The 144179-nt window shown below is 42.9% G+C and overlaps 1 protein-coding gene across 1 annotated transcript; it reads left to right on the top strand.

Annotated features, from left to right (window-relative positions):
• Window positions 1-48255: 48255 nt before the first annotated feature.
• TGFBR2 (transforming growth factor beta receptor 2) lies at window positions 48256-139199 on the top strand. The gene is made up of 7 exons (XM_043968785.1): window positions 48256-48826; window positions 95100-95265; window positions 101590-101780; window positions 118282-119078; window positions 124163-124304; window positions 133961-134088; window positions 136638-139199. Exons 1-7 carry the CDS (start codon window positions 48733-48735, stop codon window positions 136815-136817), a joined length of 1698 nt encoding a protein of 565 aa, XP_043824720.1. The 5' UTR covers window positions 48256-48732; the 3' UTR covers window positions 136818-139199.
• The last annotated feature ends 4980 nt before the right edge of the window (window positions 139200-144179 follow it).

The raw sequence follows: 144179 nt of genomic DNA, 5'->3' as shown, positions 1-144179 counted from the left end.
ATTCAAGTCTGACAGAGTCATTATTGGACTTTGGGAGTCTTAATCAAGCTGGACAGCAACCTTGATGAAGTGTTTATGAAAATGACTAATTAGGTGACAGCATACTTTAAAATCCCTCTGACTCTCTTTAAACTTTCTGTCCTCGTGTAGCTCATATTTCCAAGTATCAGCAAACATCTTTTGGCCACCTGGTAGGTACAAGGCCTTGGGTTCGTTGCTAAGATTTGCCCCTGCCCTCAAAGAACTTACACTCTAGTGGAAAGTGGCTGGATAAGAGGAAGCTTATGCTTGAGTGTTCATAGACAGGACCACCTGGAGTCCTAGGGAGAGAAAAAAGAAGGGAAAGGAAGGGGAACAGGAGCGTGCTGAAGCCAGCTCTGACTGGCTCCTAGGAGGTGATTGGTAAATTTTCAATGAAGATATTGAAAATACCTCAAAAATAGAAAAATGTATGCCTCAAAATAGAAAAAAAAATCCTTCAAATCCAGACTTGATTTACTGATTTTTTTCTTGTCCAGACTTAAGAAAATGATGGGGGAAATGATAATGTTGCAGATTAAACTTAAAATTGTGTCTTATGGATTTTTTCTTTTAGAAGAGGCAGTTGTTAAACATTTACCAGCACCCAGGGGAGAGATCAAGAATTGCATAGAGGCAATGTGGTATAGTGGTTAGAGAGCAGTCTTCAGAGTTAGAAAATTCTGCTTCTCACATGTAGTAACCGTGTGACTTTAGGAAAGTAATTTAGCTTCTCAGTGCCCCAGGCAACTCAACAAAATTATAAATTAAAGATGAGTTGTATTAAAGGAGGGTGGTATCATACTGGGAGTTTCTTACTTGGATGAAGCCACAGGTCTGCGCTTTTTTTTTCTTTTTAATTGCTTACACTAACTTTAAAGAAACCTGTACTAGTAAAGAAGAACTGAAAAAACAAATTGGATCCTGCCTGCTTTTTAATAGGTAGTTCTTATTTTACAGATAAGAAAAAGTTTTAAGCTTTACCAGTTCTCAAGGGGGGGAAAAAGTCAGCAAGCTAATGCAAGAATTGGGGATGGGGGTGTGATGGGGAAGGAAACTGATCTTAGGATTTGACTTTTGTAGTTCATGATCTTCTGGGACTGGAAGAAAGACTATAGACCAATGTATAACCCATAGTCCATCCTTCTCAACATCCGCAGCCCTTAGCTAAGATGCCTTAATTCTATAAGTCACTGCAGTAAGCCTTGAGCTGCAAACTAAGAAACCTTTGAGCCCCAAAGTTTCCTCTAGCTTTCAATAAGCCAACTATTTCCCAAGGCAAGTATCTATGGTCCATTGCATATCCTGAAATAGCATTAGAATTCAAGGTAATATGTTGTGCTTTCTGTTGGTGAGAAAGTAGAACCTTCAGTTTCCTGGGAAACCAAGACTGGATAACAGTTGTCAGGCACGTTATTTTAACTTATTATTAATTAATATAATAATTATGTATAATTATTACATATTACACAGTCATTATATGATGCTAATGTTATGTAATTGCATACAATAATTGTGTGTAATTAATATTAATAGCATTAACAATTATTACCAATTAATTAATGAATAATTAATAATGGTGACATTTATATAGCACTCTAAGGTTTGCAAATTGCTTTACATACACTATCTCTTCTGATCCTTTTTTTTTTTTTTTTTTTTTTTTTGCGGGGCAATGGGGGTTAAGTGACTTGCCCAGGGTCACACAGCTAGTAAGTGTCTGAGGCCGGATTTTAACTCAGGTACTCCTGAATCCAGGGCCGGTGCTTTATCCACTGTGCCACCTAGCCGCCCCCCCCCCTTCTGATCCTTTTTATAGGAATGGGTTGCATAAAATGGCTGCTGAGATCCCTCTTGACCCTGATATTCTGTAATTCTAGGGAAATAGGAATTTTTGGGTGAGTTCGTTAGCCCTTTGTGTACCAAATAGTAGTCAATAGGCATGGAGACAGTAGATTTCACGATGGGCTTGCAATCAAGAGACTTGGGTTCAAATTCAGCATCAAATGCTTGCTCCCTGTATGTGCAAATTATATAACCTCAGTTTCCTCATTTGTAAAATGAGATAAGTACTACTTACTATAGCTCCCTTAAAGGGTTAATGAGTGTGTGGGGGTGGGAGGTGGGGGGGGGGCTTTACAGACCTTAAAGTCCCCTAGAAATGGGAGCTGCTCATTTCAGTGGGAACAGCCTTTTGTCTAGGAAAGCTCATTTGCAATCTTTGTCAGTGGTGTAGCCAGTAAATACCCAGGAGGCATCAAAGGATTATGGGCACACTAGAATTGAGGTGCTAATGGAGGGAGGGTTGGGTGACTGGAATTTAATGAAAAGTAAAAAGGAAGATTTATTTTTGTTTAATTATGTGATTCTAAATGAGTCAAATGCCAAAGAATAACAAAGCCCTCTTCTTGTCAAAAGTCTTTCCTAATCCCCTCAATTGTTAGTCCTTTCTCCAGCCTTAAATTATCTTGTATCCACATATCAAATAATCCACGTAAAACACTGTGCAAACCTTAGAGTCCCATATGAATGTTAGCTTTGGTTATTAGCTCTTTACAGATGACATTCCCTGCATCGAAATGTAAGCTTCTGGAGGACAGGGTCCACACAGGTTACCTGCCCTCAATCAAATCTTTGCTGATCCTCCAGCTAAAAGTCTTTCTCCTTATGACTCTCAGTTTATAATTCAAGGGGCAATCCACTAATTTTACAGATAAAGAAACTAAGGCACGGAGAGATTAAGTAATTTACCGGCTGTCACTCAGCTCCTACTTACCTAAGGGGGCATTTGGACCAAGGTTTTCCTAGCCTTCTATCCACTATCCTCTATCCTGGCTTTGCATCTCTTGTGCCTTTGCATCTCTTGTGCTCCATAATTTATTTTTGTTAAATTATGGCTAAGCATTCTTGTCATTCATTAGGGATCTTCTGGTTGAGGAAACAGCACCTATCAATGCAGGTCAGCACTGTCCTTCCAAAGGAAGCCACTAGCTGACACAATGAATTTGAAGTAAGGAAAAACTGAGTTCTAATTCTGCCTTAGATATTTGTCATTTAACTTCTCTGTGCCTCAGTTTCCTTGCCTATAAAATAGGAATAACAATGACAGCTCCCACTTCACAGGGTTGTCGTGAGAATCTAGAGAGTTAACATAAACACTCAAATACTTATTAAGTCCTGTGCTAAGGCCTGGGAATACAGGAAAAGGCAAAAGACTGTCCCTGCCCTCAAAGAGCTTCCAATCTAATGGGGAAGACAGCAAGCATATGAGTATTTATACTCAGGGTTTCCTGGATCATCCCCAGTCTTTTTCATATCTTCAATATTTCTCTCTCCATTGAGTTCCCTTCCCCTTTAGAAATGAGTCTTATTTATTCTCAGAAAAGGCTTTCCTATCTTCCTGATGTCCATCCCAGCCCTCCCCTGCTGCTGCTACCAAACAGTATCATGGGGCATAGTACCTAGCACATGGTAGACACTTAATAAAAGCTCATTGCATTGGATTAGAAAACTAGGAAAGCCTTTGTTTTAAAAGGTTTTAAAACCTTCCTTGGGGAGAAGAGGAGAGAGAGAGAAGGAAGGAAGGGAAGAGAAAGAGAAGGAAAAGGAGGAATTGTTTTTCAGGGTGACTTTAGCTTAGCAACTGGGGTGTTTGTGCTGTGGTGAGCACTCATGCTCTTTCCCCACCTTTGTCACCCAGCGATGGCCACACAACGAATCTGGTGCACAATGAGGGGATGGAACAAGGAAACTGTCAATCAGCAGCTCAGTCAAAGTCTACCGGAGCAACTTCCTATGCCTGAATAAATAAATAACTTTGGGGATCACAAATGCCTATGGGCCCCATTGACCTTCTCCGGTGGAACCCAGGCTACCTCGGGAATCTATGGGAGAGAGAGGGGAAGGGGAAAGGGAAGAGGAAGGAAACGCAATGAAGAAAATACTATTCATTGGCAGCAGCAGTAACCTCAAAGTGTTGAAAGAGGACAGGATTTGGAATTAAAGGTCTCGGGTTCAAATCCCAGATCTGTCATTTATCGCTTGTTTCACCTTGAGCATGTCGATTCATCTCTAGGGTCTCTTCTATAAAATGAAAGGGTTAGTATCCTCCTATGAAATGCAGGGACTGTTGGCTAGTTTACCAGACAGTTCCCAGGAATAATATTATATACGTGTATTATACACATATGGTATAATGCATGTTTTGGCCGTGCTCTCACTTTCTCTCCCACCCTGATTTTCGGTTGGCACAATGAGGTCTGGAGCAGTAGGAATGCCCTCTCTTTCCATCCTGCTGTTTAAAATTCTCATCACAGGTTACCTGCCCTTGATCAAATCTTTGCTGATCCTCCAGCTAAAAGTCTTTCTCCCTATCTCAACTTTTCCTCCCCAGCTTTGGATTTTCCCTTTAGCCCCATGACGCCTTCAATAAATACATAAACCACTTTGCATGTTGTATCACACACACACACACACACACACACACACACACACACTTGTGAATTTCGGGGCTGCAGGCATTATTTTCATTTTCCAAGTGAGGAAGTTGAGGTTTAGGGAGGCCACACAACTGGTGGCTGAGGTGGGAGAGATCCCTAAGTCTCTCTGGACTCCACAAGGCTGACTCTGTACTCTCTACCCACATCTTTATCATAATGACCTCCCTACTCTCCATCCCCAGCAGTAAGCTCCTTTATAAGTTAGGTGACTGAAAAAATAATAATTATGTTAGGTGATTGGCCCAAAGTCACACAGGTAGAAGGCAGAAGAGACAAAAATTCGAACCCATGTCCTTTGACTCCAAGCCCAACGTTGATTCATTGCACTTGGTTTATTGTTTCCCTTTCCTTCTGAGAATGCTTCAGCACAGGGCTTCCCCACCTCTCACAGCCTTCACATGGTGTTCTTTGACTTACCCTGGAAACTCAATGTATTCATTTAGGTCCCACCCCATAGTGCCCAGCTTATTAAGGTTAAGGCAAGCAAGACAACAGAACTCCGAAAGTCTGTCCTTGGAAATGACTTGAGGCACCTCAGTGATTCATTCAGCATCACAGGATCTGAGGTAGAGAAGGAAGTGGCAAATATAGTCTTAGCTTCCTCATTTTATGAGCAATGGAAGTAATGTCAGAAGACCTATCATTGTCTCCAGGTCACACGGCAGAGAGAGGAATGCTGGTCCCTTACCTTCCAATTCAGAAAGCTTCCAAGCAAATGGAAAACCACAGAGCTAAGACAATGAAACAAAATCATATGTAAGCCAGAGGGAGCCGGGTAGTGCAAAGGATAGAATGCTAGACTTTGACTTAGGAAGACCTGAGTTCAGAGCCAGCCTCAGGTGTGCAACCTCAGGCAAGTCACTTAACCTCTATTTGCCTCTGTTTCTTCATCTGTAAAATGAGCGGGAGAAAGAATTAGCAAACCACTCCAGTGTCTTTGCAAAGATAACCCCAAACAGGGTCACAAAGAGTTGGAAATGACTGAACAACACTCACCTGTAAACTGGGGATGATAATATCTATCTCATAAGGTTGTTCTGAATTAAAATTTGTAAAGGGCTATGTAAACGTCCTAATTATTATGTGCCATGGTCCATGGGGGTCACAAAGAATCGAACACAACTGAACAACCAAAGGAGGCAGGAGACAAAGGAAGGCAAGAAGAAGCAGTCTGAGAGGTAGAAGGAGAACCAGGAGACAACTGGGTCACTAAAACAGCAAGAGGATAACCATGGAAGAAATGACCAATCAGATTGAGAGCTACAGAGAGGTCAAGGATAAGGATCAAGAAAAGATTCCCAGTTTTAACCCTTAAAAGACTGGCAGTTGGGGAGAGCTAGGTGGCACAGTGGATAAAGCACCAGCCCTGGATTCAAGAGGAACTGAGTTCAAATCCAATCTCAGACACTTGACACTTACTAGCTGTGTGACTCTGGGCAAGACATTTAACCCTCATTGCCCTGCAAAAAAAAAAAAAGAAAGAAAGAAAGAAAGAAAGAAAGAAAGAAAGAAAGAAAGAAAGAAAGAAAGAAAGAAAGAAAGAAAGAAAGAAAAAAAGACTGGTGGTAACCTTGGAGAAAGTAGTTTCAATTGGGGTGGGGTCCTCGGTGAGGTCACAAGGGGGTAAGCAAGCAGTGAGAGGAAGATAGAGTGAAAGCAACACTTACTTGGAGGCACCATTTTTCTAGCAATTTGGCTATGAATAAGAGGAGGTGAGGATTCTGAGCTAGAAGTGATCTTAGAGGATGCTCCTTATTTTGCATCAGAGAAAAGTTAAGATGAGAGAATTAAGTATCTGGGTCCTGGAGCCCTGTAGAAAAATGAGGTCACAACACTCCCAGTTGGTTTGGTCTAGCCTGGAGATGTATATAGTCTTTGTCCATAGCTTAATTTTCTCAACAAAATGACCCAGGAGTATGCCCAGTATGAGCTATGCAGATAAAATGTCCTTTTCTCTAATTAGCTTTTGGAGAGAATCAATGCAGAGCCCTAAAATTTGGGCCTCACCTCCTACACTAATAAGTTCTTGTCTCTTTATCACATTTCCCTCATCTTTTTGTTTTGTTCCGCCCCCCCCCAGGTTTTACATGGCAAATTATATTAAATTTGCAATGCAATTAAATGGCCTCCTTAAAGCATTTAAATGAATGAAATTGGAATTTTTTATCTGTTCAGACAGTACTATATTCTAAGCCACCTCTCTCAATGATCTGAAATCCATTCAGATTTGTCAGGAGGAAGAATGTTTTTGTTTTATTTTACTTTAATGAACAGTTTTAAAAATAGCAGGGATAGAATGAGATTAGAGCTGATTGTTTTGGTTGTTGTTCTTGGCCTCATCTTCAACTAAAAAATAAGCCCTTGGGGTTGATAATGGTGTCTTCCTATTCCAGTTTCTAAATCCTAACAAAAAAATTTACCAAGGAAGAGTGTTCTTGTACCTTATTCTTTCTAGAATAAGGATGGAGTCAAGAGTCAGGATAGCAGCTAGGAGGTACAATGGATAGAACACTGGGTTTGAAATTGAAAACAGTCCTTTTCATGAGCTCAAATCTTGCCTCAGGAGGTTATGAGCCATGTGATGCAGGGCAAGTCACTTCACCCTGTTTGCCTCAGTTTCCTTATCTGTAAAATGACTTGCAGAAGGGAATGGCAAGCCACTCCAGTATCTCTGCAAAAAAAAACAAAACAAAACAAAACTCCAAATGGGGTCGTGAAGAGTCGGACACAACTGAAAATTATCAAACAACAACAACAAAGCAATCAGGAGTTGATAAATCTACACTCTGTGCCTCAGCTTCCATATTTGCAACAAAAAAGAGGGGTTTGACTAGATGAATTCTGTCTTAGCGCTGATACTCCATGAGTCTCTGAAGCTGAGGCACTACAGACAAGAACAGGTGGTCACAGCACCAGCCGGAAGCAGGAACTGAACAGCCAATCAGAGTTGCTGGCTGGGCTGTGGCCAGGCAGTGTGGGATTGAAATTCAGCAAGTGGGTCAGCAAGTTTTCAGCTCAGTAAGTAAATAAATAAATGGAAGGAAAGAATGAAGGGACCTTTCCTTTTTCTGTCTTCAAAAAAATCCCTTAGCTACCAGCAAAAAAGCAAAACATGGAGTTAGAGGCTCGGGCCTTCTTTCATGCCTTTGAAAATCGCTTCAAAAAACCAGCAAAGTCCAGGCAGAGAGGGAGGAGGGCAACTGAGTTCAAGTTGAAATACAAGGAGACCAAACCAGAAGAGGAAAATAATGATGCTATTTGCACAAGTAAGCAGTGAAAATGTGTCAGCAAGCATGAGGGTCCTTTAAACTAGCAATAATTTGATGGAATGAGGTCACTTAAAGGAAGCAGATTACAGAACTCAACTAGGCTCACACCAATGGTTTGACAATTCTAGAACAAAATAATGAAGCGCCAGGTCCCACCCTTGGATGGGAATCAGTTTTCTTCCCAGCTTCCTCCTACCTGGCTGCTTTCTCCCTTACCCTGATGGAATGGCAACATTTGGATAGCCCACTGGAGCCTTGGGTTGAATGACAGCTTTATGACAAACCATGAGTCTCTGGGCATGCTGCCATCCTGTTCTCCTGAACAGCCCATGTGAGACGAGGATCCATATTTTCCCACTATTATCTTTAAAATCGAGGCACAAAGATCTGTTGGTGGATTGTCCCAACTGGAAACTGGCATTGTGGCCAAAACATGGGGAAACAGTAAGATGCCAGTTTGGTCCCAATTCAAAACTAGAAAGGCCACTATGGAATAATAATAATGATGATGAAATGGTGAAGAACTGATATTTATATAGTGCTTTAAGGCTTGCATAATAAGTTGTCTCATTTTATCTTTGCAACAACTATTCTTCCCATTTTACAAATGATCAAATTAAAGCCAAGAAAGGTTGTGACATGCTCAGAGCTAGATAGCTAATAAGTATTAGATCCAAAAGTTTAATTTGACTCATCTTCCACTTTCCCCACTATACCACCTAGCCAGTTTTTAAAAATGCTCCTACGGTCATTCCAGGAGTTGCCAACATGGGCACCTACTTCTGGGTTCTCACAATTTAATTTGGGAAGGCAATATGGTACCATGGGAAGAGTATCAGAATTAAGAGTCAAGATACCTAGGATCGAATCCTAATTTTAACACCTACTAGGTACATGATCTTGGGCAAATCACTTCCCAACCTGGAGCCTTCTAGAAATGGAAATTAACTTATCTGTAGAATGGAAATAATAATACTTCTACTACCTTGGTCATGGTGGAGAGTTCTTTGTGAACTTTAACTTGTTTTATGATTAGTATGAATTGTTGGATATATATGGAATCTCCTCGAGGAGGATGTACCATCCACCAATGCACATAGCTACCCACCCATGTATTTTCCTCCTCTACAATTCTCACCTATATCATGTCGTATCATGCTGTCAAACCTCCATGGAGGGGTCACCCAAAGGATCTTCTACTATATCACTTGACATTATATGCATACCAATGGAGCCCATCAGTTGCCCATTGCTCTTGCTATATGACCAGCCCATCCTACTGTGCTCTCACAAATCTCTCTCACAACATCCTTCATGCTTCTTTTCTTACATAATTCATCTTTGGTTATGTCCTGCAGTGTAATCATAACCATCATTCACTTCTCATACCCGCCATGCATTACTCCAATCCTGCTATGTACCAATGTGGGATTTTTGTTATTATTTAGCATTCTGAGAAATCAGTAGAACAAAATAACTTTGTGGTGGGGAGTGGGAGATACAAGATCAGGGAGAAAAGAAGAGAGCCAAACCAGCAAAGGCCAATGATTTGGTCCAACAGCTAAAAGAAATGGGTGACCAATCAGTCAAGAAGCATTTATTGGGCACCACCATGTGCCAAGCACTGCTCTGGGTCCTGATGATAAAAAATGATACCAAGGGGCAGCTAGGTGGCACAGTGGATAGAGCACCGGCCCTGGAGTCAGGAGTACCTGAGTTCAAATCCGGCCTCAGACACTTAACACTTACTAGCTATGTGACCCTGGGCAAGTCACTTAACCCCAACTGCCTCACTAAAATTTAAAAAAAAAATGATACCAAAATGAACTTAGCAGGGGTGGGGGCACCTACGTGGTTCAGTGGATAAAGCACCAGCCTTGGATTCAGGAGGACCTGAGTTCAAATCTGGCCTCAGACATTTGACACTTACTAGCTTTGTGACCCTAAGCAATTCACTTAACCCTCATTGCCTCAGAAAAAGAAAAAGTGGGGCAGCTAGATGGCGCAGTGGATAAAGCACTGGCCTTGGATTCAGGAGGACCTGAGTTCAAATCCAGCCTCAGACACTTGACACTCAACTAGCTGTGTGACCCTGGGCAAGTCACTTAACCCTCATTGCCCTGCAAAAACAAAAAAACAACAAAAAAAGAAAGAAAGAAAGAAAGAAAGAAAGAAAGAAAGAAAGAAAGAAAGAAAGAAAGAAAGAAAGAAAGAAAGAAAGAAAGAAAGAAAGAAAGAAAGAAAGAAAGAAAGAAAGAAAGAAAGAAAAAGGGGGCACCTCGGATTCCAGTCCCACCTCTGACAGATACTGACTGTCTATCTGGGCAAGTAAGTTAACTCCTCAGTATTCTGAGCAATTCTTAGGGGGCAGCTAGGTGGCGCAGTGGATAAAGCACCCTGGATTTAGGAGGAGTTCAAATCCGAATCAGACACTTGACACTTACTAGCTGTGTGACCCTGGGCAAGTCACTTAGCCCTCATTGCCTTGCCCAAAAAAAGAAATAGCCCTCTCCTAAAGGAGGTTGCACTTTATATGGGGAGAGCAAAAAAGCACTTCCCCAAAAAGGAAAAGCCTATTTCTCCTATACCCTATTTGTTACAGAAGCCAACAGCTGGTAATTACACATAGTCCAGGAGACAATTACCATGTTCTAGTGTCTCTCTCCCTTCAAGGAGTACACAGCTAGCACCATCTACAAATAGTTTCATTCATACTTCCAACTTTATTTTATTAAGAAGTGGAAAATATTGTCCAAATCTAATAAAGTAATTGAATAATTGATATCTTTCAAGTGTCTACTGCATGCAAGGCTCTGTGTTAGGGGGTTGCAGGATACACACACAAAATGAATCTGTCATAGACACGAGTTTGAATCTGGCCTGTGACACTTAACACCTGTGTAAATTTTCTGGGCCTCAGTTTCTTCATCTGTAAAATGAAGGGATTGTACTCCATGATCCCTAATGTCCCTTCTGGTTCTAAATCTATGACCCTGTGAGTCCACACTTGACACTGAATCATCCAGGGAGAGCTGCAACACCAACAGAGAATCACATCATCACAAAGCTATTGCAATCAGCCAAATGAATGGGGCCTCACCTTCTAACAGTGCAAACTAGTCTTGCAACATTCCACACCTTGGCACAGTTGTTGGTGCAACAGAAAGAACATTTTCAAGGAATCTTTGAGGAAGATATGGGGGAAATGTGCCTCACAAGGCATTTCAGACCACCTTCTGCCTCTCCCCTCATCTCCATTTTGCTTAAGTTTATTCAAGCATAAAAACATTGAAAAAGGCTGTTTATGGCTACTATCTGTTTGAAAACCTTCTACCCTTTGGAAATGGATACATGGCAAATTCCTTTGGTTTCCTGAAATTTGTAAGGTTTTTTATCTCCTTTCATCGATGTATTCAGATGGTAAATTCTCTCCAGGAAATGTGATACAATGAAAAGAGGATGAGACCCAGAGTCAGAAAAGCCTGGGTTCAAATCCTGACTCCCACTTGTTAGCTACCATAGATAAATCTTACTTCCTCAAGCCTTAGGTTTGATGGTTTCTAAGATCTCCTCCAGCCCAATGAAGGGGGCCTCAAAGAGGTCATTGTCATTCCAGAATCTCAGAGTCCAAAGGGCCAATGAGACCACCAGAAGAAGCCCCTTACCAGATATCCCTAACATGTGGTTGTCTAGACTTTCTTTCTAGACCTCCAACGGGAGGGAAAGCTCTTCCTGCCCAGGAAGCCCATCCCACTTTGGAATCACCCATATTGTTGGTAAATTGTTCCAGACAACAAGCCTAAATTTGGCTTTTTGCCCCACTTACCCATGGCTTCCAGTTCTCCCCTCTGGAGCTAAATCGGACAAGTCTAATTGTTTTTCCCAATGTCATCCTTTCAAGTATTTGAAGCCCCCTCTAATATACCCACTGATTCTTCTCTTCTTCAACCAGTCCTCATTGGCTCTATCAGTGGTTTAGAGTTTAACCGAGAATGAAGCATTATTTGCTCCCCAGTACCTTTCACCCCTTAGCCAAGGGCCATAGCAGCTTTCGAGGTTGCATGACCTCAGGGCAAAACATCTTCTCAAGATGGTACAACACCCATGGGAATAGGGTGATGCTATCTCTTAACACCTTCACAGTGACTTAAGTTGGAGAGTAAGGAAGAAAACCAGGCTCAGCATTTTGACCCAAAAAAGAAAACTTGATTTTAATAGTCATTTCTGTTATTAGCGTTTTGACTTGAGAATCTCTAAAAAAGAAACAAAATTGATTCCTTGGCTGATATAGGCCATAAGAAACGGAACTGTGAATTAATTGATACAGGGAACTCCTGGATGAGGAAAAGCTCTCCACCAATGCAAGTCAGAACCTTCCAGCACCTTTTTCTCAATTGATAGTCTTAAAGAGATGCTTAGGAGACTGAGAGGTTGTGATTTTCCCATATACAGTGTAGATGTGTATATATGTAAACATGATGCATGTAATATTATTATATTTTTATATTCATATATACATGTATATGTTGAGAGAGATCAACATATAGACATTTAATTTTTAAAAGACATACACATATTAACATATACACATAATTACAAATACATGTGTCTATGCATGTATTTTTCTGTTTAAAAAAATTAAATATCTACCAATTCTGTCCAAAGGAATATTTAATAGTGCCTAATTTACCCATAAGGACATTATCATGAGTTTGAAATCATTTAAGCCCAAGATTAGAATTCTTAACTCTGCAGTGATTATGAGATTTGGGATGCCGCTGTACATTCATGGGCAGCATTGTGTTAACCATTTCTATATGCTAATGTTCCAAGTATACAAATGTAGGACTTGGAAAGGGAAGGGAAAGTGTTTTTCATTTTGGGCTTCCCATTTAATGCCATCACATGTGAAAATGACGGATGTGCCCATTGCAGCCAAGTTCAATGGAAGACTCAGGAATCCTGTGAGCTATTTTCCATTGTCCTCGTGTACACAGTTAAAATGATTTCCACATTAAGACCAACATATTTTGGTATGGAAACGCCCTCACCCTCCCTGAACCCCCAGCGTGAACACCCACAGTGCACAGACCACACTGAAAACAACATTTTCCTGGAGGATTTAAGAAAGCATGGTGGCTGCATTTATTTCATGGAATTGCAGCAGGGCATTGATGGAGCAGATCATTTGGTGTCAGGTGAGGCAGGGTGAGTGTCTAAATATCCACATTTTCAGTCTGTGTGACCCTGGGAAAGTCACTTAATCCTCATTGCCCCACAAAAAAAAAATAAAAGAAGGAAGGAAGGAGGGGAGGTAGAAAGAAAGAAATCCGTATTTTCATCCATAAGTTGGTCTGTCCCATCCAGTGCTTTATGAGTGAGTTGAAGCAGGGAGGAAAATGGAGGTGCCTCTCTCTGGGAAGCCTGACCTGCCGCAGCTGTTGGCATCCCCAGCATGGGCCTTTTTTATCCATTCCCCTGCATCAGCCTGAGGTAAAATTAGGAAGTCCTCAAAGCTCTGACTACTTACAGAACCTTTATGATTTACAATTAATTCTCCCAAAAATGCTGGAATGGAATGAAGCCAATATTATTAATCCCATTTTCCAGATAAGAAAGCTTGCCTAAGAGTTTCTAGTCTTCAAGTGGCAGAGCCTTGACTGACTTGATTCTGGAGACACATCACAGAAGATTTTAAGTTATGGAGGGGACCTCAGATGCCTCCCCATACCTGAACAGGGAAGGGAATAAGCATTTAAATTCCACTTACTGTGTGTTAGGCACTCTGCTTAGTTCTTACAAATATTATCTCTTTTGATCCTTGAAATAACCCTGAGAGGAAGGTGCTATTGTTATCCCCCTTTACAGATGTGGAAACTGAGGCAGGACCAGGTTAAGTGACTTGCCCAGGGTCACAGAGCTAGCAAGAGTATGAGGCCAGATTTGAACCTGGGAAAACACTGTTTCATTCTAGGCCACTGGCTATCTACTCTTCACTTATAGTCACTCCCACCCCTGCCCTAATGACAGGGAACCCACTATCTTCCAAATCAACCCACTGCATTTTTGGAGGGCTCTCATCATTAGTGAGTTTTCCCTGACTTAGATTCCACATCCTTTTCTCTGCAACTTCAATCCATCATTCAGTTCTCTGGGGACAAACTAGCAGAAAAAGTGGAATCCTTCTTCCAAGGACAGTCCTACAAATAATTAAAGCCAGCTATTGTGTCCGACCCTCATCCCCCAAATCATGCCACCTCCAGGCTAAAGATATGCCCAGTCTTTCACACGATTCTGGCTCGGCCTGAAGAATGGATCTTCCTTATTGTCCACTTTTTTCTTTTTTTATTTCAATGTTTCTTTTCCCACCTGGGCTAATCCCTGCTTCACCCCAGCCCACCCCTCCCCCACAGCTGCTCTATGAACTTCTTGAAAGAAAGGATCATTCTTATAGCAGGTGTTCTGTTAAAGTCATCAAACTTTAAAAAGGCATTAAAACTTTGGGGACACTCTACACTTTTCTTGTATCCTCTTCCAAGTCTAACAAAGCAGCGGCCACACAGTAGGTGTCCTGTGAATACTTGTTGATTGTGGTTGTGTCCTGATCATGTAAAAGCCCCAACTTACTATGAATGCTCTGAAGGGTCTACCAGCCACCTCCTTGATCATGACGTACCAAATAGCCTAGGTCCCAGTTTTAAAGGTAAAGCCCTGCTCTTTATTCATTGCCTGACTCTCTAGTGAATAATAAGGTCTTTTTTTCTCACCATCCTCTAAAATATAAAAATATAAATTAAAAATATTTATATTAAAGATATATTTTTATATTTTATTTTCCCAATTGAATGTAAAAGCAATTTTAATATTTTTTTTTAGAATCTTGAGCTCAAATACTCCCTCTACCTCTCTTTCTCCCCCTCCTTGAGAAGACAAGCAATTTGATGTAGCTTTCATCTCCTCTTTTTAAAGAAACATTCCTTCTGAACTTAAGCACCTGTAAATACATCCTAATTAATGTATGAACAAAAACAAGATAACATGAACCCATGAAGTACGATGCATTTCCTTAAATGTGTGAATGAAATTGAACTAAGGACAAATAATTTTGCTCCATTTGTAGCCTCTTCAGAACTTCTTTGGGTTTTCTTCTGCGTATTTCTCTAATGTTTTATTGACATTCCGTTCAGTATCTTTCTCCCTTTCTCTCTCACTTTCCACTAAATCCCTCCTGGAAGCCCTCTCCTAATATACAAATACAATCAGGGAAAACAAATCAACACATCACCCATGTCTGAAAATGTATATCTCATTCTCCCCCATTAGACTGTGAGCCCCTTGCCTTTTCTGTGTCCCCTGCACTTGCTGCAGTGCCTGGCACATAGTAGGCACTTACTAAATGTGTTTGTTGACTGACTGTCATTCTGCAGTCAGTCAACAAACTGGTCTATCCCCTCTCTGCCAAGGTCAGAGGAATTCGTCAGCTGATAAGGTCTTGGTGCTTGATAAGAATTTAGTAGGAGCTCTTCATTTTAACAGTGAATAATGCCTTGTCTCAAAGGCTTTCCAGGTGGTTTGACTTGACCAAAGGGGTTCATGAAGGGAAAGGGTTTAACACAAATAGATGTTGCACACATAAATCAAAGTAATGGGAAAAGGAAATGGATTCTCCAAGCAGAAGCAAGTCTCCCAGGTTCAATAGTTTAAAGCTGGGTTTTGAAAGCCTTGGATTTTTTTTCACAGAAAGGTTGAAACTATTGATAGTCAAGCCAAGTAAAGCTTTGGGCATCTTCCACTTGAGATATAGTAAGTGCATCCCACGGTCCTTCTGACCTAATCCATTCCTGCATCTGGAATAGCAGAGTCCTGGGAAAAGTATACTCAACTCCTCTGCATTTTGCTGGGGCCAGAGAGCATTTGGGAAGAGTGGACAAAGAATTCACCATCCTAGATGGGAGCTCAGGTCCTGCCACTTTGAGGTGGGTGATTTGGAGAAGGAAATGAGAAGCTACTCCAGTATCTTTGCAAGAAAACCCTAAACAGGGTCACAAAGAAGCCGACACAACCAAACAATAACTGACCTTCTCTGATCCTCTGTGAAATAGAGATGAATACAATTTTTGATATCTACTTCACAAGACAGTTGTGAAAATTACTAATGTAAAGAAATGGACAGGACACTGGATTTGGAATCCAGGAAGAAGAGCAAAGTTCAAAGGCCCTCTCAGACACTGACTAGCTTTGTGACCATAGGGAAGTCCCTTGTCTGAGCCTCAGTTTCCTTATCGGAAAAATGGGAATAATAACTGCATCTGCCTCACGGGGTTATTGTGGTGGATCAAAGGAGATAAAGTATATAAAATGGTTCACAATCCATAAAACACTATATGAATATTAGCTATTATAGTTATCATTATTATTATGTTATTATGAAAAGTGCCTTGTATACTAACAAAAATATCAGCTGTGATACTGATGATGAAAATATAAATAAATAGGTTCATTCTATTCAAAGGGTGTCCACTATGTATACACACACATATATGTATAAGTGTATGTATGTATATTTTTACTTAAATATGTACTTTTCTCTCAAGAAAAGAGAATATAAGTCTTTCAGGGCAGCACCTGGGTTTTTTTTGTTTGTTTGTTTTTATTTTTGTTTTTTTGTTCTTTCAACACCAACAGTGTCTGGCACATAATAGTAATTTTTTTTCCACATAATAGTATTTTCTTTCTTTTTTTTTGTGGGGCAGTGAGGGTTAAGTGACTTGCCCAGGGTCACACAGCTAGTAAGTGTCAGGTGTCTGAGGCTGGATTTGAACTCAGGTACTCCTGAATCCAAGGCCAGTGCCTTATCCACTGCGCCACCTAGCTGTCCCCCACATAATAGTATTTAAATAATGCTTGTTGACTGATTGAATGAGGGAGAGAATATAGGTATTGTTACTCTCATTTTTCAGATGAGGAAACTGAGGTGTAGAGAAATTACTGACTTACCCATGGTCACTTCAATAGGAAGCATCTTATGTAGGATCTAAATTCAGTCTCCTCAGATTGTAAGCCCAGCACTGGTCCCACACCACCCTGTTAGATTGTTAGATTGGTGAGTCTTGTAAACACATTGTTTCAAAGCCTTAATCCAGACTCAACCATTCATGCCCAAGATGCTTCCCTTCTCCCACTTGTTCTATCCTCACAGACTGTGGCTTTGCTCCAGGTTGGTTCTACAGTGATTCCTTCCTTCAAACAGTGACTAGAAAGTGATTTCCCTGGTAACATGACAAAGCCCTGGCATCTTTATGGAACAATAAGCCTGAGGCTTCATTGGTCTAATGATTCTAGCAGACTTGGCTCGGTTCCCAGTTATGGTTTGCAGAGTGATCTCAGATAGCTTAACTCTTTGTTCAGTTGTGTGGCTTTTTAAACATCAGGCCATGATTTCATAGACCTGAAGTATTCACCAAAATCTTAGAGTTGGAAGGGACCCCAGAAGCTATCTAGTCCAACCAGTACTTGAACAATATGGCCCACAAGGGGCCAACCAGCAAGACCTCTAGGGGGAAGGAACCCACTGTATCCGGAGGAAGCCCAGAATGCTTTTGAATTTCTCAAGCTCATGAAGCAAGTCCACAAATATTCATTAACTGCCTACTATGGGCCAGCTTTAGGGATTGTACTAGATAAGTCTTTCAATATCCCTTCCAACTCTAAACCTAGAAATATAATTTCAATCTTCCTGGATTGTGCTTCTCTGGATACAGCCTAAGTTCACATTGGATTTTTCTGGTTGGCCAGTCACATTTGACTCAAACTAATCTTTAAGTACTTCACCACCTCCAATTAATCTTTAAGTACTTCACCACCTCCATTTCTTTTTTTATCCGTGCCTCACCATCTTAAGCCTGTTACACTGATTCTTCTGAATCCCTACACAAGACTTTTCATATTTATCCTTTTGTGTATTTCATGACTGGACAATCTCACCATCTAGTTCTTTTAGTTCCCTGAGATACTGTAGTTCATCCAGGTGGTTCAGTGCTCTCTTCAAAGCTATAATTTCCCAGGGCATTGTCAGCTGGAGGACACACTTCCTCCCTGTGACTGTGTAGACATCACCAACCCTGCACCCTGTGTCCCAAAGTTGTCTTCTAGTTAACACTTCATGGCATAACCAGATTCCTCACCCAACTCTTGTCTGCCACACCTGGATTCTATCCCCTCTCCCCTCCTGGGTCCTTGCTTGTCCCCTTTCTTGTCTTGAACAGGGAGACTTCGTTTCCCTCATGTAGTCATTTGATTGGAGTGTGTGCTAGCACAGAGTGCACACACAGGTGTGTACATATGCACATGACCACACCATGCTCAACTGTTTTTCCTTTAAGTAAAATAACAGGTACAACTCCAGCTTTCTCACTTCCCTTATCTTAGATATCACCTGCCTCTTTGACATATTTGTTCTAGGTCAAAGATCATTCTCCTAGTCCCCTGACTACAAATTCAGTGAGCTTTCTCTTTACCAAGGATCAAGAGAAATCACATTTGTAAAGTCCTTAGCACAGTGCCTGGCACATAGTTGTCACTTAATAAATCCTTGTTCCCTCCCAGTCCCCTCCTTCCAGCTCAGTTTATTGGAGACTTGTCATCTCTGAAGTTTGGGGGTTTTTTGTTGTTTTTGTTTTAGTTTTTAGTGAGGCAATTGGGGTTAAGTGACTTGCCCAGGATCACACAGCTAGTAAGTGTTAAGTGTCTGAGGTCGGATTTGAACTCAGGTACTCCTGAATCCAGGGCTGGTGCTCTATCCACTGCGCCACCTAGCTGCCCCATCTCTGAAGTTTTAAGACTTTTGGGAGAATTTATTGGAGAATTAAATAGATAAACCCACTTCTATATAATATACTCATTACACTGAGAGTAGGACTCATTTTAATTAAATGTGTAATCAAATGAAATGAGATAATATTGAAAAGTGCTTACATGGAGTAGCTAGGTGTCACAGTGGATAGAGCACTGGCCCTGGAATAAGGAATACCTGAGTTCAAATCTGGCCTCAGACACTTGACCCGTACTAGCTGTTCGACCCTGGGCAAGTCACTTAACCCCAATTGCCTAAAAAAAAAAAAAGAAAGAAAGGAAGGAAGGAAGGACGGAAGGAAGGAAGGAAGTAAGGAAGGAAGGAAGGAAGAAAGAAAGAAAGAAAGAAAGAAAGAAAGAAAGAAAGAAAGAAAGAAAGAAAGAAAGAAAGAAAGAAAGAAAGGAAGGAAGGAAGGAAGAAAGAAAAAAAGAAAAGTGCTTACAACACTGCCTGGATTCTCCTCTCTCTCCTCCCTTTCTCCTCCCCTTCTGAGGATACAAATCCAAATAATAGTGACAGTTCCTGCTGTCCCTGAGCTTACATTCTACTGGGGGGCGGGGGTATTCACACACATAGATAAATAAATGCAGAAAATACAAAATAATTTCAAGGGGAAGAGAGAGAGAAATAAGCTAAGTAGGTCCACCCACATACACACACCCAAAGATCTCAAACACATTTTCTGATTTGTAACTGACACGGCTGATTCATCCTGTTCTTCCAACCCCAGGAAGCGCTCCAGGTATGGGCACTGAGTCATAGCTGGAACATCGCCTCTGGCTTCCCTTGTAAATTCATTTCCCTGTAATGGTACTAACTTGTTGAGTAAAGTGAGCCGTGAAAAGATATAAGTGTGGTTTACAAAAGCTAAGTATTTATCCAATAAAACCAGATTTCCAAATGCGGACTTTTTCAAGAATGGTTTCAAAAATCCAAGTTTAGACCACCTAAAGCAATATCTTTTGGAGGTGATCTTTGTAAGGCCATCTCACTTCCAAAGTCTGTCTTTTGGAGATAACTTTTGTAAGACTTCCAAATTGCCAAGCTTGGAGTCGAAAAGCACCTCAAAGGCCACCTCATCTTCCTTGTGCCCAAATAAGGAATATTTTTTACAATATTCTCAACGAGTAGTCACCCAGCCTCTACTAACATGCCTCCAGGGAATAGGAACCTACAGCCTTCCAAAAGCAACTAATCCCACTTTTAGATAGCTCTCATTGTTTTTGCTGCAACTCTACCCTTTGCTCTTGGTTCTTGGAGCCCAGTAGAAAAAACCCATACGTCTTCTACATGCTACACTTTGCTAAACTTGAACTCAGATATAACATTGCCAGGGGTAGCTAGGTGTTACAGTGGATAACGCACCAGCCCTGGATTCAGGAGGACCTGAGTTCAAATCTGGCCTCAGATACTCAACACTTACTAGCTGTGTGACCCTGGGCAAGTCACTTAACCCTCATTGCCCTGAAAAAAAAAAGGGAGGGGGAGAGATATAACATTGCCACCTTCTCCAAGTCTTCTCTTCTCCGGTGTAGTCTCATATCCTCCCTTTCCTTTAGCCTCTTATGGTACAATCTTGACATCCTTCACCATCCTAGCTGTTGTCCTCTGCAAACTCTTCAAAGTGTCAGTTCCTTCTTTATCAATAGCCTTCCTATTGTAAGAGGGTAAGGGACTATTTCAACACGAATGTACAGTCAAAGCAGACAGCTCCAGTCCCATCCCCCCACCACCACCCCAATCCAGTGTTATTCAGAGCCTTGTTCAGATTTATCAAACTTTCAAGGCAATTTTCAAGGCCTGGGTGTTAGCTGCCAGGGACAGGACAGGAGCTGAGAATTAGTCATTTACCTTAACTATGGAAAACATGAGAGCTGTAGCTAAGCATGATGGTGAAAGCCTGTAGTCTCTGCTACTAGGAGAGTCTGAGGCTGGTGGATTGCTTGAGTTCAGGAGTTCTGAGCTGCAGTAGGGCTAAAACCAGAGTGTCTTGCATTAAGTCTGACACCAATGAGGGGAGGGCTGGAAGCAAAGAACCACCAGGTCACCTAAGGAGGAGCCAACTGGCCCAGGCCAGAAATGGAAAGGGTCAACATTTCTGAGTCAGTGGAAAATGGAGTTGGGCCTATGAATGCTGGATGTGCTTCCAGACAAGGTGGGAGACAAAATATTGAGAAACAAAGCTTGAATGCATGAATGAACGACTGAAGAAACAAACGAATGAACAAAGAAAGGATGGAAGAAAGAAACAGAGGGGAAGGAAGGAAGGAATGAAGGAAAGAAGGAAGGAAGGAAGGAAAGAAAGGAAGGAAGAAAGGCTTGGCAGTTGCCTGAGGGACTCCTCCATTAAAAGTAAGGTCCATTAGAGTGGGGACTATTTCTTGGCTCTCTTTGTTTTTCCAGCATTTAGCACAATGACTGGCACATAGTAAGTGCTTCATGAAGCCTTGTTGATGGACTGGCTTTTGAATTTCAGTCAGGTGGTGGCAAGATCTGATTCATAAGAGAGCTCAAAATGTGCTGATTAAACTCAGAGGAATGTTGACCCAGGACAGGCTGACAAAGTCGTAGCAACATGTTGTCCTCCAGAGAGAAGCCATCAGAGCAGGTGGCAGAGCCAGGGGATGATGGTACCAGCTTTTGGCAACGAGTAAGGTCTTCAAGGTCAGAGGGAAGCAGCACCAGAGGCAAAGGGGTCCCTGGGACTGTGTCGATAGAGAGCCAAGAAATCCAAGGAATGCCCATCAATCGGGGAATGGCTAAACAAGCTGTGGTATATGATGGTGAGGGAATATTATTGTGCTATAAGAAATGATAAACAGGATGATGTCAGAAAGACCTGGAAAGACTTGTATGAACTGATGTAGAGTGAAGTGAACATAACTAGGAGAACATTGTACACAGTGACAGCAAAATTGTTTGGTGAAGAACTGTGAAAGACTTAACTATTCTCAGAAAAACAATGATCCAAGACAATCCCAAAACATACTATCCACCTCCACAAAAAGAACTGACATTGATTGAACACAGACTGAAGCATGCTGTTTTTCATTTTCTTTCTTTCATTTTTTTTCTTGAGTTTTCTTATACAAGATGACTAATATGGTAATGTTTTACATAATTGCACAATTATAACCTATATCAGATTGCTTACCACCTCAGGGAGGGAGAGAGAGGAGAGAGGGAAGGAGGGATAGAATTTGCAATTGAAAACTTTAAATAAAAATGTTTATTTGAGAGGGAGAGAGAGAGATCTAAGAAGTGGAAGCCAAGAAAGCCAGGTGCCAGAAGACAGAGCTTGAGAAGATGTTCCCACCATGATGCCTCCTTTCTTTAGCTTGTAGTGTGAGTAGAGTATTCCCTTTCCCTCCCCATTCCCAACAGCATCGGGAGTTTCCATCTATTAGGGCCTAGGTGTAGAGATAATCTATTACTTTAATTTTCTTGCTATTTATTCTTCTATCTCCATTAAATGCCTTGCTATTTGATTTGTGAATTAACTAGGAACTTGCCTGATTGGATACTAGAAGATGCACTGGATGAAGGATTGCGACATCGTTTCATAGTTAAGATGACCCATCTGCCCCTTATACACACACTAGACCTGTGGGTGACAGGGTCCAAAAAGAAGCAGGATCCCTATTGCACTAAAATATGGTTGTTTTTGTTGTTATTCAGTTGTTCTAAAGTCTTTGTAACCCCATTTGGGATTTTATTGGCAAAGATAAATGGAGTGGTTTGCCATTTCCTTCTCCAGATCATCGTACAGATGAGGAAATTGAGGCAAACAAAGTGAAGTGACTTGCCCAGGGTCACACAGCTAGTGCTTGTTGAACTCATGAAAATTAGTCTTCTAGACTCCAGGTATGACATTCTATGCACTATGATGGCACCTAGCTGGTACCCAGAGCTGACTATGACACTCTATAGCATATGGCCAAGGAAATGATCACCTCCTGAACACTTATGCTTCTAAATCCACCCTAAGAGGAAATTCATATTTTGATCATCACCACATCAGTTTCAGTGGAATCCACTGAATTTCAGTGGAATTTCAAGAATGGTTAAGATAGATGTGATGAATGCCAAGGAAAGGAGACTGGTGGACTTGGGCTCAGGTTCCGAGAGCTCAAGGCTCCCCATGCACATAATGTGCATTGTGTTCATCACAAGTCTTTCTCTGTTTACAAATGCAAAAATTTGGGCTATGGAGATCCACTATTGCTACTTAAAGGAGCTTCACCGAAGAGTTGTTTGATACAGTCAGTGATGAAATAGATTAGTTGTTGTATGCGGGGAGAAGGTCTTGTGGCTTAACAGGAGACAAGAAAGCTCAGAGGAAGTGGTGGAGGCAATGAGGAGAAGGCACCAGGTAGCACCTCCCAAACTTTGATCTGCCAACAACTGCCCATGCTGGGGCTGAAACCAAAACCTCCATAGATGGATGGGGAAAGGTAGGTGAGGGGTGTAATCAGTGATGTTGTCAGAGAGCCTCGGGCATGATTCAGGCCACAGAGATAAAAGGGAGGCTACAATGATCTCTCAAGAGGTTGCTCCCAGGATTTGGTGCTTTGTTATACCAAGTTTCCCTAGTTTAATAGGTGGGACACCATGAATATGGGAAACTCAGAGGATGCTAAACAATTCTGCGGAGTGCCAGGTATTGTACAGGGGAAGGCAGAAAGTCTTACTCAAATACGTCTAACTGGTTTTCCACTTTTGAAGAAGGCATCAATTAGGTAAGAAGTACCTAGCTTAGAAAGAAATTCTAGATATGGGGGAAGAGAGAGATGACAGGGTGATGGTCATGATGGTGGTTTGGTGAAGATGGCGATGATGATGGTGGTGATATAGATGAACTACCAAGAAGAACAAGAAAGTATGACTAAGGGAGAGACAACCTATCAAACAGAGAAAAAGGTGTCCAAAGTGAGAGAGAAAGAGACAGAGACAGAGACAGAGAGATAGAGAGAGACAGGGACAGAGAGAGAGAGGGACAGAGAGATTCATCAACTCACAATAAATTAAAGAATCAGAATGAAAGTCATCTCCTACCCCAACTCTGCTCTCTCTCTCTCTCTCTCTCTCTCTCTCTCTCTCTCTCTCTCTCTCTCTCTCTCTCTCTCTCTCTCTCTCTCTCTCTGTCACACACACACACACACACACACACACACACACACACACACACACACACGCCATCCCCTTACACCAGGATATTGTTAACCAAGATCATTGCCTATTGGGCACCTAGCACAGAATCAGCCTGGAGTGATCTCCAAGAAGCCCTGAGTGCTGAACACTGAACCCTGAAACAAGGGCTTTGTGAAACAATCAACCCCATTTTCTGGCACTTGTATCTTTGCAAAGCACCAGGCACTTAAGACTCGCTGTTTTGGAAGAGAACAATGGCCCCTTTAGTTCCACATCCTGTCTCTGACAGTGACCAATGGGGAAGGGTTAAACAGCACATAAGCCAGTCATTGTGGAGCACTCCATCAAACTTGGAGTGGGGGAATCAGGATGAGTGGGGGGAGAGCCCTATTCTCTTCCTGAAGTTCATTGGGAGCATGAACAATAATCACTCATTAGAGCCTTTGAACATGGCCTTCCGCACTAACTTAGATGTTGGGGACTCTGAAAAAAAAAAAAACTTTTGAAATGTAGGAAGCATGCTGGGAATGGAGAGGGCAGAATCACAGGATGTTGGGGGCGGTGAGGGGAAGAGACCTCAGAAAGGCCATATAAACCAACCTGTGCCCAAATTCCCTGAACACTGGGACCACATACTTTTTGTCTAGTGTCTAGCACTGTCTTTCAACTAGTGAAGATTTGATAAATTATTCGACTCTCCATTGTCCAGTAGAATAGGGGCTGTTTCCATTTCCTTTGGGTATCCCCAGAGCTTACAACAGTGTCCAGCATATAGTAGGCACTTACTAAACGCCTGCTGATTGACTGAGCAAATGCTTGTTGAATTGAGTTTTTAAATTCTGTGATCTATCCGGGTAAAATCAGGTTGTTTGTTGAAGAGCAGCTGATGGGGACCTTCTCCTTCATGGGACAGTCACTAACCTACTCATACCGGACTGACATATCTTTGTAGTAACTCCTCTTTTGTAACTACTGTAGGCTTACATACTGGAGAATAAATGAATGAGCATTGGTTAGGAGTTTACTATGTGTTAAGAACTGTGTTAATTGGTTAGTTGACCTTTGTTGTGTTAAAAAGCATACCCTCCACAGTATACCCAACAAGTGCTCAAAGGGGAAAGGAGAGAGAGCATGTTGCAGTGGAGAGAACAGTCATTTTGAAGTGCTGAATTTGCCATCACCAGATCTGAGTTTGAAGCAGCTCTCTCGTTTACTACCTGTGTGAGGTGAGCTTAGGCAAACCGTTTAACTTCTTTGAACCTCAATTTCCTCATCTATAAAATAAGAGAGTTGAACTAGATAAACTCAAAGGTCCCTTGACTCTAAATCCATGATCCTATGACCTTGGGTGAGGGGGAGCTCACTGTCCCCTAATCCAGCCCAGTCCACTTTGGGTTAGCTCAATTGTCAGTAAATTTCTCCTTGCCTCTCTCCATCTTCCCACCCCTGCCCCAAGGGCTTCTCACTAGGGCCAAGAACATTTTAGCCAAGTCCTCAACCGTGAATTTTGCTCTTCTCTTCAGCTCCTCTCTCTACTTCTGTGGGTGTTCCAGTTGGCTTTCCCTCTCCCTTTCATCATAATGAAATCTCTCAGTGTTCATGATGCTTCTGGTAGCTATACAGAACATGGCCCTGAGCTCTGAGGATATCAGAGGAAGCATGTGGCCAGTACTTGACTCTGTCAGGGGAAGCAGGGATTATGGCTCACGCTCTGCATTTTAATGAGCTGCTCCATCGACCACCCAGTTGACCACAGGCTGCATCACGAAGTCCCCATTAACATCCCACCTTCTACAGGAAACCTTCCCCAATCCCTCTTAATTCCAGTGCCTTCCCTCGGTTAACTAGGTCTTATTTACCCTGTATATAGTTTCTTTGTAGATATTTGCTTGTATGTTGTCTCTCCCATTAGATTGTAATCTCTTTGAGGATAGAGACTGTTTTTGTGTATCCCCAGCACTTAGCACAGTGCCTGGTACGTGGTTGGTCATATAGTCCAACCAACCCCTTTTACAAAAAAAGAAAACTGAGGCCCAGAGAGAAGTGACTTACCCAAAATCACCCAAGTAGTGAGTAGCAAAACTGGAAGTGGAACCCAGGGCTCTACTCAAGATGCAGTAGGCTGTGTTGCCCTAGAATTATGTTCAAATATTCATCAAGCCCACTCTCCAGATCTCTTTGGGCTTTTAGGACAAGGATGGCCCAATGAATATTTTCATCACATGAGTAATTTTCTTTTTGTTTGTTTGTTTGGTTTTTTTGGAGGGCCAATGAGGGTTAAGTGACTTGCCCAGGGTCACACAGCTAGTAACTGTCAAGTGTCTGAGGCTGGATTTGAACTCAGGTACTCCTGAATCCAAGGCCAGTGCTTTATCCACTGCGCCACCTAGCTGCCCCGAGTAATTTTCTTTATAAATGAAATGGCATAACACCCTGGAGAGAGCACTGGGCTTGCAGACTGTAAGACTGGGGTTAAATCCCACCTCTGAACCTTAGTGTGTTACTGCAGTCAAGTATCTTACCTCTCTCAGCCTCAGTTTTCTTATTTGCAAAATAGGTATAACAGCATCTCTAGAACTTGCCTTTCAGTGTTATAATGAGAAAACAAAAACAAGATCATATGTGTAAAATGCTTTGACCTTCTTTTTAAATGCTAGTTAAGAACAAACAAAAAAAAACCCATGCGTAAAGGGTCATTATTACAAGTATGAGACCTGGGATGGTTATTCAGCTTGCCCAAGGTCAGGGCAAGGGTTGGACCTAAAATCCAGGTTTGCAGACTCCCAGGCCAGAACTCTCTCTATGATACCACCATGCTTGGGAACAAGGGGTGCATCTCAGTTATTAGCTTTTCCCAATATATTTTGTTACACTTGGTTTGGGTCAAGCTTATATTCCAATCCCTCATATCTGGAAGACAAAGAATCATTTTAAGAAAATGACAATACCACCACTACTAATAATCTGCATTTGAATTGAGTCTGCAACCCACTTTCTAGGTAGGTTTAAAGCTATTATTATGGGGGCAGCTAGGTGGTACAGTGGATAAAGCTCTGGCCCTGGATTCAGGAGTACCTGAGTTCAAATCTGGCCTCAGATACTTGAAACTTACTAGTTGTGTGTGACCCCGGGCAAGTCACTTAACCCTCATTGCCCTGCAAAAACAATCAAACAAACAAACAAACAAAAGCTATTATTATTCTCATCTTATACATAAGGAAACTGAGGCCCAGAGAGGTTAGGATGACATCATGGTTGTGCAAGTGGCAGAAGCAGGATTGGTAGAGAGGGCCAGGCTTCCATCCACAGCACCATGCTACTTCTTACTGTCCAGGGTGCAGAGGGCAGCATTCATTCTTCTTTAGAAATGTCTCCTGCTCTTTGCTGGGCACTGATCGATTTATCTCAAGCTACAGCAACACAGTGATACCAGTGAGATGTGGAGTTGGTGACTCTAAGATTCAGTTGAGGTTTTAATGTCAGTAAAGCTACCCAAGGGGTGACCAAACAAAAAGGTATGTCACCCCTTATTTCAGGAAATAATTATGAGTCAAGAACTAAAGAGGGGGCAAATTGTAGGGATTGAGGTCGGACAAAATGGGGCCTCTAGATTGTTACATGGGAAAGCAGTAAGGCATAGAAGGAGGTCCAAAGGTAACTCCTCTAGGGAGCTCATTATTAACTAGGGAGCTGCATTAACCCAGATGCTATTGACTAGATTCAAGATTTCCCATGCCATGAGGGTCCTCCTCGTGGCTGCTAACAAGGAATTTCTTAAAGAGCCAGTAACCAAGAGAAATTGGGTTATAATATTCATGAAATGTAAGGAGTGAGGTGGCAAAAACAAACAAACCCACCAAACATCTTTGGGGAGGAACTGGTGAGTAAGGAGAGCAGCTTCTCTATCTCAGAAATGGGCCCCCTTCTCAGACAAGCCAGTGTGGAGGGTTTGCTTTGGGTGATTATATTTGTTTGTGACAAGGAAGGGTTTTTATTTTGGAGTAGGGGAGACATGGGAGGAGTAGAGTGATACTAGTATAAGAAGGGTGTTTCAAAGCAATTCAGTGCCAATTAATTATATGCTCTATACCCTGATATCTTTATCAGGTTTGATGTAAACATTCTAAACTGGCACTCATAGACACCTCTACTCTATCAAACAAGCAAGCAAATATGTAAAATGGTGGAGAGAATGGGAATGATTCCAGGTACTAGATAAAATCAGATTGTGAAATGTACTGAGATTGGTCAAAAGAAAAAGACACCCTTCTGGGTGTAGATATATCAGAGAAAGGATTGGAGAAGAAAAAGCCTTTAAGCTCTGGGAGCACTTTGAGGAGCCAGAGCCTTGTGCCTATAGCCAGGGATGGGTGGAGGGAGGTATAAGCCCAGAGGCTCCACCACTCACCCACTCAACCATCACCCATCTTGGGAAGACTGAACCAGTAACAAATAATGCATTCAGCTGGGACCTGAGAGAGGACAAACAGACACATTGAGGAAAGGCAGCTTCAGGGATATTGACTTCTTTAAGGCAGGAATAATTTTAACTTCATTATTCTACAAGGACCCAGAGAGTTGGGGCCCAGAAAAGAGCTACATACACCTCATGAGAACACCCTAGGAAAGGAGAAAGAACTTCTATCCAACCAAGAACTGTGAACTCTCCATTTGCCACACAAGCTCCCTAAGTTTAAGTGTACTTTCCTGAGAGTCTGTATATGATTGTGGGAGAATATGTCTTGGACTTTTGGGGAAGTGTTCTTGTACCAACTGTCTACTATATGATCTCAGTAAGTACCTCTTTCTAAATGCTAGTTAATTCTAGCTGATTAAGTGATAGGAAGAGTGGGAGCATTTAAGCAAAAGTACTAGAGAAACTTCCAACCCCTCAGGGTGAACCCTTTTAATTATATATAATCTAATTTACAACGATGTTTTTTTTATTAGCATCTAGTTTTTACATAATTTTAATTTCTGCCTCTACACCTCCCCTTCCATCTCCAATGACCCACCCCTTATAACAGAGAATAAAGAAGATGAGGTGGGGTGGGGGGAGGGGGGAAGGAAGCTCAGCAAACCAACCAACCCAGAAATTGAATGTGATGTTGAATTTGAGGGTCCACACCCAGTCCCCCTACTTTTGCCTTGAAGGGATGAAGGAGTGTTTTCTTATGACTTCTCCACCACCACGCTCAATATTTCTAAGTGTACATCATTCACTTTGGTATTTTGTTTGTTCTTTTCATTATATCTTTGAGGTCATTGTGTATATTGAGATCCTGGTTCATTTATTTTACTTTGCATCAGTTCACACTATCTTTCCAGGCTTCTCTGTACTCTCTTTCTTTTTTTTCTGTACTCTATTTCTTATGATAATGTCACATCCCATCACATACAGGTACTACTTTAGTCATTTTCTAATCAATAAGCACATACTATGTTTCCAGTTCTTGCTGACACAAAAAGGAGCTGTTAGGAATATTTTGTTATATGCGACCTTATACAGGATGCTGTTTTATGGACTCCTAGGGCACATCACCAACAAGTGGGATGCCTGGATCAAAATATGTAGATACATTGTAATCACATTTTTAACATAATTCCAAATCGCATTCCAGAATAGTTGGACCACCTCCATCAACAGTATATTAGTGTGCCTGTATCTCTGACCCCTCTTTCCATCTATTGTCATCTTTGCAAATTTACTAGGTTGAGGTAAAACCTCACAGTTGTTTTGTTTAACATTTTTCTTATTGTTAGTTATTTGAAACATTTTTTCAGAATTTGCCATTCCTCTGAGACCTAATTTTTTTTCATACCATTTGATGACTTATCCATAGGAAGATAACTTTTGATCATGCAGTTTAGCCTATTAGTATTTCACTCCCATGTTGCCTTGCTGTAACATTCTCTTACATCCACCAAGCACCTGCTTGATATGAACTGTTTTATAGCAGGGAGAGTCAAGCTAGCCTTTTAAGAGGGCTCATAAGAACTCTGAAACAAAGCCCCCTTGGACAGAGTCCAAGATGAACTCACACTGAATCCTATCTCATGGAACTTAGTGCTATACTGGAGTCTCAGGATATCTAGTATGCATGATAAATTGTAACTTTCCTATCTCATGGTGGAAAATGGATGGGTGTGGCCCTATAACCTCCCATCCCCCAACAGCATGCAAGTCATCTGCCTGGGAGACAGTCATGGTTCCCAAAGATAATCATGACTGTTTCCATCTCATGAATGATGAATGGTCCCTGATTTTCCCTTGGTTTGTAGTATTTGGTCAGAGGGGACTCTCCCTAGTTCTGTTAACACCATAGATTTTGCCAGAAGCTGGGTATCAAGAGCATTTTGGGTTCCCAACCAGCACCCTCCTTTCTGCCTCTCTAATTCCCTAACTTCTAGATTTGAAATGGAAATTTGGGAACATTGAACAATGTCATTCTGAGTTCCTATTGGGCTGTGTTTATATGTGCAAAGTGAAATGAGAAATCAAGGCAGTCATTCAGGTAATTTAGCTCAGAACAAGACCTGTGACTCAATTGCATGAATATTGCTAGTAAATGTTTTGAGCCCAAAGAATCTGGATGCTCACAGCATATTTTTCTCTGTTTTCATTTTTCACTTTGTATAGGTAAGCCATGGCTTTGGAGGGTTTTCCTCCAGTAGCCATCCCTTCTCTCTCATTCATCTTCATTCTCTCTCTCTCTCCACTGGTTCATCCCCATCTATTTACAAGCGAACTCAGGCTTCCCTGATAAAAAAAAGGGGGGGGGGGAGGCTTTGCTTCATCTTCTTACCATTTCAAAACTACCATTTCATCTCTTTTCTCCCCTTCTTCTGCCACAATTCCTGAAAAAGTTGATGGCCCTGCATCAATTAACAAGCATTTATTAGATTTTTAAAATATATTCTGGGCACCGTGCTAAGGTACTGGGCATACAAAGGGAAAAGCAGTCACTGTCCTCAAAAAGTTTATATTCTAATAATGCCTACCATCCACTCCTTCCTCAAACACTTTCAACTTGGCTCTGTTTGATGAAATTTTACCTTATGGCCAGTCCTGTCCATGGGTAAGCCACCATGCAGGAACCCTCCATGCCCCTACTCCAACTTGTCAACTCTTATTTCCTTGCCTGCATTGTCTTATCCTGTTTGAACTAAGCTACTTGAAGGCAAAGACTGTCTCATTTGATTGCATTCATAACATTTAAAATTTTTTTATTTTTTCATATAAATATTTTATTATTTTCCAGTTACATTTAGAGATAGTTTTCAACATTTGTTTTTATAAGATTCCTAGTTTCAAATTTTTCTCCCTCCCTCCCCCCCTTTCCCCCTTCCCAAGACAGCAAGTAATCTGATATAGGTTATATATGTACAATCACATTAAACATTTCTGCATTCGTCATGTTCATTCATAGCATTTTTGATGATTTCTCTTCCACTTTCCTACCTTCCTTGGGTGGGTGTTGCCCTGTGACAGGGGTTCTAAACCTGGATCTGTGAACTAGTTGGCTTTTCCTCTGATTTTTTTTATAACTATTTCAATATAATTGTTTTCCTTTGTAAACCTCTCTATTTTTATTTAATACACTCACTTTTATTTTTTGCCTTTGGAGGCAATTGGGGTCAAGGGACCTTTCTTTCCTCATACCTCCCATAGCATTTGGTTTGTCCTCTGTGGCCATATGTGCCTGTCATGTATTCTCAGGTTTATCTAAACTTTGCAAATGTCCATTTCATGGTCTTATATGGAATGTTCTGGATTTAGCTTTAAAGGCTGCATCAGACCTTGTAGTCCACACCATACACACAAGTATATGAATATATCTGTGGATATATGTAATATCATACACACACAAGCATACATATTTTTTTTCCTTTTAAATGCACTACAACACTTTATCATGATTGTTTTAGAGATCAGATGCTATTCTTTCAGGAGTGCTAAACACTCCAGTGCAGGAGACTATCAAAGTTTTAGAGCCAGGGATGTCTTCTATCTGATCACAGAAAGTGATATTTCAGGAATGAAAACTTAACGTCATTCCTCCATTCACAGAGCCAACTAAGACATTCTTTTGCACTGATAACTGCCTTTTTGCTTGATGGTGTCCATGGTTCTTGGAAATATAACAGAAAAACTCCAAGGAAGTAGTGATTTCTTAATTTTTATCTTAACGGTCCTACTTCCAGGTAAGAAATTGGTGATTCATCAAACCTTCACCCTTCAGGGTCGACTATATGATTTAGGAGACAAAGGTGTGATTGCCCTGCGCACACAAATGATATCTGTTTAAAAGATTTAGGGGTTTTTTTTGTTTGTTTTTTTCCTGATTCTCCATTTGAAAATTTTCAGTTAAAAGAGTTTGGATGCTGAGTGAAGTGAGCAGAACCAGAACATTGTACACGTAACAGCAACAGTGAATGATGATCAACTGTGATATACTTGGCTCTTCTCAGCAGTGCAATTCTGCAAGACAATTCCAAAGAAGTAATGATAGAAAATGTTATCCGCCTCCAGAAAAAAGAACCATGGGTTCTGAATGCTCATTGAACCATACTATTTCTACATTTATGGCTGTTTCTTTTTCTTTTCTTTTTTTTTTTTGTTTTAGGTTTTTCCCTTGTACTCTGATTCTTCTTTCACAATATGACTAATACAGAAATATGTTTAATGTGATTGTACATATATAACCTATTTTAGATTGCTTTGTCTTGGGGAGGGGGGAGGGAAGGGAGGAGGGAGAAAAATTTGGAACTAAAAATCTTATGAAAACAAATGTTGAAAACTATCTTTACATGTAACTGGAAAATAATAAAACACTTTTATGATTTAAAAAAAAAAGAGTTTGGGGTTTTTCCTGCTTTGATCATTCACATTAGAAGTTAAGAATAAAAATGCCATAGCATGTTTGAAAAGAATGTGTTTAGGGTCATGGGAAATTGGGAAGGGGAAAAAAAACCCCTCAAACGGACTCTGGTTATTATAATTGATGACAGCAGTGTACAATAATGTACCAATAATGTACAAAAATGGGCAAATGGCATTGGATAAGGGGGTCCTGAAGCCCTGTGGGAGTCTGCTTAAACCCTTGGGCCCCTTCTCAGAATAATCCCTTTAAATGCATAGAATAAAATACAGATAATTACAAAGAAAACTGATTGTGCTGAAATCAAGTTATTTAATTTTTTAAAAAACTAACTTAGGCAGCTGGGTGGTGCAGTGGATAGAGCACCGGCCCTGGAGTCAAGAGGACCTAGGTTCAAATCCAGCCTCAGACATTTGACACTTGCTAGCTGTGTGACCCTGGGCAAGCCACTTAACCCCAATTGCCTCAAAAAGCAAACCAACAAAAAAACTAACTCATGAGGATTTGGAACACAAAGTTTTTAAAAACTTGATGTCAAAATTTATATTTTATATGTAATTTGGGAAAATAAAATTCTCAATGTATATATTTTTTAAAACCTAGTTCATTGGGCCTTAGATTAAGAATCCCAATTTGGAACTCAGAATCTTATAAAAATGAATGTTAAAAACAATCTTTACATGGAACTGGAAAAAATACAACGAAATACTATTTAAAAAAAAAAGAATCCTAGTAAGAGGCAAGTTCAGACTTTTTCTCTCGACAATTCTAAATTAGAACAACAGAAGGAGAGCAAGGGTTTGAATGGCACAGACCACTGGGAATGGACAGGATGGTAACAAACAATGGCTCTGATTAATAAGACCAGTGCAGAATTGGGCTTTGCCTCTCTCTTGGGCCTCTTCCTTTCCTTTGCTACCCTTCCCCAACCTGCCCCCCCCTCCACTTCCCACCCCTCTCAGTTGTTATCTTGCTTCACTCATTCATCTATTTCCTCCTTGTTATACTTTCCTTCGAAGGGGATTTTGTCTCTTGGAAAAACCCAACATCATAGAATCTAGAGGTGAAAGAGGTTTGGAGAAGTTCTTCTCCAGGCCCCTCATTTTACATATTAGAAAACTGAGGCCCAGAGAGCAAAAGTGATTTACCTCAGATTATACTAATAGGAGAGGCAATGTGGTATAAGTGGATAGAAAAGTGTCCTCCCTACTAGGAAAACCTGGGTTAAATTCCTGCATCTCACATAGAATGACCACATTACTTATGTCATATTACTCTAGGTAACTCTCTAAGAGAGAGGTTCTTAACCTGAGGGACCATTAATAGATTTCAGGAGATTTGTGAATTTAGATAAGGAAAACTTAATTTTCATTTCAATATAATTGGCTTCCTTTGTAATCTGCTATCTTTTATTTATTTAAGAACATTATTTTTAGGAAGGGTCCCTCAGCTTCACCAGACTGCCCAAGGGGTCCATGACACACACCCACACAGGTGAGGAATCCTTCCTCTTAGACTAAATTGCAAGAAGGCACTGACCTGCTTTGGCAGAGAACACTTTAGGAACACTTAGTCAGTGTAGTAAGCCCTACCTATGTGCCAGGGCTGTAGTAAGCTCTAGAGCCACAAAGAAAGGTGCCACTGTTCTCAATAGCTGAAGAGCTAATGCAATCATAGAGCTGCTCTCTATCCTTATATCCCATCCCAAGTAAAGAGTAGTGCTATTATTTAAATCCAAATCTTCAGACTTCAAGGCCATTTCCCTCCACTTATATCATGTTTTCTAGATGAGAGGTGGCCTCTTTATAGGAAACAAGGTATCTTTCACTGGTGGTATGCTAAAAGCAATTCAATTAGTAACTATCCCTGAGGAAAAAGGCAACAAGTAAAGGATGATCGGAGGCTTAGACTTAAGATCAACTGTTTGCCAAGGAGGACCAGCTTCAAACACTCAACACAAAACCAAGATAGTACTTTCCAACATTCAAAGATCATAGAATTGCATCTTATCTGTCCCCTCTCTTCCTCTTACTTGAGAGTTTCCTTCAGAACTTCCATAGCTCAGTTACAAAATGCCTCACCCAAACTCAAAGATCCCATCATGGAAGGGTGCTTTTGTTCTTTCAGGACAATGGTTAAGGGCATCTGGATGAGTAAAAAGAGCCTGGATCCAACTAGGCAGTGTCCCCATTCCCAACTTACCCTAAGGTTGTGCTTAAAAAGTTATACTATAGTGGATAGAGCACTGGTCCTGGAGTCAGGAGGACCTGAGTTCAAATCCAGCCTCAGACACTTAACACTTACTAGCTGTGTGACCCTGGGCAAGTCACTTAACCCCAATTGCCTCACCAAAAAAAAAAAAAAAAGTTATACTATATCCCTAGGAAGTCCGCAACAGAAAGTTCTCATGTTAATAAAATAGCACTTTTTTGTGTGTTAGTCGAGGGAAAAGAAAAAGAAAAAAGAAACAAACAAACAAAAAAACCAAAACAAAAAATGGAAACAGTAGATACCCATCAACTGGATAATAGCTGAACAAATTGGATTTGGAATCTGAGGACCTGGTTACAAATTACAGCTCTGCGACATTGGAATTGCCACTTAATTTCTGAGCTTTAGTATCCTCATCTGTACAATGAGAACTTTGAACTAGATGACCTGTGTTTTTGGTTAGGATTAAATGAGAGACTATTCGTAAAGAGCTTAGCATATTGGCTGGTACATAGTAGGTGCTTTATACTCTTCCCTCTAAGGCTTTTCTCCCCCCCCCCCAATTCCCATGCCCAAAACACATTCTTTTCCAGCACAGTACCTTCTTTTCCTTTTTATCTTCTAACAAGAACTATCAAAGCTAAAAAGAAAAAAAAACTTTTAAAATTAAAGTCTTTCACATAGAAATTCAGAAAAAAAAATCCACCCACTTCTTTTGAAGGAACACCAGTGACAGGAGAGGGCCAGACATACACTGGAATAGACACCAAATCACATTGTTACTCTGCAGCTTGGCCTAGCTCTTTCCTAGAATTAGGACCATTAAGATAAAAAGGAAGGAACTATTACTTCCTTATAGTTCTTATTTTAAATTTCCAAGAACTACAGTGCTCTTCATTAAATAAGAAGTCAGTCTTGGATGCAAAGAATGTCTTCCTTGGCTCTGTAAGCTGGATTTCTAAGGGACTCTGGGGGCTGTCTGATTCAAGTCACTCATTTGACAGGTTAGGAAACTGAGGCTCTTAGGTTTTTAAACAAGGGATTTCCTATCACCTCCAGGATCCGATATAAAATCCTCTGACTTTTAAAGCCCTTCACAGCTTGGCCCCTGCCCACCTTTTTCGTCTTCTTACATCTTCCCTTCAACTACTCTACCACCTGCCTAGCCACACTGGCCTTCTCACTGCTCATGGCTCAGTCCTCTCAATCATTTCTGTCTCCTGGCTCCCTTCAGTCTCAACTCCTGCAAGAGGCCTTTCTCTGCCCACTTAAGGTTTGTGCCTCCCCCTGAGATCATCTCCAGGTTGTCCTGGACACATCTTTTTTTTTTTTTTAAGGCAATTGGCGTTAAGTGACTTGCCCAGGGTCACACAGCTAGTAAGTGTCAAGTGTCTGAGGCTGGATTTGAACTCAGCTCCTCCTGACTCCAGGGCTAGTGCTCTATCCACTGCACCACCTAGCTGCCCCCTTGGGCTGGACATACGTTGAATGCCCATAATTGTTCGCACCTTGTCTCTCCCATTAGATGGTGGGATCCTTCAGAACAGGGACTGTCTTTTGCCTTTATTTGTATCCCCAGTGCATGGCACAATACCTGGCACACAGCAGGTACTTAATGATTGCTTGTACACTCTAGACTCTACACACAGAGCTAATAAGTATCAGAATCACAATTCAAACTGGACTCTAGACTTTCACGGCCAACATTCTTTCCATGAGCTCAAGTTGCCTCCAGAAACAACACAAAATATAGACCTGGGTTCCTGGGCCTGCCCACAGAAGTCTATTTAATTAGCAATATTCCTGAACATTGAAGTAATAGTCCCATGGAAGTTTCCTTTTTTGCATTTAAAAATTAATATTTTTATTCCCCCCCAATTACATGTAAATTTTTGTTTGTTTGTTTATGCGGGACAATGAGGGTTAAGTGACTTGCCAAGGGTCACACAGCAAGTAAGGGTCAAGCGTCTGAGGCCAGATTTGCACTCAGGTCCTCCTGAATCCAGGGCTGGTGCTTTATCTACTGCGCTACCCAGCTGCCCCTAAAAAAAATTTTAACATATTTTTTTGTTTCCCCCAAATGTTGAGTTCCAAATTCTCTCTGTGTGATGTTTCTATGGGGAAAATGCATTATGAAGCCCAAAGACACTGGAATGATCTTTATAATATGTCACTGCTCTGCCCAAAAATATTTCCCATGCCTCTATTGTATTTGAGGTCTGCTTTGTATTCACAGGCTTCCAATCCCACCTTTCCAACCTTCTGGCTTTTCACTCCCCTCTGAGTGCTTCCACTTCTGAGTGTACCACACATACCCTCCTCTCCTCTGTGTGTGCCTCCACTCCATGTCTGGAACGTCCTTGCTCTCCTTGTTACTATACAGTTTCTACATGACACGGTCTGGGACAGAGAGAATGGAAAGGGATTAGAAACTCTGAGTTAACCATTGTCACAGTGCAGAATGAGTGGTTAGGAGAAAGGGGGATGGTGACAGAGGGCATGAGAGAAACAGGATTGTCTAAGTGCAAACATGAATTGGACCCAAAAGTTTGATGCCTTTACCCCGAACATGTTCATTTCTCCCTTCTCTAGACATCGGCCAAATTGATATTCCTAAAGGCTGCCTTGGATGATGTCAGTGCCTTGCCTAAGTACCTTCAGCAGCTCCCTATTGCCTACAGATAAAAGCACAAAATCATTAGTGGGGTCTTTCAAACCTTTTCAACCTGTCCTCAACCTATCTTTCCACATTGATTATATATCTTTCCATCCACCCTTGCTACATTCAAATCAAACTAGTCTGTCTGCTATTCTGCATACAGCGCAGTCCATCTCCCACCTCCCTGACTTTGCACAGACTAGCCACCATACCTGGAGTGCTCTCCCACTATCTGCCAATTGGTATGCCTCAATCCCTTCAAGACTTGGTTCAAGGGGGCAGCCAGGTGGCGCAGTGGATAAAGCATTGGCCCTGGATTCAGGAGGACCCGAGTTCAAATCTGGCCTCAGGCACTTGACACTTACTAGCTGTGTGACCCTGGGCAAGTCACTTAACCCTCATTGCCCCGGCCCCCCCAATACAAACAAACAAAAAAAAGACTTGGTTCAACCTATGAAACTTTTTCTTATTGCCCTAATTATTATTCCTCCTCTTTCCCCCCAAATTACTTAGTTTTTGTTGTATTTCTTTATTTGTGTGAATGCTGTTTCCCCTTCAGAGCAGAGGCTTTTTCCTTTTTATCTTTGTTTTTCTGACACCAAATATAGGCACACGATAGGCACTTAAAAGCTGCTTATTGAATTGAATGGTTGAAAGTAGGCAGTGAGATCAAAGACCACCCAAAACAGGTGACCCATGGAGTGAGCCCTAGAGCCTTCCACTGTCTGGGCAATGACCTTTAGCCAGTCAGTAGGCTTAAATGACTGTTTTCAGTTGCTTCCCATTTTGAATGGGTTTCACCTGAATTTAATTTAAAATGTATGGAAGGAAAGGGAGATAACCTTAGCAAGTCCTCTTGCTCATTCATCTACTCCAGAGAGCTTCTGAATGAAGAAAAATGGGACTGTCCACTCCAAGTCACACTTTGTGACCATCAGACTGGGAAGTGATGCCTTTAATGAGACTTGCCCTGAGCCCTAGAAGGATCCACGAGGGCTTAGACTTGGCATTTTCTTTGCTGGTAGCATCACAGTAACTATTTCCAAGGGAATTCTGCCGTAAAATGTCCCCATTTCACACTTTCTTTTGTTCTGTTTTCTCTCTTTCCCACCTTTCCCAAATCTTACTGTAACTACACAGGACTAAAATGGAAAGTCAATTTTATGCCAATCACCACCACCAGCATAATCATCATCATCACGGAGGTGGAGTCATGGCATTTAATGAAAAACAATCAGGAGAAATGAGCTTGAGTCACAGAATGGGAATTAAAAGGGCCCCACTGTAAACTGTGTGACCTTGTACAAACCTCAGTTTCCTCATCTGAAAAGGGGGTGCAATTATACTTATACTTCCTTTACCTTTTTTGTTTTTGTCATTCAGGGGAGAGTCCACCTTCAAGGTATTGAAAGAAATGTTTGGGGAAACAAAACCAAAAACAACAACAGAAACGAACAAACAACAACAACAAAAAGATGTTTGTATTTTGCTCCTTCCATACCTTTGATTTAAATATACCTTTGTAAAAGCTACCTGATGTTAAATGACTGAATGGAACCAGTGCCTGGTCACTGGCCCCTAACAATGAGGGGAACGTAGCTGGTGAGGGCAGTAGAGGAAAGATAGCCCTGAATCTATCAGGGTACTCTAGAACTCTCAAAGGGAGAACTTGCTTAGCTCTTCAAGACTGAGTCAGAGCATCCTAGCTAGAGATCTTCACTGTGATGCATAGACTCAGATTTTCTAGTCATCCCTTTGCCCTTTAAAAAAACCAACAGATAAGAAATCTGGGGTCCCAAGGTTGTCACTTCCAAATATCAGCCAAACTAAGACTAGAACTCAGCTGTCCTGAGTAGCAGTCCAGTCTCTTCCACCATACTACTAATGTTCCCGTCTGATCAAGTCCACTTATTCTTTCCTTGTGGATTTCCTTTCTGCTGTTCCAGTCATCTTAGAATTTAAGGGACCTCACAAGGAAAACTTGCCTAACCTGGGACTTGCCATGAATTCCTGCTACCAGAGTCCCAACAGGTGGTCTTAGATTCTCGAGGTGTGAATGGAGGGGTGTACTCGCTAACCCTAGAGTCAGCTCATTCCACTTTTCCTACCAGGAAGTTTTCCCTCACATCCAGCCTAAACCTTCCAGGGCAGTTACTACCATGAAAACAACAAAAGATGGAGGATCTCATTTCCAGTGAGGATGGAGCACAGGCTCACAACATCTGGATTGTTCTGTTATTTGGAGTATTGACTTGTATAGAGCTGGTGCAGCATGAAATTGAAACCATATCAAGATTCCAAAGAGCTTTTCCAAGGTGGAGTGGGATGTTCCAGGAGGCAGTGACTTCAGCCTGGCTGGAGATCTCAGAGCAAAGGCTGGATGACCGCTTGTCTGAGGGGTTGGAGATTTTTCAATCAGATCCATGGATAGGCTTAGATTGCTACTGGGTTCCTTTGAGGGGCAGGAGGAGAGCACGGGGGAAAAGGAGAACAAAAGAGGGAAAGAAGGAGGGAAGGAGGAAGAGAGGGCGGGGAGAAGGAAGGGATAGGTTGTGGCAAAGGCAGAGGAAGTGGGTGAGAAATAAAAGGGATCTATAAAGCAAATGGCAAATAGTGTAAAGGAAAACATAATATCTGTATTGGCCAAAGAGATGGCTTTGGACTCAGGAAGGCCAACATTCAAGGTTAGCCTTTAACACATATTGTTGGTGTGACCCCAGGATGCCACACTTAACTTCTCAGTGTTTTAGGATGAGGAATTAAGACTAGAAGTTACAGAAAAGGGGCCAGCCTCCATAGGTAGTGGGAATTTCCTCAACAAGTTCTTCCCTGTACCAATGAAATCATAGGTCCTATCCCTATTCCTACAAGCCCCATCCCCGAAATATCTTTGAGAACTGCCAGCCTTCAGGGGAAAATCAGTTTTCCAGCTGAACCTTCGGACCTTGGCCCTTCCCTTAGAATTCTAAAGAATTTTTCCTGTCCTGTAAGCCAGTGAAGAATGACTGCAAAGAGCAATCATTCTCTCTCTCTCTCTCTCTCTCTCTCTCTCTCTCTCTCTCTCTCTCTCTCTCTCTCTCTCTCCTTATTTCCAGCAGATAAGAGCAGATTATGTCAATTTTAAACGGAGCTAACGAGGCAATTGTCAACTGTGTCAACTTGAGAATGGGGATAGTTCTTCTGAAATGCCTTTGATCCAACCCCTTTTTGATGATCTAGCCTATTAATCATTAATGACCTTTGGGAATTTCCACTCAATGGCAGCAGGCTTCTTTTTCAAACTTATTGACTAGAGAACTTGGAAAATGGTTTGCATATAAAAGGTGTGAGTGAAGTAAGCCAGAATTTCCTAAGAGTTTGGCATTGAACTTGTCTAAAGGCTCGACTTTGAGTTCTGGCTCTCTGCCCCCTATTCCTCTTCCTTTTGTGGCAGTAGAACAATTTGCCACCAGGAAAGATTTTATCTGTGATCCTGAGCCCCCTCCCCTATTCAAAACTCTGGACTTCCATAGGCAGGATCTAATGCTAGGAACCGACCCCAGAGAGTCCTTACCTCACTTTGGCTAATTGTCCCTACTTGGAGTTACTCTAGGAAAATTTCCCAAAATAATCATATAACTCATTTCTTTCGTCAAATCCCTCTTTCTCCCTTTTTACTAGCTGCTTCCCTACTGAATATAAATGAAGATGAATAATTTTGCCACACAAAAAAATGCAGAGAATGAAAAGGACTCACTAGGTCCCTTCAATAGATACCTAAACACAGGAAAAACGCAAACAGTCCATCATTTGCCCCTCTCACCAGGAGAAAACTGAATTTGGAATGGCTCTCAGTATTACATTTGACCTTCTGGTGAATTCCTCTTTCCCCCAGGTCCCACTTAGTTCTCCTCCCCCATCTTGTTGTCTGTTTCCCAAGAGGACCAATGACATCATGAGGGGATGTCTTGATTTACAAGTGGATTGGATTTAAGGAGAGATGTAGTAGTAGGCTGTGTTTGACTTGCCTCAGGAGATACATTGGGAGATGCTGACCAGGTAAAGCCCTTCTTTAAGAACCTAGGCTGTCCAGACAATTCTTGGTAATAGTGGGCATAGCCAAATCCAACTCTCTTGCTTCCCTACCCCATGATGCAGCTTTAGTTCTTATCTTCAAGATCCACATAGGCAATCTTTTTCTTCCTCCAAGAACTAAACTCCAGGGAACTCCTCTCCCTCTACAAGGCTGGGACCAACACCTTCAAACTGGAGTGCTCTTGCACTTAGGGTTTCCTGATAGCTCCCAAAGCTGCCATCAGTCTGAGAATCAAGAGAGAAGGCTAGCTTCAGATACTGTGCTACCTGGGGAATTAAAAATGTTTCCTCCTCTACCCAGGAGTGGGAGCTATGTATTCATTGTCCATGGAGTACCTAGGGGGCCAAGTGGGCAAGCATATATGTCTGGCATCTGCCTCGAGCTTCTGCAAAGCAATGTCATTGCCCAAGCTACTGTGATATCTCAGGCTAGGGAAATCTATCACAGGGCCTTTCCCCTTTGTTTTCTATCACCACTCATCTAGCAGGGAGACAGTTGGGAATCCTGTAGTCAAACACACACACACACACACAGATACACATACATATGCATATACCTTTGACCTCCAAACAACATCAACATTACTACTACTAATAATACTATAATGGGTAACATGTATATAGCTCTTTAAGGATTGCACAACCCTTTTAGTCATCTCATTTTATCTTAACCCTGGGAATATTATTTTCCCCATTTTACAGATCAAAAAACTGAGGCAGATAAAGTGACTTGCCCTGGGTTACACAACTGATAAATCTCTGAAGCTGCATTTGAACAAGAGTCTTCCTGATTCCAAGTGCAATATACTACTGACAATGCCACACAATTATATACATTAGTACTTTGAAGACCCAGATTTCATACAAATGGGTACTGGGTACTTCCTCTACCAAGGTAAGACTTCAGTCCTTCTATGGATTGAGAGATAGGCCTCAGGAACTGCAGTGCTCCACCCCTCACCTCCCAACACAGACACAGACACACACACACACACACACACACACACACAATCCAATTTTTCTTCCTGCAGCTCCTCTGGTATCCAGCCCCTCTTAACTTAGCTGGTCTGTTACTTAAATGTGCCCAAACTGGAAATTTTTCCACCTTGGCATGACCTCACAGCATCTGTGTTGCCCTGGCATGACCTTTCAAAACTCAGGATTGCCCTTTTGTCCGTGAAAGGAGAACAGTAGAGGAAGTTTTATTAAAAACACACAATAACTATCCCAGAGTAAAATTGTGATGTGAACCACAGCAAAGTAAATGAGAAATTGCAGCCAGTCTTTCAATTCTGGAATTCTTTTTGGTTCCGACCTACTTTTGTAATCTTATTTCAAGTAATTCTCTTTTCACAAATACTGCATTTCAGCTAAAATGACCTACTAGCCACGCCCCAAACTTAACTGGTCATCTCTAGCTTCCAAGCCTTTGAAAAGGATATCTCTACCAGGAATACCTTCCTTATTTATCTCTACCTTAAAAAGTCTTATCTTCCTTAAAGTACCAGCTTACCTTCTATTTCTTCTAGGGAGCCCTCTCTGGTACCTTCAGTTGACAGGCATCTTTTCTCAGTTTCTTAAAGCAATCCATCTTTTGTTTTCATCATTCCTTACTTTGAATTATACTTATATGCACACATGTCAAATTCCCATGAGCAGAACATATACTATTTGGGGATAGGGGCTCTGCTATTTTTATGAGCAATGAATAAAGGCTATTTAAGAAGTCCAAAGCACCTTCTGTAAATAAATCTTTTCATTGCCCCATGGGTCATCCACAAACTTTGTTTCCTTGAAAATTATGGTTATTCTAAGATTTTCAAGCAAACAACATGGGCAAGAGAACATTTGTGTTAGAGAAATGAGTCATGGTACCAAGGAACAGCTGGGGATCATTAAAAGCCCTGCACAACGTCTGAAATGCAATTTACCCTGTTTTCATCTTCTTCTTTATTCCTGTTCTAGGCCCAAGTTATTCTTCAATTATACTTTTCCAAATCCGTGTCCCAGTTTGTCTTAATGGACCACCTAATCAACTAAAGCCAGGTGGTACAGTGGTTAGAGCACCAGGCTTGGAGTCAGGAAGAACGGAATTCAAATCTGGCCTCAGATACTTACTAGCTGTGAGATCCTGGGCAAGTCATGTTACCCCTATTTGCCTCAGTTCCTCATCTGTAAAATGGAGACACACTGGAGAAGAAAATAGCAAACTCCAGTATCTTTGTCAAGAAAACACCATAGACAAAAGTCCATGGGGTCACAGAGAGCTGGACATGACTGAACAACCATGAACTATATGCCACAATCTGGAAAATAGTCATTTTTCATTCATTTTGTTTTGCTCGTGTACCCTATTATAGGCTCTCAGGATCCTTAACCTAACTCCCACTCCCATTGAAGGGTTAGGTCCCTAGAAAAAGACTACATCGTTTCTTGGGGATTCTAGGGATACTGAAGAGGGGATAAGTTCAAGGATTTCTCTCTTGGTTTCCCTTCCCCAGCCCCTAAATAAACTATTATCTTATTCTATTGGATTTGTGTGCAAGAGGGTGTCATTCTTTAAAGAGGAATTCCTAAGGACCCCAACCCCCCACCCTATTTTCCCCATAATATAGGGTCGTAGTCATCATCATTATCTCCATTTGTGCCTCTGGACAAGTAATTTACATTTCTGGGTTCCAATTTCCTCATCTGTTAAAATAAAGAAATTGGATTAGAAAATCTCCAAGGTTCCTCCCAGTTCTTCCGACATTGTCCTATGAAATGAGGTAGGCGGTGAACCTGACAATAGTAAAGGCAAATTAAAACCACAACCTCAGCAACAACACTAAGAGCAATCAATAGCTTAACGGTCACAGACAGGGTGAGGGCGAAGATTCCAAAGATCTCCCTTGAACATTGCCTAAACCCTAGCCTTTGGGACAAGTCTATGCAGACAAATAAGGCAGCTCCATGATCAACTGGATGGGCTTCCAAGAAAGATCACAGGGTCAGAAATTAAGACCAGAAGGGATCTATTGTTGTTCAGCCATTTTCATTCACGCCCTACTCTTTGTGAACCCATTTCAGACTTTCTTGGCAGAGATACCAGAAGAGTTTGCCATTTCCTTCTCCAGCCCATTTTATAGATGAGGAAACTGGGGTAAGCATGGTTAAGCAACTTGCCCAGGGTCACACAGCTGTAAGTGCCTGAAGCCACATTTGAACTCAGGGAGTTTAGTCTTCCTGACTCCAGGCCCTGGCACTTCACCCCAACCTATATATAACCTGTGAACAAACATAATCCATCGCTGTTCAATGACTGGCACAAGGTCACATGAGTGGCACACATCAAAGGTAGGATTTGAATCTATATCCTCTGTCTCCTCATCTAGAATTCTTCACTTCACCTGGCTTATAGGCCCTTTTCTTCGATTGTGAGTCTTTCTCTCCCTGTGGACAACATGGAGATGCCTATTGGCCCTTGTATGGATCCATGGAGTCGAGAGACTCTGTAGCTGTTTTCTAGAGAAATTAGAGTGGGATTTTAAATCCTTCTCTTTTCTAGAGGAAAGGAAGTTGCGGTGATATCACCCTCTAGCTAGAGAGACCAGAGTTTGCATCTCGAAGCATTGTGCCTGGCAGACTTTCCCATAAAAATTAGACCTGGGAGGGACTGTGTGGATAATTCATTCAGTGTCCTCATTTAATGGTGGCTGAGAATACCTAGGCCCTGAGTGGTAGGGGGAGTGACTTATTTGAAGTCCCACAGGTAACAAATGGCTCACAGATTCCAAATTTAGGGCTCTTTTCCCTACACCGTGTTTGTTATCAGACTACGAAACAACCGGGAAATCTATGTTCTCTGTATTTTACTTTCAGATTACTTTTCCCATTAGGAGAATGAGAAAAGTGATCCTAATCATTTCAGGGAATAGGTCTGCAAGAGAGACCTAAGGAGGGGGCAGCTAGGTGGCGCAGTGGATAAAGTACCAGCCCTGGATTCAGGAGGACCTGAGTTCAAATCCAACCTCAGTCACTTGACACTTACTAGCTGTGTGACCCTGGGCAAGTGACTTAGCCCACACTGCCCCACAAATAAAGAAACAAACAAACAACTAAAGAAAGAGAGAGAGACAGAGAGACAGAGAGAGAGAGAGAGAGAGACAGAGAGACAGAGAGACAGAGAGAGACAGAGAGACAGAGAGACAGAGAGAGAGAGAGAGAGAGAGAGAGAGAGAGAGAGAGAGAGAGAGAGAGAGAGACACACGGGGAGAGAGAGACCTAAGGACATAAGCTCTTGGGGCTCTTGCTGAAAATTAAGTTGAAAATTCATAATGGCACCTACCAAATGATGATGTGGGCCAAAGAGGACCTGGACTTTGGCACAAGATATGGTGGAAGAGTTCAACCTGTACTAGAGCAGTGTTAAAGACCAAAGTAGAAGAAATCTTGATTGGCGTCTGAGACTTGCTGTCTTCCATGGATGCCGCTCCCTCTCCTATCGTCTTTGTAGAGATCGTCCCCAAGCCTGCAATGCCATTTTCTCTTAACTCAAGGCCAGTGGCTATACCTCTCAAAATAACGGATCTTCCAAGAGTGTTTTAAGATTATATAGTGCTGGGGGCAGCTAGGTGGCGCAGTGGATAAAGCACTGGCCCTGGATTCAGGAGCACCTGAGTTCAAATCCGGCCTCAGACACTTGACACTTACTAGCTGTGTGACCCTGGGCAAGTCACTTAACCCCCATTGTCCCACCAAAAAAAAAAAAAACCCACAAAAAAAAAAAAAGATGATATAGTGCTTTACATACTAATCTCAATCCTACACATCCCGGCTAAGTATATACTCCAACTATTATTGATCCCATTTCACAGATGAGGAAAATGAGGCAAAGAGAAGTTAAGTAGCGTACTCATGATCACACAGCTTCGAACTGTCAGAAGGTAGTTTTTGAACCCAGGTCTTCCTGAGTGAAAGCCAACAGCATCAGAGATGAGGTGAATTTTTCTCAAAGAAAACAGGAATACTTCAGAAACCAATGGTAGGGTATCAGTCAAATAACAGACGAGCAATTGTTAAGCACCGATTATGTTCTAGGCACTATACTAGGCACTGGAGGTGCAAAGACAAATATGAAGGCATCCTTATCTTTAAGGGACTATAATTCCATCCAGGTATGCAATAGGTGTGTGTGTGTGTTTGTGTGTGTGTGTGTGCATACACACACAATACATATCTACACATATAATATATATTTGTGTATGCATATGTTGTGTGTTTATGTATACATATATGTATTCACGAGCATATACAGACACAGAATAAATGGAAAGTAACTAGGAGGGACACTAGCTGCTTGGGAGATCAGAAAAGTCTTGCTTAGAAGGTAGCATATGAGCAGATCATTGATTCAAGCAAGGCATTCTAAGAGGTAGAGGTGAGGAGCTGCAAAGGCATGGAGATGTGAAATGAAGAATAGCAAGGATGTTATAAAATGTCTTAAGGGCAGTACTATATATAATTAAGCTGAAAAGTTAGGTTGGAGCCTCACGTCAAAAGACTTTAAATGCCAAGCTGAAGAGTTTATATTGGACTCCAAAGGTAAGAGGAATCCACTGAAATTCATTGATCAAGGGAGTGCCAGGGTCAGAGCTGCACTTTGGGAAAAGCCACTCTGGCAGTTGTGTGTAGTATGGATGGGAGAAGGGAGAGACTCGAGGCAAAGACCAGCTCCAGGTCTACCAGGTTGTTGCTCCCTTCCTCAAGAAAGCTTTACCTTGAAACTGCAGGAAGGCCTTTGGGACGCCCTTGGCAATCTGAAATTCCCACAAGAAGGCAGGGACTGCTGAACGGGGCCTTTGACCTCTGGTGTGCAGCACACCACCCCGCTCTTCCTAAGTCTGTGGTTTGAGCAGGGGAAGGCCTCTTCTCCAGGCCTCAGTCGGGGTGGCCCCGCAGTTGTCAAAGACACTTGAGGGAAGCCGCTGACATTCAGGGACGGGCTGGCGTAGGGAGGCAGGAATCTGGAAAGGGAGGCAGGAATCTGGAATGGGAGGCAGAACTCTGCCTTTCCCATTTAATGCCTGAGAGACCTTGGGCACCTCAGTCTCCCAGAGCCCCACTTTTCTCATTTGCAAAATGAAGGAAATTGGGGAATTTGGACCAGCTCAAGAGTGTTTTCTTTAAAAACTCTTTTGTGCTGTGAACTCTTTCTCTGAATCATGTTTTAAGTGCATAAAATACATTTATTTTGCATAAGATATGGAAACCAATTTGACTCAAATACACTTTATTAAAATAGACTATAGAAAAAACCCCAAACCCGAGTTCACGGCCGGATAAGAAGCCCCGGCCTAGGTGCTCCAAGGTCCCTTCCAGCTCCGAAGCCCCGGGAGCGTAGATTCCCACCGAAGTTGCGTGCCGGGGGCCCTGCTAAAGTTCTGTTCTTGGAGTTTAGACCCTTCCCAAGGTCACCCCCTTTTGCTAAACTCGTCAAAGGCCTGAAAGTTGGAGAGCGTGCAGGCTGGTGAGTGGAGTGGGTGTGGTGGGTGGGGAGGAGGGGGTGAGGGCTGGGAAGGGGGTGGGGAGGCTGAAGGGCTGGCCTGGGGAGTGATTGACGCCCGGGCTAGTGAGGACTTAGAGCGGAGGGAAACCAGAAAGCACTGCTTGGAGCGAGGCAGCCTGTGCAGCCAAGCGAGGTCCTGCCCAGCTGTTTGCGAAGATTTCCTGTTTCCCCTCCAGCCCAGGCTCGAGAAGTTGAGTGAGTCACACGCACGCATACCCCCACACGCAGCTACACACACACTCTCTCTCTCTCTCTCTCACACACACACACATACACACACACGGGGCGAGCCGAGCCGCTGCAGAAGAGCCGAGCCCCGCGGCCAGCCTCAGGGGCCCCCAGCCCGGCCCGTAGCCCGGACGCCACATCTGGCCTGCACATCTGCCCAAGGAAGGAGGGAGAGCAGGAGCAGGGCGCGCCGGGGGCCAAGCCGGGCGAGCCGGGCAGAGGCGGCCGGGCCAGCCCAGTGGGCGCCCCTTCCTCCACCCCTTCCTCCTTCTCCTCTTCCTCCTCGTCCGCCCCGGCTGCAGCCCGGCTCCCGCTCTATGCGGAGGCGGAGCGGGCTCGGCCATGAGTCGGGCTGACCTGCGGAGCCCGGGGCTGCTGCTCCTCTTCCTGTGGACGCGCATCGCCAGCACCATCCCTCCCTACGTCCAGAAGATGGGTGAGTTCGGCGGGGGCCCCGGGACGGGCACCTACTAGGCGGGGGGAAGTGCTTGACAAGCCGAGCTGCGGCGGGGCGGAAATCGGGCAAGTTTGTCCCGAGGCCGGATTGGGCCGGCGAGCTAGCGAGAGGAACCCCCGGGGCTGCGCGGAACCCAGCTCCGGGCGGGAGGGAAGTTTGCGAGGAAGTTTGTACGGTGATTGCCGCCGGGCCTGAGCTTCTCCAGGCGGGCACCGCGCCGTGAGCGCAGCTGCCCCGTCCTGGGCTCTCTGCCCTGCCCGCGCGGGGCACACCTGGCCGTGCCACCCGCGGTTCCACGCGCTCTGGGATCCGGGACCCGCAGCTCGTGACTCCTGAAGGTGTAAACCACGCAGATCTCGAAACCCTCGGGCTGCAGATGCCCCCTGCCCCCTCCTGCCTTCCAGTCACCCCATTAACCTCTTACTATGGACGGCAGTCAAGTCAACAAACATTGATTAAGCACCTACTACGTGCCGGGCACCGAGCTACGCGCCGGAGATAGGCCCTGCCCTCAAGGAGTTCACCATCTGATGAGGGAGACAGTTTATATAACAAACAGCGAACGCTCTAGGCCTAGACCGTGTCAGAGATGGCGTGTATGCCCCAGCACCCCGAACTTCTGTTTTTATTAGCCAATATAAAGCTGCCATGTCCAATTGTTTGCACTTCGTCTTTCTCTTCCCCACCCAGACGGGCGTTAGTTTATGAGCTCCGGGTGGGCCAAGGATGTGTTTACTACTTGTTTGTAAACTCCGAGTCCTGCCAGCCCAGCTCCTGCCTCCCCAGCTTACTTTCTAACGGGGACGCTTCAAGTAAATAAATTAGTTGGGCCTGGTTGGGGACGGCCCTGGGGCAAGGTGAGGGGGAGAGGGACCTGCATAGGATCTCTCAAACTTTCTCTTGGCCCCAGGCTACTACCCATCTTTCTGGAAATGAGCTAATCCTTTCTTTGCTGACTTGTGGGTTCCTAAGAGCTCTGAACCCTGGAGGAAAGAATAATTTCCAGGTTCCACCCTAGACTGGGTGGAGGTCTAGGGCTAGGTAGTACCCCCTCCCTTCCTTGCACGTTATTGTTCAGTGGGATGTACAACTCTTCATGACTCCATTTGGGGTTTTCTTGGCAAAGATAAAGGAGTAGTTTTTCATTTCCTTCTCCAGCTCATTTTTACAGATGAGGAAGCTGAGGCAAGCAGGGTTAAGTGACTTGCCCAGGCTCTCACAGCTGGTAAGTGTCTTGAGGTCATATTTGAATTCAGGGAGATGATGAAGCTTCAAGGCGCCAGACCTGGCATTCTATCCTCTCACTGCACTGCCTAGCCTCCCCAGGAATCATAGGGTCTGGCTTCAAATCCCACATCAGGTTGTGTGATCCTGAGCAAGTCACTAGTCCTGCTTCCATGCTCAGTAAAACGAGGAGGTTGGACTATGGGCTCTAAGGGCCCTTTCCAGCTGAAACTGGGATCCCATGATCTCGAAGTCCCCACATTTTGATGCATCGAATGAATATTCACTTAATAAGCTTGACCTTTGTGCAAGGCATTTTTACTAAGATACAAAATGTTGAAGGATTTTTAGTGCACCCCACCTTTGATGCTTGCGCTGTGTTTTAGAGGGAATAAATTCTGCAGTCTCGCCTGAGGCACAATTGCCATTGAGTGTTGGCAAAAGGACTGGAGAATTGGGCCCAACTACTGCCTTTTGCTAAACAGAGTATCTGAAATGGAGATTTTTTTTCCCCCATTGCTGAAGGTGGAGTTTCAAGGGAACCATTTTTTATTTAAAGAAATATAAGTACATCATCAGTTAAATCCCCGGTTCTTCTCAATCATCTGAAGTCAGGTTTAGTCATTGCCAACATTCCATTCTTGGAATTTTGCTGGCTTGTTAAAATTTGTCCTCCCCATCCCCCCAGCTGCACCTGATATTGTTGTTCAGTCGTTTTTCAGTTGTGTTCGACTTTTCAAGAGGTCTAGGTAGCTAGTTCCCCCTCCCTTCCTTGATTATTGTTCAATCAGTGCCTAACTCTTCCTGATCTCATTTGCCATTTTCTTGGCAAAAGATACTGGAGTGGCTTACCATTTCCTTCTCCAGTTCATTTTGACAGATGAGGAAATTGAGGCTAGTCAGGTGAAGTGACTTGCCCAGGGTCACACCACTGTGCTTCTGAGACCTGATTTGAACTCTGGGCCACTCCACCTACCTGTCCCTACCTGACTTGTTACAACGTGGTTAAAAAGTTATTTAGTTAATTTCATAGTTATTTCTGTTGATTAGGAAATTTAAAGTCAGTGAAGTTCCTCATTTTGAATGAGAGAAAGATAGCAGGTGATGAAGAATGGCTGCTTGGAGTTGGAAATACCGAACAAGGTTAAGATTTAGGACTAGCCTATTATAGACACAAATAGCATCCATTTAAGCCCTAGACAAAAATGTAAATAAGTGAATTTAAAAGCATGGCCTTCAGCGTCTCATCTTGGTGAAATCTTAATGGTATTTTATTTGTTTTCCCCTTAATCAATTTTCAGAAAGCCACACATTTAATATCTGTGAGGGATTAAGGAGTCCAGATGGTTGAATTGCTGGGGAGAGGAGGAGGGAGGTATTGTTTGCTTCGATCTTTATCTGTTTAACTTGAACTGATTTTTGAAAGGGGACTGAGAAGGGAAGCAGTAGGACTGTGAATAAACTTAATTTGTTTAATTGCATCTTTGTTGTAGTTTGCAGCCTGAACACTTAGGCTTTGAGTGCACAGTGAATTTTTAAAACAACCACCGCCGCCGCTAAAATGAACAACTTTTGTTATTAGTGGGCTGACTTTTCTGCACTGGGTGCAACCCGCTTCAGAGGCTCACAAGGTGATTATTTCCAATGTATCCTGTACAGAATTGTTTGCTTGTGGTCTCCTTCTTCAGATTGAGAGTCCCTCGAGGGCAAGGACTGTCTTTTGCCTTTTGTATTATCAGTGACTAGCACAGTGCCTGACACACACCTTAGGAATTTATTAAATGTTTATTGGCTGACTGAAAAGATAGAGGTAACTTTAATGCTACATTCAGGGTGTTTTAGCTGGGGAGTGTGGAATTGTGTTTCATATAGGTCTAGCTGGGCAGTTTTGGTTGACTCTTCAGGACCTCATTTGGGGTTTTCTTGACAAAGATTCTGGAGTGGTTTGCCATTTCCTCCTCCAGCTCATTTATAGATGAGGACACTGAGGCAAACCGGGTGAAATGACTTTTCCAAGGTCACCCAGTTAGTGTCTGAGGCCTAATTTGAAGTGAGGGAGATAGTAAGTCTTCCATACTCCAGGCCTGGCACTCTATCCACTGCACCACCTAGCTGCCGGTGCTGGGGAAACAGGACAATGAAACCAAGATTAGGACATCTGGAGATTAATAAGGGATTTAGCCATTAAGAACAAGCTTTATAAAGGCATGTTTTCTTGACTCTTCTTTTATCTAGTAAAGATCTCTTTCCTGAACAGTTAACCATGGGAGAACTTGAAATGTTCTTCAAATACCTATAACACGACTGATATGTTTAGAGAATCTAGAACAAGATGCTCCCCTCCCTCGGCCTTATTTTTGGTATTTAGTTCTGCCCATCTTCTAAAAACATTCTACATGCATGTTTATTTGGTCAATATTGGAGCTTAGAATCTAGACTAGGGCCCCAAACTATTAGTTTTCTTTATGCTTTTCCATGGGAAGTTGGGATGGAGCGGGGGAGGGGGGGGAGATTTTAAATGTTCCCTCCCTTTGATTTGCTAATCATTCATTTAAAAGAAGAAAGATCTTAAAACTCAGAGCAGAATCTTAGCCCTGACGTTCCCTGTTAGCATTCTCAAAGTTCAATCTTGCAGTGTTCTATAGAGAAAACTTGACTGAAGAGACAGCCAGTGGCACAGTAGCTAGAACATTGAACCTAGAATCAGAAAGACTCGTTCAAATGCAGCCACAGGCACTTATGGCTGTGTGACTTTGGACAAGTCACTTAACTTCTGTATGCCTCATTTTCACAAAGGTAAAATGGGGATAATAATGTTTACCTCCCAGGATTGTTGTTCAGATCAAATGAGATAATATTTGTAAAACACTTGGCCGGGTCTTTCTGGAATTACATTTGCCCAGTTTTACTTAGAGAGATGAGGTAGGAGCCAGAATGCCAGGTAAATTGAGAAGTCAGTGGGAGGTGAGAAAGTAGATGCCAGGATCATGGGTGGTTTGGGAGAGAGAAAGTATGTTCTCTGAATGCTGAGAATGAGTTTTGTAGCCTATAAATTGGGAGCTGTTTGGAAACAAAGCCTGGAAGCAGACTAAGGGTGGAGGGAGACATTTCTCTTCCCCTTCCACTGACATTGCTCCTCACCTCGAATTAGCACAAATGCCACCAATGGAGATGAAACTCCTGCTTCTCTCCAACATTTGGCTCTGCAAGAACCCAGATCTAGCTCTCAGCCCATGTAGTACACGCATTCTCAGGGACCTCGGGAAGGTATGTGTCTGAGGTTCCTTGAGTAAGAACACTTCCTGACTGTAAAGGGAAGGGGAGAGAGAAGTGAACTGATCATTTCAGTGCCCTGGGCAACTAGCTGTATGACCTTGGGAAGATCACTTTACTATTCTGAGACTCAGTTTTCTGACTTATATTTGGATATTTTTGTTGTTGACATATCCGACTCTCCATGACCCCATTTATGGTTTTCTTGGCAAAGATACTGGAGTGGTTTGCTTCTCCAATTCATTTTGCAGATAAGGAAACTGAGGCAAACGGGGCTAAATAACTTACTCAGGGTCACACAACTAGTAAGCCTCTTTGGGCTGATTTGAACTCAGGTCCTCCTAACTCCTGGCCTGGCTCTCTATTCACCTAGCTGCACTCTTATCTGGATACACTGTGGACCTAATTGGGTATTTAGACTCAACTGAGATTAAGTCTCACAATGCAAAACACCATTATCTATTATCTTAAAGGTTTCTTGATTGAAAGATTTGATGTCATCCTCTTTAGAATTTCAAATTTCTCTGGTCTCTAATCTGATTCACCAACACCTCATCTCTCTGCCCACCCTTTCTCCCTCACTTTTTGTTGATGATCAATTAACTTTCTATCCAATTGAATTGGTAAAATCATCAGACTTCAGCTCCTATCTTCTGACCCTAGGCTAGTCTCTTAACCTCATTTGAGTTTTCTTATCTGTAAAGTGGGGATGATAATAAACTCTGATCTCACCTGTTCTTCCCGATGAGTCTGATGCCCTTTGCAAACTTTCAAGGGCAATATAAATGTCAGCATTGTAAGCAGCGAAAGAGAAGTACCTACTATATGTCAGGCATTGTGCTAATAAGCACTTGTCAAACATCTCATTTGATAACCAGGTGTTCTTGAGAACTAGCAGCTAACTTTACTTCCTGAACACTGAGTTTTCATGCCATCAGCATTTTAGAGCAAAGCCCCAGTCATCCTGGAAGTTGGAATATGTGCCTGGATTTGAATGCTGGCTCTCGTCTCTGCTATTTGCTGCTTATGTGACCTTGAGGTAGATGATTAGCCTTGCAGAGCCTCGGTTTCCTGAACTATATCCATAGGCTCTGAGGTCTCTTCCAGCTCCAGTTCTGATCCTACATCATTAGTGCTTCATATCCTTGGATTGGGGGCAGCTAGGTGGCGCAGTGCATAGAGCACCAGCCCTGGAGTCAGGAGGACCTGAGTTCAAATCCAGCCTCAGACATTTGACACTTACTAGCTGTGTGACCTGGGGCAAATCACTTAATCCCAATTGCCTCACAAAAAAACAAAAAACAAAAACAAAAAAACCATACAAAACCAAAAAACCCAATATACTTGGATTGATTGTCCTGTGTTTGAATTTCCCCATCTGTAAGGTGAAGGGGTTGGACCAGGTGATCTCAGATCCTTTGAACTTGTAAATTCCATGCTGTCCTTTAAAAGGCTTCACTAAACTTATGTAGAAATACATATGTTGAATGGGTCTTGGTGACAAAAGCCATTCGGCATATACAGGGACTCAGATCTTGTATTTCAGGGTTCCTGGGAAATTTGCCATAAAATGCCTTGTAAAAAACCTTTGGTCAGCTTTCCCAAGGTATATTTTTCTTTTTTAAAAATAAAAATTATATTTATTTCATCAAATATTCCCCAATTACATGTAAATTTTTAAAAATCATTATTTAAAAATTGAGGTTAAAAAACAAAAACAAAAACGCTTCACTAGCATTGTTCGAGAAATCATCTAATCAGTATTGGAGCCCATCAGTCCTGCAAGGTGAATTTGATCAAGAATGCCTTTTCAAAATTTAAAGCTGAAAGCTAAATCGTGTGAGATTTATTTCCCAGAAAGTTGTAGACCAGTACACAGGCAGGCAGGAAAGTTGAATTGATTTAACTAAGGCATATCCCCACACCAGTCACTTCATGGAAGTGAAAAATTGCAAGTATATTATTTAGCCCTGACCAACACCATGCGCAAACCGGTTTAAGCTGCTGTGTGCAGGGAAAGGAAGCTGGAGTTTTCTGTGCATAGAATCCTCAAATTAATATCTCAAAGGGGCCTTAGGGATGTCCCATCCCCTTCATTTTACAGAGAAAAACCAAAACCAAACCAAACCTGAGTTCTAGAGAGGATAAGTGATTTATTTGTCTGAGGTCCCATAGGTTGCATTCTAGGCTCAGAAAGGACCAAGCTCCCTCATTTTACAGAAGCGAAGACTGAGGCTTAGATGATTTACTCACAGAACCCTAGAAAGGATCACAAGAACATAGATTCAGAGCTGGAAAAAGACACGGGGGCCATCTAATTTAGTCCAAGCTTCTCATTTTTCTAGAAGAAAAAACAGATCCAGGGAAGTCAGGTGACTCGAAGTCACACAGGTAAAAAGTTGCAAAATTGCAACTTGAACCCAGGTTCCTCTCTCTGAGTCCTGTACCTTCTGCAAATATGTAGTTCACCTTGCCCAATTTGCGACCAGGTTTGTTCTATAGGGAGAGACATGACTTGGGAACTAAGCACTTAGATACAAAGCTAGAGATGTGGAACAGCTGCTTCAGGCTGAGAACTCAATACCTGAGCTTCTGAGCTTGGTCTCTTACCGACTTTAACCCCATGCCAGTGCTAGCTGGGCATAAATAACCTGGAGACAGCAAGATGGCTTCGTGGATTGAGCACTGGGCTTGAAATCAGGAAATATTGTTTGTGGTTCAGTCATTTCCAATTCTTCCTAGCCCCCTTTGCGGTTTTCTTGGCAAAGATACTAGAGTGGTTTGCCATTTCCTTCTCTAGCCCCATTTTACAGATAAGGAAGCTGAGACAAACAGAGTTAAATGACTTGCTAAGGGTCACACAGCTAGTAAGTGTCTCAGTCCGGGTCTTAACTCAAGGCTTCCTGACTCCAGGCCCAGTGCTCTATCCACTGTGCCACCTCACTGCCCCTGAAGTCTGGAAAACCTGAGTTCAAATCCTACCACAGATGCTTAATCTGTGACCCTGGATAAAACAGTCAAACTCTCTGTGCCTCAGTTTTCTCATCTGTAAAATAATATTGGCCCCTAAGGTCTCTAGCAGCTCCAAATCTAGGGTCCTATGTAGGTAAGCAATGGAAGCAGCATCTGAGAATGGACCTTACTCCCCCCTTCCCCCCACAGGGCACATCTCTTGATTTTCCTGGGCTTCTGTTTCCTTATAAGTAGAATTAATCAGGGGCTTGGACCAAATGATTTCTTAAGGCCCCTTCTAGTGATCCCATGATTTTAATGCCCAGCACATGTAGACTTAATCCCTGGGCACCAAATCCTCTGGCCTGCCCAGGGCCCTTCTAGACAAATTCCATTTACAAATATTCCTGTGAGTAATCCTTAGCAACTGTTAATGTTTTCTCGGCAGGAAATATTGATGATCAGGGCGGGTCTGTTGGAAGGAAGGCAAGCTGGCATTTGCTGGTGAATATCAGTGGGCCTGGCTTTCTGCAGTTCCTGGGCTCTTTTAAGTCTGATTTTTTGGATAAGATTCTTCCTTCCACCTCATTAAAATCTTTTTATAAAAAAATATCCCCCAGATGTCTTTGTGGGCTTTTTTGACCCACGTGATCTTCACAAAAGTATTAGAAATGCATTTGTCTGGGGGCAGCTAGGTGGCACACTGGATAAAGCACCGGCCCTGGATTCAGGAGGACCTGAGTTCAAATCCGACCTCAGACACTTGCAATTTACTAGCTGTGTGACCCTGGGCAAGTCACTTAACCCTCGTTGCCCTGAAGGGAAAAAAAAAAAAAGAAGCATTTGTCCATGGACCCACTCCTTAACTGACACAAAGCAGCTCCATAATTAAAGGATAGGATAAGAGCAGCATTTCCTTTGAGAAGTGAATAGTCTTTTTGTCATGTGAGTCATGGGGTCCTCACTGATCATTTTTGTGACTTCACATATCTCCATGCCATGCTCTCTCAAAGTAGAGCACACCTAAATGGCACAGTTATCTTCATTTCAGCTCAACAGATATTTGTTGTTGTTGTTCAGTCCTTCACTCATGTCTGACTCTTTGTGACTCCATGGACCATAGCATGCCAGTGCTGTCTATGGGCTTTCTTGGCAGGATCTTGGAGCAGTTTTGCCATTTCCTTCTCCAGCTCATTTTACAGATGAGGAAACTGAGGCCAACAGGGTTAAGTGACTTGCCCAGGGTCACACAGGTAGTAAATGTCGGAGGCCAGATTTGAACTTAGGTCTTCCTGATTCCAGGCTCAGCACTCTAGCCACTACGCCAATCAAAATGCCAAATGAATGAAGGAAAAAGCATCTAGAAAGCTCTTACTATATGCAAAACACTGTGCTAAGAGCTGGAGATAACACCTATATGCATTTTTATGTAATGAACATAAGGCATTATCTGGCGTGGCAGATAGATGGCTGGTCTTGGAGTGAAGTCTTCAAAAACCTCGGTTCCAGTCTCATCTTTGAACAGTTTTTAGCTGGATGACCCTGGAAAGTCACTTAAACATCAATGACAATGATGATGGTGGTGGTGGTGATACCTTACATATAGCACCAAACACTTTACAAATATTATCTCAATTTGATCCTTCTAACAGCTCTGGAAGGTAGGTGCTATTCTTATCTTCATTTTACATTATTTCAATTTACATGAGTAAATTAAGACAAATAAAGGTTAAGTAGCATCCCCAAGGTCACACGGGTAGTGTCTGAGGCAAGATTTGAACTCAGATTTACTTTACTTAACTCAGCGCTCTTTCCCAGGGCTTCCACTTACAATCCCTTTTGGCCCGAGAAATTTTTACATGACCTCAGGTAAATAGGTATACATAACCTTTTACTGTTGCCAATTTTCTTCATGACCCCCACATTCAGTGACATGATTCTGTATGGGGTAGAAATCCACAGTTTAAGAAGCTAGGCTCTATCCAGTGCTCCCCTTAACCCCTTTAGGGCACTGCCTCGGGAGTTAATCTTACTGGTGGGGAGGGAGTTTCCACACTGACGGTCATTGACAGTATAAAGCACTGAGTATTCAAAAACCAAACCAATAACAGCCTCTGCCTCCAAGGAGGTTACATTCTAGTTGCTGGATGCAACATTTACTCAGATAAGTAAATATAAAAGAATTTAAAGAGGGAGACCAATGCCAACCACTAGAAGGATCCACAATGTTTTCAAGAATTGGCCCCTGAGATGAGGTAATTTTAGATTTGGCTTAGAGCCGAGCCTATGTGAAGGCATCAGGTACCAGCACTTTAGTGCTGGGTTCTTGATGTATTAAAATGTTAAAAGTTCTTAAACTATTAAACCATAAAACTTCACCGATTCTTTTGGAACATGCTGAGTGTGTGTTCTCCTATTCCAGTGTAAGTTCTGAGGGCAGAGACTGTCTTCAATTCTGTATTTGTATCTTCAAGCTTAGAACAATACCTGCTACATAAACAGTTGGCACTTAATAAATACTTCATTCTCTGACGTCCTCAAATGGAAGAGGCAGATGATACAGTTAAGAATGTAGTTCAGGGGCAGCTAGCTGTCACAGTGGATAGAGCACTGGCCCTGGAGTCAGGAGGACCTGAGTTCAAATCCGGCCTCAGACACTTAACATGTACTAGCTGAGTGACCCTAGGCAAGTCACTTAACCCCAATTGCCTCACCAAAAAAAAAAAAAAAAAAGAAGAAGAAGAATGTGGTTCAACATTTATTAAGTGTCTACTGTGTATCAGGTACTGCTAAGCTCTAGAGCGAATGGGATCAGCTGGAAGGCTGGTGATGGGACAGTTATTTGGTGTAATGTTGCATCTTCATGGTAGATTATAAATTCCTTAAGGTCAGGGTCTGCATGTTTTGTTATCTGAATTTATCAGCAGCTGTCCATATATTAGGGCACTGGAGTCAGGAAACCTTGAGTTCAAATTCAGCCTCAGACACTAGTTTTGTGACCCTGGACAAGTCACTTAACCCTGTTTGTCTCAATTGGGCAAAATGCGCTGGAGAAGGAAATGGCAAACCACTCCAGTATCTTTGCCAAGGAAACCTCCACTATGGTAGGAACAACAATAAGAAATCTGTATATAATTCATAACCCCTGAGATACTTAGGTCATTTAGGGTAATGACTTCACCACAGTCTCACCTATTATGTGTAAGAAGCATATCTTGTGCCCTCATCTTGACTCCGAGGTTTGGATTCAGTGAAAGATCCATTGGAAGGAAAAGCCTTGGGATCTTTTCCGTGCCCAGGGCTATGGTACCTGGGAGAGAAGCCCTGTTTGGTAGTCCCCAGCTGGAGAGCCAGGACAAAGAGGTGGTGACTCAATGCAGATACACTTCCCTCTGTTTTGTGGCTGAGTCCAAAGTCAGGCTTAGTGAATGATTACAAGATGCCATCAAGAAAGTGGAGGGGGACTTGGTGAGGAGGAGGCTCTCAGCTGGGGGGCATGGTGACTAACTGTAGTGCTGTCCAAGCATCCATTACCATAGGAAACATCGGGGAAAGTTTTAAGAGCAAGCCGACTGAAGAATAATTGACAGAGGTAATTTCTCAGTGAAAATCTTCAGGATTGAGGTGTGTTCTAGAAGTCAAGAGAGACCAGAATTCAGATCCAGCCTGTGATACCTATTCTCAGTAAATAGCAGTACATGTGGTCTTCTCAACCAGAATGCAAAATCCTGAGTTTTAAAAATAAATTAGTAAGTTCTTTTGAGGGCAACAAGATTCCCTTTTGACTGTATCTTAGACCTAGCGCTTCCTGGGTACTTGATGGTTGATTTGAATGATTTATAAAGTCAGTTAATCTCTCTGGCTTTCAGTTTGCTCATCTGTTAAATGGGAATAATTATAAGTGTAAGTCCATTGAGGATCAAATGGGAAAATATATGTAAAGTACTTCGGAACCATTAAGGAGTTATAGGAATGTCAGCTGCTATTTTCATTATCTTGATTTCCATACTATAGTGAACTGTGTAGACATTTTTGCCCCTGGAACATTGCCTGGGGTTGCTTAATATGTCAGAAACTGGAATTGAATCTTCCATGATGTTAAAGCCACTATTACTGCGTGAGGCAAAATAAAGACAGTTGGATGAGTAAATAGGTCAGTCAACAAGCATTTATTGTGCATTTAATATGTGCCAGGCACTGCTGAGGGTACCTCGAAAGACGGAACCTTGCCCACAAAAAGCTTACATACCAATGAGAGAGAGAGAGAGAGAGAGAGAGAGAGAGAGAGAGAGAGAGAGAGAGAGAGAGAGAGAGAGAGAGAGAGAGAGAGAGAGAGAGATTGTAAAGACATGGTTACATACAAGTTAAATAATGGAGTAGATCGAAAGTAATTTCAGAAGGTAGTCAAGAAAACATTAGCACTGTATTGTTGGGACCACAAACCTGAAAGAAATAATTTTTAAAAGCTGATTTTGTCTAAATCTAAGGAATGTTCTGATTAGAGGGAAACGGTATCCTTATCTTAGGCTTGGAGACAGTCCTCTCACATTGGAATCAGCTGCTGGTGAAAAGCCCATGGACCCCGTCTCCAAAGGCTTTGAAATGCCTCAAATAGGATTGCAAAGGAAACCAGTTATTCAGGTACAGTTATCAAAACATTAAAATAAATTCATGGACTCCAGGTTAAGAGCCCCTGCTCTGAGAACAGAAGTTATTTCAAAATCTTAAATTTATAAAATTATTGAATAAGGGAAGATTTTATAGTTAAGACTGAGCAAAGGGAGAGAGTTGAAGTTACTGTTTAGTTTACTTCTTGGACTGGAACAATGGTCCTTAACTTTTAGCTTACCCTGGGAGAATCATTTTTTAACACCTTTTAATTCCTCTCTGATCACTCCTTTCTGAAGGTATTCCTGTGAAGAAGGTGGGGGAAGGAAGCAGCTTTGTCTGTTTCTAATAGAATAATTAGGCAACTTGGTAGTCCAGTGAATAGAGCACTGGCCTTGGGGTCAGGAAAACCTGAGTTCAAATCTGGCCTCAGATACTTACTAGCCCTGTGACCCTGGGCAAGTCACTTCACCCTGTTTACCTCAGTTTCCTCATCTGTAAAATGAATTGGAGAAGGAAATGGCAAACCCCTCCAGTATCTTTGCTAAGAAAATCCCAGATGGGGTCTCAAGACTAAAACGCAACCCCAGCCACCAGAATATGTTGTAAAATGGGAGACTGAGAGTGGACTCTTGCAGAAAATGGGATTTGAGCTAAATGTGCAGTGGATATAGCATTGGACATTGAAGTAGGATTTAAACTGAGGTCTTTCTGACTCAGATGGCTTTACTAGCTGTGTGACCTTGGACAAGCGGGATACTTAATCTCACTCAGCCTCAATTTCTCCATTTTTCAAAATTTGGATCACAGTAGTACCTACCTCCTAGGGTTGTTGGAGGATCAAAGCATTCTCTAAAGTGCTTTGTAAATCTTGAAGTGTTATATAAATATTTGTTCTGAGTAGCATTCTTTTTTCTTTTTCTTTTTTTTTTTTTTGAGTAGCATTATTATTGAAGGGAACCCCAGGGACTTGAAGACATTGAGGTGAGGAGGAATAGCATTCCAAGCATGGGGCACAGCCTGAGAGAAAGCAGAAAGATGAGAAAAGGGAGTGTGGTATTCAAGGAATAGGAAGTAGGTCAGTGTGGTTGGATTGGAGAGTGTCAGTGTGTGCGCCAGGTGAGATCACACATCAGCCTTAGATTGCCATAGCTTTAGGACAGTCAAAACTGTCTTACTTAATTTTTTTACTCGGTTTTTAGTGGGAGCAGCTGCTGGGTAGTTTATAGCTCCTTATTTCAATGAGATCGAGGTCCTGTGAAGTTCTGTACATGAGCCACAAATGGAGGAGGTGCCATCTTCCCTGCCAGCATCCTTCTCTAATGTTTCCTCATATTGGGGAAGGGGTTTGGGGTTCTTTGAGGTTGTGCCAGTCAGTCAGTCAACAAGCATTTATTTAGCACCTACTGTATGCCAAGCACATTATTGTGTGCAGAGGATACAAGGACAAATGAAATAGCCCTTGGCCCCTTGGAGCACCCATTAGGCGCACAAATTCCTACCAAGATAGAAAGGCCTTACATACACCCCCCTATCCCAGATGATTCTCCAAGGACTCACCTAGTAATTAACAGATGAACCTCAGAGGTCCATCGGATTCCAGGTTGTCCATCTAAGGATGAATTTTTGGATTGATTACAACAGCTCTATAACCCCTCAAGACCAAGATATCTTGTAGATGGGAAGGAGGCTTCAAGGAAGATTCCTTAAGACTGAATCCTATATCCTTGAGGCATCCACAAGTTCAAGACTATGTTTACATTTGTTATACTCAGGGAAAAGAAAGGAATGTGACTTTGCCCTCCAGAGCTTTCTTGGAATTTCCAAAAACATCGTAAGGAAAACAGGAAGTCACCCCCTGAGAATACCTTGGTGGAGACAAAGAGGGAAACCGGCATGGTCACAACTAGTGTTTATTCTCTTTCAGAAATTTCTTAACCAGCCTTCTTAAAATACTCAACAAAAAGACAAGCTACTGCCTCTGGGAGGAAGGGCGGAACCGTACCATCCCTGCCCTTGTCGTTCTATCCCACACACCCATTCTGCTTGGCATGGAGTAGACACCCCATAAATGCCATTTGGAGAGCCTTCCGAACTGTAGGACTGGGCCATGGCTGGCTGGCAATCATTGTTGTGAAATTTGGAGTTTTTCTATTTCTCAAAGTAAATTTGGGGGGTTTCTTTCATTTTTATATCCCCTACATTTCCAATAACCTACATTCTTCTCCTCCTCCCCATATGAACAAAATCTCTCATACCTAGTATTCCACAGCCCTAGTTCCTCATGTCTGCAAAGAAAGGGGTGTGATCAGGGGACCTCCTCAGAGATCATTTTTGGAGCCAGGCTTGGTTAGTCTCACTTCTGAGCATTTTTGGTTTGGTGGCTGGTCCTGCCGTTAACGTGGTGGATGCTTTGCAGTGTACTTCTTTTCCTGATTCTCTGAAGTCATGTTCATCGATTCCCACAATGCAATGATACTCCATCTCTTTTGTTTCCATTTCTTTATTGCCCTCAAAAATGTTGCAGTGAGTATTTTGCTAAATTTGGGACCTTTCCTTTTCTTTTTAAATTATTTTGTTATGACCTTCTTGTGGTGTTTACCCAGTAGTGGAAAATCTGAGTCAAAGGTTAGGGGCATTTCAGTGACTTCTCAATTCCAAATTTCATTCCAGAATTGTTGGACCAATTCGTCCTTCCACCAGTGAGGAAGTAGTGTGTCTCTCTGTCCACATGCCCTCCAATGTCGACTGTTTCTATCACTTGTCATCTTCTATTCTTTGTCACTTTGTTGAGTGTGAAGTGAAACCTCAGATTTGTTGTGAATTTTAAGTCCATCCAGTAGGGTTTTAACATTGCTAAATCTAAATATCACAATGGTTCTTCTTCTTTTTTTTTTTTTCTAGTGAGACAATTGAGGTTAAGTGACTTGCCCAGGGTCACACAGCCAGTAAGTGTCAAGTGTCCGAGGCCAGATTTAAACTCAGGTACTCCTGACTCCAGGGCCAGTGCTCTATCCACTGTGTCACCTAGCTGCCCCACAATGGTTCTTTAAAATTGTTATTATTGTTTTTGTTGTTTATTCTTCATTTTCGAAGAGGATCATGATATCAGGGTGATGTCATGACTCGCACTGAATTGGATTGAAGTGAAGGAGGGCTGTGCAAGGGTCACTAACCTCACTCTCTCCTCCAAAGCTATCTAGGTCCAGTGGCAAGATATAGATATAGATATAGATATATCAGGACAATCAGGATGACTGGAGATGACCCTGGGGTTAAGTGACTTGCCCAGGGTCACACAGCTAGTAAGTGTCTGAGGTAAGATTTGAATTTGTGTCCTCCTGACTGCAGGGCTAGTGCTCTATCCATTACACCACCTCGCTGCCCCTAAAATCCTGTTAGGATTGAGACCTGGAGGGATACTGGGACCATGTATATAGAGCTGGAAGGAAATTTAGCTAGAGATGATTTAGACCAAAGCTTCTTAAACTGTGGGTCATGACCCAATATGAGATTGCGTAACTGAATGGGGGGGCGGGGCTCACGAAAAATTTGGCAGTCAATTTTGATTTGTTTACCTATTTTATATACCTATATACCCAGGATCATGCAAAAATTTCTCAGGCAAAAAGGGGTTGAATGGAAAAGTTTGAAGAAGCCCTGATTTAGACCAACCTACCCCATATATGATGGGAAAACTGAGATGCAGAGACCATAGAATTGCCTCGGCTTGCATATTATGTACCAGAGTCTAGATCTGAGCCTAGGTTCTTCTGGTTTTTCCCCTGAATTGCACTAGATAGTTTATGTTGAATTTTTAATGCTGGCATTTTTTGGTCAACCAGGAGCTGTAGGGGTGGAAGGAAGGGACTTCAGTCATCAACAAGAAATATGGGTCTGTCTTCTGAAAGGAGACTGTCATCTATTGGAACGTTGGAAATATGGAGAATCTGTTTGCATAGAGGTTTATCACAAGCCACTCAGGTCTCCAAGTCAGGCATTTTGATTCTTTGAGTTTATCAAATTTTGACTTTACTAAGGGTTCTAAGATGCTGAACTGAGGCTCAGAGAGGTTTATAGCTCAAATAAATTAATGTCACACATTTGCCCAATAACACATAGCTCTTTCCTGGCACCTAGATGGTCCAAGGGATAAAGAGCTGGACTTAGATTTAGACCTGAGTTCAAATCCTGATTCAGACACTTTTTTCGTTGTTGTTACTGGCAGACACTTATTAAGGGTGTGACCCTGGGCTAGTCACTTAACCTAACTCTGCCTAAGTTTGCTTAGCTGCTGCTGCTACTACTAGTACTATTACTACTACTGCTACTACTACCACTACTATTGCTGCTGCTGCTACTACTACTACTCTTATTACTGTTACTACTGCTACCTCTATTACTGTTACTGATACTGTTGCTACTACTACTATTATTACTACTGATACTACCACTACTACCACCACCACCACCACCACAACTACTGTTATGGTTGCTGCCACTACTATTATTGTTACTTATACTACTACTATTACTAACCACTACTACTACTGTTACTGTTTTTGCTACTACTGTTATTGCTACTGCTACTACTATTACTACTGTTACTGCTGCTGCTACTACTATCACCAACAGCATCTTCTGATAACCATATTTTTTCCTTCTTAATTTTCTGGCACTCCTTATAAACCATCAAAGTTCTTTCACAGCTTAAATAGAAGTTTACTACCAGAATATAAATTCAGAATGATGCAAATGGATCAGTGGAGAAGCTTAAGTTTCTGTAAATGGAATGCAGGAATTTTTCCTCTGGGATTTATTTATTCAAAGTCTTCCCACTTGTTCTTGAGTTGTGAATCAACAGCTTTGTTGAGTCTCAGCTGTACATAGCTGCTAGCAGGGTCATCAGGGAAAGATGCCCCATGAAGCAAGTGGGGGAGGGTGATTATAAACTCTCATAAATGAGTTCGCTTTATAAGCTAATTCTCTGATCCAAATCTTGCCCAGCCCTCAAGTCCTGTTCTTGCCACATATAAGGTCTCTTGGAGAAAAGTAAGGCCTGGATTTGAGTTTTGACCCCCCCATTCACCATATTGGTCGGTGTAATGTGGGAGAAGAAGTCACTTCACCCTGGGGTAGCAGGTCACCTCTGTAAACTGAGTTAGCTGCAGATCTATATCAGCTGAAGGAATTTCCATACTGGGAGTGTATCACATTGAGGTCCTGTGTGGATTCTCTCTCCCCATCTCCTCCCCTCATTCACATGCACATGCACATGCACAGGTTACATTTTTATATTCCCCAGGCCACCAACCACAGTGATATATGTGTGCATATATATGTGCAAATATATATATATGCATATGTATATAAATACACACACATAGTATATATACATTTGTATATGTATTAGAGTAAAAAACATTTATTAATCATAATAAAAGCTAGCACTAATGTAGAGCTTTATTTTTAAAGTACTTTAATTACATTAAATTTCCCAATTACACTTAAAGCAATTTCTTTTTGTTTTGTTTTGTTTTTGCAGGTCACACTGCTAGTAAGTGCCAAATGTCTGAGGCCGGATTTGAACTCAGGTACTCCTGAATCCAGGGCCGGTGCTTTATCCACTGCGCCACCTAGCCGCCCCTAAAGCAATTTCTAATATTGGTTTTAAACATTTTGAGTTCCAGTTTCTCCTCTCCTGCCCCTCCCCCCCACCCCTAGAGAAGGCAAGAATTAGGTTATTAATTATACATGTGAGGACATAGCAAACATTTCCCTTATATAGCACTTTAAAGATAACAAAGCACTTACTTCATTTGATCCTAAAAACAGCCCTAGGAGGTAGGAGCTATTATTATCTTCATTTTACAGTTGAGGAAACTGAGGCAGACAGGTTATGTGACTTTCCCCACAGCCATAGTTAATTAAGTGTCTGAGGTTGGATTTCAACTGAATGGCATTTGTTCAATGAATCAGTTCAAGGAATCAGAATACATTGAGACATTTTTTTGGATGGAGTCCAATTTTTGACCCCTTGTTCCCCATTTCTTTTGTCTCCTGTACCTTATTTTAGTATCTTTTAAGAAGAATTTGTTTACAATATTCAGTCTGTTTACTATTTTCTCTTCCACAGATTGACTAATGTAGGGTTGGGGTTTTTTGTTGTTAATCATAGGGTTTTTGGTGTTTTTTGTTTTTTGTTTTTCATTTTTTCTCTTACCTTTCCAGTTACCAGGGCCAGCCTCTTGGTAATGATATTTGTTGATGTGGTGGCTGAAATAAGCACTGCCCATATCCTCCTCCTTGTTCTCAGGTGATTATAGTACTACCCTGCCTGTCCTGAATGACCCAGGATCACAAAACACTGTCACATCCATTTTCTTTTCTTTTCTTTTCTTTTTTGGTGAGGCAGTTGGGGTTAAGTGACTTGCCCAGGGTCATACAGCTAGTAAGTGTCAAGGGTCTGAGGCTGGATTTGAACTCAGGTCCTCCTGAATCCAAGGCTGGTGCTCTATCCATTGCACCACCTAGCTACCCCCACATCCATTTTCTTAATTTGATTCTCACAATAATCCTTCCAGGTAGTGATAGGAGCAGGCCTTTATACAGAGCTTGACCAAAACAATGCCACTATTAATACTTAGAACAACCCTAGATACTTTATGTATAATTATCCCCATTTTGCAGATATAGAAAGTGAGGCTTAGGGAGTTTAAATGACTCTTGCCCCTTTGTTACAGCTTGTAAGGATTGGAAGCAGGGTTTGAATACTGAACATTTCGTTCCTGGCCTCAATCCTGGACTCTCTTCCTCCCTTTGTTTTCTGCCTTGGCCATCTCCCTTTCTGGGCTTTTCTTCCCCAGTAGTCCATCCCTTACAAGTGGGGTTTTTTTGTTTTTGTTTTTTTTTTGGGGGGGTCATTTTTCATTAGTCCGCTCCTGTCTGCTCAAAATTCAGTTTTTCGGAGATGTTTTCCTCCAAGTCCCAGTGCCCTAATATGTTTGTAAAAGGAACTTAATCACCAGGAGTGGAAACGAGCACAATGAGATGATTTCAGCTTTTCAAATATGCTGCTTCCACCGCTGCCCCACCCATTCACGCCTTTATTATCTCATACCTAAGCTATTGCAGTAACCTCTCCCCTCACTGGATCCTTACAACAACCCTGCTCAGGAAGGTGCTGCTATGGTCTCCATTTAGCTTAGGAGACTTGCCCAGGGTTACAGTCAGGAAGTGTCTGAGGCTGGATTTGAATTCAGGTCTTCCTGCCTCTAGTCCCAGCTCTCTATCTAGTCCCCTAGCTGCCTCTCATAGGAAGGACATTGGTATGGTAGAGGAAGGCAATCAGAATGGTGAAGAGACTTAAGATCTTGCCAGTGTGGGAATGCTTAAAAGTACTAGGGATATTTCATTTGGAGAAGAGAAGACCAGGGAGAATAGTAACCATCTTCAAATTGTTCTTTTGTTTGTTTGTTTTGGTGAGGCAATTGGAGTTAAGTGACTTGCCCAGGGTCACACAGCTAGTAAGTATCAAGTGTCAGAGACTGGATTTGAACTCAGGTCCTCCTGAATCCAGGGCCAGTGCTTTATCCAGAGTGCCACCTAGCTTGCCCCATCATCTTCAAGTATTTTAAAAAATGTCTTGTGAAAGAAAGATCAAGGTTGTTTTGCTTAGCTCCAGAGAGCAGAACTAGGAGGGCAACTGGGTAGCACTTGCAAGAGGAAGATTTAGATTTGACGTAAGGAAACTTTCCTCATCATTATAATTTTCAAAAGTTAAATGGGCTGCATTGGGAGGTCATGGATAACCATTCAATGGGGGTCTTTAAGCCAAGGCTGGATGGCCATTTTTTGGCTCTCATATAAAGGGGATTCTTTCAATTGTGCTTTGGTTGGATTATGTGGCCTTCAAGTTCATATTTTAACTTTCAGATGCTGCAAATTCTCTCCATTCTTATCTCAGCCCATTGAAATCCCATTCATAAAAGTCAAGTTCAAATGCTACCTCAATTAAGTCTTCTTAGGAACTTTGCTGACAGACCTCCCATGACTTGTCTCAGAGTGTCCTATGTTCTAGCTATTTTTTTTTTGTGCACAGTAGGCAATATTTGTTGGATTGTGTTTGAGAAATATTTTTTTTTACTGAGTGCTTGTCTCGAACAAATCTTGAATAAGGAAATGCAACCAGAAATCATCTTGTGTGACTTAGGATGTAAATGGAGTAATATGGCTGATCCAGTTGAAATCAAAGGAAAAATTTAACATTGTACAGGCAGCAGAAAGGATGGGAAGGGCTGGACTTGGAGTCAGGAAGAGCCCAGTTCAAATCCAGCCTCAGATATTTACTTATCGGTGTGACTGACAGATTTCTTCACCTGTAAAATGCCAGTGATAATTGAGAAGTAAATTAGAGTGCACACATAAAATGCTTCAAAATTTAGTGTGCTATGGAAATATTATCAATTATTATTGATTATTATTGTTATTGTTGGTAATTTCTGTCTGCCCCAGGAGTGCCCTATGGCTCTGGATAAGTCACTGGATTTATTTTTTTCACTCAATTCACCTACAAAGTGAAATAAATTAATTCTAGAAGGAAAAACTGGCACTAAAAGGTGAAGAAAAAAGCTTTCTTATGGAATTTATTCTTTATGAAGACTTGCAATGTCTTTGAGAGGTTGGTTTATTTCCTGTTTTCCCCTTCCCTCCCCCCCCCAAGTGTTGTGTGATCAAGCCATGGGGTGTTTTTCCTTTGCAGGAACCTAGAAGGGTGTTTTGGAGACTTGTGGTCTTGTGGGATGCCTGTGAAAATTAAATGCGCAGGTGCTTTTCACTTCCTCTTCCCTCCCCTCCTCCCCAATTAGTTTTTTTTTTTTAAATCTGCATTGATTCAGACAGGGTTTTGTTTTGTTTTTAACACCTCTCCTGGGAAACTTTCCTTTCATTCATTCATTCATTCATTCATTCATTCATTCATTCATTCATTCATTCATTCATTCATCTATATTAGTCTTTTGTAGTCTTGTTGCAAAGATGCTGGGACAGCAGGTGTCATATAGAGTAATAAGGGATGACTCAAAACACTTTTTCCATTCCTTTTTTTGGGGGGGGTGGGGCAATGAGGATTAACAGGGTCACACAGCTAGTAAGTGTCAAGTGTCTGAGGTCGGATTTGAACTCAGGTCCTCCTGAATCCAGGGCCAGTGCTCTATCCACTGCGCCACCTAGCTGCCCCTTTCCGCTCCTTTTGAGGCTTTGTGACTCATAGGGTATCTTTAGTTATTTGGACCTGTTGAAGGTGAGGAGCACGGAGAGACACAGAGAAGCTGCAGCCATGCCCCCGGGTAGCCACGCCCCCTCCTTAATCTCTCACGAACATTTTCAAAACCTGGAGGCTCAGGGCATGACTTCTGTGTTGTATTTGGAAGAGGTGCAGTTTACTCATCTTTCTTCCCAGAGTCCCATTCAAATGGCCCAGATGGCCTTAGAGCCAAGCTGACCTGTATTTGAATCGCACTTCTGACATGAATGAGCCATGTATTCTTGGGCAAGAATGTTCTTCCAATTTGCCGATCTCGGTTCCTTATCTGTCTCAATAATACTAATGATAGCAGTTAGCACCTACCTCTTGGGAAATTTGTGAGGCTCAGATGAGCTAGTGCGTGTCTGTTGTTGTTTGTCCTTTGTTCATGATGTCCTGACCTGCACTGAACTGGATTTAAAGGAGGCAGAGCTGTGCAGGGTCACCAATCTCACTCTCTCCTCCAGAGCCTTCTGGGTCCAGTGGCAAGATAGACATCAGGACGACTGGAGATGGCCCAGATGTTTATTGCTTTGCAAAAACCCTTTAAGCCACATTCCCATGTCAGTTATGTTTTCTTTTAAAATGATCAGCATAGATGGTAGAAATAACCACACTGATGAAATCATTTCAAAGTATTTTTTTTTTTTGGTGAGGCAATTGGGGTTACGTGACTTGCCCAGGGTCACACAGCTAGTAAGTGTGTAAAGTGTCTGAGGCTGGATTTGAACTCAGGTCCTCCTGACTCCAGGGCCAGTGCTCTATCCACTGCGCCACCTAGCTGCCCCAAGGTAATATATTTTTTAAAGCATACAGGGATTATAGGCAGCCAGGTGGCATAGTGGATAGAGTGCCAGGCCTGTTGTCAGGATGACTCATCTTCCTGAGTTCAAATGTGACCTCCGACACTTATTAGCTGTGTGACCCTGCACATGTCACTTCACCCTGTTTGTCTCAGTTTCTTCATCCGTAAAATGAGCTGGAGAAGGAAATGGCAAACCCCTGCAGTACCCTTGCCAAGAAAACCTCCAATGGGGTCATGAAGAGTCAGGAATGACTGAAAACAACTGAACAATAACAGCATCACTCAAGCATTATGTAATATTTACCTATTGAAGAAAAATTAATATGGAAACACAATTGTGTACTTCATTTTTTCCTGATTTTTTCAACATAATTGGTTTCCTTTATAATCCTCTCTATTTTTATGTATTAAAACAGACAGACAAACAAACAGTAGTGAGCAGGGGTTCATCAACTTCAAGAGCTCCATGACATAGCCTGGGTCTGCTCTAACCATTGTATGAATTCATGTATGAGAGTGATGTCAGCGTGGGCTTTTGACACCTGATCTATTTGCACTGTGATTGCTTATTTTTATAATTTCTTCCAATTTAATATTGATTGACATTTCCCACAGCCCTTTTGGGGTCTGATGGGGGCAGAGACATCTGGTATTTCTTTTCCCAGTTGTACTTGGCCACTGGTTGGATTTTTACCTCCTTGCTTCCCCAAGCCCTGTTGTTTCCACCTCCTTTGCTGAAATCCGGATGAAAATCGACCGAGCTGTCATCTCCAGAAAGGCAGATGACATGCTTCTCCTGCAGGCTGGAGGAACCAAGCCATGCAGACATTTCTGAAATGAAATGTCTGCTGCATTTGTTGTCTGTTATGATAGTCGGTTTCATTTTCTGTTATGCTGCATTAGAAGGCTCTGGTGAGCATCCGATTTTCTTCGTGAAGACTTTCATGGTGCACAGCTAAGAGGCTTCTGGATAATACGTGAGATAACTGGTTGGTTCCTCTCGTTCGTTTCCTGATCCCGCACCCTATTTGCTCGGCCCCCTCAATGTTGTTGAGTTGAGTTCAGTAAATGTAGATTTAGAAGTAGAAAGGATCGTAGACAAGGGTCTCACTCTATAGATAACTGAGATGCCCCTCCCCTCCCCAAGTGAAGTCACTTGCTTAAGGTCCCAAAGTAAATAGGGTCGGATCACAATCACTCTCTTAAAGATTGAATCGAAAGCCTAAGAGGGTTCCAGAGAGAATGCATTGGAAAAATGGTTCTACCATGAACGAAACTCAGCCAAGTCAAGATGAAGGGAAATGAGGAGTCCCTTTCTTAATGGAATATTCAGGTGGAGGCCCGGAGGCCTGGGCTTTGGTCTGCTGCTGTATATATATCTTAGTCTTCATTCCTCTCTGGGCTCTATTTCTGACTCAAATTGTTCTCACTGTGCCAGAGCAGCCTTCTTATTCCTGGAAGTTCATTCAGCCCCTGGGGCCTCCTGGCCTTGAAAATTCGCCCCCCCCCTCCTGGTTTTCTCCCTCTGAAAGAACGTTCAGTCTTTTGGGCCCCTCCTTACTAGAACCTCCATTTAAAGGAAAGTGCCCAGGCCAGTCCCTGTCTTCATTCATCTTCCCGGTCTTTTTTCTTAACTCTCTGGACTTTCTCCACCTTGCCCCAAAGAAGGAACCCTCTCTTCCTCCCCTCCCGCAACCTCAAGCCCCTTTCAGTTTCATTTTTTGGAGTTCTCTTCCCTAATAGAATGCAAACTTCTTGAGAGCAGGGACTGTCTTTCTGTTTTTATTTTTGTTTTTCTAACTCTCAGCACAGTGACTGGCACAGAATAAACCTTACTAATATTTGTGGATTTAACTTGATCTCTCAATATCCAAGGTACCTTTTTAAGACTTAAGTTACAGTATACATTTGGTAAAAGATCCCTGAAGTGGATGAAATTATAGTCCCCCCGTCCCCCCCCCCAAAAAAAAACAATCCAGCTGGAGATTTTTAAATTTCTTTTTGTCTTCATGGTGTCCCAGACGTGTGATTTTACCAGTGTGTAGAGAACTTCTGACATGGAAAGTTCCTTCTCCCCTCCCCTTGCAACTCATTAATTCATCTGTTCCTTATAGTCTTTCTTTCTTCCTTCCTTCCTTCCTTCCTTCCTTCCTTCCTTCCTTCCTTCCTTCCTTCCTTCCTTCCTTCCTTCCTTCCTTCCTTCCTTCTCTCTCTCTCTCTCTCTCTCTTCTTTCTTTCTTTCTTTCTTTCTTTCTTTCTTTCTTTCTTTCTTTCTTTCTTTCTTTCTTTCTTTCTTTCTTTTTTGCAGGGCAATGAGGGTTAAGTGACTTGCCCAGGGTCACACAGCTAGTAAGTGTCAAGTGTCTGAGGCCGAATTTGAACTCAGGTCCTCCTGAATCCAGGGCCGGTACTTTATCCATTGCGCCACCTAGCTGCCCCCTGTTCCATATATTCTTTTTTTTTCCATATAAGGTATTTTATTTTTCCATTACATGTAAAAATAGTTCTCAACTTTCGTTTATACAAGCTTTACAATTTAAGATTTTTCTCTCTCCCTCCCCTCCCTCCCCCCTCCCCTAGACAGCAAGCAATCTGATATAGGTTATATCTATATATCTATATACATATACATATATATACACACATATATATATATACACATAATAACATTAATCCTATTTCTGCATTAATCCTGTTACAAGAGAAAAAATCAGAGCAGTGATGCAAAACCTCAAAAAAAAAAAAAAAACCCAGTACCCAAAACAAAAGAAATAGTATGGTTCAATCAGCATCTATACTCCACAGTTCTTTTTTTTTTTTCTTGGATTTGGAGATCCTCTTCTATCATGAGTTCCCTGGAACTCTTCTGTACCATTGCATTGGTGAGAAGAATATAGTCCATCACAACAGGTCAACACTCAATGTTGATGATACTGTGTACAATGTTCTTCTGGTTCTGCTCATCTCACTCATCATCAGCTCACGTAAGACCCTCCAGGTTTCTCTGAACTCCTCCTGCTCATCATTTCTTACAGCACAATAGTATTCCATTGTATTCATATACCACAACTTGTCCAGCCATTCCCCAATTGATGGGCACCCCCTCAACTTCCAATTCCTTGCTACCACGTAAAGAGCATCTATAAATATTGTTCCATATATTCTTAGGGAGTTTTCTGGGGCCCCAAGAAGTGAAGTGATTTGTACATGGTCACACAGCACATGTCTGAAGCAAGATTTGAACCCAGATCTTCTGATTCCCTTTGTTCACTAATGCCTCTGTTAGAGAGATCTAAAAAGCCAGATCAGAAATAAAGATAGGGATTTGAGACCTTGGCAGCATTGATCATTAGGGCCATGAGATTCTCAAGGAAGGGAGGAGATACAGACCCTTGCTAAGGAGAACAGCCAGGGGTATCTTACCTTCTCCCAGAGTCAGTGCCCATGAAGGGTGTGTCAAGGAGAAATGTAGCTGTAATTCTTGTCATAACTCACGGGGCGCACTTCCTATGTCCTTTTGTCTCCTGAGCTTTTCGCAAACCTGTTGGCTTTCCTTCTCTCAATAATTGGGAGGGAAGCACGCAATTAGGCAAATCAAAAAAGTTTGTGGTTATGAGGCCGATTGAAATAATGCCCCCCCCAATTTAGACCCTTAAAATAATAATGATGATAATGATGATAATAATATTTTTTCAATCTTCTTCCTTTTTTTTTTTTTTTTGCGGGGCATTTGGGGTTAAATGACTTGCCCAGGGTCACACAGCTAGTAAGTGTTAAGTATCTGAGGTCGGATTTGAACTCAGGTCCTCCTGAATCCAGGGCCAGTGCTCTATCCACTGCGCCACCTAGCTGCCCCTTTTTTTCAATCTTAATAGTATTTTATTTTTTCAGTTACATGTAAAGCTAGTTTTCAGCACTTGTTTTTATAAAATTTTGAATTCCAAATTTTTCTCCCTCTCTCCCTTCCCTCCCCTTTAGCCCCAAGATGGCAAGCAATCTGATATAGGGTATATATATATATATACATATATATACAATCACAAATAATAATAAATTCCATAAAATGGAGCCAAAGGCCGATTCAGGACAGGGATAAGATGTCTTCTTTTGATTAGGATCAGGACAGAAATCTATTTCAGGTTCAGTAGTGTCTGAGGCCATGGTCTTTGCTTGGGTTTTTGGAATGAGAGCCTACAGAGTTCTGGGAAGACTGAGGAATCTGACATTCTTTCTCTTAGGAAAGTTGGTTTCATATTTCATTCTTCCTCATGACCCTTATGAACTCATAAGGGTCAGACAAACTAGGTTCCTTGCAGTCATACAGAAGCCTGGATTTGCCATCGGAGGAGCTTCGTTCAGAATACCGTCTCTGGCACATATTTCCCCGGCATGTAGACAGGTAGCTCCGTAGACAGAGGACTAGACTACTCGGGAAGACCTAAAGCATTTTGCAAATGTCAGCTATTATCCTAATTTCCCATTCTCAAGTGGGTTATAAGCACAAACTGTACTGGGAAATGTTTAACAACTGGTTCACTTAAAAACTACACAATACTCACTCCTAAGTTTAATTTGTATTATTAACCTTTTTGGCATCATATTCTTAAGTGGAGACAATAAGCAGAATACAAATCAAGCCCTTATTTGGGGCATTATCTGTAGGAGCTGGCTCTAGATAACCTGAGGACCTACGAGGCTCGCTGTGCTTGGCAGTGCATCCAATGAAAAAATGGCGGCCATATTTTCATTGTCCAAAAGAAGAGTGATGGCGAGGATGGCAGAGAAAAACTCTCCCAGCCTGGCCCTAAACTATACCTATTGACTGCCCACTAGTAGTAGATCAAGATATTGTTAACATAGGAGATGACACAAGGATTACATGGAATCAAACATAGAATCACAGATGTGGAATGGCCCCAGTAGCCATCTAATCCAATCTGTATATGAAAGGAATTATTGCTATGACGTTCCATCCCCCCAAGGGGTCATCGAGCCTCCATGAAGAGCCCCTGTGAGCAGGAATCTCAAACCTCCCAGGACAGCCTTGTTTCAACAATCCAGTTTACTAGCATGAAGATAACCCATGCTGATTGGCCCATTCCCCTGAAGTGGCAAGAGTGAGAGGCCAAGCCATGGACCTCAGTGTTCCTCAAGGCACAGAACTGAGCTAGTTGGCCAGGATCTCAGTGCTTATCCAGTCCTACCCATACATGAAAAGCATCCCTGCTATAATACATCTGGCACAGTGGATTGAGAGCGGTGGAAGACCTGAATTCAAAAGCAGCCTTGGACACTTACTAACTGCATGACCCTGGGCAAGTCACAACCCCTGCCTGCTTCAGTGTCCTCATCTGTAAATAATAGCACCCACCTCACAGGGTTATTGTGAGGATCAATGAGATGAATTTGTAAAGCCCTTAGCACACACAGTGCCTCGTATCTAGTATCTAGTAAGCACTCTATATAAATGCTGGCTATTATTATCATGTGATTGGACAAGTCCAAGGAGAAAAACATCCACAGGCTAAGTTTTTGTTTTTGTTTTTGTTTTTTTGCGGGGCAATTGGGGTTGAGTGACTTGCCCAGGGTCACACAGCTAGTAAGTGTTAAGTGTCTGAGGCCGGATTTGAACTCAGGTCCTCCTGAATCCAGGGACGGTGCTCTATCCACTGCACCATCTAGCTGCCCCTACAGGCTAAGTTTTGAGAGGAGACCACCCCCCCCCCTTCCAGGACCAGCCTACACTTACTTGGCCTTTGCTTCATTAAAAGAAGCTCTGTAGGAGTTTCCCATCTAGGCACTTGAGGGATCTTCCCTTTCTGTGCCTTGTGCCATTGTTAAGCTATCTAGGAAGTGGTGCCCTCTCTTTGTTGTGGCTTGATGGCTCTGATCACTTTCCCTCTGATGCAACTGGGACTCTCCGCCCATTTGTCTAAAGTGCCCACTCATACTGATTGTCTCTTTCTCTGGGATCTTGTAGAGTCAGCCAGGAGCCCTAAGAGGCAATGACTTGCCCAGAGTCACCAAGCCAGCCTGTGCAGGTCAGAGGCGGGTCTTTTTTGTTTGTTTTGTTGTTGTTGTTGTTGTTGTTGTTGTTGTTGTTGTTTTGTTTTGGTTTGGTTTTTTGTTTTGTGAGGCAATTGAGGTTAAGTGACTTGCCCAGGGTCACCAAGCCAGCCAGTGCAGGTCAGAGGCGGGTCTTTTTTGTATGTTTGTGTTTTTTTTGTTGTTGTTGTTTTGTGAGGCAGTTGGGGTTAAGTGACTTGCCCAGGGTCACACAGCTAGTAAATGTCAAGTGTCTGAGTTTGAACTCAGGTCCTCCTGAATCCAGGGCCGGTGCTTTACCCACTGTGCCATGTAGCTGCCCCTCAGAGGCGGGTCTTGAGCCCAGGTCTCCTTTTCTTTGAGGGCAGCTCTCTGTCAGCCACATCACATCTCTGCCAGGACAGTTTGGACCAATTTTGCACTCAGAGTTGAGGCTGCCAAGGCTTTAAATTCTCCAGATGATAAAATTCAGGAGAGCATATGTGTGTCTTAACATGAGATGACTGGATTTTTCTCCCTTGAATCTAATAAGGGTCTCTGCGGCTTCCCCAACTCTTACCTTTGAGTTCAGGCCAAGCCAGGCAGGGCCCTTCCCCAACTTACAGATGCTTTTGACTTTCTGACTTTTTTGGGGGGAAGTTTTTTACTTAGACTTTTGATTTTTCCATCTCCAAACTGACTTCCCATTATAGTTGGCCTTCACTAACTTTAACATACAACCACCGAGTTCAGCAGGAATTTTAAATTACAGACTTGACATCAAGTGACTAAATAATATTTTATAATACTAATACTCATTTACATAGCATTTTATATTTTGCAAAGCACGTTTCACATATTATCTAATTTGATCCTCAACACTAAGTGCCCATTTTACAGGTGAAGAAACTGAGGTTGAGTGATCTACCTAGTGTCACATTGTTAAGTGTCTGAACCACATTTTGAAACCAGGTCTTCCTGACTCCCAAGTCTACCAGTTAAACTTCTTCACCCAAGGGACAGTCTGTAGCAGAGCTGGAATGCCAACCTAAGGTTTTTGTTTGATTTCAAGTCTTTTGTCCTCTTTCTAGTTCATTTATAGACTGGCTAATGGCCTGGATTATGATAGAGTCACACTTACAAACATATATTTCTGTCAAACACACAAGGGATGCTTTCTATCCATAGCCAAATATTTTTTAAATGCTGCCCACAAGTTACACTAGAATAAGGAAGGGGGCTGTCCATTAACCTGGTATCCACAGTGATGGCTACCCCATGGTGTCCTTCAGCCAATTATTACTTTCTGATGATCCTTTGTAGGTTTTTTGGAGTCCTTCCCTTCCTTGGGCTATAATTAGGCCAGTGTACTCAGTGCCTGCTATTCCAGAAGGAATTCAACAATAAATGAGGAAGATCATGGACATCCTTAAGAGAAGGCCAAGTTTGCATAAATTATTCTTCCTCTTCCTTTTTATTTTTGGTTCAAACATTCATTGATGGAGAGAAATTCCCATCAATTCACACCAATGTAGATGGGCAGTTACAAGTGATTGCAAAGAAAATTGCCAAGGGCACCTGTCATTCGGAACTTAAACTCAGAGCTTGCTTATGGAAAGACTAGATTTCTCTCCACTTTGCCCTGCTGCCTTTTTTCTTACACAGAGAAAAACAAAAATGTTGCTAATTCAACTTAGTATTTTTTTACCCAGGTTTGCATTTCTTTGACCCCGAAATTTTTTTAGATGTTATATTTACCACCTTTATCCCTTGAAATTCATAGTTCTAAATTATTTCTATAATTAGATGGGATTCTTTTATACTTCAGGAAGTAGCACTCTATAATTCCATTTCAAGCTGTGTGACTCTGTGTGTGTGACTCTGTGTGTGTGTGTGTGTGTGTGTGAGAGAGAGAGAGAGAGAGAGAGAGAGAGAGAGAGAGAGAGAGAGAGAGAGAGAGAGAGAGAGAGAGAGAGAGATTGATTGATTGATTTTTGGTTTTTAAAAGGGCCACACAAGTTTTGCTGTATTTCCTGGATTGTGACATACCTCTGGGCCAGAAATGCCAACAAAATTCCTCCTCTTCTTGCCCACACTGGGAGTAATTGGGGAGAAGAGGAGGTTGGAATCCGATCACAGGACAGCAACCCCCCAATGCCTTGTGTTTACCACAAACACCCTTCAATCAGTAAGATGCTGGAGAGTCAAGGCCTGGGTGCTGCTTTCTCATTCACTCACAGGATTGTGAGAACAAGCAGAATTGCCTAGGTGAGGGCAGATTTTCAGATTTAATTTCAGATTTCCTGTCCTTTGTTATACTTTCTTGAAGCCTTAACAATAAATGACACTTGTTACTTTTAGTTTTGACTTCCTTTGTTTGAAAAACACGTACAGAGACTTGTGGGGGTATACATGTTGTTGGGCTTTCTTTGAAAATCTGAAAATCCAAAGTAAATGGAGAGTCATTTTATCTCTTCCCCCAATCAAGTAGGGAGGCTCTGCTTCTGGGGGAGGCAGTGGGGTACCACAGAAAATAAAGGTTGTGCCTCATAGGACCTGGGTTCAAATTCTAAACCTATCTGTCCGACCCTGGCCAAGTCACATCTCTGGGCCGCTGGTTTTCTCATTTGTAAAATGTGAGGCTTGGTTTCTAATGGCTTCTGTGAGGAACTAGGTGGTAGATACAGTGCCAGGTTTCGAGTCAAGAAGACCCGAGTTCAGATGTGGCCCCAGACACTTACTCTAGCTCTGTGACCCTAGACAAGTCACTGAATCCTGTTTCCCTCAGTTTCTTCAAATGTCAAATGAGCTGAAGAAGGGAATGATAAACCACTCCAGTATCTTTGCTAGGAAAACCCTAAATGGGGTCATGGAGAGTTGGTCCCAACTGAACAATAACAACATCATTGTGTGTTCTAGCTCTAAGTTTGTAGGACCCTGTGATTATCATTTAACTTTCTCCAGGATTTGTGTAAGCTCCTTGAAGACAGGACCTAGACTGTTTGGTTTGGTTTGGGTTTGACATTCCCAGTCGCAGTGCCTTTTAGATTGGACTATGTCAGTGGTCAGAGTTTAATAAGAAACTTGAAGACTTTATGTTTTTGGAGACTTAGGTTTTCTTAAAGTGTAACAAATATTTCCTTTTCTTTATTTCCAACAGAAACTAAAAAAGCTTTGGGTTGACTTGGTCCTTCCCAGTTCATCTTGAGCCCAGAGACCATGTGACCAGTCAGAACAGAAAGGGGTGTGTGTGTCTGTGTGTGTGTGTGTGTATTTGTATGTGTGAGAGAGAGACAGAGACACAGAGAGACACAGAGACAGAGAGGAGGAGTTGTTATTTTCAACAATTACAGTAAATGTTGTTTTTTATCAGAATTTGTCATTTTTTACTTCGGGTTAGAGGAAATGCTTACAAAAGGTTGTGTGGAAAGTGGCTCTTTTCTTGCCCAGCATCATTTCCCCTCCTTCTGACCTTGGGATCCAACAGTATTCAACGAGTGTTTATTAAACACCTATATGTTCCAAGTGCTGTACAAGGCACTGAGCACCCAACAATACCAATGAAACGGGCCAGGAGCCTCCCTCTGGGAGTTTACCAGGAAAGGAAGGAGGAGATTCAACATGTAAGTAGATGAGTGACAAAATATACTTGCTAAGTTAATATAGTCATTTTTGAGGGGTGGGAGTGGCGTTCCCCAAGGCAGAACATTGAACTAACAGCAGAAGGAATGGTGGGGCAGTGAGTTTCTGTCAATCCCTTGACATTCATTTATTAAGTGACTGCTGTGTGCCACATCCTGCTAGATACTGAGGATGTGAACACAAAAGGGAAGGGAATCTTGCCCTCAGAGAGCTTTCATTCTCTTGGAGGACACATCGAATTAATACAAGGTAGTGGGAAGAGAGGCAGGGAGCAGCCGAGTCCTGCGGAGCATTAAGGAAGGCTCCATGTAGACCTGTGGTTCTTAATTTTTGGTATAATGGACCCCACTGGTTGTCTAGTAGAACCCAAGGACCCCCTTCTTAGAGACATAAAATCCAGAGGCTTGCAAGAGAATCCAATCATATTAAAAACACTTACTTTCCCTATTCAAGCTCATGGACCTTTTCCAATTTATCCACGTACCTCTTGAAGGTCTGTGGGCCCCCAAGGTTAAGAACCCTCAATGTAGAGGATTTCACTGGACTCTGACTTCATTCAGGGCTGCTGCAATGTGCTTCCCTCGTTACTTCCAACACAATATAGGTGTGTGTCTGTGACCTTGGAACATTATTTAGACAATGAGAACATGGCATTTAAGAGAGGCACTGATTCCATCCCCCTGAGACAAATCATGGGGTTCCCTGAAACTAACCCTCTGCAGGGCTCCTGACCAGGAAGAAAAAATAAATAAATAAAAGCCCAGGTCAGGTTGCTAACTCTTTAATGATTCATCTGTGCCCTTGTTCTATCTAGGATCCAGCTGGGATACCTTTGAACTCTCTAGAGTCTTGATTATTTCAGACCTCAGATGAGTTCTGGAACCATTTAGTGCCATCTTCCCATTTTATAGATGAGAAAACTCAGGCTTGGAGGGTACAGTAGGGTGGAGCCTGAACTTCTCACCACTCCCAGGACATTCAAACTTGAGGCTACGATTTTTGTTTTGGTTTGGTTCGGAGGCAATGGGGTTAAGAGACTTGCTCAGGGTCTCAATCCACTGCTCCACGTGGCTGCCCTGAGGCTGTTTTTAAAAGTTGGGTGGGAATCTGCATAATTCCAAATTACTTTCCAAACGGTTGTATGCCAGTTTACAGCTCCACCCAAGTGTGCCTGTCTACGCAGAACCTCTTCAAAATTAACTTGCCATTTTTTGTAATCTTTACCAGTTATCTGGTGGAAACTCAGGATTGTTTTGATTTGCATTTCTCTTATGATGAGTGATTTGGAGCATTCTTTCATGTGGTTATAAATACTTTGCATGTCTTCTGAAAACCCTTCACGTATAACCTTTTCTTCTTAACCTAGCTGCATTAATGTTGTCTGTGCAGAAGCTTGTCAGTTTCAAATAATCAAAGTAATCTATTTTATCGTTTGAAATTGCCTCTTGTTCGATTAAGAATATATCTCTTACCTAGAGCCTTGAGAGGCATGATATGATCAGTTTCTCTTTCGACTTTTTAATAGTACGATCTTTTATATTAAATTCGTGTATCCATTTAGAATACTCTGTGGAATATGACAAGGTGTTGGCTTATTCCTAATTTCTATCAGATTGCTTTCCAGTTTTCCCAGTTTTTAATCAGAATTTCCTAGGAAATCTTTTCCACTTTATCAAATGCTATGCTCTTGGGTTGTATTGTTTCTGAATCTCCCTTATCTATTCCGTTTCATTGATCTATCTTTATTCTTTAACCAATGCCAGATGGTTTTGATGACTATTACTTTATAATATAGTTTGAGGTCTGGAAGTGTATCCTTCTTTGTCTCTACTTCATTTCATTATTTCCCTTGATACTCTAACCCTTTTGTCATTGTATCAGTACCATAAAGTATCCCCTTGGTAATTTGATTGGTACAGTATTAAAAGTGTAAATTAACTATGGTAACATTGTCATTTTTATGATATTGGCACAGCCTAGCCATGGGCACCGAATAGTACTACACTTATGTAAATTGTGTTTATGTCTTTAAGAAGTACTTTGTAACTGTAACAAATCTTTTGCGTGCTTTGGTACATTTATTCCTCAGATATTTTATACATTTTGTAGTTATTTGGAATGGGGGTCTGCCATGTAAAGTATAGAATTCTCCCTTGATCCAGTATTTATACTCTGCATGCTTGCATTGTACTTGGCCATCAGTATCTTCCTCTGTTCCCTTTTCTCCCCTCCTCAAATGTCACCCATGGCTCACAACTGAAGTCGGTGTTAAGCATAAGAGGCTTATGCTTGAACACATCTGAATCTTGTTAAGGCCCACTAGAAGACTTTGTCCACCATGTTTCCCATTATCTCTCAAACCAGGACTCCTGAGGCAATTTCCTGCTTGAATTGAGTGCCAGTAAAAAGTTGGTCTCTTCAGAAAAATTTATGTGCTTTCTTTGGTCAGAATATGAAGTCTCTGTAGCCTATTTCCCTTTCTTCCTTTAGCTGCCAAGAAGTTTGAGAGCCGGAGTCCATGGTCAAGGGTAGAAGCAGATTATCTCTAGAACTTGGTGGTATCTTTTTGAACATCTGGTAGTTAGATGCTCCCCTGTTTTTGCACTATGACTAACTTATAAGCACATACTTTTGGAAGAAGGCCAGGCCTATAAAATAAGTTGAAAAAAGGAAGACAGAATGTTGCAGCAGAACATTGTGAATTTGAAGTCAGAGGATGTGGAGACAAATTCCATCTCTTCCAGTTCCTAACTGTATGATCTTAACTTCTCTAGTCCTAGGTTTCTACATTTGTAAAAATGAAGAGGTTGGTGTGGATGAGTTTTTAGATCTTACTCCATTCTAAACCTATAATCTTGATTCATCTTTTGATCTCGCAAAGCCTCAGTTTCCTCATCTGTGAAAAGAAGGGGATTAGACACAACCTCCAGGACCAGCTCAGAACATGTGTTCCCGACTCTCCGATGAGATAACTTCAGTTCCCTACCAGCTCTAAATCTATGATTCAAGCATGTCATTATTGAATCGAACATTTTACTCAGTGTAGTCAGTGCTGCTCATTTCAGCTAATTTCTCTAATCGAGTCGAGTGGGATTATGAAGACACTTTCAAGCATGCTTCGGTTTCTTGCTTGTATCACCCACTGCAAATTTGGTTTGCAGTGAAGGAAGGAGCTTAATTAATCATCTTTTATTTCCAATCATCTCTGTGTTATTTTCTTTGTTGCTACAACAAGGGCCATCCCAGCAACATTCACAGAGAGAGGGTTGTTTTCTTGGTTGACTGCACTTAACATAAAATACCAACTTCTTCAAAGAAGAAGGGGGAGTAAAATTATTTTTTTGAGTAGCTACAAGTTCTTACTATGTGGTAATAAGAAGTTCATTTGCACCAATTCTCAATTTCTACCTCTTTTTCTTTGTTAGGCCATATATATATTTGTTCCAACTCTCTCCTATTCCTGTTAGTCCCACCCCGTGCTTGCTTTGGCTTCTTGGCACTTCTTGAAATCCCTAGGCTAAAATCCTGCCAGGCCGATAAGCTGTGGAAGCCCAGAATTCTCTGCTTTGGCAATGAATTCCGCCGCTGAGAGCACCAAGCGTTGACAGCTGTGTTTTCGGCAAACTGCCCCCACCCCAGCTTTGTAAGGAGGTGGATTCTATCCACATGGTCCTCATTAAAGGCAAATGAGAGTTGCAGAACCCTGAACGTCACAGCGCTTTTTAAAAAAATATACATTTATCAGGGGAGCCAGTGCAGCCCTTGGCAGAAATAAAAATAAATTGCCATCTGCAAGATTAATTAAAAAATATTTCATAGGTTCATAGACTTAGTGCTGGCAGGGACCTTAGAGGTCATCTAATCCAATCCACTTATTTTATAGATGAGAAAATTGAGGTATTAAGTGGTAGAGTGATTGTGTCATAGATTATAAGAAACTGAGATAGGATTTGAACCCATGTCCTCCATATAATTCAGAAAGTAGAAAGGGGGAGGGGCATCAAGGGCACAGAAGAGAGGAACAGGAAGTAAGTAGCCCCTACAAGACAACATTAACCCCTTCCTTGTGTGTGGATGTATACTTTAGTTTTGGGGGTTTTTTGGGTTTTGCATACACACACACATATATATATGATATCCTTCAAAGACTCTGTATAGGGGCAGCTCGGTGGCGCAGTGGATAGAGCACTGGCCCTGGAGTCAGGATGACCTGAGTTCAAATCCGGCCTCAGACACTTAACACTTACTAGCTGTATGACCCTGGGCAAGTCACTTAACCCCAATTGCCTCACCAAAACCAAAACAAAACAAAAAACTCCATATAATTTAGTCTCATAGATGTGACATTGGAAGAGATTTCAGAGGCCAGTCCGTCCAATCCTCCAGTTTTTTGAAGATGAAGAAACTGAGACCCAAAACGTTAAAGTGATTTGCTCAGGGATTCACTGGCAAGAGTTGGTGTTTGACTTAGCATGTCGTCACTGCGGCAACGTCCTGGAAACTCTGATCAGGGAGGGCCCACAATTCCCTCTCACTGGCCTGGCCGTGTCACTCTATTCAAGCATCTGCAGTGTTTCCTTTTGCCATTAGGTTCAATACAAATACTCCTCTTTGGCATTTTACAAGCTACTTTCAGACTGTATGGCCCTCCAAACTGGCCAGTTTGTAGCTTGCTAGGTGTGACCTTTGTTCTGGCCGGCTAGACCTTGTGCCTGAAAGGTTTTTCCTCCTGGTGTCCAGTTCCCAACTGGAGTGACCACCTTCTAGCTAGAACATTTCCTGATCCTGCACTCTATTAGCCTCCCTGTCTCACCCATCCTCTCAAACTGCTTTTTAAACCTTGTTGTTGAGTTGTTTCAGTGGTGTCTGACTCTCTGTGAGCCCATTTTTGGAGGTGTGTGTGTGTGTGTGTGTGTGTGTGTGTGTGTGTGTGTGTGGCAAAGACACTGGAGTAGTTTGCCATTTCCTTCTCCAGCACATTTTAGTTAAAGAAATGGAGGCAAACCAGGGTCACACAGCTAGTAAGTGTCAGAGGCCAGATTTGAACTCCAGGCCCTGGACTCTTCAGACACTGAAACACCTCACTGCCAAATACCCTTGTACTTAGAAACAAAAGATATAGTAAAAATAAAGATATAACATACAATTAAAAAAAAACGTGCATTGAATCTGTACTTAGCCCTATTTGGGGAAAGGAAGGGAACATGCATTCATTAATTTGAACCATTTGCTTTACTTATTTTATTTCATTTATTATTATGTTTCAGGCATTGTATTAAGTAAGTGCTTTATAAATATTCTTGTCATCACAGTAACCTTTGGAAGTAGTTTTTGTGTTTTGTTTTGTTTTGTTTTTCTCTTGAAGAAGTTGAGGCAGGCAGGTCACATGATTAAAATAAAAGTCTGAGGCAGGATTTGAACTCATGTGTTCCTTATTCTGGGCTGAGTGCTCTGTATTCAGTGTGCCACTGGCTGCTTCTGACATTGGAATGTAAACTCCTGGAAAGCATGGACTATTTGGCATGACTTTGGGTTCTTGGGACCTAGCATATGTTTTGCATATAATAAGCGCTTAATAGTTGTGGAATGAACCTTCATTTGGCCCTAATTTCTTGCATAATTGGGATGAAAGAGGGAGTCGGGCTAGAATAATTTAGACTGGCTGTCTACACTGCTCAGATCCACTGGCCAATTGCCCATCCTTCACTTCACTCTTAATGGCGTGGGCCTGGCATCAGGGTTATTTTTCTTTCTTTCTGAGAGCCCTGTTATAGGACTTGGGTGCCTCTAGTCGTAGGTTCAGTTTCATCCATGGGTTCGGCCAAGCCCTTTTTGTCTCTGTCCATGTTGTAAAATTGGATCCTTCCAAGCCAGGCTCATTAACAACAGTCATTTAAAAGAAGCAGCATCCATCTCTGAAGCTTAGCCTTCCCTTCTTTAAAATTGAGGAAGTCAAACTTGGACATTCAGCAATTGCTTTCCAGGCTTCTGGGGACTGATCAGTTGTGCATATACCCTGTTCACACCCCCTCGCCCCCCACCTCCCTGGCTTTCTTCAGCCTCTTCCCCCTGCCTGGGTTGTTTGCTCTCCTCCCTCTGTCTATTTAAATCTCATCCATCCTTCTAGGAAAACACACATCCTAACTTTTCATTAAGTCTCTTCTGCCTACACAAATTTCTCTGTTCTTTCCTCTGACCTCCTATTGTCCTGAGGGTAAGTTATACACAGTTTAGATAGGTATGGGATTTTTTTTTTCATCTTCTCAGTTAGACTAGAAGCATCTGAATGGGAGGAAATCGGGGGTTCTTTTTTTTCTGGGACAGGAGATCTGTACCCTTTAGCAGCTCCTCAATTAACTTGCTGCCACTGCTGTTTGTCCTTGTTTTTGAAGAGCAACATAACATCGGGGTGATGTCATGACTTGCAATGAAGTGGATTGAAGTGAGGCAGGGCTGTGCAAGGTCACCAGCCTCACTCTCTCCTCTAGAGCCATCTGGGTCCAGTGGCAAGGCATATATCAAAACAACTGAAGATGGCCCCAGATGTTTTAAGGCAATTGGGGTTAAGTGACTTGTCCAGGGTCACACAGCTAGTGTGTGTCTGTTGTGAGATTTGAACTCAGGTCTTCTTGACTCCAGGGCCGTGCTCTAGCCACTGTGGCACCCAACTGCTTCCAATTAACTTGTAGTCTTAGAAAGATACCCAAAGCTGTTATTTATTTATTTGTCTATCAGGGTTTAAGTAACTTATCTAGGATCACACAGCTAATAAGTGTATGAGGCTAGATTTGAACTCAGGTCTTCCTGACTCCAGGGCTAGTGTTCTATCCATTGCACTACTTAGCTGACACCACCCTCCCCCCCCCCCCCACCAAAGCTTTACTTGAGCAGGGTATTTTAGCTAAGATGGGTCAGTCATGAACTGAACACAGGTCTTCCTGCCTCTCTCCAGTATTTCATGCTATCTTATAAATCAGTGCTTCAAGGGATCGCTAGGTGGCACAGTGGATAAAGCACCAGCCTCAGATTCAGGAGGACTTGAGTTCAAATCTGGCCTCAGACACTTGACACTTACTAGCTCTGTGACCCTGGGCAAGTCACTTAACCCTCATTGTCCCACAAAAATTAATTAAATCAATCAATCAATCAATGCTTCAGTCACTGTTTCTTATACTGGTATATGGTTTGTAGTAGTTGTTTGTAAGAAGGAGCTTAGCATGTTGGATCAGAAGGATGGAGATCTGAATCTGGGCTCAGTCCTTTGCTGGTGGTAGGGAAGTGATTGAATTTTTTCCTCCCCATTTTCTCATCTGTAAATGGGCTTGTTAGTCAGGCTTAAGTGTCATCCATAGATTTCTGGGCAAACCTGCAGAGTGCTCACTGATATGTTCAGGGTGCTGTGCTAGGCACTGTGGGAGATGCAAAGATGGATCGGACAGGGCCTCTGGCTTTAAGAGACTCAAAGCTGCTCAGGGGAGAAAAGTAACCCGGATCTAAGCTCCAGGGCCAGAAGGACCACAGGAGGGGCTCCAGCAAAGGGCTGGATTTTCAGAAGTGGAAGAGAATCCTTATACCTACAGGGATCCAGAAATGCACCATTTGAAATGGGCTTCAATGCAGGGGGAGCTGGAAGGAAAGAGCCAGGGGCTATGGGGAGGAGAAGGGAACAGGCATTTAAGTGGATTCTGTATGCCAGACACTATGCCAAGTGCCTTGTAGATGATTCTGAAAACAATTCTGTGAGGTGGGTGCTATTATGATCTTTATTTTCTAGTTGAGGAAACTGAGGCAGACATTAAGTGACTTAACCAGGGTCATACAGCTAGTATCAGAGGCTGGATTTGAACTCAGGTCTTCTTGTCTATAGGCCATGGACACATGGCATGACCTTGAGCCCCTTTCCTATCCAACCAACAATAATTCTTATGTGGAAGGAAGCACGTAGTCTCTTCTCTAATTTCTGTCCAAAAATGATTGCCCTGTCCTTTGAAAAGACTCACCCGAGATCAATTCCTTGTTCTTTGTTTTGTTTTCATCACAGAGAATGTCTGCATGAAAATGAACATTTAATGCCTTCAGGCAGCTTCCTGTCTCTCCCCTCCTGGTCTTTACTTCTCTCTTGTCTCTGTGGCATCTCCTTGCACCTGCTGGTGGAAAAGTGTCTTGGCATTGAGTGCCAGTCACAATAGACAGGCTGGAAGATGGGTCGAGTTTAAGGAGAAGCTGCTGATTACTGAGGCCTCGTGTGTGTGTGTGTGTGTGTGTGTGTGTGTGTGTGTGTGTGTGTGTGTGTGTGTGTGTTGGGGCCCAGTCTCAGCTTTGGTGACAGATTCTTTAAGAAGCTGAAAGTGGAAACAGCTGTGTAATTGATTGCATCTTTGGAGGTCAGTCTGGAAGGTCATCAGGTTTGGTGCAGGGCAAGGTGGGGCATTGAGAGATTGTCTAGTCCAGTTGTTTCATTTGACAGATGAAGAAACTGAGGCCCGGAGAGACTGGTCAGAGGGCCTTGCTTTGTCTGCCTCCCCTGCCGGGCTGGCTTTCCCTCATCACCTCTGCTCTCAGAATCCCTAGCCTCCTGCAGGATTCTGTTCATGTCTGTCTCACTTTCTGCAGGAGGCATTTAATGATACCTCCAGTGGCTTGGAGTCCCTCTCAAAGTTACTCTGTGTGTGTGTGTGTGTGTGTGTGTATGTACGTGTATATATGTACATGCATGTGTATATGCATATATGTATATACACTCAGATAAATGGTTATATATATTCAGATAAATGGTTATACTACTCAGATAAGTGGTTATTTTGTATGTATATACTTATACATCTATATATATATATAAAATACACACATGCATATGTAAATATAAAATGTTGTAACCATGTATCTGAACATTTCTTCTCCAAAGTTACTTAGTAGATATGTTATAACCATTTATCTGTGTATGTTATTTTTACCCAGTAGAATGGAAACTTCTTGAGGGTAGGGTCAGTTGCATTTTTTTCCTTGACTCTCTAGTACATCAAAGGCACTCCATGGATGTGCGTTGAATTGTTGAATAGTGTTGAATTGCCTGAGGTCTCAGAGTTAGTAAGTGGCAGAGTAAATCAGCTTCTCTTACTGCAAATCCAGTGTTCTTTCCACCCCTGCTCCCTTCCTCCTGACTCTCTCCTTTCAATACAGTGCTCATACAAGGGCAAGAGAATCAGGAGAGATCTAGGATTGAATGATGCCACCAACCAGGAGAAGCTCAGTAACTATGGGCAGCTCATTTGTTCTCCATGCCTCAGTTTCTCCATCTGGTAATTGGGTGTAGTAATACCCATAGACAGCATCAACCTCAGGTTTTGTTGTTAGGATCACATAAGATAACAATATGTCAGATGCTTTGTAAATATTTATGTCAGCTGTCTTTATTACATTTAGTTGGGAAGATATGATGGTTGCATGAAGAGATAACAGCATACTCACTGGCCAGAGGAATAGAGGTGACAGTAAATGACAAAGGAGTTCTGCAGAAGAGAAGGATTCATGAAATATTAGAGGTTCCTAAAATAGCAAAATGTTTTGTGGTTAATACATGGCAGTAAAATGACCCTGAGTCTTGAGTCAGAGGACCTTTAAGTTCCTTTGTTGTTGTTCAAACAGTAAGCATCCAGTAAGGGATTAATGACTATGTGCTAAGCACTATGTCTTTTCAGTGGGATTTTCTTGGCAAAGATACTGGACTGATTTGCCATTTCCTTCTCCAGCTCATTTGACAGATGAGGAAACTGAGGCAGAGTTAAGAGACTTGTCCAGGGTCACACAGCCAGTAAGTATTGGAGGCCAGATTTGAACTGAGAAAGAGAAGTCTTTCTGACTTCACACCCAGCCCTCTATCCACTGTGCCATCTATCTTTAAGTTGCTAGCTGGTTCTGAATTTATGATCCTTTGACCTGAGTTCAAATCACTTCACCTCATCTATAAAATTTAGGGGTGGGACCACATAACCTATCGCTAAGGACTCTGTTAATCTTAGAATTTTAGAGCTAGGAGAGACCTTTGGTGGCCATTGAGTCAGAGGATTACAGATTTAGAGCTCAAAGGGACTCTATGACCCACCCCGCCCATTTTACAGATGAGGTAACTGAAGTTGAGAGATATGTGACTTACCCAGGGTCACACAGCTAGCTAGTGCTGCTGTGGGATTTGAACCTATGTCTTTCTGACTCCTAGCCCAGTGCCCCTATTCACTATTCCATTCAGGTAGCCCAGTGCCCCTATTCACTATTCCATTCAGGTATTCATACCTGAAAGAGTCCTCGCCCATGTTATTATCTGATGATCACCAGGCCACCTGCTTGACAAAATTAGGGAAGAGCCCACCCATCTCTGTTGCACTTTGGGACAGCTCCGACTTTTAGGAAGCCTGCAATTTCCACTCATTGCTCCTGATTCTTCCTTTTGTGGCCAAGTAGAACGCCTTTCTCCTGTGACAATGTTTCACGTGCTTGCAGACAGTTACCGTATATCAGAGCTCCTCATAGTCTTCTCCAGTCTAAACATCTCCAGATTATTTTCAGTCTTTCTTTTATTTTATTTTCAGTCTTATGAGAATAGTTGGCTAAGACTTAAAAAAGCAGACTTTAAAAAAATCTTCTTTATACTACGGATTCATATGAAAAAAAATCTATTTTCCTGTTTGAGTCACTGCTCGAATTACTCCCTCTTGTTGAATGATTTGTAAATTTGCACTAATTTAAAATACAGCTTTGGTATCTTTTAGTAAACTCTGGCCCTAGTGCCTCCCCCACCCCAACTCCCACCTCCTGGGTTCCTGGGCTGACCTGACCCAAGGATTAGGCTCTTCTGGATCTTTCAGGTTCAGAGCCCTGGATCTTCAGGGCCCTTTCTGACTTCCCCAGAGTATTGGGGATCTTAGAGCAAGGTCTTGGTCTGATTATCGAAGTACCTTGTCCCTTTCCACCATTTCCAAGCATCTTATATGGGGCCCTTCTGACAATCCTGGGGCTTTCTCAGGGTACATGTCAGCCTCTTGTGTCCCTGGTACTTGATTCCCTTTCCTATTAACTGTGGACCAGTGCCTGGCTTTTTGCGCAGTCCTGGGATGTATAAAGTCAACGTTGTTTCTCATTGGATTTCCTGGCCATTATTTGATATGGTACAAACTTCAGTTTTGCTAGAATAGGCTTATGGAAGCTGGGCAATGCCATGCCTCCCATTCAGCCAGTCATCTTGGCAGGAAGTCCAGTTAATGGAGAAACTGAGACCGTCTTGGATACCCTTGCCTTCTCCTGAAAAACAAAACAAAACACAACAAAACAAAACACCATGGTCTCGATTCTGTACCATTCTAGGTAGGTCTTTCTCTCTTCTAATCTGGGGAGGGCATTCATGCATTCCAGGTATGCTTATACCCCACCCCCTTGCCCAAATTGGCATGGTCTTCTCTCTTTGCCAATCTCGAGAACCCCATTGGCTTGGAGTCAGATGGCTGCTCCCACTATCTTGCTCTGAAGTGCCAATTCCAATTAAAAACCTACTTAGAGAAACTTGTGGATCCAGATGGTGACCAGTGCTTCTGGGCCCATGGGCCTCTCCAAGCCTGGGCTCTCAAAGGAACTCAAGGAAATAGCAGCCAGGGCTGGGAAGCCTGGGAAGGCAAGAAATCTGTTTTCTGTAATATCCTGAGATGGGAGGAATGTCAGAAAGAAGAATAATGCCGGGGCAGAGATGGGGCTCTCAAAAGCATTATTCAGTTTTCTAATTCAGCTCTTACCTGGAAGAGATTTCTTTCTGTTCTACTAAGATTTGATTGGGCTTGGGGACTCCTCGGTGTGTGATGGTCAATGTTCAGCAAAAGATCCAGATGTCTTAGCAGAAGTCACAACTCTTCCAAGTGTCTTAGACAGCATTGTTATTTCTTACAAAGCAAACAGTGGGGGAAAGTCCATGGTCTTTATGAACTATAAACCCAAGAAGATTTTTTTTTTGTCAGGGCAATGAGGGTTAAGTGACTTGCCCAGGGTCACACAGCTAGTAAGTGTCAAGTGTCTGAGGCTGGATTTGAATTCAGGTCCTCTTGAATCCAGGGTCGGCACTTTATCCACTGTACCACCTGGCTGCCCCCTAAACCTGAGAAGATTCAAGAATCTTGATCTAAGAAATAAAATATTAAAGAAACTCTGCAAATGAACACAAAATGAAGAAGACAATATACACAGTTTCTGTGACTGAACTCTTTTCACTAGAATGTGTTCCTTCGCAAATCGATATTTGATATTTGTCTGAAATATTTGAAAACATTGAGGGTGTCTTGGCTATTCATTGAAGGCACACATACACCAAAACAGTTTTGTTTTTGTTTTTGTTTTGTTTTTTTAGTGAGGCAATTGGGGTTAAGTGACTTGCCCAGGGTCACAACACAGCTAGTGTTAAGTGTCTGAGGCCAGATTTGAACTCAGGTGCTCCTGACTCCAGGGCCGGTGCTCTATCCACTGCGCCACCTAGCTGCCCCAACATTTTTTTTTTTTTAAAGTAGGTCTCTGTCTCTCTAGGTTTGGCTGATTTATTTTTTGCTTTAGCTATAAAAAGATAAAATTGTATGTGAACAAAACCTATTTGACTCTTTCATAGTAATAAAAAAAATGCATTGTTGTACTAATCCCAAATTTAACATGAAATCCAGAAACATGGCTGCTGGTATTTATAGTTAAGTTATTTTTGAAATGTGCAGTGTCTCTCAGACCAAGATCTCCATGCTTGTTACCTAAAAATATACTTCCTGAAATATACTGGAAGCCCAAGAGGAATGAATGGGTCTTTTTTTCTGAATTTCTATATTTATTGCCACCACAAAAAAGCCAACTTAACGTTAAATGTTTCTGTGGTGACCCAGGAAACAGGTGGAATGCCCAAGGGACAGTGGAGCTGGTGATGGAGAGTGGAGTGCATTTGGGATGCAGTATAAAGCCATATAGGGCAGAAAGGGACTCTGGGAGGTCACCTTATCCATTCTCCTGTCTTCAGGAGAATATTCTTGGAATGTCAGAACGTGGGGTTTGCATAATATACTCTTTTTTTCGTAATATACTCTTTATGTCACATTGTCATTCAGTACCTACCACAGAACCTCAGGTGTGATACACACAAGTAGGCATAGATATTTGTAATATTACTAAATATTTGTTGAATTGGCTATACTAATGTTCCCATGTTAGTAGCATCTGTTTGAATTGGGATATACTTGGAAAGAGCCTTGACTCTGGGGACAGAGCATGTAGGTACAAATTTCACCTTAACACCAGTAAGGAGAAAGATGACCTATGGGGTTCCACCCAGCTTTAGATCCTCTAGGGGCCTCAGTTTCCTCATCTGTGTAATGCTGGGGTTGGACAAGATGGCCTCTGGGGTCCCTTCTCATTCTGATCCTTTGGCCCTTTCATATTCTCCACTCTTTCTGTGTTTTTTTTTGGTTTGGTTTTTTTTTTTGTGGGGAAATGAGGGTTAAGTGACTTTCCCAAGGTCACAAGCTAGTAAGTGTCAATTGTCTGAGGTCGGATTTGAACTCAGGTCTTCCTGATTCCAGGGCCGGTGTTTTATCCACTGCCCCAACCAGCTGCCCCCCTCCCCACTCTTTCTGCAGTCACATCAACTTTATTCACCTATCCCTCTGGTTACTTTTCAGAAAGAAACCTCATTTTTCCTTCTTGCCCTCTCTTTTGAGGAAGGAGAATGGGGTCAGTTGATGCTGACACTTGCTAAGTGGAATTCCTATTGGGCCACTGTGTGGAGCAGAAAACAATGAAACTAATTTTGGTCTTTGTGGTAGCCAAAGCGATCTTGTCTTTGTGACATTAAGTGATAAAGAAGCTGAGGGAATAAAAAGCATCACAAACCATAAAGCATCACATCGAAGTGATTACTGTCTTCATTGTTCCCACTCCCCCCTTCCCCCCACCAAGTACCCACCAAAAAGAAAAAAAAACTGGCTCTTGTCTCTCATAACTCTGGATTTTATCAGAACATTTTTGTTCATTTAAGCAATAATCTGATGTGGGTTTGGGGTTTGGGCAGCTAGGTGGCACAGTGGATGGAGTACCAGACTTGGAGTAAGGAGAACCTGAATTCAAATCTAGCCTCAGAAAGTTATTAGTTGTGAGTTCCTGGGCAAGTCACTTCATCCTGTTTGCCTCAGTTTCCTCATCTGTAAAATGAGCTGGAGAAAGAAATGGCAAAGCCCTCCAGTATCTTTGCCAAGAAAACCCCAAATAAGGTTACAGAGAATCAGGATTGAAACGACTTAACAGCAACATTACAACAGGAGTTTGGGGCTGCTCCTCTAGTTGAGAGGGCAGTCAGAGCCACAATCATTTGCCAAGTGGTTTCATGTCTTTATGTTGGTGTTCTTTTCCTCCAGTTGATGGAATTCCAGTCACTGAGGAAAATGGGGCCATAAAGACTCCGCTCCTCTGCAAGTTTTGTGATGTACAAGCAACCAACTGCACCAATGATGGGAACTGCTTCAGCTACTGCAGCATCACAGCAATCTGTGAGCATGCCTCCGAGATCTGCGTGGCTGTGTGGTAAGATATCCTTTGTAGCTTCATCACTTCTCCCCACACCCCAAACTAAGGGCTTTCTTTCCTCGCTCCTCCAGCACAAGTGCCTTTTGGGTTTTGTCTGCGTCTGTCTCCAGTACCTTAGACAGTACCTTGGACACAGTAGGTGTTTAATAGGTGAAGTTAGCACTGAATTGTTGGAAAATGATACAGGTAGTTTCCAACCAGGTGTTCACTCACTTTCTTACAGGAACACTCAGGTACTTCTTCCCACATAAGACCATTTCCTGATGCCCCTGGTTATACTTTCTTTTTCCCTCTCACCTTCCTCTTCAGCATCTTTTCCTCTGCTTTGCATATGTTTGTCTGTACATAGCTTGTATTTCCTCGCAGTAGAATGTGAACTATTTGAAGGCTAAGGCAGTTTCATTTTTTATTTGGTATCTCCAATAACCGATCTTGGCCAAGTTGACTTGTCTAGAGAGGAGAAGCCTATCCCTTGAGAAGATGGCAGCTAGGTGGCACAGTCTTCCTAGAGTCAGGAAGATCAGAGTTGAAATCCAACCTCAGACACTAAATAGCAGTGTGACCTTGGGCAAGTCATTTATGCTCTGTCTGCTTTAGTTTTCTCAACTGTAAAATGGGAGCAGTAATAATAGGTCTTCTCAGAGTGAGGGTCAAATGAGATGGTGTTTGTAAAGTACTTAGCACAGTACCAGACACATGGCAGCAGGTCACAACCATCCCATCTGAAATCATGTATCCCCATTTCATACCACTTGATTTAATACATATATGTGTATTTTTATTTAAATTACAATGATATATTGCCTTTTTCCATATATTTTATTATTTTCCAGTTACATTTAGAGATAGTTTTCAACATTTGTTTTTATAAGATTTCTAGTTTCAAATTTTTCTCCCTCCTTCCCTCCTCCCCAAGACAGCAAGTAACCTTATATAGGTTATATATGTATAATCACATTAAACATATTTCTGTTATGAGAGAAGAATCAGAGCAAAAAGGAAAAACCTCAAAAAAAAAAACAACAAAAACAATAGAAATAGTATGGTTTGATCTGCATCCAGATTCAATAGTACTTTTTTCCCCCCCTGGATTTGGAGAGCATTTTCCACAATGATATATTTTTAAAATTTACTTTCTTTTTGTTGTTGTTGTTGTTTTGCGAGGCAATGAGGGTTAAGTGACTTGTTCAGGGTCACACAGCTAGTAAGTGTCAAGTGCCTGAGGTCGGATTTAAACTCAGGTCCTCCTGAATCCAGAGCTGGGGCTTTATGCACTGTGCCACCTAGCTGCCCCTTTAATTTAATTTACTTTCAAATCTGTCCTCTTTGTGTTTCCTTTTGTTCTATGCATTAAAAATAAGTTTATTGATGCTATTTTTAATCTCTCCACAATTTTCCTCACTCTCCTTAACTAAGAACATTTTTTGAAAAAGAAAAAAGCCAGCATAATTGATCTGTACATTGAAAGAGTATGAAAATATGTGCATCATGCCCTGGAACTCCCATCGGCAGAAAGGTCGGGATGTCATCTAATAGTCTTTATTTTGAGGAAGGTTTGGTTTTTTTTAGCAATTTTGCAGTATTCACTTGATTTTTTCTTTTTTTCTTTCCTTTTTCCTTTTTTGGGGGGGGGGGAGGGACAATGAGTGACTTGCCCAGGGTCACACAAATAGTAAGTGTCAAGTGTCTGAGGTTGGATTTGAACTCAGGTCCTCCTGAATCCTGGGCCACCTAGCTGCCCCCTATTCACTTGATTTTTAAAAATTCCTTTTTGTTTACATTGTCACCATTGTGTGTATTGCTTTTCTTGGCTTTATTTGCTTTACTCTGTATCATTTCATGTAGATTTTCCCACATTTCTCTAAATTCATTACATTTACAATATCGTGCAGTAATGTTCCATTGCTTTCCCGTGCCACAATTTGTAGGCTGTCACCCAATTGATGGCCATCTACTTTGTTCTCAGTTAATTCTTTGCTTTCACAGAAAGTACTCTTATAAATGTTATGGTATATAAGGAGATGTGGGTGTGTTTGTGTGTGTGTGTGGCAATTGGGGTTAAGTGACTTGCCCAGGGTCACACAGCTAGTAAGTGTTGAGTGTCTGAGGTCGGATTTAAACTTAGGTCCTCCTGACTCCAGGGCTGGTGCTCTATCCACTGCACCACCTAGCTGCCCCAAGATTTTCTTTTTATCAATGACTTCTTTGGGGTATAATGAGCCCAGTAATATAGTCTTTGGTTCAAAGGGATTCACACAATTCCAAATTGCTTTCTTAGATGGTTGTACCATTTAACAAGTCCACAAAAAATGTATTAGTTTTTCATTTCGTAGCCCCTTCAACATTGACTATTGCTATTTTTTCCCCCTTTGCCTATTTGCTGGTTGTGATCTGAAACCTCAGAATTTAAACAAATAGCCATAATGACTTTTTTATATCAGTATTGCCACCCCCTCTCCCCAATTAAAAAGTGAAAGTGGGGGCACCAGCAACTTTGTAACATATAATCATAGGCAAGCCAAACAAATACACACAGTGGTCATGTCCAAAAACTTATTTCTCTGCAACTTGTGTCTATGACCTCCCTGACTGGAGGAGGTGGGTATGGTGGCTGCATTTAAAAATATACTTTATTTTTCTCTGCACTAGCAGCAAAGGGTGCCTAGAAAAGGGCTTTTCCTTCCTTCCTCACAATAACAGGATGCCACATGGGAGAGGCTGTGAGATACTCAGAGCTCCATCTAGGACCGATTTAGGTCCTATGTGGATGATGGGCATCAAGTGATATTCCAGTAGGAGATAGGAAGCTCCGAGGACTCGAATGATCTGTCTCCTAGTCTGGTGCTTTATGACGGCAGAAGAGTTTTGGCTGACCTGTAAATTAAAAAGAACCCCCCCCCGTGCCCCCCATCAAGCCATTGTGCAGTTTTTAGTTTCTAAACTCAACAACGTCTCCTGCTGTTTATGCTTCTCTCTGAGGACATGGGCATTTCAGAGGAGACTTTCCACAGAAAGCCTGCCCTCACACAGCTTGCAGGAGCTCAGAAGGCAGAAGTGGGAGGCTGCAAGGTTCACTTTCAGTACTTCCTCTTTGAAAACAGCTTCTAGCGAATAGGAACCCAACTCCTCAGAATAGACCAGAGAAGACCAGTGGGGACTCTAGTCACTTTAAAAACCCTGCCTCAGCATCACCCTGGGATCACAAGAATTCTGCAGGTTCCCACGCCCCCCACCCCCTCCTATTCAAGAAATCCCCCTGTAGGACAGTCCCTCCTGCCTGAAATTGTAAACTGGTAGTGAGAACTGGGCCTTTGGTCAGGGGAGTGACCTTTTGAAAATGCTTAGGATGCCCAAGCTACGAGGATTGGCAGCCCACCAGAGCTAATCAAACTGGGGTTAGGAGGACTGACAGTTGCAAATCCCTCCACTCATAGTATCTGTGTGCCCAGGAGCAAATCTGTTCACTTCTCTGAACCTCTCTTCCCTTATCTGTAAACTTCTGGAAAATGAGCTAATAGGAGGCATAACTTTATGGGGCTCCTTCCTGGAATGAAAAAGAGATGTTTGTGATAATAAAATCCTTACAGTGTTAGAAGACTCAAGGGTCTGGAGATCATCCAGATCTTATCTTGCTATTTAATTTAATCTAATTTTTAAAAATTGTATGAACTATAATTTTAAAACAGTTTCATTATTTATTTTTACATTATCTTCATTTTCAAATCTACCCTCCCTTGTAACAAAGAATTCTAAAAAGAAGGAAAACAAAAGCAGTTTCAGAAGACCAACTAACTCATCAACAGCATTCTACCACTTTTGTCCCCCACCTCTGCAAAGAAGGGAGGAAATGCATTTTCTGACTTTTTTCTAAGGCCAACTTTTAAAATCATCATTGTCGTCATTGTTGTTGTCATAGCTAGCATTTATAAAAATACTCCAAGGCTTACAGAGTGTTTCACAATTATGATCTCATTTGAGGCTCACACTAACCCTGCAAGGGACAGGGAACAGTTTTTTTTTTCTTTTGTTCTTGTCATTATTTCTTTTACACAATGTTGTCATCACTCTGTATATTGCCTTCCCAGTTGTGCTGCCTCTGATTGGTTCATATAAATCCTCCCATGCTTCTCTCCATCAGTCATCATTTCTTAGTCTATTACTTTCAGGTATGACAAGGTTGTTGGGGTTTTTTTTTTGTTGTTGTTGGTTTGGGTTTTTTTTTTTTTTGGTTTGGGTTTTTTTTTTTTAGCCCTAATGTAATTGAAGGGTACCTGTTTATCATCTCCATGTATATGGGGCCTTTTTTGTTTCTGTCTTGAACTTCCTTGGCAATCCCTTGATTTTTTTTCAATCTTAATAGTATTTTATTTTTTTCCAGTTACATGTAAAGATAGTTTTTAACATTCATTTTTATTTGTTTTAATTTCATTTTTTAAAATTTTTTTATTTTTTTTTAGTGAGGCAATTGGGGTTAACTGACTTGCCCAGGGTCACACAGCTAGTAAGTGTTAAGTGTCTGAGGCCGGATTTGAACTCAGGTACTCCTGACTCCAGGGCCGGTACTCTATCCGCTGCACTGCCCCTTTAACATTCATTTTTTTCTAAGATTTTGAGTTCCAAATTTTTCTCCCTCCCTCCCTTCCCTCCCCTCTCCCCTATTCCCCCTTCCCTCCCTCCTCCCCCCATATCTTCCCCCCCTCCAAGAAGCAAGCAGTATGATATAGGTTATATATATGTAAAATAACATTAAACATATTTCCACATTAGTCATGTTGTGAAAGAAGAATCAGAACAAAAGGGAAAAATCTCAAAAAAGAAAAAAAAATGCAAAAAGCAAAAATAGTATGCAATCCCTTGATTTTACAGAAGAGGAGGGTGAGGTCCCTAGAAGAGACATGATTCAGCCAGAATCTCACTTGAAGTAGAACAGCTGAGTCTAGAATCCAGGTCTCCAACTTGATCATCTCATTTAGGTGCACAGAACTGGGTTTTCCTTTTTCACATAAGGTTCATTCATTATAGCCTGGCCATCACGGCATTATCACTTGCTTCCCTTGGAAGGCAGGAATCACTTCCCCAGACCCTCATCTTCCTCCCTTCTCACCTTTTCCTCTTCTTCTCCCCTCCCCACCCCCTATTCTGCCTTCATTCCCAAAGCAACATTGTGGGTAGAAGGGAAGCCCTGACAGGACCATGGTGGAAATTTGGATGGTAGGATAACCAATATACATAAAAAGTCATCAAGGCAAATGACTCCAGCCTCCTTTGCCTCCTGACCTTGGAACTGATTCAGTTCTAGCCAATTCTGGGTATTAGAGTTTAGCCTGAAATGGGCTTCAGGGACAAGAGGTATCCATCTATTCACTGTGGTCAGAAGTGACTCTAGGGTAACTAGAATAGTTGGCTTGCCTCTGGTCCTTTCTGGGAGGACCTCAGGAACTAGATTGGAAACAGGACCTGGGAGTAGTCCAAATTAGACCCTCCCCCCGCCTCCACTCCCCAGGCCTGAATCTTCTTCTTGGTGGGCTTGAGTTCCTTCTACTCCCTCTCCCATCCCCAGTCTTCTTTACTTGATATGAAACATCCCTAATTCCTTCTATGGCATTCTCATCCTTCAGTAATACAGGGAATTTGAGCCCCTGTAATGAGTGGCAGGAGGCAAGCTAGCTGGTGCGGTGGATACAGTACTGGGCTTAGAATCAGGAAGACCCAAGTTTAAATGCAGCCTCAGATACTTATTAGCTATGTGACCCAGGGCTAGTCCTTACTTGCCTCAGTTCCTCAACTGCAAAATGGGTACACACTGGAGAAAGAAATGGAAAGCCACTCTAGTATCTTTGCCAGACAAGTCTACGGGGTCATAAAGAGTTGTACACTACTGAAAGACTGAGCAACAACAATGAGGGGCAAAGTAAATTGAGGTTAAGAATCTGGGTGAGTTAGGAAAAATCAAGAGACCCAAGTTCTTGTCCCTGCTCCCTTACTTACTAGTTGTGTCATTTAGCTTCTCTGTGCCTCAGTTTCTTCATCTCTAAAACAAGGAGTTGGTCTAGATGAAACCCCTCCCCCCAAGATCACTTTCAGTTCTAATATTCTGTGATGGAAGTTCTGATTAATACAAACCCTTGCTATACTTATTTCCTTATAAACAACCTAGTCTTGATACAAAGAAAGAAAAACATAGGTAAGCAGAGAGAACTATACCTGGCTCCCACTGATGTGATGTTGATGAAACAGTGTGACAGTTTCAGAGATTACCTGCCTCACTTCCTATTATATCCTGAAAACCACTTTTATCTCTCCTTCTCTTCTCAATTCCAGGAGGAAGAATGATAAAAACGTGACAATAGAAACCATCTGTCATGATCCTACCCTCAGGGTCCACGGCTTTGCCTTGGAGGATTCTAATTCTGACAAGTGCATAATGAAGGAAAAAAAGGTCCCTGGTGAGACCTTCTTCATGTGTTCCTGTAGGAAGGAAGAATGCAATGACATCCTACGTTTCTCAGAAGGTGAGTCCTTTTCTCCTTTTCTCCTTTTCTTCACTGGTTCCTGGGCCTCTCTGTGAGAAATCCCCTTTCTCCTATGTTCCCTCCTTATTTTCTTTTTTTAAAATTTTTTTAATGTTTTTTTTATTATTTAAATTTTTTTTTTTTTTAGTGAGGCAATTGGGGTTAAGTGACTTGCCCAGAGTCACACAGCTAGTAAGTGTTAAGTGTCTGAATCCGGATTTGAAGCCAGGTACTCCTGACTCCAGGGCCGGTGCTCTATCCACTGCGCCACCTAGCCACCCCTCCCTCCTTATTTTCTCTTGCCTTTTCCATTTTTCTAGAGAAGTTTCTGTAGTCACTGGCACTGGAGAGTTGCCAGCCTATGAAATATCAATCCCTATTCCATGGAAAACCTTCCAGATTGATTTAGATTAGACCATAATATGCTCAGATGTGATCCAGGCTCCCATCTCCTCGACTCCATTACCCTTTCCCTAAGGGACTTTTGTCCCTCAAATACCCTAGCCTCCTGGTCTCCAAGCCTTTCAATTCCCATGATCTCCTCCACTCAAGCTTAGCACCATACAGGGATGGCACCTTCATCTTGTCTCCTCTCACAGAGGTTCTCATTTCTGTGATAAAGAGCTTTGAAATTCCTTGTTCTGATCATAATCTCCTGTCATTCCATCCTTCTTTATACTTTATGACCCCTGACTCACCATGAGTGAGTCACTCAGTACCTCCCCTGATGGGGGAAAGTTGATGAAAATATTTACAAGTGAGATTATAGAAAAATGGAAAACCAGCATTTAGACGTCAATTGCTTTCACAGATGTATATTACTTTCTACTCCCACTCACCTTCAGGTTGTTCCTTTAAATGATAATAAGCTTGCATTTATCAGAATAAATAAATAAACTAGTTATTTATTGACAAGAATAAGTAAACTAGTTATTTATTTATCAGCATAAATAAATAAGTAAATAAGATGGTATTTACCAGAATTAACTACTCCTTTCCTGGCAAAGCAGAATGAGTGGAATCTTTGACGTTATACAACTCAGGAAATCCAGCCATGTCTGGCAGCTGAGGCCTTTTGGCCTGGATTTGAGAGCTACTAGGCTGGTGTGGACTTGGTTTTTCTAAAACTTCCTTCCTTCCCATGGGGGTGGACCTCCCCCACTTTTATCTGAAAGCATGCCAACATCATTTCTTGCTTCTCTTCCCTCATAGCCACCTCCTCTCTCATTGAGTCTGGGTCTTGCCAGGTCATGGTCACTTGGCAAACCCAGGCTTCTGAGGCCCAGATGAGCCCATAAATCATGAAATAAATGTAAGCTGACTTTCCTATTCTCTCTGTCACAGAATAGAATATTTTAAGAGAACATTCAGTCACATTCATTAAGCTGAGAATACAATATCCCACCACCTCCTGAAGGCATCTATTCCTTCCCCTTTGGGTGCAGCTCATAGGTAGACAGTTTCCTGTGACATCTCCCTCTTCACAGCTTCTTCCCATTATCTGCGTTCTGCCCTCTTACACAAAACAAACAAGGGTAATACTGCTTAGAGCCAACCAGCCAACATTTAAGTGTCTGCCCTGTGCCAGGCACTATGCTAAGCATTGAGGATGCAAAGAAATAAAAAGGCAGTTCTCAGAGACCTCACAGTCTAATGGGGAGAAAACATGGGAACAATTTGGTACGAACAATTTAGGTACCAGATTCATTGCAGACACCAGAACGAAGGCACTGAGATTGAGGACTTGAGAAGGCTTCTTGCTGAGAGTGAGAATTTAGCTGAGACTTGAAAGGGGTAAGGAAGTCCAGAGGTGAAGAATGAGGAGGTGGGGGGCACAGCCAGTGAAAATGCCCTAAGTTGGGAAATTGTGTATAAGGAAGAGCAAGGAAGCGTGTGTTGCTGTTCTGTCTTCCAAATACCAGAAGCCAGCTGTTATCTTTCCCCAGAGTCTTCTATTCTCCAGGCTCAGTAACCATTGTTCCTCTTACAGGACTTCATGGTGGGAATTAGAGACCCATCCCCATGTTGGCTGCCCTCCTGGGTACTCTTTTGCATCTCATGCCCTTTCTAAAATTTAGGGCTCATTTCTAGAACTCGTTTTTCCATATGTAAAATCTTGCCACCTGAATAAGTGATTATCCTGATCACTTGGAATGTTGTTGAAACACCCTTATTTCACACTCTGAAGGCATTGATTCAAACCCATGATGGTGTTGGCTGGGTTTTGCCTTGATAAATGAGCTCTTCACAATAGATCTTTACAGGATCTAGCAAGTCTCCAGAAATCTTGTGGGCCATTTGGAGATCTGGCTGTGGTTAATGGGAGTTGGTACTTACAAGAGTTTTTATCAGACAGTAAAAAACAAATAAAAACAAACAAAAACCAAAAACCAACCACAACTGTATTGCATTCAGTTCAATCATTCAATCCAACAGATATTTATTATCTCAGGTACTGGGAATCCAGAGATAAAATCAAAATAGTTCCTGCCTTCATGAAGCTTACATTCTTCTGGGGGCTTCTACATTATACTCATTACTGATTTGCAAATCTGGAATCAATTTCTCTTCCTTCCCCCAAAGGAGCTGAGCCATTTTAGAATACTAAAGGACATCGTACAGCCAAAGCAGCACAGCCTCTGCCTCTAACCCTAACCCTTACCATGTTGATGGTCTTAGGCCACAGTTGAGAAGTAGAGATCAATGAAATAAACAAGCAAATACTTATATTTCTCTGGACTGATTGCCTGACTTATCATGATCACCTTCCACTATTGTGAGGGAAAGATTCCTCGGCAAGACTAAGGCGTGGCTTAGCCAGGGGATTGAGGGAGCCAATTTAGACAGACTTATGAGCTGATTGTTAAATTTTTAGCCCGAGCATTAAAAACTTGGGATTTGGCAAATGCTGCAAATCAGGACTTGATTTACTGGTTTGTGCTTGTTTATTGCTTTGCTGATTACCTAGACTTCAAATGTTGGTGCTACATACAGATCAAACTTAAAAGAATGTCATACTTTTTTTCTTGAAGAGCCGGTTGTTAAACATTTCTGCACATATTCCTGTTCTCCTTTATGATGTTGTTAGTGATTGGTTGGGGGTCCTAGGAGGAAGGAAGGAAGGATCTGTTGAGCCGGGTATGGTACAGGGCCACGCAGGGATGAAAAAGAAGACATTTTACTCTGGGACATTGTGAGTTCAGGAACAAAAGGCACGCTCCAAACCTGTGTGCAGATGTAGGCTACCATTGCTAGGATCCCAGCTGTTGAAGGTATTGGAGCCTACATCATGCAATGCTTGTATCCAGTGATGTGGTGATCTTGGTGCATGTCCTCTGTTAATTGTAAGTAAGCACAGAAGTAGTCTGAAAAGTTCAACTGTGTTCATCTGCCTCCCAAGGGAAAGGAGTCGGGTAACACAGGGAGGAGGGATGAGGCGGAAGGAGCTTTCAATGAAGGTATGTCTTATTTTTGTTCCTTGTTAGAAAAAAAATGTGTTGTGGATTAGAGTTTCTTTTAAACAAAAACCACCTTATTGCGTTGCCTGCCTGGTTAGCCATGGCAGGAAGAGGAATGATTTTTACAATATCAGACATGTGGTTTCCTGTCTGTGTTTAGCTTTTAGGCAGAGCATCTTAGCCAGCTGGTCCCCTGCTCCTCTAGACAACTAGATAATGGGCTGGAAAAAGCTGGTTTTAGACTACCATACAAGCCCATTCCATGTATTGCTCTCATGCCTTGCATACTTTCTCATTTCCTCCACTGGGAAACTCCACTGAGTTATCTTGTGTGTGTGTGTGTGTGTGTGTGTGTGTGTGTGTATAGTCTATATTCTTATATCTTTGTGTGTATGTGTATGTTTTTTTGCTATTTCTTCTCTATGCCCTTATTTTTTCTATTTCTAGCCCTTATGTCAAGGATGTCAACATACTAGCAGAACTCATGGGTCTAGTTGTCAGTTGTTTCAGAAAAGAGAAGAAAGAAAGCAGAAGTGGTGTTTGGGAAGCCTCAAAGCATTCTGGGTATGTGCTGTCTCTTGTCTGATGTAATTGTCCAACAAGGCTGTTGAACCAGCTGACCTTGTCATCTTGAGAGGGAAGCAAAGCAGAATCCTAAATACAGAAAGAAAAAGGACAAGCTTTTGGAAGAGGAAAAAAAACTGAATTAAAATTAAAGTCTCAGCTGCGCCAGTCACACACATCACTGGAGGCTATGAAGCGGAGCTAAGCATCCTTTGGTTCTAGACAAGACAGGTTGCAACAGGAACCCCGGAATGCTCTCTACTGGCCTCCCCAAAATAATGGAACTTTTGGGCTATAGGAAGTATTGTGATTTAGTTAAGAAATGCTTAGAAATCAATGGGAGTGACTTAAAGTAAAGCTTCTAACTTCGGTGGAGTTTTTTTCTAAGCAACAAAGTAAACAGAATTTGCAAGAGCCAGATCAGTTGACTCGATGCCTGGATCCTATGTAGATCTATTTATACACTATTCATAGACTGTGAGGGCTGGAGAGCAACTTAGGCAATATTTGGTCCAGTGTCTTAATTTGATTTGGTTTTGCTTTTTGTAAAATTTTATAGATGTTTCCTCCCCCTAGTGAATGACCTCTCCCCTTCCCCCACCAAACCCTCCCTTATGACAAAGAAAAACCAGTTGACCCCGCAACCACATTTATGAAGAAGGGAATGATGTGTTTTTATCATCTGTGCTGAAACAAAATTGGTTATTAAAACCAGTCAGCGTTTAGCTGCCATTCATTACATCTTATTTTTCATTTAGATCATTGAAACCATAGTTGCTTAGTTTGCCCTACATCAGCTATCAGCTCACATCAGCCTTCCCATGCCTCTGATTTCTTTACATTTGCTATTTCATACAGGGCAATAGAATTCTATTACACTGACATTCTGCAGTCTGTCCAACCGTTCGCTAGTTAGGCAATGGGCATCCAATGTTTCCTGGTTTCTGCTATCATAAAAATGGGATGTTTTGGCACATATGAGAACTCTTCCTCCCTTCCCATCCCCCATGCCCCCGACATCTTTGATTTCTGTGGGATCGATTGCTGAACCAGAGGGTATGGGAAGAACGAAACTAGGGGAGAATCTTACATTATTCCAAATTGTTTTCCAAAGCAGCTGGAAACAATCACAGCTTCACTAACAGCATATATCAGGGTGCCAGTGTTCCCTTTGTTACTCCAGCACTATTTCTGTCTATGATTTGGGCATATTTGCTTCAACCCTTTCATTTGACAGAGGACTCAACTGAATTTCAGGGAAGTGTCTTTTGGACATGGTACCTGGCAGCATAGTAAACATTTCCTACATATTTGTTCCTTCCCTTTTCCCCTTCTAAATGTACAGAGCAGGGCAGTGGCAAAGGATGGGCTAGATTTGCCTCTGAACCACAGCCCAGGGTTCCCATGAGAATGTATTGTCACTGGAAGCCTTCTGTGCCTTTCTTGCCTGGCATAGAAATTTTATAGCCCATTATCTTCATGCTAAGGAATGTATCAGGATGGGTTGGGCCCATCTTGGCCCCTATCCAAAGGGCCACAGTTATGGAGGAACAAAACCTTCATTATAAGGTGATCTTTCCCATAGGTTAGCCACATAGCTTCAATCCCAAGGGGCCTTGTGAAATATTAGGATATGATTCTAGGGGTTCTCTGCTTTCCCCAAACAGCCTCTTCCTATGGTTTTTCTACTACTCTGTAAATGCAGGATGGGCAAGCTAGTCCGAGGAGAACACTGGCCTTATACTACAGTCATTGAAAAATGTTTGAACAATGGAAAAAATACATAGTAAGCCAGCTAACCACAACATAACTGAATGAGGCTACCCACCTTTCATTTCAGGCCAAGCTAAATGTGTTGCCTGCCACACCAAGTGGACTTCTGGGGGGGCTTTTTGTATTGGAAAAAACCAACTCTTTTTTCCACCCTGAATTAAAATAAGCCTGCCTGCTGCCAATCATCTTGCATTTTGGTTTTACCAGAAGGAACCTTGACTTTTTTTTTTTTTTTTGGTGAGGCAGTTGGGGTTAAATGACTTGCCCAGTGTCACATAGCTAGTAAGTGTCAAGTGTCTGAGGCTGGATTTGAACTCAGGTACTCCTGAATTCAGGGCCAGTGTTCTATCCACTGCACCACCTAGCTGCCCCAGGAGCCTTGACTTTTAAAAGATCGAATACATCTCACACACACACACACACACACACACACACACACGCATGCAGGGCACCTCTTTTTCCCCTTCTTTTTCACTTTTTAGCCAAACATATCTTATGCTGATGGTTGCATTGTCACCAAACCATCAATCTAAATTTATTCATAAAAAACCTCTTCCCCCATTCAATTCAAACCACCTTGAGCAGTCCAGCCTGGTCTGACAGGGAGGCTGGAGGCAAGCTGAGCTGCCAGTTCTTCCTTTCATATTTAGAATCCTGGAATCATAAGACCAAGCTTCAAGCTGCCAGGGTCTTTAGAAGCCAGATAGTTCTACCCTCGTTTTATAGATGTGGAAACTGAGGCTCAGAAAATTTAATGGATTTACATAAAAGGTCTCAAAGGATGAAAAAGGAACTAGTCCCAGACAAACAAAGCAAAGTCAGTCTGATTCACAGATGAGAACAAAGTCTATCCCATGTAAAGTGACCCTCAAGGATGATGCTGTTTGATGATGTCAGCATCATAGGTAGAATTTGAACTCAGGGCCTCTGACTCCACTGTAGCATTCTTAGCAAATGTTTATTAAGCACTCATGTGCAAGCTAGGTGCCAGATGGCTCTGTGTGAAACACCTTTCCTTCATTCATTGTACAAATGTTTCTTAATCATCTCTTGTGTATCAGCTACTGTATTTGGCATTTGGGGTACAAAGAAATGAGACAGCCCAGTCCTAGAGAAGTTCATATCCTGTTGGAAACAAGTAAATACAAATATTATACAAAATAAATAAAACATGGACTAGACCATATATTTCATCAGGAAAAAAGGTACTTGGATTTGAATTTTTCATGTTGTGTCTCCCCCTAGTAGACTGTCCGCTTCTTGAGAACAGGGACAGTCTTTTACCTATCTTTGTTTCCAATGGTTGGCACAATTCCTAGCGTACAGTAGGTGCTTCTTAAATGTTTATTCACTGGCTGTTTGAATCATGTGCTAAAACTATGTAAATCCCCCGCCAAAAAAGCTGCGAAAACTTTTCCATTATTAAGAGTACTCAAATATATTCTAGATAATCTGTGTTAATGAAACTCAACTCTTTAGATTTTATGAACACATTTTTTCCAACAGAGATGAGCAAGTTAGTTTTACTAATTTTGTTTTTCTTTTTCTACTAAAACTCATGTCAACTTCTAACAACATGTGTTGTTATGCTGGCTCAGGTATACAAACACATGTATACATGACAGTTAGTCAAGGAATGCACACGAGAATAGGGATATACACAGATAGAAAACTATTGATAGAAGAAGAGGCCTGCCCACGTACCTCTGGGGAGACAGGGCAGAAAGGACACATAACATTGCTCCTCTTGATTAGGTGAAGAGAGAAGAGGTATCTGCAAGCTCCCAGCCCCCGGAAGAGAGAGATTCTGGGAGTTAAATGAGAAGCAGGGCTGGGGGGGGGCACAGAAGAAGGGAAAAGGGGGATTGTTTCCTCTGAGGCAAAATAGGAACCCACTGTGAGCCTACCTGCTATCTTGCCTTCAGGGATAGAGAGAAAGCAAACACCTTCTGAGGTTATAGCCAAAAAAAAAAAAAAAAGAAGGAAAAATATCTTTCTAGCCCCACTTACCTCTTCAAATTTTTCAAAGCAAAACCTACCTATATCATTAATTTCTCTGTGCTTTTTTTCAAACAAACAAACAAAAAAAACCAGACATAATTGGCACCCCTGCTGACTTAAGCATGATGGTGTTCAAATCATGACATCTTTAGGGATTTTCTTGGAAGAAATACTGAAGTCATTTCCTTCTCCAGGTCATTTTACAGATGAGGAAACTGAGGCAAACAGGGTGAAATGACTTGCCCAGGGTCGCACAGCTACTAAGTGTCTGAGGCTGGATTTGAACTCAGGAAGATGAATCTTCCTGACTCCAGGCCCAGCACTCTATCTGCTACCTATTTTGCCTCCTTATATATGGGAGGGGGCATATTGGAAGTGGTGTGTTATTCTATCTTTCTGTTTCATCTTTGCCTTGCAAACTTTTGCTCCTTTTCTATATGAGCACATTAGCTAAGCTGAACAACTACAAAAATCATTATAGAACATCTTTGTCAGGAACAGAGAAACTTCCCACGGAAGGGAGATAGCTTCATCCTTGAGGGACACTTTATTGGGGGTAGATTTTGTTCTTGTTTGTGAATCAGACTGACATTGCCTTGTTTTTCTGGGACTAGTTTTTTTTTTCATCCTATGTAGACATTTAGGTAAGAATTGTCCATTCATATAGTGTGCTTTCTTGTGTTCACCAAGGGATTTAACAGTTAGGCCTGTGGTTATCCAAGAGGCAGCTTTTCCCTCAGGTGGTTTTTCAGACAGGTCCTGCCCCCACCATCACATGGCTGCTTCTCCAACCAATCCTTATCGCTGTGCCTAAGGAACAGCCCAGGACTCATCCAGTAGTGATGTGAGCCCTTTAGGACCATTATGTTGGCTTCTGTGCATTCCTTTTGGTTAGCACCCCAAAGAGCATCATACTGACATGTCTTGGTATGCCATAGTACTCAGATTTTGAAGCTGACTTTAAATTCTTTAGATCCCTTGGATGATCATCTTACTTCTCTACAATTCTAATGCTTTTTATGACCTGCGAATTTAATATTAAGTTATTTACTGGGATGATGGACAGAAATTCAGTCACTTACTTTAGGAAATTCACAATGTTCCAAGACAGGGCACTCTGCAATTCATCTGCCAAGAAGGCCCTGCTGTCTCTCTCTATCTAGTGTTTTTGCAAATAGTTCATTTCAGTCTGACAGGGTACCAAAGACCTTAATTCTGAGTTGCCTCTTCATTTGCAAAATACCGCCTTCCCCACCACCTAGCTGCCAAATGTGGTGAAATATTTGACAGGGGGCTTTGAACTCAGAGGAAGAGGTTATATATTTAGTAAGGAAAATGTAGTGTCTCTCTGTGTGTGTGTGTGTGTGTGTGTGTGAGAGAGAGAGAGAGAGAGAGACAGACAGACAGACAGACAGACAGACAGACAGACGACAGACAGAAACAGAGAGAGACTGACAGAAACTAGACCTATTTCAGCATTCCTGAAGCCCTTTGGCAATTAAAGCCCACCACAACCTGACCACCAGAGAGGTGGGTTGCAATTGCTTTTTGCTTCAAGGTTAAGGTACCACTTCGAATCACCATCTGAGGCATCCATACCATCAGAGCAGCTAGAATTCAAGAATAACTTTCTTAACTGCTCTCTTAAGGTGTTCTCCAAGAAACTGGAAACATGACTAAAGGAGGGAGCCAGGGCCATCTTGTCTAAAACAGCCGTTTCATCGGTTGAATTGAAGATGAGAAATGGATTTGTTTCAAAGATTAATGAACAGCTAGATCATCTCATCTAATTGAACAAGCGGTCCTAGAAAACAGTCTCCCTTTTCCATGCTCACGTGCATCCTATCCTCTAAGGCAAGTGTTTGGAAGCTACCTTTAACCTATTAAGAAAGCATTGAGGGCAGCTAGGTGGCGCAGGGGATAGAGCACCGGCCCTGGAGTCAGGAGTACCTGAGTTCAAATCCGGCCTCAGACACCTAACACTTACTAGCTGTGTGACCCTGGGCAAGTCACTTAACCCCAATTGCCTCACTTAAAAAAAAAAAAGAAAGCATTGAAACTTTTTTTACCTATTGGGGCTCATTCACCATTAGATTCCCTTGGGCTTTGCTCAAGGAAAGATATTTGCAAGTCTTTATTTTAAATTCCAGGAATAGGGGATGACCAATGAAAATGCCTGATATCGGGAGATGGGAGTGTCTTTTTTGAGAAACATCAGAGAGACCAGTGTCCCTGGATTGTAGCATGGAGGGAGGTATATGGAGGGAAGTAAGGTGTAAAGTTGGGAAAGAAATGGGAGAATAAAGCCAAAGAGAGGATTGTGTATTTGATCCTAGAAGTAAATAATAGGTAACCAGCCACTGGAGTTGATTGGCATGGTCTGATCTCTGCTTTAGGAAGACCAGTCAATGAGATGTGGCCATCATCACAAGGGTCTGCACCAGAGTGGTGTCAGAAGAGAAAAGAGAGGGTTTGGTACACAAAAGTTGGCAGGAAGGTAGAGTCTACAGCAGGTCTGGACAATAGTCTGGCTATGGAGGGTTAGTGGAGAATGACACTTTGCTTTTGAGCCAGAATAACTGGGAGGAAGATGGTGGTACCCTGGACAGTGTTAGGGAGGTTAGGAAGAGGGGAGGGTTTGGGGGGAAAGTTCATGAGTTCAGTAAATAGTAGTCATAATAAATGTGAGTTTGCTGGAAATTTCTTTCCCTCGGTTCTATAGGCTTACTCAGTCCACATCTGTGGGGGTCAACCTCAGGCAGTTTTGCCATTTTGCAAGATCAGAGGATGTGTCTTGATCAGTTTCACTGGAATCCACATAATCCTGTGTGTTACACAACACACTGAAGCCTTTTTTCCTTGTAAGATGACTGTGGAAAATGTTCATGGGGGCCCTGCCTTTATCTCTGAAAACAAGCAGCTATCTGTTACTGAATCTTTGCCCCACTCACCCTGAACAGGCCATTGCAAAACCGGTTAGAGAATCCTGGGCTTCTGGCTGAGCACCTCATCCACAGATAGCCCGGAGCAGTCAGCTCACATTATTTCTTTTTTTTTCCCACAACCTTTTTCATAATTAGCATTTACTGACATTTCAAATCATGCATCGAAGAGGCAGGCTTTTAGGTTACCTTTAGAAAAACCTATTTTGTAATCTTCCATGGTAAGCAGGGAGTGGGATGGAGAGTAAGAAAGCTGCCTCTGAGGTTGGGACCCACAAACCCTCCACAGAAGAGTGAGCATGGCCTCCCACCCCCCAAACAAGAGTCAGCCACTTGGGGCTTTTCCTCTGGTTTTTTCATTTAGTTTGAGGTTTGATTTGGTCTGTATTCTTTTTTTTTTTTTGGTTTTGGGTTTTTTTTGTTGTTGTTTTTTGTTTTCTGCAGGACAATGAGGGTTAAGTGACTTGCCCAGGGTCACACAGCTAGTGCCAAGTGTCTGAGGCTGGATTTGAAACTCAGGTCCTCCTGAATCGGAGGCCAGTGCTTTTTCCACTGCACCACCTAGCTGCCCCCTGAATTATTTTTTTTAGTTGGCTCATAGCATCATAAATTAAAGATGGAGGGAAATGCTATTCCAAACCCATCATTTGACAGATGATGAAATGAGGCTAGAGTTGTGACTTGTCCAGTGTCACACAACTGGTAAATAATAACACCAGCTAGCACTTATATAGTGCTTTGAGGTTTGTACAACCCTATACATACATACACATGTTTGCATGCATGCATGCATGAATGTATAGGATGTTGAAAACCTTGAAAGTGTGCATATGTATGTACATATGTGTATGTGTGTATAGGGTTGTGTTGCGATATGTAATTATACATACAGGAGCATATGCATGTGTATGTGTGTATATGCACTTGATCAGTAGCAAAGCGGATCCTTCCTTAGGTCCTGTGGCTTCAAATTCAGTTCCCTCTTTCTGCAGTGTTATGCTGAGAGTGCCCTCGAAGGATGAAGCATTTATTTAAAAGACATTAAGAGCCAGGCATTGTGCTTGGAATACAAATGCAAGTAAGGAAGACAGTCCCTGACTTCAAGAAGGTTGATGGAAGAGGTGGTTTTCATAGGACGCACACGTGATCCCAATCCCATTGACATTTGCTGGTGATGTGACTCCTCACTCATCACCATTATCGCCACCACCATGATTGTGTCTAGATGAAAGTAGTCACTCACTGCACCATTGCTTGTTCCCTTCCTCAATAACAATAATAATAGCTAGAATTTATATAGCATTTTAAGGTTTGCAGAGTGATTTAAAATACCTCATTTGATTCATACAACAACCATGGGAGGTAGCTAGTATTTGCATTTTATATATGAGGAAACTGGGCAAATCACTTAAAGACAGCCTTATGGTCACACTGCTAGTGAGTGTCTGAAGCAGCTTTTTATCTCTGGTGTTCTTGATGCCAAAGTCTAGGGCTCTATCTCCTGTGCCACCTAACTGCCTCTTTTTTTGATGTGCATCTGAGGGTTGGGAGATTAAAATCTTCAGGAGAATTCCATCGTTGGCCCATATGGCTCCACCTGGGCTAGTCGTTGTCATTGGGACAAAGTAGGGGATACCTGACTGGGAGTATTTCCGTTGACAACACTGACTATTGACCGTTGAGTTGTCAGTGGTCAAAGGACACTGGCCATGTTGACATTGCATTCTATCCATTCAAGAAATATTGACCAGGACACTACTGTGGGCATTGGAGAAGCTCTGTTAAGTGAATACTATATGCTAATCATTGTTGTAGGGGCTGGAAATAGAAAAGGAAATCTGTCCCCAGATAGTTCATAGCTCTCTGGTGCTCTGGTGGGGGTGGATTGGGATTGGGGTAACATGCACAGAAAAAAAAAAGAAGTCACTTCAGGGTGGGCAAATCCTATTAACTATGGCAAACCATTGGCTGCTAACTTGACCTGTCCCATGACTTAGAGAACTGATAAGGAAAGGTTTCACAATCTCCCATTTTCTCATGTGTCTTTTGTGTTATTTTTTGGTCGCAATCCTTGGGGATGAAAGGCCACTAAAGAGCTGGCCCCGAATCAGGAAGATCAGGGGTCACATCCCTCCTCAGGGTACATGATGGTGGCTGTGTTTTGTTAAGTCCCATAAGCTCTTGGTGAGCGTCATGAGCAACTCTGTGATGAGAAGCTCATCAGGTCATGACTTCACAGGGCAAGTTCTTACCCCTTACCTATTTCTTGTTGGGTGTATTTTCAGCCTTTTTCTCTTTGTGGTTAGTAAATGACCTTTGGAGGATAAATAATGAATAAATGAAACCAACTTTTAAAAATGATCCTTTGGCAGCCAGGTGACACAATGAATTGATATCAGGAAATTGTTTAGTCATTTCAGTTGTGTCTGGTTCTGTGACCTTATTTTTCTTGGCAGAGATACTGGAGTGGTTGGTCATTTCCTCTAGCTTATTTTATAGATGAAGAAACTGAGGCAAACAGGGTTAAGTGACTTTCCCAGGGTCACACAGCTACTAAGTGTCTGAGGCTGGATTTGAACTCAGGAAGATCAGTCTTTCTAATTCCAAACCCAATGCTCTTTCCATTGTGCCACCAACCTGCCTGATTTCAGGAAGACATGAGATCAAATGCTGCTCCAGAGACTAACTGTAGTTAGATAGATTACTGAACCTCAGCCAGCCTTAGTTTCCTCATTTATAAAACAAGGAGGTTGGATTCAATGGCTTCTAAGCTCTATATCTATGATCTCATTTATCTGTGACCCTTTCATAATGTGACAGAGATAAGTAAGATGCAGCTGCACCACCTTAATGTCCTTAGACTTCAGTAAGGGCGGTAAGATGAGGGCCCCAGTAAATAGAAGAGCAATTGCAATCTTATCTTCCAGGTAGAACCTTTTTCTGTAGAGAGGTTCTTACTGGTCACTGGCCACTGGATATCTCATTCGCATTAGGTGCACTGGGCCAGCCTTCTAGCAGATGCGAAGGGTGGTTCTGAAGGGGGAGCAATGTGGTTGAAAATTTCCCCTCGGGGCCAGGAGGATGGAAAGGATGACTTGTGCCTCCCATGAACCACTTGCCGCTTCCCTGCTGGGGTGCAGACGCTTGCTTGTTTTTATTGCCTGCAGCAGTGCAGGGGTTAATGTCGTCTGACAGGGCATCGGGGCCTCGTGTTTAGATGAAGCTGTCCATCCCCAGGAAGCTGCTTTGCTTTTGTTAACATGAGTTTGTGGCCAGGGCCTTTTGAAGTTTCAAGAATGACAGATGTTGTTACTCAGTAATTTCCCCCAAAATTTTGCATGTGGATGTTTAAAAAAAAAGAAGAAGAAGAAGAAGAAAAGAAAGAAAGCACAGGAAGTTGGAGGGGAAAGTGGAACTCTGGTTTGCTGACCTCAAAGGGGGGATTTCTGAGCCTCCTCCTTCTGTAAATGCTTTTGAAGGTTTCAGGTCGCCTTGTTTGGGTTTTCTTTCCTGCGGGCTGAAGAGGAGAGCAGCGAGGACGGGGAGGTCCATCTGTCTGCAGGGTGGATGCCCGGCTCCGATTGTTTTGGACCTGGAAACCCATCTTGGACAGCTCTGACAGAGCAGGGAACCAGGCAGTGATAAACCTGCCTGGCTCTGCAGGTAGTAGTTGTCGGGAGCAGAGTCGGTTAGGATCTGAGCCCAACACCTTGGACTCCAAATCCCCTTGTGTGGTTGTAGAGCTCATAAGACCACAGACACTCCCTTCATTTTAGAAATGAGTAACTGAGAACCAGAGAATTTTAATAATTTGCCCATGGTCACGTAATCTGGACACGAGTGGAATTTGTTAACTTTGTTCCATTTTATTTTATTTCACTTATTAATTAAAAAATTAAAATTGCTTTAAAATTAAATTATTATTAAATCAAATAAATTAAATTGATGTTATTTTATTTCTAATTATTTATTAATTTTCAAATTATTGCAAAACAGAAGCATGCTTTCCTTGTTTCATTTTTTAAAAACTAGTCTAATGGAGGTTCAGTAGAGTAGTGTGCTGTAGGGGAGAGAGCACTGGATCTAGAAAGAGAGCGTCTAGTTTCCATTCCTGCCTTTGTGCATGTTATTCATGGGTGACCTTGGACACAGGTCACTTTGCCTTTCTAGGACTCAATTTCCTCATCTGTGAAATAAAAGGGTTGGCTTATATGACCTCTAAAGTCCTTGGATTTAATTCCCAAGATGCCCATCCCTGGGGCTGGCCACACTGTCATGACTTTAGAAAGGGAAACCTGGTCCATCTAGTATTGTATAAGGGGCTTGCCATCTGAGGACGCTGACATATGGAAGGGGCTTCGGTGTCCTGCAGTCAGAGAGTCCTTCCTCTGACACGCACGGGCCTCATCTGTAAAATGAGGGGTTGGATCAGATGCCTTCTGAGGACTGAGCCTTCCAGCCACTGGTGGGCAGAGATTTTGTCCAGGATAAGCTTGAAGACCTCACCCCCAATACCCTGTGTGCATAGTATAGATCACAGCGAGAACGTTCAGTGACGGCAGAGTTGTTCATGGTTGTATGACGGCAAAATGAGTTAATATCTGTGACTGACTCTCAAATAAATAATATAATTAAAAGAGAATGAATGAATAGGATCCGAGGGGGTAATGGATTTGTTCGTTCAAGCAAACAAACAAACAAAACCCAGGCCAAATGGATTCAGGCCAACACAAACCACTCCCCCAATGTTATGGACATGGACACATTCTTTAACCTGCCTCTGTCTAGAGTTTTCTCATTCAAGTCCATTCTAAGAGAGCGCAGACCAGTTGCAACCCTGTGTCACACAAATTGAGGATACCAGGAAATGCATTAAACCCCTAAAGCATGAAGGCCACCCTCTTCACCCTGCAACTTCTGCATTGGAAGCAGTTAGCAATTTGTCCTGATTTGAATCAAAACTTAGGGAGTACGGACTTTTGGTTATGTTAGGATTTATTAAACATTTATGTGACACCAAGACACATGTCCATATGTGTGCATAGACCTATCGTGTTCATATGTGTGTTTTAAATGTATGTGTATACTCTCTCTCTCTCTCTCTCTCACACACACACACACACACACACACACACACACACACACGCATTTACCAGAAGAAGCAGAGTCAGAAATTTGAACCTAGATCCTGGCACTCTTTAAACTCAGTTTTTCTAGTAAAACTTGCTTTGTCACAGTGCACCATAGGACATCAATTGACAATCATTTAGTAAGTACCTACTGTGAATCAGGCATTCCGCTAGTTGCTGGCAGTACCAAGACAGTCCCTACTTTCAAGGAGCTCACATGTTAATAGGAGAGATAAGAAGGGCATATAATTATAAAGAATAAATGCACTCATGTGCTCATGTGTGTGTGTGTGTGTGTGTGTGTGTGTGTAGTCAGGGAAGCTGCTGATATCTGGGGGATCAGGAAAGGCTTCTTGGGGGGCCATGAGAATTTCTTCTTAAACCAGCTAGTATTCCAGGTGGTCTGGAAGTGTTCTGAGCACCAGGGACAAGTTTCTTGGAGTAAATAGGATGTTGTTTATAAACCTAGAAGCTTGATGCCTTTCCAGGGGAGATTAACAATCCAGAGTTGCCTCCAGAAGACATTATACTTATTACCGTTGAAATGACTCTATTCGTGCTTCTGTTCCCCTACGTCCAATATGTGCCTTCCCACGGGCCTGACATCTTTCCCTTGTCTCTTTTTCTTGAGCAGAAGTTTTTGACCACTTGGAGCTAATGGCCATCATCTCCAAAGTGACCGTCATCAGCCTCCTTCCGCCCCTGGGCATCGCTATCGCTGTGATTGTCATCTTCTATTGCTACCGCGTCCACCGCAGGAGAAAGCTGAGCACCGCCTGGGAGACCAGCAAGCCTCGGAAGCTGGTGGAGTGCAGTGAGCGCTGCGCCATGATGATGGACGATGACCGCTCGGACATCAGCTCCACCTGCGCCAACAACCTCAACCACAACACAGAGCTGCTGCCCATCGAGCTGGACACGCTGGTGGGGAAGGGGCGCTTCGCCGAGGTCTACAAGGCCAAGCTGAAACAGAACACATCCGAGCAGTTTGAGACGGTGGCGGTCAAGATCTTCCCCTATGAGGAGTACGCCTCCTGGAAGACGGAGAAGGAGATCTTTTCGGACATCAACCTCAAGCACGAGAACATCCTTCAGTTCCTGACGGCCGAGGAGCGGAAGATGGACTTGGGCAAGCAGTATTGGCTCATCACCGCCTTCCACGCCAGGGGCAACCTGCAGGAGTACCTCACCAGGCACGTCATCAGCTGGGAGGACCTGTGGAAGCTGGGTAGCTCCCTGTCCCGCGGCATCGCCCATCTCCATAGCGACCACACCCCCTGTGGGAGGCCCAAAACAGCCATTGTGCACAGAGACCTGAAGAGCTCCAACATCCTTGTGAAGAATGACCTGACCTGCTGCCTCTGTGACTTTGGGCTGTCCCTGCGCTTGGACCCCACCCTCTCCGTGGATGACTTGGCGAACAGCGGGCAGGTGAGTGAACCCAGGCCTGGCTTTGCCACCTGCCATCTTCCTGTGCCTGAGTCTGAGGGTGTCCTCGGACTAAGAGAGGACAGGGGACGTATTAGAAAGTGATTAGAAATGCAGGACAGTGTTTAGAGTTGAGGGGGTGGGTGGGGTCAAGAGCCCATGCAGGGAGACACAAGTCGGGATGACTTGTTGGGACAAGGAGGGCCCTACTGCAGAGCCACAGAACATTTTGTGACCAAAGGGAAGGCAAAGAGGGGGCGGAAAGTCTGTTGAATTTGGAGTCTGAGTACGGGGGTTCAGATCTCCGCTCTAGGGTCTCAGCACTTAGAGCATGTGATTCCTTCTCACCACAGACACAGGTTGGATCAAATGTAAGGGCATAAAAACAGCAATTGCTTATACTAGATAACAGGGATTTTAAACCTCTGCGTGACTGGAACAAGTCACTTGTCCTCTGGGCCTCAGATACCTGATCTGTCAGATGAAAGGGTTGCACTCAGTGGTCTCTGGGGTCCCTCCCAGCTCTAGGCCCTTCATTCTGTGGTCTTCAAATGAGGGGAGGGCTAGAAGACCTCTAGGTTCCTGTCTTCAATTCAGCTTCCTAATAATTAGAACCATCCACGTTGGAATCAGCTGCCTTGAGAGAAGGCGACTTCCCCATCCTTGGAGGTCTTTAAACAGACTGGATGGTCACTTGTTGGGCAGGGACCCTATGGGTACAGTATGCTTGGATTAGATGGCTCGTTCCGACTTGAAATGTCTTTGATTCTGTGAAACCCTGCTGTGAGCACTATGTAATCATGGACAAATTACTTAATCTCTCTGAGCCTCAGTATTACCCTCATCTGTTAAATGGGGAAAAATTGTCATTTACCTTAGAGGGCAGGTAATATGAAGCAAAGAGGTAATACATAGGAAATCCTTTGCAAACTTCCACCCACTAGATGCAAAAAGGTGGCACAGTGGATAAAGCACTGGCCCTGGATTCAGGAGGACCTGAGTTCAAATCCAGCCTCAGACACTTGACACTTACTAGCTGTGTGACCCTAGGCAAGTCACTTAATCCCCATTGCCCTCCAAAACAACCCCCCAAAATAAAATAAAACAAACAAACAAACATTATACTTGTGTTTTCCTCTGAAATCTTACCAAGAAGCTTGTAGCTAGTCAAGAAATTCATAGATTTGCACCCTGGAAACCTTTCCCCAGACATTGTTATAATAGCCTTGCTCTACCATAAAATCAAGGCATGTCCAAAAGACAACAGTCTAGGGGATGAAAGGACCCTCAGAAAGGCAGGGGCTGGACCTGGGACCTCATCAGTCTTGGGGGAGGGAGCTCTCTGTTTGACATTGTAGAGATGTTCAAAAGCTGAATTTGGCATCTTTTGATCTCCTCATTAGTTTATGTGCATGTGACTGGACCCAGGCCATACACTTATCACACCCCACCGGGGACCTGGCCACAGTACAGAGAACAATGCTATGTAGGGTTCTTCTCTCCCCTTGATGTTGGAATATCAGGCTGGCTAGCCAATGAGTCTCACCAATTATGGTGTCACGTGTGCTTTCAGTGAACATGTCTACTGCTTGCATTTTCTTGTTTCAAGCACCAACTACATCATGCTTCAGAAAGTCAGGTTTTTGCTACTTGGGAAATTGCATTCCTCTTTCCAGTGTCTGGGATATCATTTCATACCAAATGAGTGGGTTGCATGAGATAATCCAAAGATTCCTTCCAGCTCTGACATTCCATGATGGTGATCAGTTTCCATAAACTTACTTTCTGATGAATAATTGTCTCACATTTCTGTACCAATTTAAGGTGAATGAAGCCCTTTCCCTGTAACAACCCTGTACAAATAGAGTTCCCATTGGACAAATGGGGAACTTGAGGATGAACCTTATTACCACCTCTTTGATATTACCATTATCATTCAATCAGCAGGCATTAATTTTTTTTTTTTTTGCGGGGCAGTGAATGTTAAGTGACTTGCCTAGGGTCATACAGCCAGTAATCTGTTTGAGTATCAAGTGTCTGAGGTCGGATTTGAACTCAGGTCCTCCTGAATCCAGGGCCAGTGCTTTATCCACTGCGCCACCTAGCTGCCCCGCTGCAGGCGTTTTTTTAAGTGCCAGTTTTGTGCCTGGCACAAGTAAGGACCTTACTTACCTGAGGGAGAGAACAGCAAGAATACAAACACACACAAATACAACATATATGCAAATCAAGGCATTTGGGAAAGGAAGGCACTGGCACTTGGCTGGACCATTTCGATCTGTCTTGATTTTTTGTCTTTCCATTGAACTCCAGCGACTGAAGGAGAGAGTGAGACTGGTGACTTTGCACAGCCCTGCCTCTCATATCCGATTCATGCACAAGTCAAGACTTCACCCTCCTGTTGTCATTGGTCCCCTTAGAGAATAAAGGGTGAACAACAAACAACATTAGCACTTGTAGCTATCCAGATGGTGGCGTTATTTAGAAGATAGTGCTTGAGCTGAATCTTGATGGAAATTTGGGGGATTCTGAAAGACAGAGACAGGACGGAAGTATGTCCTAAGCATGGAGAAAGAGCTAACCTCAGAAAAATAAAGTGTATTGCCCTTGGTCACAAAACTAGGAAGAATCGGACCTGAGATTCTTCCTCAGATCTCTTAAGAGGCCAAGTCTAGCATTGTACCGGGGGCAGAGATGTGCTATGCTCAGTGACGGCTTCTAATATTGGCTTCATTTATATTTCATGGTGAAAGACAGCTCGGCCTTAAATTGGACTTGGGAAAGCGGTATCGCTTTCGCATTTAGCTGCTACTGTCCTCAGTGCTTTTAAAATAAAACAAAACAATAAACCCAGGAACCCTGTGAAGTAGGTATTGCAAGTAAACTGATTCTCCATGATCACATGCACACATTCCTGGGTATCAGGGACCTAGAATGTCTTGTTCTTCCTACATCCTCAGCAAAAACCCTTCCCACAGGAATTTTACCAGCATCTCCACTTCTCGCCAACCCTGTGGAGCTCTGGGTCTTTCCATCAGCCCTGCTTCTGTAATCTAAGGACAACTGAGCTTCGTGGTTGGCCCCTCAACTCAACTCTCCCATGTGTCATCATCCCCTTTGACAGCAAGCATTGTCTCTCCGTGCTTAGCTCTTGGCATAAATTTAGCGATTCTGTGCTTTTTCCCATTCCATCGTTCTAGAGTTGGATGGGACCATCCGTCCATCCCAACCCCATCATTTAATAGATTAGGAAGTAGGCCCAGAGCAGTTCTAATTTATCCGTGGTCACACAGCAAGCTAAGAAATGCCAAAGCAGGGACTTGGACTCAGGTGTTTTGACTCTTCAGTTCAATGTTCTTCCCATCATCCCCTTCAACACTAGCAGCCATCCCTGAAGCATTTATAGGTGATGACAATAGAAAGGTGGAGGGGGGGGAGTGTTGTCTTTTTCTGTGCTTTTGGAAAACGAGCTACAAACCAAAAAACTCTTTGTCACGTGGTAACTTCTTGCTTTTACGGTTTCCAGTGCGATGTGGTCAGGGATGAAAGCATCTTCATGTTGCAGAAACAAAGATATAACCTTCCCACATGACAAAAAGGCAGCCGTATTTTTTCTGTTGCCTGTTAGGAGGTAGATGAATAATGCTCTGACATATATTGAGGGGAGAGATAAGCAGACCCTGAGGTTTGGCATTTCCTTATTTGCTGTGTGAGCTCTGCAACCTTAAAAAATGATCTTCACGTAAGAGCACATTATTTTTGTTAGTCATCCAAGACTCTATTCCTATGCATTGCTTATCTCCCGAAACACGGACTATTTTTGTGGTCTTCCGACGGGGTGGGAAACTTCTATCCAGTTTAATTCAATAAACAAGGGGCTAATTCTGTGGAAGGCATGGGGCCAAGAGCTGGGCAATAAATAACAGCTGATATTTATGGAACCCCCTTTTTAAAGGTTTGCAAATGACTTTGTATCTTTTTATGTAAATCTCTCCACAACTTGTAGAATAATTCCTATGGCTGTTGTTCATTCCCTCTCTGTCTCTCTGTCTTTGTCTCTGTCTCTCTCTCTCTCTCTCTCACACACACACACACACACAAACACACACAAGGAGGCTGAGACTCAGAAGAAGTTATTTATTGAAAGATATTAGATATTTAACATTAGAGTTGGCATGAAATGGATACCAAGGCTGACCTCAGAGCTGACCTAAGTTCAGGTCCTGCCTCTGACACAGACTGGCCCTGGGAGCCTGGACAAGTCGCTTCTCAGGAAGTGTCCCTCTAAGCAACTCTCTGGAACCACAAATTACAGAGAAGCTGACAAAGTGATTGGTAGGGAGATTTTCCATACGTTCCAGTTCCCTATACAAATAAAATCACTCATCTCTGACACAAAAGTTGTTTCTGCATATATATATATATATGTATATATATACACACATACATACATACATACATGTATGCCATGCTACATACTTGTATTATTAATACATAACCGATTTATTAAACAAGCACATAAATGCCCAATCTGCCCTCATTGTCTTCTGAGATGCTTGGTCTCAGGGGTTGGCCAGAAATCTGAGCACTCAGTCACAGTCTGAGTGACTCCCTCTTTCCATCTCTACATCCCCATCTTCGAAGTCCTGTTTCCCTTTCCTTCTGGTCAGTTCCCTTTCTCTGACAGGATCCAGTCATTTCTCCCAACATATTTATTTTTCTTCCTTTCCTTCTTTTTCTAATGTCTCAGAAGGCACATTTCTTAGGATGAAACTTGTGATTTGTTTGGGATACAGGAATGTAGCCCCCTAAAATGCCACTGCCCTTCCACCACCTTCCATTGTGTCAGGACATCCTCCATGAGTTCTGCAGCATCTCCACTCCTGGGCCCACTGGGATCCCACTGGTTGAATCCATTTAAGTGATGACCTGTACAGGGTTTGACTTCTCAGGTGTGAATGAAATGATGTTGGTAGAAAAAATATGTTAAGACCTTTTTTATAAGATCCCCATAATTTTAACCATGGGCACGAGCCTTGTCACAGTTTGAAAACCAGACTACATTCGCCTTTTCTGTTGGGTTGCAGGTTGGGACAGCGAGATACATGGCTCCGGAAGTTTTGGAATCCAGAATGAACCTGGAGAATATGGAGTCCTTCAAGCAAACAGACGTATATTCCATGGCTCTGGTTCTCTGGGAAATGACGTCTCGCTGCAATGAGATAGGAGGTAAGTGGGATTGGCTATGGCGTTTAAAGTGGTGGCTGTTAGTGAAAAGCTGGCTGGATGGGGAAGAAAGAGAGAGCTAGACAGATCGAAAAGACCCATGTTTCCTATAAAGTGGCTGATGGTGAGTAAGAACATGCATGTTTCCAAAAGATGAGTTCCTTTTTGGTTTGGGATCTCGAGATATTGTCTCAACTCTTGTCTCTCCTTTCCTAGATCTAAGGTCTTGGACAAGAATACCTTTTTCCTCTCTGGGCCTCAATTTCCTCATCTGTAAAATGAGGCGGTTAGACTAATTAGTCTCCAAGGTCTCTTTCTGCTCTAACTCTGTGATCCCACGAATTTCAAAGCAGTTATCTACAGAACTGAAGTCAAATATATTCATTCGCTCATCCATTCATTAAAAATTATTTTTTTCAAAGCCCTGCTTTGTTAAGTGTATCATTGTAGACACAGAAGGATCAAGAGATCATTGATTAGGGAAGTAGCCTGACCTACTCATTTTATAGATGAGGAATATGAGGCCCATAGAGGTTAGGCAACTTGCCCAAGGTCACTCAGGTAATAAAGGCTACAACAAACACAAATGGACTGGGTGAGCATCAGCTGAGAGGTGGGTCTTAGTTCTGGCTCATCCATGAGCAAGCCGTGGGACTTAGCCCAAGTCGTTTTGCCTTTCCAGCTCTTATTTTCCCCATCTGAAAATGGATGAATCCTCAGATCTCTTCCAGCTCTCCTATTTTCTGATTTATACAAAGATGCTCGCTCTACCCTGCCCTCAGGATGCTTGTAATATAGACAATTTCCCTCTGCGAACTGGCAGTGATAACCTGGAAGCAGTCAGAATTCCAGTCCTTAATAACAAAAGTAGAATGATCTGGGATTTCTCAGATAGACTTAGGTTTAGAAACCCATTCACACCTTCTGCATTTAAGCAGAGGAAGCTTCCCTCAGGCAAAGTTGGACATGATGTGAGGAAATCATTTCTTGAACAGTTAGAGCTCTCCCTTGGCAAGTAGCAAGTTCCCTTTCATTTGAGGTCTTCAGGCAGAGATTGGGTGGCTGATGATTTGTGGGATGTGTTCCCCACACACATCCCACAAGTGGGGACTTGTGGGATAGTTGGGAACTTCTTTTCTGAGTAGCTTGCGCTGGATGGCCTCAGAGGTCCTTCCAACTTTCAAATTCAGTCATAGTGGGTATTCTTTTGAGAGCCGTATATATTGGTTGTATTAAATGACCACTGAGATGCCTTCCAGCTTAGACATTGTAGGGTTTTAACCATATAGGAGATTCCTGTCTTTCCTGAAGGTCAGACAGTAACTACATTTCTTTGCAGGTAAAACTTGTGTTGTTGCTTTTGTTTTTATTTTTGTGTGGGGTCGGGGTGTGAGAATGGATGAGAGCAATGAGGAAATTCCTTCCACCAATGCACCTGCTTTGCAATTTAGTGACTGAGAGAGTCAGCTGGGGTCCTCAAGAAGTTCAATGACTTGCCCAATGTGTATCAGAGACAGAAATGGACCCCAGGTTTTCCAGACTTAGAGGCCTGTTATCTCTCCATCCGTCCCATGTGGCCTCTCTTCATCAAGGTTGAGGCTCAAAAGGTTTTAACCCCAAAGTCTAACCATTCCAAAGTGGAGCCTTTTCCCCAAAGGCCAGGTCATTTCAGAGATTACTGATTTCCCTGATAGAGTTAACTTAATCTCTCCAAATCAGTATTTGATAGCTAGCACACAACTGTTAGCCATATCCCTTAGCATAGCACTTATACTGGGTTGCATGTGAGCTTCTGGCCCTGCAATCTCTCATTGTTATCCATCACCCCAAACCTTTCCTGTTGCTCTTTGCTGAGCCTGGCAGAATTGGGCTTGTGGGGAGGGCCAACCTCCCTGCTCCTCCCTCCACAAGGACCTGGACTCAGAGGAGATATAAACACAGTTTCCCAAGGAAGGAAGAGTGAGTGAACCCTTTCTAACCTTCAGAATCAGACCAGAAAACTCTTTAGGAACAGGAAAAAGGCGACTCCAGCCTTTGTTTGGTTTGATCTCAGTACCACCTTCCTGTTTCTTCCCCTTTTGATATTCTCTAGAAACCCAAGCTAGTTTAGTCCAGTGCTCTCCTTTTCTGTTTTTGGTGTTCTGATGCCTTTCCCTCCTATGGGCTTAGCAACAACAACAAACCAGCATTTTTATAGTGTTTTAGGTTTGTGAAGCATTTCACACAGGTTAATGCATTCAGTCATTCTCTAGGAGAGGTTTACTTAATACCAGGGCTCCTCTTCTTCTACATAAAGAGAAGCACTGTGGATTAAGAGCTGTCCTTAGATTCACAAAAACCTGGGGTTCAAGTCTCCCCTCTGACTTAGGCTTTGGACACCGAGACTTTGAGTGATTAAGGGGTTCCTTGAGTCCTTTTCCCTTCTGAAAACTCCAGACATAATCGCACTCAGTTCAATACCAACAGATATAGATACCTTTCTTCTTCTCAGGGATCACCATTGCCCCTTGGAGAAATCCACAGGCATTTATTAAGCACCTACTATGTGCTAGGTACTGTGTGTAAGCACTAGGAATACAAAGAAAGGCAGAAACAGACATATACAATGGGTATACACCCATCAAACATCCCGACTGTCCTATGTTCCATCCCAAACTATCATATTAAGTATCCAGGGTGGGGTTCTTGAGCTTTTTCTGTGTGTTATACTCCTTTGACAGGCTGCTAAAAAGCATACAGACCCTTTCTCAGAATAATGTTCTTAAATGCACAAAATAAAATGCACAAAGGAAGCCAAAGGTTAGTGAAAATAAAAATTTGAAATAAACTCTCCCCCCACCCCCACCCCCTATTCAAGTTGATGGAGCACCTAAAACCTCTAGCAGTTAGCCTCTCTTGGGAGGCTGTGAGAGAAATGAAGCTTGCCTTGGTCTCCTCTACATCACCCTGAAAGCAAAGTGAAGAAACCCCTGTTCTAGGGTATGTGAAGCCCATCTGACAATCCCCACTTGTTGTCTCAGACTACCTGGAGCAATGATCATTCCTGGTGATTCATCGGAATTTGTGGTAACAGAGTATTCCCACTTCATCAGAGCGTTCAAGTTTTAAATTCCGTCCTAATTGCTCCAGAGTCACATTGGATTTTCAGGTCTTGGCTAGAGGGGAAATGATGGTAACTGGGATTTAGGAGTTAACTCTTTGTTTTGCTTTAAAGAGGAAATATGGAAACTAGGTTGTAATCCATTGGGGGATGAGTTCCATGACCCTGCCCTTCGCAGAGATCATCGATAATTCCACTGGGTGTGCCCATTTTCTAGGTTGGGGTTGGGAGAGAGAGTGGAAATAAGTGGAAACAGCGCAGACCCTTTCAGGGCAGCCCTTGGAAGAACAAGGCATATCCAAGTCTTCCATTTTCATGTCCTCAGTCAGTGTTGGCCATAAAACAAACCCTGCCTCCCATCCCGAACCTTTTACCCCCACCCCGGGTTGGCAGGACAGCAAAGCAGTCAAGAGCGTAAGCTCGAGAGTGGCAGAAACCCATGGAGGGCCATTGAGGTCATCCTCGGGTTGCTACAAGCACCCCCAGACCCCCCCCAATAAAGTCAGCAGGAGAGTTGTCCTGCTTTTCCCGGGGAGCCTCATTTGGAATGCAGATTGAGAAGCTCAGGGGCACTGCTTGGGGAAAACTTTCCTGTTCACTTCATCGCCACCACAGCTGTGTGCCAGATGCCGGGATTCCTGAGGAATAGTATTTCTCTCCCAAAGACCTGCCTTCAAAGTGAAGCAGACAGAGAGACCGAGGCGAGTTGTGTTTCTCTCAGGGTCTCCTAAGCAGGAATTCAGAGCATCATCATCAGTGCTAGGGTTGTCCATGACTGTCTCAGTGAGCTGGGGAGGAAGACTTGTGCTCAGAGTGTTCAAGGAATTAAATTTCTTCAGAAAGGGCTGCTGTGACTTCAGGCACTAATGGAGGAAGGAGAGTTAGGTTGGCTGGTGTGCAGTCTTTGGAGCCAAGGCAGAAACAGGAACTGGTTTTGATTAAAAAACCCTGCTGACTTGGCAGGGCATGATTTAAGGAAGGAGGAAGGTTTGCTATTACGTCATCTTCGTAAGGCAGTGTAGCCTCTAGGGTGGAGAGAATACAATAGTAGACTTGGGGGAAATGAGGATTCAAAACCCTCCTCTGAGGATTAGAGACCCACGGTAAGTCATATAATCTCCCGAGCCTCAGTCTCTTCATCTGTAAAATGGAGATAGTCACATCCATAGCACCTAACACAGAGTTGTGACATCTTGTTCATTGCTCTAGAAACATCCCTTGGTCTTATTAATAACAAATTCTTTCAATTCTATAATCTTCCTTAATACTTTTTTATCAGGTCTTGATGAAGCCCAGACTACAATAAGGTCAATAGTAACTTTGTTTTATATGATACTCCATGTTTTTTTTTATTATTATTATTCTCAACCAAGAGGCATTGATGAATTTAATGTGCCCCTTGTGTAAACTGTGCTGGGCTCTGAGGATTTTTGTTATGGTGTTGTTCAGTTGTGTCTGATTCTTCATGATCCCATTTGGAGTTTTCTTGACTTTTCTTGTCTTGTCTTTTCTTTTCTTCCTTCCTTCCTTCCTTCCTTCCTTCCTTCCTTCCTTCCTTCCTTCCTTCCTTCCTTCCTTCCTTCCTTCCTTCCTTCCTTCCTTTGTTTCTTTCTTTTTTTCTTTCTTTATTTCTTTGTTTCTTTATTTATTTATTTCTTTTTTGATATTGTTTTTTTGTTTGTTTGTTTGTTTTGGGCAGGGCAATGAGGGTTAAGTGACTTGTCCAGGGTCACACAGCTAGTAAGTGTCAAGTGTCTGAGGTCGAATTTGAACTCAGGTTCTTCTGAATCCAGGGCTGGTGCTTTATCCACTGTGCCACCTAGCTGCCCGCCCCCCCCCCCCATTGGGGTTTTCTTGGCAGAGACACCGGAGGAGTTTTCCATTTCCTTCTCCAGCCCATTTTACAGATGAGGAAACTGAGGAAAACAGGATGAAGTGACTTGCCCAGGGTCACACAGTTAGTGTCTGAGGCCAAATTTGAACTCAAGAAAATGGGTCTTCCCGACTCCAGGCCTGGCACTCTGTGCACTATGGCGCCACCTAGCGGCCCTGGCTCTGCAGATACAAAGACCAAAATAAAAAAAGCCTCTGCCCTCAGGGGGATTTTATTCTCATGCATTAAATGTATAATTTAAATAATTTAAGAGTTTAGAACTTGATGTTGTCTATTAGTAAACCTAAATAAAATTGCTTGGTAAGTGAGACAGTAAATTACTTTCAGTGTGGAAAGCACAACATTCCGGCTACTCCCTCTGTGCCCTGAGCAGGACATTTGGCTTGCTCTCAATCTCTTTCCCCCTTGCCTGGCCTTCATTTGTGGGTTCTTGTTTCTTCTAGTTTGGCTTTATCATGCCACATTGTTCCATAAAATAAATGTTCCAGAATTCCTCTTGCTTAATGACCTTAGAAGATTTCATCCCATTCATGTACTACAATTTAATTAACTGTTCTCTTTGTCATGCCCTGTTTGCCTCAGTTTCCTTATCTGTCAAGTGAGTTGGAGACAGAGATGGCAAACCACCTCAGCATCTCTGCCAAGAAAATAGGGCCACAAAGAGTCAGACATGACAGAATTAAATGAACAATAAAGATTCATCTTGCTGCCAAGGTTGTGTAGTTATTAATAATGTTGATATGAAAATCTTTGGAGAGACCTCTGACCTCTGTATTTTTCAGGGGGATTATTTTCACCCAATCCAGGCAATTGCTTTTTCCCTTGAGTGTTGGGAATGCAGAGGGAAGGCATTCTCAGTGCAGAAATTTCTTCCACCCCTGCAGATCAGCATCTGACTGATTTATATTCTTAGAATATTATTTTAGGGACCCTGAGAAGGGGAGATATTTGCAGAAGGTCTTCAAGTCAGTGTGTGTCTAGGTTAGACTTGAACCCAGGTCTTCTCAACTCCGAGGCCAGTTTTCTAGATACTATTTCATGCTGCCTCTTTCTCTAGGGGAATTTCTAAGCAAAAGTGACATTTAATCCCTCAGTAAAAGTGATATTTACTCCCAGACCATTTTATCAGGAAGTCCAACCCTTCCATGTCACCAGTGAAGATCTTAACCATGAGTCAGAGCAGGGACGTGACTTGTACTTTAGGTCAGATAGGTGAGATTTGAACCCAGGTCCAAATCTACAGGCAGCTGAGACCTGATCATATATCCCAGTATAGTGGAGGGAGAGAGCATTTGATTTGAGTCAGACCAGGATTTAAATCTGATTCTTTTATTCCTAGGGAAGGGAAATGAGTCATCCAAGTAAACAGTGAGTTTCCTCATCTGTAACATGAGGATCCTTGACCCCATGCCCCCTAAGGCCCCTTCCAGCTCTCGGTCTGTGATCCTTCTTGTAGTGAGGTCACCCCTGGTGTTCCTTCTGACTCCAGATCGGATCTTTGCTGCGTGGGCTTCTCAGCACAGAAAGTCAGACCCAAGGCCTGGGCACTGTTTGGACCAGGTAAAAGTACAGAGGAGTCCCAAGAATTAGCGTTTATAGTTTATTGCCGTCCATATACCGATGAATAGGGTCGTTGCTCTAAAAATGCGACAAGCATCCTCCCTCCTCCCGCAAGGAACAACAAAGGCAACATTTGGAGAAGGATCTAGTGTGATGTTGGCAGTGGCTTCCAATAATAAAGTGGTCAATGAAGGCTTCTTTATTGGTGGATGGTCTGGGGAGGGTGTGGGGGGGTGTCTGTTGAGGAGTAAACAGCCGTATGATTCTCATTTGTTCTCTCTGACATAAGCTAAGGAGGAGGAAGCCTAGTCATTGCAAACATAGCCTACGTTATAGACTATAGACTAGAGGGCACTTTAGAGAGCGTATGACCCTCTCATTTCACCTGAGGTCTGAGAGCCGCTAGGTGGTACCACAGTGCACAGAGCATATTTCCTGGAGTCAGGAAGACCTGGGTTCAAATTTGACCTCAGACATTTACTAGTGATCCTGGGCAAGTCACTTCACCCTGTTTGCCTCAGTTTCCTCATCTGAAAAATGAGCTGGAGAAGGAAATGGCAAACTGCTCCCGTATCTTTGCCAAGAGAACCCCAAATGGGGTCACGAAGAGTTGGAGATGACTGAAAAATGACTCAACAACAGTAACAAATAACCAGGGTCTGGAAAGTAATTTGTACGAGGCCATATAGCAAATTAAATAGTAAGGTACAGATTTGAACCCAGGTCTTTTGACCCCAAACCCAGTGTTCTCTTTCCACTGTGCCTCGGTGTGTGACTTCCTCCCCCATGATAACCAGTTGTTCTTGCTCTAGTTCCCAGGAGAAGGTTAATGGGTTTTGCCTGGAAAATGCAAACCTATGACAAAGTCTGACCCCAGCTTTGCAAAACTGATGGAAAAAGTTTGGCCTCCCCGCCCTCCACCCCTCAAACCCTGCAAAAAACAAATGGTATTTGGGGGTTCGGGGAAAGGATGGAATGTGCCAAGCTGTGAGTAAAGAGGAGTAGTGACACAGAATAGAAAGTGAACTGTGGCAGCTTCTTAATTGTGTTTGTGAGATGCCTTTCTCTGAAGCCTAGAATCAGAATTTGGAATTCTCAGTTCTAATTCTGGCTCTCCCATTTACTGCATGACATGCAGTAACCCTTCAGTGAAACAGAAAATTTTCAAAATTTAGCTCCCGTGCCAGTCTTAGAAGGCCAGATTCTTCTGCTAGCCTGGCACCAGATTGCTCATCTCAGGGATAATGACGGGAGAGAGAGGTCTCATCCCTCCTGGGGGGAGAAGAAACTCTCCCATGTTCCCTTGCTAGGCTCTCTGAAGAGAAGGGAAGCTCATGGTGACCATCTCTCTCTTCCAGGGATTAAGGTCTTTCTAGCTGCCCTCTGTTCCCTCAAAAACTTGGATAGATAGTTCTAGATGCTTTAAAGACAACTTTTCTCTAGTCAGTGCATGGCTACGATCCCAATTACCAGTGAGGCTGAGATTGGAGCTTTCCTTGTAGTTGGGAGTCCTGAGCTGCCTTAGGCTAAACCAGTTCAATGTCTGCCTAGTCTGGCGCCACTGTGGTGGGAACCACTGGAAGCAGAGGGCCACCAGACTCCCTAGGCAGGGGCAGGCCAGCTCAGGGCAGAAAGATGGAGTAAGTCAACTCTTGTGCCCATCTGTATTGGCCTGGGTGAGAGAGAGAGAGAGACACCCATCTCCCCCCCAAGAGAACAAATGTTTTACTATTATTATATTATAAAAACTTAAGTCCTACCAATTGATGTCACCCCATGGCATGGAGATTACCCTAGTGATTGGCAATGCCAGTGGCCAAACTGTTCAGGCTGTGTTCACTGGCTCAATGACTGGTGTGCTCTCTCTTTTCTCTCAACACACATTTTTGTGTGTGTGTGTGTGTGTGTCTCTCTATTAATATATCATATATCACATCACATCATATCATATATCACATATCATCATATTATAGCATATAAGAATAGCATGTAACATATACACATAAACACACATATACATATGCACACACATATTCAATTAACAAGCATCTCTTTCTCCTTGCTTCTAACGGGGGTGGGGGGGAGAAACCCCAAACCTTTATGCCATATGTGCACAAACAAAACGCCAGCAGTTTCCAAAAATGTATGTCTCAATCTGTTTCCAGATTCCACCATCTCTAGTAGAAACTGATAGCTATTCTTAGCTGGCGGGCCCTACAGAAAACAGGTGGCAGGGCCATAGTTGGTTGGTCCCTACTCTAGGCAATGCTGTAAGTCTAAATTGCAAAGGAAAATGGGTACTGCCCTTGGTAAGACAGTTTCCTCCCCTGAGGTTGGTAGATAAGTGTAAATATGTATTAGTCGCTTACTGTGTGCTGGGGCTTACGCTGAGGTCATAGGCCAGTGGAGTTGCTACTCCTGCCTCTGTCCTTATAAATATTATAGGATGGGGCAGCTAGGTGGCACAGTGGATAGAGCACTGGCACTGGATTCAGGAGTACCTGAGTTCAAATCCAGCCTCAGATACTTGACACTTACTAGCTGTGTGACCCTGGGCAAGTCACTTGACCCTAATTGCCTGACCAAAAAAACAAAAACAAAAACATAAATATTACATGACGTGGGGCCAGAAGGGACCGTACGTAGAACATATAGGCCAACAACCTCATTTTATAGATGAAGGATTACTGTCTTCTCCCTATGACCCCCTTAACCTTGGACAGTCACTTCTCTTTAGCCATAAAACGAGGGGGTTGATAACCTTTTATAGTTGAGAGGAACAGGGATGCTCCATGGAAGTTATGTGACTTACCCAGGGTCACATGGGGGAAAACATCAGAGGAGAGATTTGAATCTAGGTTCTGTGACTACTCAAGAACTAGGGCTCTTTCCACCCTGGTTTAGGGGGCTCTGGGGTGATACAGAAACTGTCTCTGATTGATTTTCACTCTCTTACTTACCCTTGCCCACATCTCACAACCCATTGGGTTTGGCACACACCGACTGCCCACCTCCCAGTGCCCAGTGCTGGGCATTTACTCATTTGGTCGATCGCAACACTGTCATCTTTCTCAACGGCCCTGTCTCTGTGTGTTCTCTTGGCAGAGGTCAAGGAATACGAGCCACCATTTGGTTCCAAGGTGAGAGAGCATCCCTGTGTGGAGAGTATGAAGGATAACGTGCTGAGAGACCGAGGCCGGCCTGAGATCCCCAACACGTGGCTCAGCCACCGAGTGAGTATTGACCAAGTCTGGCAGCAATCGCTATGGGGCTGGCGGGGAGAGGAGGGGGATTCTGGGCTGTTGTACCAGCGCTGGAACGCAGGCTCTCTCTGCGCTCAGTGGCCCTCTTGTTTTGTGAAAGAGAAGATCATATTCCTATAAATGTCAGGCCCAGGCCAGCAGGTGCTTTCTAAATAGGGTGTTCATCAGTAAAGAAGGATTTAGGAGAATATGTCATTTTTTTCTGAGCTATTGTGTCCCACATATGGCATTTATATTTAACTTCCCTCTCATTCCTAGTCCCTGAACAGGAAAAACTCTTTACAGCTGGGAAGAGGTGTGGATTTTTTTTTCACCTGCTTTTTTCCATGTTACTTAGCCTGAGATATGATTTCAGACGTGTTTGTGTGTGTGTGTGTGTGTGTGAGAGAGAGAGAGAGAGAGAGAGAATGAGAGAGAAAGAGGGAGGAAGAGGGAGAGGGAGATGGGTGTAATGGTAGGAAGAAGTGTTGTGAATACAGAAGAGGGAAGGAAATGGCTGCTTATACAAGAGAAGACAGGAGACAAGATTACTTAGGAGTAAAGGGAAGCAATGGAGAAAAGGGAAATGAAGGTGGGTGGATCAGAGACATTCCTGTTCAGGAAATCCTGTGGCATCTTCAGCGGACATTTTCCCCCTCTGAAGTTTTCTGAGCACTTATTGAAGGAGCGTAGATTTAGTTAAGCCAACCAGTGTTTGTGCCTGCCATGTACCAAGCACTGCCTTAAGCAGTGGAGAAAAAAATAAAAGGTAAGAGACCAGCCCCCATCCTCAGTGTACTCATCAGTGCCAAGGAGCTCATGTTGTAATTGGGAAGACAACATGCAAACAGTCATGTGTGTGCAAGATAAACATGGGGTGGGTTGGAAGGGACACGTGAAGGGAAGGACATGAGTAGTTAGGGGGAGAGGAAAAGGCCTCGTGAAACAGTGAGGCCTGGAGATGAGCTGTGAAACTCATGCAGCCAATGCACACGCACACATGTGCACACACATGCATTCACATTTCACATCTGAAGGAACAGGCTTGGGACGATGAAGTGACTTTGCTAAGGTCACATAGGATATAAGTGGCAAAGATGGGGGGATTCGAGCCCCTCTTTTTTGACTCTGAATTCAGCCCTCTCTCCGTGTCACCACACTATTCCATGAGCTAATGACATGGTAAGAGGGACCAAGAACCCAGAAGGACACACATAGGCATGCAACACATCACCAACGATTCCCAAGAGCTAGCCTAGGAGGCTGTGTGTGTGTGTGTGTGTGTGTGAGAGAGACAGACAGACAGACAGAAGGGAAGAGAGGAGAGAGGGGGAGTCTTTGTGATGTCCACAGAGAAGGCCTCTCCGTGGAAGGCTACCACACATGCAGTGAATATCCTTGTCCAGCCTATAAAGTGACTGTCAAATTTTCCTTGCGTCCTTTGGAAGTTACAGCCAAGTCCTAAGGTTTGTGTCAGTACAGGGCATGTTCTGATAAGAAGTGAAAACCAAACCAAGAAGATAGATGGAGCAGGAAGAACCTGGTCTGTGCCTTGGCCCTGCAATCCAGTCTCTCCGATAAAGCCCCCACCAGCTTGGTCTAGGGTGCTTCCCTGGCCACGGAGGCCAAGATAACCTTCCCCCCCACCTCCCAGGAATGCAGGTCTGTTTTGTGTATGTTTGCAACCAACCAGGGTTCCTTTTCCCCTGCATTTTCTTTCCCTTCCCCTGCAATAGGTCTGGGGTAATGAAGCCATTATTCATGGTGATAAAATTCTGGAATGAATTTGCATAATACATTTTTCCTTTTAATGAGATTTGTCGCACTATTGATTTCAAGTTAATGCTTAATATTTAATTTAATTTACTGCCTGTAATTACAGTGGCAGAACAAAATAAATGTTGCTTGTGTACAAACAATAGCATTCCACTATTAACGGCACTATCCGTCAATACCACCAATTAGGTAAATGATGCAATTAATTCAGCTTCATGAAATCATGGAGTGGGGAAGGGAGGCTTTGAGGTTGGCTAGAAATGGAGTTGTGGAAGCAGCCACTGAAAATGCAGGCTTCCATAGCCATGTCCGTGATTTATCCATAGACCTGGGACCAACCTAGAAGTGGGGTTCACTCCGGGGTCTTATTGTCCTCATGTTGGTCAGGGCAACCAGCTGGTTGGAGAAATATTCAATGATGCCAAAACCTTGGGGCATTGGGTTGGACTTCCGGGAGCAAGACTTCTGGGGTATTGGGAACACTATATGAGGTGAGGTAAGATAGTATAATGAGGTCTGAAAGAGCCGGGTTCAAATCCTACCTCAGTGCCCCAAGTAAATGCCCTAGTGGTTGGTATAGGTAGCCAAGATGCTGAGATTGAGCACTGTGCTTTGGCGTGAGGGTTTGAAGCTGGACTCTGCCTGTGTGATCTGAAGCTGCCCCCCCACATGTTTCCTCATTGCACCAGAAGACTTCTTGGGCCTTTCCCTTCTGGGTGTGTCTCCCTGACTCCCCCATCTCTCTTCACCTTCCCCCCCTGCAGGGTATACAGATGGTTTGTGAGACCCTGGCTGAGTGCTGGGACCACGATCCGGAGGCGCGGCTGACCGCTCAGTGCGTGGCCGAGCGATTTGACGAGCTGGGTGACCTGGACCGGCTGTCGGGGAGAAGCTGTTCGGAGGAGAAGATCCCTGAGGACTGCTCTCTGAGCCCCACCAAGTAACCTCGGGCTCAGCTCGTGGTGAGGCCAAGGATGCTGCCCATCCACTCCGAGGGCCGAGGGCAGGAAAACAGCATCTGATAAGCACCTCGCCCAGCTTCCTGTGAATCCGAGGGGGGCCCTGCACTCCCCTGAAGCCAGGGCTCTGGAGAGGAACTCGCTTTGGTGGGAACCGGCGGCCGGCGGGGAGTGGGTGACATCAAGCATTCCACCCCTTTGACATTGTCATAGGATAAGCTGTGCTAGCACTTCCTCAGGAAATGAGATCCCCCCCCTTCCTTACAATAGCCAATAACAATTGCACTTTATTAATGCCTGTATATAAACTACGGAATAGCTCTGTTTTATATATATTAAAAGATCTATATCTATATCTATAGTTTTATCTACAGCCATACTCAGTAGAGACATGGAAAAGAGGAAAATGCCAACGAGATTATTGTTGTGTCAGAGGAATGCGGGGAGCCTCTCCCCACCCCTTGATATAGAAGAGTGGATTTCTATGGGAGTGGATTGCGGCCCCCCACACCCCCATTCACTCTTTCCCATGTTTCACGAGAATGCCAAAGCTCCCTGCTGGCCCAGACCAGCGGTTTTTAATCCCTGTTCCTCTGTGCTGTTCTGTTTGGGGGTTCATCTGGGCTTCTGACTGACTCCTTCTGGGCCCCGACTTTGAGATCACATTCCTTGAAGGAGCTCAGCGTCGGTTGTACCTATCGCCCCATTGGCCGGGAGCCCTTCAGAAACTGGAGCCTGTGGTGATCACAGGCTCCAGAGAAGTGTGGAGGAGCAGCTCCCTCCATGCGCGCCACCCCCCCCCCCCAAAGCTGCCAAAGCCAGACAGATGTTTTCGATTTGCCTTACCTTATGTTAGACGGTTGTGCTTTTCTTTATGAAGACGTTTTCACGAATATTTTACTCCTGAGCCATCCACCACTTCTTACCCTGTTCCCCACCCCCCAATCATTTGGCCAAATCTCTGCTCCCCAACCCCACCAGATGTGCACCCCATGTTATTTTCACCTCTGGTTTTCTATGCAAAAACCAATGAATTCCATCTCTTCCCAGCCCCTGAACGCACTTGGACACTTTGGCATTATGGAAAGGAGATGATAGATGATATTGTTGTAGGCCGGCTTCCCTAGACCTTACAGGAAACACAAGTCCTGCTCCAACCCTGAACTTGTAACAGATTTTCCTCTGGTGAGCCCTGGCTTGTTCCTCCAGTTAGGAATGAGAGGAGGTGTGACCCAGTGGGCTCTGGATTGATTCCCAGCCCTGCTATCTCTGTTTATGACTGCTGATGAATCATTTCGCCATCCACACCTCGATTGTTGCATCTGTAAATCGCAAGGGTGATTATACTAAAGGGCTTTTAAGGTTCCTTTAAACTCAGAATCTGTGCCTTCACCCCCACCCCATATCCCATCCAAGATTGAAAGGAAGGTGAAGGTGGCATAGGAACATCCCCAATCTTTCTTTTCTTTTTTCTGTTTCCTTAAGGCTTTGTGGGATCAAACACCATCTCCCAGAGGCCTTTGCTCCAAGCATCAGTCAGCTCCCAAAGCAAGCATTCCCAGGTCTGTCCAGAGCCAGCTATATCTGTAAAGCATTAGGGAATCTTAGTCAGCAACATGAGAAGGCCTTGCTTGGTGGCCCAAAAGGGATCCTATTTCTCCATGTGAGAGCTTTAAAAAAAAGAAAAAAAAACTCAGGCAAAGAGGCTTGATTAAAAAATGCTGTTGGGAATGACTGAAGAGAAAGGAGACACAGACAAAGGGGCCACTCAGATTTGTTGTTGTTGTTGAAGGGTTGGGGGGCACGGAAAGAAAAACAGACATAACACAAGGGGAAGGGCAGTCCCCTCCCCAGGGAGGCATTATTTGGGGGAGGGGGAAGGTGGGCAGGAACCTGGGTTACCACTCTGTCCTAAAAAAGCCGTTTTCATGTCTAGTGCCTTTGGACAGCTGGGACCCATTGACCTCTAGTGGTTGATGGGTAGAATCCTCGGGTACCGGCTCATTCACGGCCTTCCCCCTGACAAGTAATCAACAGAAACTGGAATGTAGTATAATATTATCCTGGGGCCTCTTTGTATTTTCTCATCCAAGGCAGAAAACTAAGGAATAATGTCCTATAGTTCCTGGATTTACCAACCTTTTTTTTCTTTCCCCCCAAACAACTACACATAAAGGGAAATCTTTCTTCTTTTGAGGAACATTTCAACTGTACATGACATACGAAATAGGAATGTGAATTATATATATGCTTTTTTTATCAAATGTTTCAAGCACTTATTTCCACTCTAAGCCGTGTTTGTTTGTTTGTTTTTTTAAATAAATCTAATGTTTATTAAGTCAAATAAAGCAATAACGCTCAGGAAAACTTGGAGTGTGTGGCTCCTTGGGATGGTAGCAGAGTTGGCAGCATTGTTTCCGTGTGGGTGCCCATACCCTCCCCCCTTACAAATACACAAACACACACCTACAGACATGAACACACACCTATACACAGGCATAAACATGTGCCAAGGGCCGCATGTATTGTCCCTCACTCTAGCTGTGTTTATGCACATTCTTGGTCTTCTCATTTCCTTGGGAACCCCCCTCCCCCCAAACTAGTAGCTTGTCATCACTGTTCTTATTTTTCTGCCCATTCCCATTGGTGGGATCCTCACAACAACCCAAGCTGGTAGGTGCTATTATTCCCATTTTACAGCTGTATGATGGTCAAGCCAGGACCGGCAGTTGTCTGCACTCACCAGGACAGGGGCCTCCACAGTCCATCCGTCTGCCCAGTTTAATCCAGGGATCACCCTGAAGACCTCAGTTTCATTGGATCCTAGATTGAGAGACCATCAAGTCCAACCCCCAGTGAGGAAACCAAGGCAGAGAGAGAGTGACTAAGCTTAGAATCATGAGGACAGTGAGTGTCTAAGAAAGGATTTGGAAATCTTGCCTCCCTTAGACCCATGGAAGGGATGTAATAAGGTCCCTTGAACCTCCAAATCTATGGTTTTGAAATCCTGCCCACTGTTTGCAAGGAGTTTTGCTAGCTCCTTGAATTAAGCACCTGGTCCTGGGACCTGGGATTGATTTCACTGAAATAAAGAACTCCCAGATGAAGCAACTCTTGCCACTAATGCAGGTGGGTACGTCCTCTGCAGCTCAGTCCCCAGAGCTCCAGGTTTAAATGCCCTACCCAGCGGTGCACAGCTGGTGTGTGTCGGAGGACCTAGCTCCAAGGAAAAACCTCTACTCCAAAGACCTGCAAAGACAATCGACCCATCAACAAACATTTATTAAGCATCAACTAAGCACTGGGGGTACAAAATGAACCAAAAGACCACCCCTGCCCACAAGCTCACAATCTAATGCAAACAAATAGGAACAAAGCAAATGCTATGCAGGATAAACAGGAAATAATTAACAGAGGAAGGCACTGGGATGAAGGGGTTGGGAAAAGGTTCCTGTAGGACTTTGTTCTGTTGTTTGTGCTTCTTTCCAAAGAGAACCATGACATCAGGAGGTGATGTCATGACTTGCAGTGAATTGGATTTAAGTGAGGGAGGTCACCAGCCTCACTCTTTCCTCCAGAGCCATCTGGGTCCAGTGGCAAGACATATATCAGGACAACTGGAGATGTCCCTGGATGGTTAAGGCAATTGGGGTGAATTGACTTGCCCAAGGTCACACAGCTAGTAAGTGTCTGAGGTGAGATTGGAACTCAGGTCTTTCCAACTTGAAGGCCAGTGTTCTCCCCATTGTGCCACCTAGTTGCCCCTGCTGGTTTTTTTTTTGGGGGGGGCAGAGGAATGAGGGTTAAGGGACTTGCCCAGGGTCACACAGCTAGTGACTGTCAAAGTGTCTGAGGCCATATTTGAACTCAGGTCATCCTGAATCCAAGGCTGGTGCCTTTTCCACTGCACCATCTAACTGACCCCCTCATCCCCCTACCCCCCACTGGGTTTTAATTGGGACATAAAGGAAGCCAGGGAGGTCAGTAATCAGGAAAGGAGGAATGAGGACAGTCCAGGCACGGGGGAGAGCCAGAAAACAAGCCAGAAAATGTAAGACTACCCCTGCCCTCAAGGAGTTAGGTCACTGTCAAGGGTAGGGGTGGGTGGGGAAGGAATAAGATCTGTTAGGGGCAGCTAGGTGGCACAGTGGATAGAGCACTGCCCCTGGAGTCAGGAGGACCTGAGTTCAAATTCAGCCTCAGACACTTGACACTTACTAGCTGTGTGACCCTGAGCAAGTCACTTAACCCCAATTGCCTTACCAAAAACAAAACAACAACAACAACAAAAAGGAATAAGATGTGTTACAAATTCCCAAGTGCATAGTTTCTTTAAAGGGAAAAGCATTTATGTAGCACCTTAAACATATCATATAAACTTATCTCATTTGATCCTCACAACAACCCAAGCTGGTAGGTGCTATTATTCCCATTTTACAGATGAAAAAACTGAGGCCCACACTTGAACTCAGGTCTTCTGACTGCAGGCCTGGTGCCTCATGCACTATGGTACCCCCAGCTGACTCAAGATGTAATCAAAGAAATAAGCCTTTGAATTCATTGAGTTGGTCATTGAATGAGGGATGGTTACTGGGAAATGCTGGTATAGTCTCCTCTGGTCTTTTTGGGTGTATCAGGAAAAATGGAGCAAGGTCTAGCACACTGTGCAGACCCCCTGTAGCAAAACTGGCAGGGTGGGGGGGTTGGTACAGACAAGGGTGTCCCTAGTTGACCAGGGTGGATAGATTGTAGATGGTCCACATCTTTGGAGGAAATATCACATTAGTGAGATACAGAACCAAGTTTGCATTTATTATGTCTCTTTGGTGCTTCTGCCCCAAGATTTCTCTCCTGTATGTGGACTATCACTCCTGGATGCCCTTCAAGGATCGTGCCTTATTTTGCCCTTTCTTGCCTGTGTAATCTCAGGCAAGTGACTTCACCTATGTGAACCTCAGTTTCTTCTGTAAAATGGAGGGGTTGGAGTCTGGCTTTTAACATCCCTCTCAGTTGTAAATCAATGATCCAAGTTCCCAGCGCTCTCTCCCTTTGATTCTCTGATTCCAGGTGTGAGCATGCAACCCGGAGCTGAGTTCCTACCAAAGAACTTCGTCCAGAACTGAAGCTAAGGTCCCTTGAGCCATGCACTCTGCTAGGGAAGCTTCTGGAAAGTTGGGGACCTTTGGTTTGACTGGCAGGACAGCCTGTGACCCTGGATGGAGAGGCCAGTGGATGCCTCATGCCAAGGAGGCCTTGCCTTTTTGCAATTGGCAATATCGTCTTGCACCGGAATAGGTGGTGGGTGCAGATGAGAAACTAATGACATCAGTCTCCCCGGGTGGTGGAGGGGGATTGTTTAAAAAAAACCTGCAGATAAGGCTTTCGAGGGGGAAAGTAATCAGTTCCCGCCTCATTTACTCCCCACAAAAGCCACCCATGTATGAGGAATGTTGGCATCTTCTCCTCCACTTGTTCGTTTTCTTTCTGAAAGGGGTGGCTTCATCACTGCTTATCACATTTCCAATTAGGCTGGGTTAAAAAAAATCCTAGTAATTCTCCGTTCCTTAGTGGTTCCTGCTCTGGGGCCCCCTGTTCCTCTCTAAGCTCTGCAGATAAGGAGCGGATGGTGATAGGGAGCGCATGCTGTGGTTTCCATCGGTTCATTCACTTTGGTAATTTAATTCTACTATGTTTACTAATCTATAGTGCATTTTGAAATGTCTGCTAATTGTCTTCCTGTCCTAATCAAGCCAAAATTGCACACGGTGTGTGAACGGCTCGCCATACTCTCAGCTGATAGGAACCAGGAAGTAGGCTGTTGCTAGGGCTGGGAGGGAACTGGGCAGGACTGATTAGCCAGGCTCAGGTGATTGCTTTAGTGGGTGGGGGTGGGGTGGGTGGAGAACGGGGCACATCTACACCGGTAATTTCATCGATATGAGGGAGCACTGTCCATCTTCCACCAATGCAGATGGGCCACTGATCTCTAACGGAGTTGCCAATGAACCTGGTATCTGGTAGTTGAAGGGGAGGGGAGTGAAGGAGATTGGATGAAGGAGATGTAGGTTCCGATCCAGGCTGTGCCAGGTATTGCCTGTGTGACCTTGGGCAAGCACCTTCCCTTCTCTTACCTCAGTTTCCTCATCTGTAAAATAAAGGGGTTGGACTAGATGACTGTTGACAACCTGTCCTGCCGCTCGCAATCCCATGACAAGGCAGAGAAGAGAGGAGAGTGCCTGGGACAGAACCTTGAGTCAAGAATATTATGGAAATTCTAATAAGGAACTGAGGGGAGAGCTTGTGGTCCCAGAAGCCAGGGATATAGGGAAGTTTATGGACAAGAGACCAGGGGCTCCAAATGACTCTTGGATGCTTAGTCTGTGCTGTTTAAGAGAGAATTAATTCATTGGATTATCACAGACCTTGAAGGTAATCTCATCCAATGCTCTCATATTACAGATGTGGAAATTGAGGTAAGAGAAGGGAAGGTGCTTGCCCAAGGTCCTGAGAGGTAAACACAAAGGTACATAGCTAATCAATGGTAGAATGGAGATTAGAACCTAGATCTCTTTGACTTCATCCTTCAAAGACCAACTCAAATGCCATGCCTTCCCAGATCCTCCAGGTTGATAAGAACTTTCTGTCTCTTACCTCACATTTTATGTATAATAATAATAATAACACCTAGCATTTATATAGCACCTTAAGGTTTGCCAAGCACTTCACAGATATCCTGTTTGATTCTTACAACAGCTCTGGGAGGTAGGTGCTATTATCCCCATTTCACAGATGAAGAAACTGAGGCTGACAAAGGTTTAGTGTCTTGCCCAGGGTCACACAGTTAGTAAGTGTCAGAAGCCAGATTTGTATTCAGGTCTTCCTGACTCTATCCCCTGTTGCTCTATTCACTGTGCCAACCACCAGAATTTATCATGTAATATTGTCTTTTGTAGTTTCTGTGATATCAGTCCCTAGACTTCTGAGGACAGGGACTATGTTAGGACTGGAACTCAGGGCTTCCTGGCTGCCGGTCCTGGACTTTCTCCGATATACTATCCAGCTGACTGTTTGGCACTTAATTTAGATTTATATTGTATTTTAAGAGTTGTGAAATCCTTTATGCCCCCCCCACACACACACACTTCATGTGGGAAATGCCATAGTGAGTCACAACAAGGGATCCTTCAGCCCTATTTTCTGCCCTTCAAGGCTGCATCACTGGGACTTTGTGGGAGAACAAGCATCCCTGTTGCATCCATGTCGTCCACCCCCAAAGCTCAGGTGTGTACTAGGAACAGCTCACTTTCTTCAGATACCCTTTTCAGGCTTGTCATCCATCGGGAAGGG

Source organism: Dromiciops gliroides, chromosome 5 (assembly GCF_019393635.1).
Source record: "Dromiciops gliroides isolate mDroGli1 chromosome 5, mDroGli1.pri, whole genome shotgun sequence".
In the NCBI taxonomy this organism is placed as follows: Eukaryota; Metazoa; Chordata; class Mammalia; order Microbiotheria; family Microbiotheriidae; genus Dromiciops; species Dromiciops gliroides.
The sequence above is the reverse complement of the archived record's forward strand: the minus strand, read 5'-3'. Positions and strand labels throughout refer to the sequence as shown.

Bases quoted from the DNA above. Each gene is read 5' to 3' on its own strand.
- TGFBR2 (XM_043968785.1), top strand. From the start codon at position 48,733: ATGAGTCGGGCTGACCTGCGGAGCCCGGGGCTGCTGCTCCTCTTCCTG. The intron at 48,827-95,099 runs GTGAGTTCGGCG...CTTTTCCTCCAG, and splicing joins TCCCTACGTCCAGAAGATGG to TTGATGGAATTCCAGTCACT. The intron at 124,305-133,960 runs GTAAGTGGGATT...TTCTCTTGGCAG, and splicing joins TCGCTGCAATGAGATAGGAG to AGGTCAAGGAATACGAGCCA.